At 39.8% G+C, this 144,179-nt stretch overlaps 3 protein-coding genes across 5 annotated transcripts; all 3 read right to left on the bottom strand.

Annotated features, from left to right (window-relative positions):
* Nucleotides 1-44,866: 44,866 nt before the first annotated feature.
* LOC109399426 (uncharacterized) lies at nucleotides 44,867-71,861 on the bottom strand. The gene is made up of 3 exons (XM_019671868.3): nucleotides 71,717-71,861; nucleotides 71,256-71,518; nucleotides 44,867-45,196 (listed from the first exon to the last, which is right to left on the bottom strand). Exons 2-3 carry the CDS (start codon nucleotides 71,510-71,512, stop codon nucleotides 44,947-44,949), a joined length of 507 nt encoding a protein of 168 aa, XP_019527413.3. The 5' UTR covers nucleotides 71,513-71,518; nucleotides 71,717-71,861; the 3' UTR covers nucleotides 44,867-44,946.
* Nucleotides 71,862-73,975: 2,114 nt separating this feature from the next.
* LOC109400634 (oxidoreductase-like domain-containing protein 1) lies at nucleotides 73,976-74,797 on the bottom strand. 2 transcript variants are annotated; one of them, XM_019673121.3, is made up of 3 exons: nucleotides 74,603-74,797; nucleotides 74,383-74,513; nucleotides 73,976-74,306 (listed from the first exon to the last, which is right to left on the bottom strand). In XM_019673121.3, exons 2-3 carry the CDS (start codon nucleotides 74,494-74,496, stop codon nucleotides 74,094-74,096), a joined length of 327 nt encoding a protein of 108 aa, XP_019528666.3. In that variant the 5' UTR covers nucleotides 74,497-74,513; nucleotides 74,603-74,797; the 3' UTR covers nucleotides 73,976-74,093. The 2 variants fall into 2 exon arrangements, with proteins under 2 accessions (XP_019528666.3, XP_029734368.2); XM_029878508.2 differs by having other exon boundaries at nucleotides 74,676-74,789.
* A 10,756-nt stretch (nucleotides 74,798-85,553) lies between these two features.
* On the bottom strand, nucleotides 85,554-130,238 carry LOC109400672 (23 kDa integral membrane protein). 2 transcript variants are annotated; one of them, XM_019673167.3, is made up of 5 exons: nucleotides 129,799-130,238; nucleotides 90,133-90,324; nucleotides 89,896-90,063; nucleotides 88,743-88,987; nucleotides 85,554-86,096 (listed from the first exon to the last, which is right to left on the bottom strand). In XM_019673167.3, the coding sequence occupies exons 1-5, from the start codon at nucleotides 129,862-129,864 to the stop codon at nucleotides 86,087-86,089; spliced, it is 681 nt and encodes a 226-aa protein (XP_019528712.1). In that variant the 5' UTR covers nucleotides 129,865-130,238; the 3' UTR covers nucleotides 85,554-86,086. The 2 variants fall into 2 exon arrangements, with proteins under 2 accessions (XP_019528712.1, XP_062709144.1); XM_062853160.1 differs by lacking the exon at nucleotides 85,554-86,096 and having other exon boundaries at nucleotides 88,591-88,987; nucleotides 129,799-130,139.
* Between the last annotated feature and the right edge of the window lie 13,941 nt (nucleotides 130,239-144,179).

The raw sequence follows: 144,179 nt of genomic DNA, 5'->3' as shown, positions 1-144,179 counted from the left end.
GTTCGCATGGGCATGAGACGGGGACAAATACGGTAGGGGGCCGTCCATATACCACGTGGACAGAAAATTCATGATTTTTTACCCCCTCCCCGTGGACAAGCGTGGACTTTTCATTGACGCCTACCACCCCTCCCCCAATGTCCACGTGGACATCCGAAAAAAAGTTTTTTGTAATTGCGTTTCGAATCCCCCTACTTTTCACTCGCGCAAACAATGTTAAAACGGCATACTTTTCTTCACTGAAGCAAAGGTGCCGAAAAGTAGTACTTTTCGGCACTCTTTAGAGTGCTGAAAAGTAGTACTTTTCGGCACTTTTGCCAGCACAGACTTTTTGTTAAGCACCGCCACTTCCGTAGATACAGTTGCTGCTTGTACATGCACTGAGCAGTTCGAATCCAAATCAGGACGATTCAGATTCTGATTTGAACTGCCAATCAGGCGTAGAAGCAGAAACTGAACCTACTTTTGCTTTTGCTTAAGATGCTGCATGACGACGACGGGTGCTTGAAAACTTGCGACAGTTGGCCTACCATAGCCTACCTGATCGAAGAAAATACTATGCACTACGTCCTGTCGCGCATGGAGGCTCGCACGTGGTTGCTGCTGATACACGCTTGTGTGGCTAGAGAGATTATACTGTACGGGTATTTTTGCAATTACAAAAAACTTTGTATGCAACGCGTTGCAAAACTCGATTTTTTCAGCACTCGTCGTATTTATCCAACTCCGCAAGCCTCGTTGGATAAACGTACAACTCGTGCTGAAAAAATCATCATTTTGCAACTTGTTGCATAAATAACTATTTTTTTACATATTTCTAAAATAAATGAAAAAAGTGATTTTGAAAAGTTTTTTTTAAATTGTTTTTTTTTCTTCGTAAACAATGTCATAAATATAATTGAAAACTTTATAAAATACAAATATTCCATGGATTTACATAGAATGCAAACATGTTGCACAAAATAGGTACCTGAAAGAGATGAATGCCGAGAACGGTAAAGTCTCTCTAAACAAAAAAAAAAATAGGTACCTATAAGTTTTCAACATTGTTTTTAATTCAACTTAATGTTTGTGAGAGTGTGGGTTCGATTCTTGCTCCAGTTAGTGAACAAATTTCGTCAAACGGAAAATTCTTCATTGGGTGTTTTTCGTGTAATGTCCATCGCCTAATGTTAGTGATTGTTCAATGTTTAGTCTGTACAGTCTCTGGTTGAAAACGGTGTTTTTTAGAATGTTTGTTCAATCTATCTATGATTGTCTGATTGTTTTGTTGAGATAAGGTAATTTTAAATCTTAGATTTTTGTTGAGGTAAGATTATATTGCGTAGATTCTAACAAAATAGCAAGATTTACAGCAACTAAATTGTATAACTGAGGTTTAGACTTTAATATCCATTACAAACATCCTAAATTTAAAAAAAAAACTTACAAACAAAAATTTTTGAGATAAGCCTGCAAATCCCTTCATGAAACTTGAAACTTGAAACTTTGAAGTAGTTTAAAAATTTGATACGAAACTTCGAAAAATCCAGACTGAACTTCAATGAAAATTTTCTGACTGAAACATCAACATTTGCATGGTCTCCAGAATATTCCTCGATGAAGAAAACTAAGTAACTATAAATAAATAAATTTAAAACATATAAGTCTGTGAATCAATACCATGATTTTTTTTCCTTGAAAAAGTAACTTAAAAGTAAAAAGACAATGAAAAATAAAGCCAAATGTAAGAAAGAATCGTTGAAGAGAATCTCATCAAAGTTGTTCACATCTTTTTACTCTGGCCTTCCCCCAATTAAACAATCAATCATTTCGTTCCAGCCTATCCCCGTGTTTACAAGGTAGAACGAAGCTGGAACTTGCTTCGCGTTCATGCTACGACGAGAGTGGCGAGACGAAATTAAAGTAAAGAAATGTGTTAATAAAGGCATTATGTTCTCTCGAAAACAATGATCAAATAAAACATTTCAACTTCAGACTGCATCGTTTATTTTTACAAGTACTGAAAAACTGTAAAATATCCAGAAGGGAACATTGAATCACCGAAATCCTACGGTAATTCTGAAAAGCACATTACCGGAAAGTTCGGTAATTTTTGACAGCCTTTTGAAAATGTGGTTTACCGGATGTTCGGTACTCGATTCGATTACCGAACGGATTACACTGCGTAACAAAAAATAACTTTTGGTCTGTCTCAAGAGCAAACTTATGTGTCTCCGAAGGTTTTTGGGTCGCTGAATCCGAATCCGGGCTCAGATTTGCTCCAACACGTCACAATTTTGAGCTATACCTTAATTTATAGGGCAAAATATGCGATTTTGGGCTTTTTTGACTGCAAGCCATTAAGCATGGAAATGTTTTTTATAAGCAATCAAAAGGTTAATTGGTCAATTAACATCTAAATTAACGACTCATGCAAAATATTTCGTTTTACCAAATCGAATTTGATAGTTTTAAGCGATTTATGTTAGGTACGATATTTCCATACAAGTCACCCTCCAAAAGTTGCATGCAAGTTTTCATACTAACATAAAATGCTTAAATCTATCAAATTTGATTGTGTAAAACGAAATATTTTGCATGAGTCGTTAATTTAGATGTTAATTGACCAAATAACCTTTTGATTGCTTAAAAAAAAATTTCCATGCTCAATGGTTTGCAGTCAAAAAAGCCCAAAATCGCATATTTTGCCCTATAAATTAAGGTATAGCTCAAAATTGTGACGTGTTGGAGCAAATCTGAGCCCGGATTTGGATTCAGCGGCCCAAAAACCTTCGGAAACACATAAGTTTGCTCTTGAGACAAAAAAATGTTACGCTGTGTTACCGAACGTTCAGCTGTTGAGAATTCGGTAAAAAATTACCGAATACTGTAAAAAAATCTTAGTGTGTATCGTGGTCTTGTGCAAGGTTACAATTGTAACTTAAGTTAACTTAAGCTTAAGCTATGGAAAATCATTGGCATTAGCATTAAGCGAGTCGCACAAATTCGTAGGTGGTACAGTCCTAGACCTCTGTTATGAGGGTTGCCTCCTTCCCGTCCGAACCAAAACACAAAAATTTGGGACTAATTTCTGACTCTTAGACAAGACTGACGCAATCCTCCAATGGTCGAGAACTGTCCTGACCTCGTCATTGCGAGTGCTGAGGGAAGGAAAAGGATGGTTAGTTTAGGACACCTATGAAAGATGTAGACAGCTCTACGATCTTTCAGGCCTAGGTGTCACAGGAATTTGGGTATTGTTGCAAAATCATAACCTCATGTGGTAGATTTTACGCCGTAACGCACCATTCCAAGGTGATCTTCACACGGGCCACGGTAAGAGCTATGGAAAATCATGAACGAAAACGGAATTCATGACTGATGTGGCCATATGGTCGTCGTCACCGGGCCACACACAGAAGCTGTCAGAACAACAGCTTCGACCAGAGGAAAGAAGGAATTCATGACTGATGGTCAAAGCAACGATGGGAAATGCGTGAGGTTTTCGGGTGAATTATCCAGTTCATTCGGATCTTGTCGGCAAGGTAGGTGACGGACTCTCATACCTACTTCTCAATTTGTCAATTTGTTGAACCTTGGGGCGTAATTCTTTTTTCTAAGATATATGCTATCTGAGTGCTACAAATCTTGTTCCGATCAACTAGTAAAAAAAATGCATTAGAGCAAAACGACGGTGACTCATAGCCATTCACCGGAAAAACGAAAGATTGAAGCCATTTCCAGCTTATACTCATTCTGCATTTGAATGAAAACGAAAGGGGGACTAAATATAGGTCTCTGCAAGATTTCTTCTTCAAGTCTCGAGACGGTCGCTTGTGTATCCGGTGCTGGATATATCCAAAAGCAATTGTATCTTTTTGTCGCCGTTTTTTTCGCTGCCAGAGCCCTCCGGTTGTGGTTTTTAAGCTCATTAATTTCATTTTGACATACACGTATTATCTTGGTTTATGAGCTTAAGAGCAACAACTATGCGCTCTTGCCACTTGAAGTGCATTTTTTCTACTCCACCAACCTCCTGCACCGCCGGATTGCACTAGCTCGCTGGATAAGCGAAAGACGACGCGAATGGGTGACAAATTTATGGGAATTTAAATTACACTTTCTGTGACTGGCTGGTGGTGTCGCGCGTAGTCACACATTACCCGAGAAGCGAAGGCCAAGGCGCCTTGTTTTCTTTTCGGGTGACAATTTAATGAATGGTTGTGGAAATACAACAGGATTAACATTCATCGAGTGGCTTGGAGCTGGTGGTGGCTGGCCGCCAAAGAATGAAGTGAGTTTATAATTGATGCAAGAGACTTTTACGGCAGGGGGAATTCGTTCTGCGAAGAATTCAAGCATAATTTTTCGAATCGACGTATTTAACTTTTTCACTGATCTGAGTAAATTCATGGTCAACGTTGACGACCATTTCACTAAAATAGTTTTTTTACAAAAAGACTTTTCATAAGTTTTTTCGTGCTTAACATCACCAGGGATATTGCACGCACTAGGTAAGGAACAAAACCTACTCATTCCATATCATTTTCACAATGAATTTTGATAAAAATACACATACACCGGGTTGGTTCGAGATACGTCATGCCAGATACGTCGCTTTTGTATGGTGCCAGTTTGGTGTATCTGTTACTTTTGATTTTGGCCAGATACGTCGTTTGGTTTTCTCATATATCAAAACGGTGTATCTATCAGTAAAGTTGTAAACATCAAAATAGTTAAACAAATTAAGCAATAAATCATCAAACAGTGATGTGGATTCTTCAATTTGCTTTATGAATCATGCATGCAGCAGTAAACCCGGATTTGTTTACATTCTCGAGTTACGTCGGATTGAAAAGTTATGCTTGAATTGATTGTTCTGGTTAGTGTTGGGACTTGTAACGACTGTCAAAAGGGGTTTCGAGGGGAGCGCATTATCGTGTGACTGATTGGGTTAATTTGGTTGAATGTTCTCTAAATTGATGTCGCATTTTTGTGGCATAACTTATGGCGATTTAAATGGAAAACAAATGGCATAAATAAGTTATAGTTTTCCTTGATGGAATAAATTAACAAGTTCCATTTTTCATATTGTAGTCGAAGGTGGAAAGGGAAACCACATCTGTTCATGATGCACAAATGGCCGCAATGAAATAGTTTCAAGGATGACTTGAAATTATCATAACCTTTGGACCTGAGCATGAGCATGAGCATAGATGACCTTACAATTCGTAGTTGTTACTTCGTGATTGATCAGAACAATCTAAATTGCACAAAGAATCAACAAACGGAGCTGGGCATCAGGTATCAGAAGGCATTATGAAAAAAAATCATTGCATAAAATTTTGTATGGAACTCGTTGCAAAACTCGATTTTTTCAGCACTCTTCGTATTTATCCAACTCGACAAGCCTCGTTGGATAGATGTACGACTCGTGCTGAAAAAATCAACTTTTTGCAACTCGTTACATAAATAACTATTACAATATAGACTCTCGAACAATATGCTACCAATTGGCTCTCAAGGGCAAAACAAAACATACTGTTACCCATCTTTGTTTTGGTAGCGCAACTACCGAACTGATGATGTTTACCTTTTTTGCATACCTATCAACATAATCTGTTGGGGGAATTATTTTATTTTTCCTACTTAAAACCCACATCCGACAATTTTTTTAAGTGGGAATGGTAGAACTTTCAATTCCCTCGGTCGCACGTACATTAGTTTTGCATTTTGTTCCACCATTTCCGTGAAAAATGAGATCCGGCTTGTGCAAGTGAGGAGTTGAGGTTAGAATTGTAGGATATTCTAGGTTAGATTTGCTATCCACTTCGCCTGAACGATTTTCAGACCCAGAAATATCGTACTTCTAATTAGTTTTCACTGCCGTAAAAAATACTGTTATGCTCAGAATAAACAGTTATACCTTCGGATCACAGTCATTTACGCGTAAATCTCAATCTGACTGTAAAAATAATGAATTTCCTTCCAATGTTTTGAAAGCCCGAACGAATTTGACATTGCTCTCGGGAAGCATCATCACGACGACGACAACACTCCCAAGCGGTCGAATCGTCGTTTTGGGGGCGAATTACAATCATACATATTTATAATTTGACTTGCCTTAAAAATAATGACCTTCTTTTCTTTTAGGGTTAATGAATTCATACCACTTAATACTAGACACGTGAATGTTTTTTTTATCATTCTTTACCACTTAACCTAATTTACAACTCTTTTGTCCACTAGGGCACTACGTAAGCGATTCCAATTGGCAGCTGCACTTACACTTTGTACAGCGCCTAAATGTATTTTATAATGTATCGAACTGGTTGCCTTTGCGCTGCTGTCACTTCTCTACCCTGTCCATGGTATGATGGTAATGATGAGAACGAAAATGTTGATGTGTGGCTTCCAGTGTTTTCCAGTCCGATTGGGGGTTCATTATGAATTGCCGTTCGCCAATATCCAAGTCTCCCGGTCCGTTAGAGTATATGCTCAGAAGAGGGTCAGGTGTCAGCTGCTCTCGGGGGGGAGAGCAACTGACGAAAAATTGCAAGTACGTGGGCTGGGATCGAACCCATGACCATCCACTTATGAAGTGAACGTGTAGCCACTACGCCACGGGCCCCGGCAACACGTGAATATTCACAGGACAATAGGATGTCTTTACCAGTTATCGTACTACCTAAGGAAAACAACTTCTACAAAAATAAGAAGAAGACCGACGAATGTCATCGATATGTCAAATGGTAGATTTGTTTTCATACTTTACAGGAAAAATATAGAAACGGAGCCAAACCCACCTTTAGTATTCATTACGACGTGTGCCAATAGCAGGAACCCTGTACCAGTTATGGACACATTTTTCAATGTTGGTTCCATTATTGACAAGCATTCCTTATGGGATTAGCCACTATGGCGAAATAGGGTCCAAGGAAGCCGAAATTTGAAGGAAAATGATTTATTTTTATCATTTAGGCAAAATGTGAAGTTTGAATTAGTGCAACCATCTTTTGTTAACGTGATCTCTTGTACACAAAATTTTTCTTGTTGATGCATCATTAAAAGTTGAAAATCAACTATGGCAAATTTGACGTACTATAGCTAAACTGGAACATTGAGCCTAAAACGAATTAAAAAAAATCTACAAATCAGTAAAAACGGTTACAGTGAGAAGGTTCTGGTTGCAAAATCAGTTACGCCCTTTTGAAATGTTGGTGCCGGGGACAACCGTGGCGCTAGTGTGCATAGTACTTCCTGTACAAATTTGGAAAGATATACCAAAAAATTTAAACCAGATGCTTACTTCTTTTTAGTCTTGAGATCTCCATCCTGCGCGATTGCCCGCCATCGCCTTGACCTGTGGCCAGATCAAATTTCTGTCGACTTTGTTTCCTTGTTGAGGCTGCGCCACCATGAGTCTCTGGGCCTGCATCTACTGCGATGATGTCCTGCTGGGTTCTAATCTAACGCTTGCTTGCAGATTTCGTTTCCGCCCCTGCGTAGAGTGTGGCCGATCCACCTCCACTTTCGTTCCCGAATTTCTGTCGCTTTTGGCTTTTGATGACATCGACGTTGGAGCTCCACGTTGGAGATCCAATTTTGAGGCCACCATGCACGAATTATATACCGCAGGCATATATTGCTGAAGAACTGCAGCCGTTGAGTGATCCACTGATACACACCAAGTTTCACTGGCGTACAGTTGCACAGATTTCACGTCGAGTTGAAAATTCGAATTTTGGAGCATCAACTAAGCTGATTACACTAGTTTACAGCATTTTTGAACTCGGTAGGCTGATGATCGTTTTTGGTGTAGAATCATGCCCTGAGTTCGAAAACGCGAAGGAAAAAAATTTCAGTAGAGCGGAATTTTTTTCGACTTTCCATACAAGGTTGATGGCTTGAAATCGATTTTTGTTCTATTTTTAAGCAAAGTCGCTCACTTCACACATCTCATTCTCCGTAATCAATGCTCCGATTGAGCTGATTTTTTTACTGTAACTCACCCACATATAATATGTCAAATAAACGTTGAGAAAGAATTTTTAAATTATTTTTTTCCTATTGAAAACAATGCATTTCTTCATATATTTTTGGAAATTTTGCTAAAATTTAAGGAGATCGTCCCCAAAACTCGCCAATATCTTGATTTTCATCAATCTGACGCAACCCCTGCATTCAGATGATCGAATGGTATTATATTCAGCTTTTAATTTATGGAAAAAGATTTAAAATTGGTTGAACAAAACGCAAAATATTTGAATTTTATGAAATTCCATATTTTAAAAAGTTGTAAAACTCGATATTGAGCTAAAACTCAAAAACTGTTCTACTTTAAATTTTTTGAAGCACGGTTTCGAAATCAGCGCTAAATTATGCTTCAAAAATTGTGGTCGTTAACAGAAGTTCACGACTTTCGTTTTATTTTGTAAACTAGTGTTATTTTTCTATATATTTCTTAACTCGCAAAGGCAGCCCTTGCTCTTGATAGTAATATTTGTTATTATTATGTTATTGTACCATTCGTAAATTACAAGTTTTACAATGATAGCATATTTTGTTATTTATGTGCACATAATGTTATTATGTGCACATAATGCACATATGTCATCCAGAGCTATTCTCTAGTCTAGTCTACATTGAAAGGATCCTGGAAAATGATAGAATCGACTACCTCTATCATTTTTCTTGTCATTATCAATGCTTGCAGCCATAGGCGCCAACTTAGGGGGGGGGGGCAAGCATGGTTTTGCCCCCCCCCCCCAATATTTGACGATTTTTCGATTTTCCCATACAAAAAATCAGAAAAACCAGGCTTTGCCACCCCCCCAAAAATAATTTGACCAAGTTGGCGCGTCTGCTTGCAGCACATCAGAGATTTAATACAAGCGGCCAGGCCTACTGTGCAGCGTTATTAGTATAATAAAGCTAATGATCGGGGACATCTCGTACTAACCGCTCAGTATAGTATGCAGTATTAATGTACAGTAAATACGTTGGAAGTGACTTTGCTAAGAAAGTTAATGTCACTCCGTAAAGACTCTTCTTCCTGGGATGGGACAAAGGAATTCGACCCTTATGTCCAGGCTCAAACGCCTAGAGGCTTAAGGCGAAACTGGAAGCATTTTCTCATTTTTTTGGTTTTCGATTTTTAATTAAATAACGAAGCAATATTTTCAAAATCGGTTTTCGTACACATGTCGGGTATGGATCAAGGTATCTTCTGAATTTTTTTGAGGTGGAAAAAGTTTTCCATTTTTGCAGAAACCATTTTTTTGTGAAATTTCATTCAAAAATGGTTTCTGCAAAAACGAAAAACATTTTCCTCCACGAAAAAAAATCAGAAGATACCTTGATCTATACTCTACATGTGTACGAAAACCGATTTTGAAAATATGGCTTCGTTATTTTATAAAAAATCAAAAACCAAAAAGTGAGGAAATGGTTCCAGTTTCGCCTTAAGCGCCATTACTCGCTCTCTGAAACGAGACAAAAAATTAAATGAACTGTTCCCCAAGTATATACAAATGATGAAAATGGACAATATGGAAAATAACCCAAAAGAAATCTACACAACAATCGTGATTGTGATATAGAAAAATACACAATATAAATCAGAACGAACTCACCAAATTCTTATATTCGAATGTTTCATTCATCGGGTATAGAAATGGATGCCATGATCAGCGAAACTCCAAATGAAGCACTAACCACACAGGCTCCAGAACGTCCCGGTGCACAAAATTCTCTCTGCCTTTGTCGCATGCTTTCGAAGCAATGTTTCGTTTGCTTTTCACTGCACTTTTTCCGTTTTAATTTTGAAATTAACGATTGAACCGCTTTATTCAGAAGCACTCGGTAGCATCACTCAGGAGATCCCCCGAGTGCCGATTTCTTATGATACGTCTGGGATGGCACAGTTGGCACTGCCGAAGACATCGGAATCTTCAAAAATGTAATCCTTCAATTCGGTGAAGAATCAATTCCTTCTGAACTAATTGAACTTTTCTTTTTTGATTGATGTTCATTTTTTCATCTTCCGTAACCAATTGCGATTAAATTCCATTCGATCTTCACATTTTTCGGCAGGAATTATATCTTTCTGACCAACACAGAATAACACATCACTTCGTTTTCTTTCCACAGCTATCTTCTATACTTTGTTTTTTTTTTGCTATATTCAACTGGTCACTCGCGATCTTAAAAATAAGTCTTTGAGCGGCTATTCCATGATAAAAGAGTTTCACTCGCGAGCAGAGTTGATATGTACACGTGCTGTAGTTCCATGTACGGGAACCACATTGCAAGCCAGCTCCCAGGAGCACTGTACTTTTTGAGACTCTTATGTGTCATCCAGAGCTATTCATGAAAAAACTAAAGAATTGCAAATTTAGATATGATGACAAAATATGTTATTCTTTAGTTATTGGTTTATTATTCATCTCTATCCGGGTAGAAGGTAGGGTGAAGGGTTAGGATATAAGGTAGGGTAGAAGGTAGGATTAAGCCCAGTATAGAGAGTATGATGACGTGTTAGAGTACGGTAGAAGGTGGGGTAGAGGATATAGTAGTGGTTATGGTAGAGAATAGCGTAGAAGGGCACAAATGTCCCAAATGGAGGATAACGTGCCTCTGGAGCCGGCCTTCTGATAGCGTAGAAGGGTAGGGCCAGTCTTGTTAGCGGTCACAGCCATTGACACCTTTTCGACGAAATTCGGCTTCCTTTGCCTCCAACATTCGCAACACAAGCGATCAAACTACTGTACGAAATAAAAATGTCAAACGATTGCGCTTGACCACGAAAGCGTCTTCGGAAGATGGGGCTTTGTTATTTCTGTCTTTCCCATAAAAAGAGCTATTTTGGCTATACAGTAGACGTTCGGTCGGTGCAAGTGGTTTAACTGCAATGCTTTTTAACTGCAAGTCCGGTAAGTGCATCAAATTTGCAGTTATCGCACCGCTATTCGTCAAACCGGTGTGCCAAGTTAGCCCAAATGAACAGTTGAATGAATTTTACGTTCATTTAACGTCAATTGACGGGTTGTTGACGCCTGTCTGACGTTGCATTTATTGAATTTTGTTCGCTAAGTGAAACGTAAGCATGTTGCAGTTATCGATCGTTTACTGTATTTATGTGTCGTAATCGATTTATCACGCACAAATAAACTAATATTATACCAATCATAACCAAAATCGACTGAAATCATGCGAAAAGCTGGAATAGTCTATTTTACGAGCCGATTTTATGAATGAATTTTGACAGGAGGTAGTGTCCAATAACCCGTGAAAACCAATATCATCATCAACATTGTTGTCACTTCGTAAAATGGCTCATTAGACAAATGTCATCGTGTCAGAAAACGTTGATTTGATCCACTTTTATGTTTATTGATCTTCGTTTTACCGCTCGTGTTGTGTGTAAGAGGCAGCGGTAGCGCACGAATGTAACAAAGCCAGCTGACGCCCGACCGCGGCGTCGAAACGAAGATAGTGAAAAGTGTCGAATGTTTACAAGCCTTGGTAGGGCAGATGGTAGGGTTAAAGGTTATGATAGAGCGCGGGATAGAGAGTTGGTATAGAGGGCAGAGAAGACGGTAGGGGAGACTGAGGAGACTTGATCCCTGGGGAGACTTGTTCCCCCCCATATTTTCTCGGAATCAAAAACAGTTTTCTTCTAGCATATTTTTTCCAAAACAACATCTGGACAGACGACAATGTTTTGGCTGCAATTGATTTTAATTGTGTATTGCATTATTTTTTAATGGCTGATGGTTTGTTTTCAGTCCTTCAGAAATCTTTTTGGCTATTTCGGAAAATCTCAATAACTTTGTGAAAATTAAACCAAATCGTGTCAAAATTTCACAGCACATATTTATCCAAATAAGGCTGTTCTATAAATATTTCAATTAATGTACTGCCTATGATCGCATAATTGTCCCATATGAATAGGAAATCCAGCAAAGATGGGACTGATATGCGGTCATAGGCAGTGTAGCTTAGTGTATACAACAGTGACATGGGGAGACTTGATCCCTCGAGGATTACACGCACACTATATATGTAAAAAATAAAATTCTATTTGGAAGCCTCTATTTACTCGGATTTCTAGTATATTCAACGATAAAACGTGTCAGATAATTATTATTTTATAACACACCAATAAAAGGGGGATCAAGTCTCCCCATTTTCAAAATACCGCATATCCGTAACAATTTAAGGAAATCTTATAACTTCAAATACACCGTTTTCATCAAAAATGCAAGAAAAGTTGAAAAGAAAATGAACAGGAAGCTTCTGGAGTTATTTTCCCTTTAAATTAAACATGTGCTCAAAAGGGGATCAATTGTGACCCATTTTTAAAAAATACGTCATAAGACATGCCTCCATAAAAACACAGTTTTGAAAACTTTAACAATAATTTAAAGTCCTTCTGTTATGTATAAACTTGCAATAGATGTTAACCTGCCATTCTGTACGAAAAATTGATCTAGTTTTGTGTTTTTTCTTTAAGTTACAGGCGAATTAAGAAAAAGGGATCAAGTCTCCCCAGTCTCCCCTAAGGTGTAGAGAGTTGGGTGAAGAATTGAGATGAGAGGAGATTTTTTCGATATTCCTTCACAAGGATGGCAGAAAATCACTTCAAATCATTCTTCTCGGACCGAAGTTTGTTACGATGCTTGACGACAAAATGTTATCGTTGTTGCTATGATCGCGCGATGCCGTTCGACCGCAATACATTCGAAATCTGATCATGATCACTAGATTTCCATCCTTGTTCCTTCAGGAATTCTTTCCGGGATTTCTTCAGGCATTCCTCTCCTTCAGATGTTTCTTCCGGAATTGCTGTAGGGATTGCTCCTAAGATCTCTTCAGGGATTTTTGCAAGGATTGCTTTACAAAATCCTGAAAGGATACTTTTAATTATTCTTTTCGACATTCCTTCAGGGATTCGTGCTGGAATTCCTTCAAAGATTCCTTTCTGGATTCCTGCTGTATACCTTAAGGGATTCCTCTCGAAAGGGAATATGAATGAATAAAAAATTTCTGCCGACTGTTGGATTCAGGCAATCAATCTTGCCAGCATTCTTTCATGGATTTCTGCTGGAGTTCCTTCAAAGATCCCTTCCGGGATTTCGTAACAGATTCGTTTTGGGGTTCCTGCTAGGATTGATCCAGAGATTCCAATTTTTATTCTTTCTAAGATGCCTACAGGGATTACAAGGGCCATGCATACTTTTAGGCGTTTATTGGTTTAGATTTCTGCCCCAATTTACAAGTCCTTTTTCCATTCTTTTTGACTGGTTATCATCTTTTTCACTTGTTTAGAGCTGTATTGTATCCATACGGATCAAAATGTAACGATAGCGTAGAAGTTATGCTGATATTGAACTTGAGAAAATTATCAGATATTGAGGACCTACATTGAAGAATTTTTTGGAACTACACCATAGTCTTCCATTTTTTTTGTCAAATCATGCTTATTTTATTGGAACTTTACCTTTGATGAATAATTTATTTAAAGATTCAAATTGTGAGACACCTTGCGCTTTAACGGGTTAAGATTTTGAACGCAAGCGAGGTGTTCCTCCAAAAGGGTCTGTTCTAATAGGACGCAATCAGTGAAGTACTAGATTGAAAGTAGTGAGCTGGATTTTTGTATGGTGAGATGATCAGTTCCCCATTTCTGCAATGTAATGGTGCAAACAGCGTGGGTTATACGGTTTCTTGCCTAATTTGATGCTATTTGAGCAAAAGTTTGGGTAACTGTGTTGTTAAAGTTGTAAGAAATAACTAATAGAACAACACAGTTACCCAAACTTTTGCTCAAATAGCATCAAATTAGTCAAGAAATCATATAACCCACTCTGTTTATACCATTTCATTACAAAAATGGAGAACTGATCATCTCACCATACAAAAATCCAGCTCACTACTTTCAATCTAGTACTTCACTGATTGCGTCCTATTGGCGAATTAAAATTAATTTTTACTAAAATTTGACTGTTCAACACTTAAACTTGACAGTTCTCCTAAGGAAATAAGCATCGAACTGTCAAGTTTAAGTGAAAATTAATTTTATTTCTCCATTTGGAGCAGACCCTATGGACTGTCTCTGTTCATTTATCACTAGGACACAATCAGTGAAGTACTAGATTGAAAGTAGTGAGCTGGATTTTTATATGGTGAGATTATCAATTTTCCATTTCTGCAATGAAATGGTGCAAACAGCGTGGGTATTATGATTTCTTGACTAATTTGATGCTGTTTTAGCAAAAGTTTGAATTACTGAATTGTGTATTATTTCTTTCATGCATCTTCACCCGGGTATAGCTTAATGGCAAATTTTACCATTAAAACAGATTGTTTGAATGGCAAAATGTGTTATTTGTTTGTTTGAAATAAGAGTTAAAATAACAAAAATAATAACAAAATTTTGGTAGCAGAAAAACTTAAAAATAATTTATTTTGCCATTGTAATAACAAAGTAATGGTAAAGCATGCGGATTAAATTGAAGAACAAAATAAGTTATTATTGAAATATTGATAACAAAATAAGACCCAAATTAACTGTTATCGATGAATAACAAAATATGTCATTCTTGAGTTATTGATAACAGAATAAGAACAAATTTAGCTGTTTATGTGGCGATCAAAATAATGGTAGGTTTAGTTGTTCAAATTCAATGGTAGATTCAGTTATTATTTCAAAGTAACAGAAGAAAGGTAAAATGAGCTATTTCTTTTTTTTCTTCAATAAAATTTAAGTTCATCAATCAATGTAAAAACAGTTTTATTTTGTGGAAATTAAAAACTCAAAACGAAACGAACTTAAAAATCAAATTCACTTTGATTAACGTAGCTACCGTTGCCCCGCGATCTACTCTGGCTTCTCCTATTTAGGAACGTTTGCGCATCGTAGGGTTGTTAGGGTAGATAGGGGAAATTACCAATTCTCGGCCGTTTTGTTCACTTCGTCTTTGGGGGTTTTTTTAAGCCTATTGAACTCAGAGTTGGTCTCAAATCCTTCCCAACTTAGCTAAATTATATGGCCAAGTTTCAGGCAATTTGGCTGACAAAAACCCTCCATGACGAAGAGAACAAACCTGCCGATAATACCCATTGTCACCCTATATACGTCGTTTTACAAATTATACTCTTTAGTTGTTTGAGTTCTATATTAACATAAATTGATGTGCATCAAATAGAATCCATTGCGAATCAAACACACAGCTGAGAATCCGGATTTGTCGGATTTGCGAGATACGTCGAATTGAAAAGTTATGCTTGAAATATACAATAGGGGGACTCACTTAACAGCGTATACTGATGAAACTGATTAAACGTCGCGATCACCAAGGCAATCTTTGATTATTTCATTCGCAAAATCATGAAACATTTCAAATAAGCAGAAAATCATGGCTTGCGCAGCAATTTAATCTGTTTAGTGAATCCCCCTAATATAATAGTTAGGGGCTGTTCATAAACCACGTAGACCAAATTTTGGTCATCTCAAACCCCCCTCCCCCCTCGTCGACTTTTGTCCATACAAAAATTTTGAAATTCGTATGGAGCGTAAACTTTGGCTAGATCCCCCCCTCCCCCCAAAAAGTCTACGTGGTTTATGAACGGCCCCTTAATGGTATATCAAGCAAGGTTGCAACCATTCATTTGCAAAGATTTACATTCATTTGCTATTATCTCAGTTCAGAAGCATGCTATCGAAAAACATCGTATGGATGAATTTAACCTAGTACACTGAAATCAATTTCATGGTATTTTATACGACAAACACGTTGTAAAATTTACAAGCATACAATTTTGTTAAACATACCATGAAATCAGTGAAATTAGCTGAAAAATAGTTTTTTTGATCCTGTTTTCCGTGGTAATTTTATGGCACAATTAACGACACAGAGATTTTAAAATACTCACTTAGCACGAGCACATTTGGTAGTAGAAACTATTATCATCGTCGTCAAAAGTACAAAACAGTCATAGTTCAGCGATTTAACACTCTCGATTTTAACATGCCAGTGGTAGTGTTGAATATATTCTACCAACAAATTTCAACCGAAGTTATTTTGTAGTTAATTGTACTGTTAATGTAGTTAAGCATTTGTTGACATTCAAAATCTTGTTTTGCTTACGAAGTGAGTTTTTTAAAAAGAAATAAAACACCTTTTTGCATCCTTTTCATAAAAGTCAATTGTTTATAATATTAAAATGCAGTAAATTCGATACACATTTCCAGAATTTACCAGAACATCCAAAAATCATTGAAGGTAAGCCAGCGTTTCACGACATAACCATTATTTTTATATTATTTGCTTTCTGCTGTGCCGCTCTAGATGCTGATGCGGGAAGCTCCCGAGCTATTTACGACGGCCTCAATGATTGATTTTCGAGCTGATCATGAGGATTTCATGGTAAGTTAAAATTAATCAATTAAACAAGTTGATTCCAGTTCCATACTATGGACCGTGTTATTTTCAGGATTGGTTTACGGTGAAACATCAGCTTCTGGATATTCCCGGCAGTCTGATGCGGGAGAGATACACGGTGTATAACTTCGGAAACTCGGAGGCTGCTGCAAACTGCATTGTAACACGGATGTTTTGGCAAACTGCCATCAGGCGTCAAGAAGAGGCCGGTATCGATCAATCGTTCCATTGTTTGAATATTTCTATCTACGTATTAGGCAAAATACGATTATAAGACAATGTTTTATATCTTATGAATCTTTTATGTAATTACATATAAATAAAATCAAATGGTTTTAAATAAATAATATTTTTATTTCAAACTACGATGTACGAAAGTAGTTCCACACTGCAGTAAATCTGAAACAGTCAAAGTAACTACCTTCTGTTGTATATTTGACTGACGAATAGTATATAAAATAGTAGAGACATCAACCTTAGCATCAACTTAAAGTAATAGTGCAAAATACTATACTTATTTTTATAATAAACATGAAGTCACTTCGGTTGAAAAACGTTGGTGCGAGTCTGTTAATTATAACCCCTATTGTAGTAATTTTCACTATAAAGTTCTTTTCAGTGTAGTTTTATCTGAAAGTTTGCCGAATAAAATTGGGGTCGCACACGCAGTCCAAAGTCGTGAGCGAGCTGTGAAGGCAACTTTCCACAGCGTGAATGGAATTTACATTCACCGCGTGGAGAGTTGCCTTCACAGCTCGCTCACGACTTTGGTATACGTTTGCGACCCCAATGTTAAACGGCAAACTTTCAGATAAAACTAAAAGGTTAAATTCATCCATACATTGTTTTTCGATAGCATGCTTCTGAACTGAGATAATAGCAAATGAATGTAAATCTTTGCAAATGAATGGTCGCAACCTTGATATTAAGAGTAAAATATGTTATGGGGCCTAATGTTTATAAATAATTTCCCACAATATCAAAATAATGGCAAATTTAGCTAGGAATGTAAATTATGTTATTGTTTTGATATTTTGTACAATTCATTATAAAAGGTGCAAAATTCCAAGCTTTACCATGATAGTAATTTTTGTTATTGATGTGTTATTTAGCATTATTCATGAATAACATATCAATGACAAGATTTGCTATGATTGTATATTTTGCTATTGATTTGTCATTTTAAGTTTTTCCTAATAACAGAAGAATGGCAAAACGAGATATGATGGCAAAACCAGTTATTATTTTGTCCTTTGTTTGCCATTAGCTTCTACTCGGGCAATGACACAGTTATCCAAACTTTTGATCAAATAGCATTAAATTAGGCAAGAAATCATAATACCCACGTTGCTTGCACCAATTTATTACAGAAATGGAGATCAACTCATCATACAAAAATCCAGCTCACTACTTTCAATCTAGTACTTCACTGATTGCGTCCTATTCATCCTACCTAAGCTGCTGGCTGGACGTGGTATCGCCTCTGGGATTTAACCACAAGTCAAATAAAAAAGACTAGAAAACGGACAAATTTTATAGCAAGATAGAGAATTTAGAACATAAATGAGCTTTTGTATAATTTTGCTTTCTATCTGGATTAATAGGCTTCTTCCTTGCAATACTATCCCATCAAGGGGTAGAAATTTTTGATAGGTGCACAGCACAACGTCGATATAGGTAACTGGCATACCATCGCTGTAAAGTAATACTTTTCAAATTGACCACGTTCGGTGCAGTGCTCAGTCGAATAAACCCAATGAAGCGTTTTAAAACCTCCAGTCCCTCTGGCTACGGCTTCTGACTCATCAAACTTGATAAAATCTATCAAGCGAATGGAAAGGGCATCATGTGACATCAATTCAGGGAAGGGGAATCGAATACATATTCGTTTGATCTATCGCAATGCAATCCCATGGGTTACGGCGATGGGATGGGAGGTGGGGATAAGTTACGACATCTGCCAAGCTAGTCGTCTTGTCGGGGTGCATTGTTCACTTTGAGTAGGATCGGGCGGATCAGGTGGATCGGACAGCGATATCTTGGCGGCGCGACGAGCGCATACGGCGACGTCAATCGGATTCGATTATTGTCATGCCGCGTTGATGCCTTCATTGGGGAATTCAACAGTCAGGCTCTGTTACTATAAAGGTCAGTGCAGTAACTTTACCTGGGTGACAGACAGTGCTTTAATCTTTCTGTCGCTATGTCGCATTGCATTGTCACAAAAGTTTACGCGGTTCGGTATTCTCGTTTTAAGGTTGAACTACTTTGAATAGGAATCTAGGTCAAGCTATCAACTTACGCCTAGCTTCCGTCACCGAGACTTGATTATTAGTAAGTGTAAGTCTCCGACTTATTTATGCCACGTTTTCCACATGCTGAATTGACTACCTACTTCAGCTATGATTTACCATTCCATCAACTAGCAACGGAATTGGAAGGCTTCCGATGAAGTTTTCGGTTGGTTCCAGCTGCTTTTCACTGTCCTTATTTGTAACCGCATTTTTGCCCTCCTGCTTTCAAAGTAAGCCAGCGCAAAAGACAGGTTGCAGAGCTTGGAGGACCCTTCAAGTATAAAGCTGCGATCAGCCAAGCAGCAGAGTATCGAATTTCCCACAGGAATTGAACGGAAAGAAGGAAGCGTGTTGCGGACGATTATGTTCAATGGCTTGCCTGAAGAATGATTCAGTTCCTATATTTAGGCATTTACCTGTCTGGTGGCCCGAGTCTACCGCACCAGGAAGAAGTTGCACACGGTTTTCCCCCGAAAAAGGAACGACAATAAAGGAAGAGCTTGAAACAAACAAAAAACCGAGACCATATGGCGTGCCTACCTGGAACGAAGAAACAGCGGATAGCCTCTTTACTGCACTGTTCCCTATAGGGATCCTGCCGTGGAGCGGATATGTATCTAAATGCTTTTACCAAGACCGAAGATGCGTGCCTGTCTCTAAGACGCAACGTTAATTCCCATGCGCAAACGACGAACGTGGTCGAATAATGACTGTCATGAATTTTATTTCCGTAAAACGTATCCCGTTAGAGTGAGTCAAAATTGAAGGAAAATAATAAAATCTGTTTAAAGTTTCATTGACCAAAATTATCATTAGAAAATTGAAACTGATTTAGTGTACCCTGGGAACCCACTTGAACCCAACTTATCCGAACAACGGATTTCGAACTCAACTAGGGTAGATGTACCAATTGTAGCTACATAGTGGATACTCACATGGGAAAATAAAATTCCCTGAGTTTTTTCAGGGTTTTCCAGTGAGACATTTCGAAAGCTTTTATTTCAAAATTTAGCTCAAATTTCATGAAAAGTACATACACATTTTATGGGAAAATTCCCAAATTTCATTATCCAATAAATCTAAATCGCCGAATTTTTCCAAGAACTTGTTTTGCAGAACTCTTTCGAAAATAAAACAAAAATCCGTTGAGAATTATTTCTGTATGTTTCCCAGAGTTCATTTGGGTCAGTTGCTTTGACATTTCCAGCAAAAAATTCATTTGAAAAGAAGTGATAACCAAACATAAAACAAATAAAAACAAAACATTCATAAGTCGAATAAGTAAAAGTAATAACCCCACAGGCGACACGACCGTTTTGATTCCTTTCATTTTTTTAAAATTGAGCTTGAAGGTCTGTTCTCTGTGCTGGTGGAGTAGTAGGGGAGACTGAGGAGACTTGATCCCTGGGGAGACTTGTTCCCCCCATATTTTCTCGGAATCAAAAACAATTTTCTTCTAGCATATTTTATTCAAAACAACATCTGGATAGGCGACAATGTTTTGGCTATTGATTTTAATTGTGCATTGCATTATTTTTTAATAGCTGATGGTTTGTTTTCAGTCCTTCAGAAATCTTTTAGGCGATTCCGAAAAATCTCAATAACTTTGTGAAAATTGAACCAAATCGTGTCAAAATTTCACAGCACATAGTATAAATAAAATACTATCAAACGTATTTATCCAATTAAGGTTGTTATATAAATATTTCAATTAATGTAATTTAGTGTATACAACAGTGACATGGGGAGACTTGATCCCTCGAGGATTACACACACATTATACATGTGAAAAATAAAATTCTATATGGAAGCCTCTATTTACTCGGAATTCTAATATATTCAATGATAAAACGTGTCAGATAATTATTATTTTATTACACACCATTAAAAGGGGGATCAAGTCTCCCCATTTTCAAAATACGGCATATCCTTAATAATTTAAGGAAATCTTATGATTTCAAATACACCATATTCATAAAAAATGTAAGAAAACTTGAAAAGAGAATGAGCAGGAAGCTTCTGGAGCTATTTTCCCTTTAAATTAAACATGTGCTCCAAAGGGGATCAATTGTGACCCATTTTTGAAAAATACATCATAAGACATGCCTCCATAAAAACATAGTTTTGAAAACTTTAACAATAATTTAAAGTCCTTCTGTTGTGTATAAACTTGCAATAAATGTTTACCTGCCATTCTGTACGAAAAATGGATCTAGTTTTGTGTTTTTTCTTAATGTTACAGGCAAATTAAGAAAAAGGGATCAAGTCTCCCCAGTCTCCCCTAATGTTAAGTTTTTAAAATTCTATACATCATTTTTTCTTGAACTCCTTCTGTAATTCCTACTTGGATTTCTACCGTAATTCCTTCTTTTTTTTGCAGTTTCCTTGAATCTATCTAAGGTTTGACAGAGCTTTTTTCTTGCCTTCTCCAGTTCTCCCAGTTTTCCATCCAGAGGTTTTGGGGATTTCCTCCCAGCGGTTTTCACTATAAGTGTGCTTCCATAGTTTTTTTTTCAATTTACGTAAACCTTCCAGTGTTCATTCCTTCCGTTCTGAGATCTTTACAAAATGCATCAAAACTTTCTTCAGCAGGATTCAGGTTTTCCAGGATAGGTTTCCAAAAGTTTCTCTCTGGATTTTTCCGAGATTTTTGCAGAAGTTCTTCCAGAGAGTTTCGCGACGTTTCTCTTAAATTTCCTCTCGGGATTTCTTTCACAGGTTTTTAGAGTTCCTCTTTGAACTACCTTAACATATCCATGTTTTAGTAGTTAGTGAACCAAATTTCAATCTTTTAGCGTTATCGGAATCCTACACTATCCTAGAACGGTGTAGTGAAATCTACAATATCTACAGAAATACTTTTCGTGAACGTCCAAGGGGGTTCTCTAAGATATTCAATTCTAGTATAATTAATATTTCAGCGTAATTATTGTAAAAGTTTCATGGATCTCATGGCAGATTTTTGGTTTTCGTGAAAAATATAAACGTCAGAAAGATATTCTCATAATTATGATTCACACAAGTTTTAGCAAAGACATTCAACGAAATTTCTGACACCACTTTCACATACATTATCCAGAATAATAAATCAAGGGCATGGAATCAAACCCATGATCATCCGCTAATTAGCGTGCGATCAACTGCTCCACGGGCTCCGGCACTCTGGTGAGAAATTTTCGAATGAATCACTGCATAAATTTCTGAAGGAATCTTGCGAGGACTTCGCGAACGAACTCCAGGAAGAATTTCTGTAGCAATCCCTGCAAATGTATTCCGAACGCATTCCTAAAGAACTTTCCTATATTCAATGGAGGAGTTCCATAATGAATCTCTGAAGGAATCACTGGAAAAAGTCGTAGATGAATCGCAGAAGGAAGCTCTAGATTGATTTGAAATGAAATCGCAGAAGGCTTCATGCTCTGGAGGAATTACTAATGTTTGGGAAAGCGCTAGAGGATGGGTCTATGAAGGAAAATATAAAGGGGCGTCTAGAGGAATTTCAGAATCCCCGTTAAGAATTCCCTGTAGAAAATCCAAACCTGGATGAATTTTTGAATGAATCCCTGGAAAAAATATTCAAGGATCCCAAATGGAATCCTCTGGTGATTTCCGAAATCTTGGAAATAATCTGGAAGGGACCAATAAAGGAATTCGCAAAAAATCACTAGAGGAATTCCCGACAGAATCCGTGGAAGAATTTGGCAAATAAGGCAAAGAAATCGCTGGAGAATGGAAACCACGGTCCTCCACAATGAAGCAAACACGACCCGGACAGCACACCGGTCAGTGCACCGAGTCGTGAACGTTGAGTGCTTAGGCTAGCAGAAATAGTGTGTAGGTCCAAAGGGTAGTTGCTAGGTAGAACCGATCGTGTGATCGATATTCATTTTCTGTGGAAATAAAGTTAGTATTGACTCAACTGACATGATCTGCAGAATTTTTTTAAAAGTTCGAAACCCTCGGAAAGCAAATTGCTTGGATCTTTCTTCGAAAAAATCAGACATTTCCAAAGCTATCTCTGAAAAAAAAAAACTCAAAGAATTCTTGATGTAATTTTGAAGAAATTTCCAAAAATATCTAAAAAAATATCTGTATGAATTCTTTAACGACAGCCACCCCCTAATGTTTGGGAAAGGCAACTTTTTTTTCTCTCACAAAAAAGTTCAATATGCTGTAAATTCTCATAGAGTGCATCAAAAATTCTCCAATTTTGACTGTTTGTCAACCTATTATATGTGCATCATTGGTATAAATTTGAGCTCGATTGGTAAATCTTTCGCGTTCTCGTAACACTATTTTTAGACACATAATTTTTGAACTGTTATATCTTGGAAACCAGTGAACCGATTTGAATGAAATTGTGAACGTTTATCAACAATATATAGATGCTTCAAAACTCTTTAAAACATATGTACTTTTTGAACTCTGAAAAAATTTTTGATCCATTGACACTTTTGGATCTTTCTCAAAAAATGTAATTTTTTTACCTCAATGTCATTATATTTTAGTTTTGATATCCAAAGATTTTCTACTTCTGTTCTCAAGATATCTATGATAAGATATTTAAGAGCCTATTTGGATTAAAGGAAGTGATTTTTGCGTGGTATTGTAAATTTGACTTATTTTCCTTTATATGGGTGAAAATGTCAAACCGGTATAACTTTTTTCGTCGTGAGAAAATATTACATTTCATAACGTCGTATCAAGTACCAATCTATTGTTGATAAACGTAAAAAAAAATCATTCAATTCGGTTCACTGGTTTCTAAGATATGACAGTTCAAAAATTAGTTGTCTAAAAATCCCTTAAGGTTCTGGCTCCGCGAAAGATTAACCAATCGAGCTCAAATTTGTACCAAATTTGACAAACAGTCAAAACTTGAGAATTTTTTATGCAGTCTATTAAAAGTTAGCAACGAATTTTATTAAACTGAAAATATATTGGAATTCAGACTACCCTTTGTGAGTACAGTTATTAGAAAGAAAAATATTTTCCGGAATTTACTTTTATTTATTTATTTATGACACTTATGTAACACTAAGAACCGGAAGTTACTGATTTGCTGAACAATCTAAGCTAAACATTCGAAACTGACAATTTGTCACACACTCATTTGTGCAAATTTCACACAGCTATGAGCTCCTGGCGGAAATACTTTCCACACTAGTGAAAGATTGATTCCACAGGAAGAAAATTCAGAATTCCAAATGGTTTGTCATATTTTGTACCACCCTAGCATTTCGTGTTCTTGTGCACTGTTCTGTTCGATGGTATCTGGTCTCATGCTTGGGACTAAACAGCCGGACCGACCGTCGATGATAGTAGTATATCTTTAGCTCAGGTATAGCAATGATGAACACGAGGGACGTAAAACAATGTAGAGGATAACGAGAGACCTAATCAAAACTAAATTTCGAAAACATGAGGAGAGGATGGTTTTCGATAATTAGGCTATGATTTTATTTTTCATTTTCTAATGTTTCCATGGATTTCGTAAAACTTGTTTTAAATACAGTCAATCTTCTATTTATTAGAGATGCAAAATATTGGTCCTGTCAATTGGATACTTACATCATATGTATAATAGAATCATATGTAGAATTATTACTCAGATCATGAACTGCAATGCTAGAGTTAGACTTTAATGTTTTAATTCAACTCTATGGGACTTGCATGATCAGAGTTTTATATATTTTGCAAGATTGAAAAATCACTAACAAATCTCATTATAGCTTTTAAAGCTATCATAGTGATAAAAGGACATCAAACCTTATTCGACTGTTTCTCTTGAGCTACTCATGATTCACGTCGACCTCCCGCAGGCTGATGCCATTAATGTTCAGCTCTCTGGAAAACCGGAACGTGATTTCATCAGCTACCTACATATAAATCGAGTTCATTCATTTTTATTGGTTCACAATTCCTTCCCACCGGAATGCACAATCTTTCCGTTGCATGCTTACCGGCTGAAACGGCGTTTTTTTATAGTGTGCCCGACCTTTCCATTTTGACCGCGAGACATTTTTGCGTTTTCTCTGTTCGTTCAACGACCAGCCATTTCTTTCTGGATCAAGCACTTCGCCAGAAGATCATGAATGTGCTTTATTGGTCTATAGTGGTTTTCGTCGCTGATGCACTCAGAAAAGTCACGGAGTTAGTCTTATAATAAGACTCTTATTTATGCATTTTCTAACCCAATTTTCTTTCTTCCCCTGGGTTTGGTGATCAAATACTGCTCCACATCGACAGATTCAAAAATATGTTCAACAAAGTTTATTGAAACATACCTAAAACATCAAGACCAAATATTGCCAACTGATTTGTTATTTTGTGTTGTTGATTGCCATACATAGGCATGGGGTAGAATATATATTATACCAAAAGAAGTGAAGGAATTTTCTATTACGAAAAGATTCTGGACAGACGATCACCCTCAGCAAAGTCATGCTGAATATTTGCGCGATTATCACTTCGACTATATGGATCCTGAGTACGTGATGAAAGAACCAGTACTTGTTTCAGTAAAACATGTAACTTTTGCTTCTACAAAACAATCATTAGGAAAAAAATACAAAAAAATACAAACATCCCGCATTACAGTAATACAATGTGCCAAAGCAGCGGCGGCATCCATGTCTTACAAATTTAAATCCCAAACAATATCAAAACAACACGCTGCAAACATCTTTATCCATTCGCACCCTGCCCGACCTGGGTCTCTACCATGCTGTTCGTCGATCCAAGACGATTGCTATTATTTTTATAAAGCAGCGTTCATTTATTACGTAACGCTAAAATAGGCATTTTTATATACCCCCCTCCCCTCTCCGTAATGCTTTTTTTTGTATGAAAATCCATTTTTTTTTGTATGGGCCGTAATGCTCGAACGCACTACCACAGCCCCCCCCCTTCCCCTACAGGTTACGTAATCTGTGGACGGCGCCTAAAGCCGCCGACTGACTGGCTTCGGCTCAACCATCGCATCGCTCCATCAACCGGCAAACGAACTTTTAATCGTCACGTATTTATGCGCCCACGGTTGGCTTAACGCGCGATTCATACGGTGGGAAACTTTTAATTCGTACAAAATGCACTTCGACATCAACCATTTTGGTTCGGGTGTTCTCCTACTATGTCAAGCAGCGAGTGAGTAATGTATCGAAATGCGGATAGGAAGGTAGAAGTTGAAAGTAGTACGTTGTTCAGTGGCGTAGCCAGTACTGAAGCCAGTACCATCGGTAAAGCCACCTGGAAATCACCGATAATTTTTTCTCGGATATAACCAATGTCCGCACATACCGGAGTGCGAATATAGATTCGGATCACTACTTAGTCGCTGTATGCATGCGCTCAAAACTTTCGACGGTTATTACCACGCGTCGAAGTCGAACGCCGCGGCTCAAAATCGAGCAGCTGCGTAACGTAGAAGTGGCTCAAGACTACGCGCAGCAGTTAGCAGTCGTGGCTCTACCAACGGAAGAGCAGCTTGGCGCAGCTACACATGAAGATGGCTGGAGGGACATCCGATCTGCCATAGGTAGTACCTCGGCACTAGGTAGCACCAGGCTTCGCGACTCCGAATCACAGAAACGACTGGTACGACGGCGAATGTGAACAGTTGAAAAACGAAAGCGAATGAGGCACGTTACAGACAAACGCGGAACAGGCAGAACTCAGTCTTCCGGATGAAGAAGCGCCAGCAGGAAGAACGAGATCGCGGAGCGATGGAAGAGCTATACCGCGCAAAGGACACACGAAAGTTCTACGAGAAGCTGAACCGTAGGTGGCGTGGTAACAGTTCTTGGAGTATGTGCACAGGACGAAAGACTTCCGGACCCTGACCTCCAAGAGATTGAGGAGGAGGTTGGCCGGTTTAAAAACAACAAAGCCGCTGGAGCAGATCAACTACCACCAAGCAAGTTACTAAAACATGGTGGATAAGCACTGGTGAGATCACTACACTTGGTCATTACCAAGTTGGGAGAAGGAAGTATTATCGGAGGAATGGATGGAAGGTATCGTGTGTCCCATCTACAAAAAGGGCGATAAGTTGGATTGCGGGAACTATCGCGCGATCACACTACTGAGCGCTGCCTACAAAGTACTCTCTCAAATTTTATGCCGCCGTCTATCACCGATTGCAAGAGAGTTCGTGGGACAATATCAGGCTGGATTTATGGGTGAACGCGCTACAACGGACCAGAAGTTCGCCTTTCGCCAGGTGTTGCAGAAATGCCGCGAATACAACGTGCCCACTCATCACTTGTTCAACGATTTCAAATCGGCGTATGATACAATCGATCGAGAACAGCTATGGCAGATTATGCACGAATACGGATTCCCGGACAAACTGATACGATTGATCAAGGCGACGATGGATCGAGTGATGTGCGTAGTTCGAGTATCAGGGACACTCTCCCTTCGAATCTCGCAGAGGGTTACGGCAAGGTGATGGCCTTTCGTGCTTGCTGTTCAACATTGCGTTAGAGGGTGTAATAAGGAGAGCGGAGATAAACACGAGTGGGACGATTTTCACGAAGTCCGTTTAGCTGCTTGGTTTCGCTGATGATATTGATATTATAGCTCGTAAATTTGAGACGATGGCGGAAACGTACATCCGACTAAAAAGTGAAGCCAGGCGAATCGGATTATTCATTAATGTGTCGCAGACAAAGTACATGTTGGCAAAAGGCTCTAGGGAGCATTAAACGCGCCCGCCGCCCCGAATTTCTATCGACGGTGATGAAATCGAGGCGGTTGAAGAATTCGTGTACTTGGGCTCACTGGTGACCGCCGACAACGACACCAGCAGAGAAATTCAGAGGCGCATTGTGGCAGGAAATCGAGCTTACTCTGGACTCCGCAGAACTCTACGATCGAACAAAGTTCGCCGTCACACGAAGTTAACCATCTACAAAACATTGATTAGACCGGTCGTCCTCTATGGGCATGAAACATGGACCCTACGTGCAGAGGACCAACGCGTCCTTGGAGTTTTCGGACGGAAGATGTTGTGAAGAACAAACTATTCACTGGGTAAATCCCATCATACATTTGGGTAGTTGAACTTGACAGTGTATCACTTGTCAAATAAAACCATTCTGTACTTTTATACTCGACCGTAACACACGTGTTTGTTTTGCTCTCGCGTATCACATTCCGCTGGGTGCTCCGCTTATAGGTTATGGTCCCAGCATAGCCCGAGCCCCTTTTGTGAGCACGTTGGAACGCGTCGCGAAACTTTTTTTTGGTCGTCGGAAAGAGAAGCTGCCCCGCAGCGTATGGCAAAAAGTTGTGTTGCCCCGGGCCGTGCGGTAATAAAGTCGTCGCGAGTGTGAATGTTTTTCTCGTTGCTGTTGACGTCGTCGGTAGTGCGCAGTGCGTTGAAATGGAGGAGGAAAAGAAAGTTTATCTTTTCGACGGTGCCAATTTCAACAACTGGTGTTTCCGAATGGAAATTCACCTGGAGGAGCTGGACCTCATCGAGTGCTTTCGTGCGGAACCGGAGGAGGTAGCCGAAATCCAGGTGTTGGTGACCGACAGTGCAGACGTCAAGCGCGTGAAGGAGGAAAAACTGCTGGCGAGGAAGAAGAAGGACGTAAAATGCAAGTCGGTGCTAGTCCGGAATATTGCCGACTCGCAACTTGAATACATTAAGGGCAAGCGAACGCCGAGGCAAATTTGGACAACGCTTGAAAATACGTTCGCTCGGAAGGGTATCTCCGGGCAGTTTTACCTCCTGAAAAAGCTGTCAGCGATGAAGTTTGAGGAATCCGGACCGCTTCAGGCGCATCTGCTCCAGTTCGAGCGGATGGTGCGGGACTTGGAGTCAGCCGGAATCAAACTGCAGGAACAGTTGGTGGTATTTTACCTCCTGCAAACGATGCCGCCATCGTACGGACAACTCGTCACCGTGTTGGAAACACTGTCGGCAGACCAGTGCACTCTTGACTTTGTCAAAGCCCGTCTGCTGAGTGAGAGTGTGAAGCGCGAACATTGTGACGATGCTAGAGGAAGTGGGGAATCAACGGCATTCGCCGGAAAAAGTGCCAAATCGAAACTGAAGTGTTTTTCGTGCGGGAAGGTGGGGCACAAACGGTCGGAGTGTCCCCATCGTCGCGATTCGGATGGCGTAAAGCCGAAGAAGAAGGAAAACAAGTTCGAGAAGAAGGAAAAAGCGCACGTCAGTGAAACGGAGGTCACGTTCGTCAGTAGTTGTGTGGACAAAAACGAAAAATTGTGTGGGGAAGGTGAATTCAAGTGGATTTTGGACTCCGGCGCGTCCGACCACATGATTTGTTCGAGTGAATACCTCCGAGACGTGCAGAAGCTAGATGCACCAGTGATGATAAAGGTTGCATCGGGTGAAGTGCTTAGTAGCCACCACAAGGGAAAAGTGAATATCGTGGCTCGCGTCGGGAAACGTCGGTTGAAGTGCGTCGTCGACAACGTCTTGTTCGTCCCGGGCTTGAACTACAACCTCTTCTCGATCCGTCGCGTGGGACAGCTTGGAATGGAAGTGATTTTCTCCAAGAACAGTGCGGTGATCAAACGGGATGGTGAGGTTGCGTGTACGGGCAGTCGGTCGAATCGACTGTACGAACTGAACGTTGACATTGAGAAACCAGTGAACTCTGAGGTGCTAGTGTCGCAGAAGGCTATCGGAAATGCCGAGCTGTGGCACAGAAGATTCGGCCACATTGGGAAGAGTGGCTTACTGAAGATGATCCGTGAAGATATGGTGAAAGGAATGTCGCTGCAGAAAGAAGCTGTAAACAGTGGCGGCGGTGGCGTGTGTGGCCCTTGCGTGGAAGGCAAGCAGACACGCAAACCCTTCCAGGATATGCCACTTCCGCGGAGCTCTCGGCCTCTCGAGTTGGTGTACAGCGACGTCTGCGGTGCGATGTCCCCGGCTTCATGGAACGGTAAGCGCTATTTCGTTACCTTTACAGATGATTTCACTCACTTTTGTGCGGTCTATATCTTGAGCACAAAAGATGAGGTGTTTGATTGCTTTAAAACCTACGTAGCGATGGTCGAAGCCCATTTCGATACCAGCATCAGCCGTTTACGGTGCGATAACGGCGGGGAATACGTCGGCAAGGCATTTGCTGATTTCTGCAAAGGCAAGGGTATTCAGGTGGAGTTCACTGTCCCATATACTCCCCAGCAGAATGGGGTCAGTGAGCGGTTCAATCGCACCATTCTCGACAAGGCCAGAGCAATGATAGCGGATTCCGGACTGGATCGGAATATGTGGAATGAGGCTGTGTTGGCGGCCGTCTACCTCGTCAACCGGAGTCCTACGGCAGCGTTAACCACGAACAAGACACCGTATGAGCTCTGGTACGGTCATAAACCGGATGTATCCAGGGTTCGGATTTTCGGGAGCAAGGCATACAGCCTGATTCCGAAGGAGAAGCGAGGAAAGCTGGATTCTCGCAGCAAGATCAGCTACTTCGTTGGATACGGCGGTGGCGGGTACCGTTTGTGGGACGGCAAGCGGATTTTCATCGCTCGTGATGTCGTGGTGGATGAACCAGCCCTGCGACAGCGGAACATCGAATGCAAGTCGGAGAGTTCGAACGACGTCGGCCACGGAGTGAGTCATGGTCGACTGCTTGGACCATTTTCTTCGAGGGTCGTTGCTGATTGTGAGGATGCCCAGCGTGAATTGACTAACGCTGGAGGCGGCTCCGTTCCTGGTTCCCGCAATGATGAAGATTCCGATGATGAGGTGTTTGATGAAGCGGATGATAGGCTGTTCGGCGAAAATCGGGATCAAGCTGAGGAGGGGAACAACGGCGACGCGGAAGAAGGTCTACGTCGTAGTGAGCGAGTTCGGAAGCCCCCAGAGAAGCTGAGTGATTACCTGTGCATCGCATATGCACTGAACGCCGAAAGCTACGTCGAAAATGTTCCTGAAACCGTCGAGGAGCTGCAGAAACTGGAAGATTGGCCTGAATGGAAGCTTGCCATAGACGAGGAGCTGAAGTCACTGGCTGAAAACAACACCTGGCAGCTGGTGGACTTGCCGGCCGGGCGAAAACCGATTGACTGCAAGTGGGTTTTCCGGCTCAAGTTCGACCCGAATGGTTCTGTTCAGAAGCGGAAGGCGCGTTTAGTCGCCAAAGGCTTCACGCAGCGTTTCGGATTCGACTTTTCGGAAACGTATGCGCCAGTCATCAAAATGTCGACCGTTCGTACAATGCTTGCTCTTGCCAATCAGTTCGACCTTGAAGTCCATCAAATGGACGTGACATCCGCCTTCCTCAATGGAGTCCTTACTGAGGACATCTATATGCGTCAACCAAAAGGATTTGAGGAGGGGGATAAAGTATGCAGACTTAACAAATCCATTTATGGGTTGAGGCAGGCGTCCAAGGCCTGGAACGACCGCTTCAATGAATTTATTTCACGGTGCAGATTCCGTCGATGCAAGGAGGATAGCTGTCTGTACGTCCGGGCAGGCAAATCAGGACCAGTGTACCTGTTGCTGTACGTGGACGATGTCCTGATCATCGCGAAGAACTTGGACGAAGTGAAGACGGTGAAGCGAATGCTGAGGAAGGAATTCAAGATGCAGGACCTCGGTGAAGCTCGAATGTTCCTGGGACTTCGAATCGACAGAGACAGACAGAAAGGCGTAATGAAGCTGAGTCAGCCGAAGTATGTGGATTCTGTGCTGAAGCGCTTCGGAATGGAGTCGTGTAAGCCGTCATCGACCCCGATGGAGCCAGGCTTGCAGCTTAAGAAAGCGGAACTCAACCAGAACTTGCACAAACCATATAGGGAACTGATCGGCTGCATAACTTACCTGGTGGTGACGTCTCGCCCGGACCTGAGCGCGGCCGTCTCGTACTTTAGCCAGTTCCAGTGCAACCCCGGAGAAGAACATTGGCAACACGCAAAAAGAATGCTTCGCTATCTAAAGGGAACACCGGAATATGGACTGATCTACAGGAGAACGGATACTGCTGGTCGCCAAATAGTGGGGTTTGCCGATGCAAATTGGGCCACTGACGTGAACGACCGACATTCGGTCTCAGGATACCTGACCCAGATCTACGGTGCTACGACAGCGTGGAGCACCAAGAAGCAGCGGACCGTGGCGCTTTCCTCGACCGAGGCTGAGTGCTATGCGCTGGCTGACTGTGTTTGCGAAGTTTTGTGGATCTCTAAGCTATTCACGGAATTGGGCATCCATGACCATCAGCCTGCGGTTATCTTCGAAGACAATCAGTCTACAATTGCCATTGCCGAGTCGGACGGCTCATCCAAGAAACTCAAGCATACTGAGGTAAAGCTACATTTCATCAAGGAGTGCGTCCAAGAAGGTAAGGTGAACTTATGCTACATCCCGACGGCTGATCAACCGGCCGATATACTCACCAAGGGTCTGTCAGTTGTGCCATTTGCCAGGCACCGAACCTTCATGGGGATTGAAGCGTGATTCGTTTGAGGAGGGGTGTGAAGAACAAACTATTCACTGGGTAAATCCCATCATGCATTTGGGTAGTTGAACTTGACTGTGTAACTTTTGACAAATAAAACCATTCTGTACTTTTATACTCGACCGTAACACACGTGTTTGTTTTGCTCTCGCGTATCACATTCCGCTGGGTGCTCCGCTTATAGATGTTGCGTACCATCTACAACGATGTGCAGATCGAAGACGGGGCTTTTTTTTTTTTTTTTCCTTCTAAACCATAGGGGGATAATCTGCTCAACAGACACCCTAACAGAAGGTTAGGGTAGTGTAGGTCTGACAGGCCGTCTTCTACAACAAAAGTAAAATCCAGGACTACTCTCTCCTCGTACCCACTAAACCATTCCTATGGTCGCCAAACCCTACGTCTCTCCGGAACCACCAAGAAGGTATTGCTTCAGAGAGGGGCTAGTGCACATCGCACCCACAAGGTTAGCTGCGTAGCCTGCAGCAACGAACATCGATGACTCGCTTTGGAGAGTCCATCACGGTAGCATGCTGGCGCTTAGCCAGTTTCCCGAGTGGTCCTCGCCACTCCCTTTGTCCTCGGAAGGCGCCCGCCCGCGCCCTACTGCTGAGCGGACATCAAGAACTGATGCCCACGTGCAACCCGATCTGACCTGCCCGTAAGGAAGGGTATCACTACCCTTCAGGCCCTATCAGATGCACCCGTAGGTTGCAGACAGCAGGATCTCACCTACCCCGACCCTTGCCGGGGACCCCTTTCCAACCGCGGGCTCGGATCCAACCCAGTAGACCGACGCCACGACAGCACCACTACCGGGACTTCCTCTCCGCGGCCACTTAATCGTTGTAAGGGTCGATCTCGACCGCAGGGCACTGGTATGACCTACGAAGCCGACTCCGAACCCCTGGACCACCTCTTGTACTGCATCTGGACTAGCCATTCTCCGAGTCCACGCGCCACCTCCTCTGTAGCTCCCAGACGATGTGGGTAATAGCCGTTGAAACGGCGTTCCAGCCAAACTCATCCCTACACATCCTCTGGACCAAGTTGTCCGGAGTTGTGTCCTCCCCGCATGTGGCAAGCATGCGGTCACGCATTGTGCGAAAACGCGGGCACACGAACAAAACGTGTTCCGCCGTTTCCTCTAAACCATTGCACACTGGGCATTCAGGAGAATCCGCATGCCCGAAACGGTGTAGATACTGTCGGAAGCAACCATGACCTTTAAGGACCTGTGTCAGGTGGAATGTGACTTCCCCATGGCGCCTATTAATCCAACTATCTACCCTCGGTATCAACCTATAGGTCCACCTTCCTTTGGTGGAACTGTCCCACGCGCGCTGCCATTTGACCATAGAGGCCATCCTGACAGTCCTGCGTATGCCTCTTGTGCCGCGCAGGAGACGGGGCTTGGAGAAGGCGAAGGAACCACGAGCTGCATTAGCTGCTGAGAAAAGCAACCATCGTCCACACCGCGAAAATCAAGAGGCTACGGTGGGCGGGTCACTTCATCAGGATGTCGGATAGCAACCCGACTAAAATGGTTCTCGAGAGTCATCCGACCGGTACAAGACGACGTGGAGCGCAGCGAGCTAGGTGGGTCGATCAAGTGGAGGACGATCTGCGGACCCTACACAGAGTGCGGAACTGGAGACACACTGCTATGGGCCGAGTCGAATGGAGACGACTCCTACGTATAGCAGAGCACACTCAGGCCTTAGTCTGACCTATAAGGTAAGTAACCACCACATTTGGGCAATACAAGGTTTACCGAGTCAGCTAGTCGACTATATAAAAACGCCTTAAAAATTTGGATCCCAATGCTTTACATATCCAAGAATACTGGAATCCCTGCCTAATTATAGCCTGTTACCGCCTATGCTCCTTTCTGGATTACCGATGCGATTTCTGAAACGGATACGCGGTACCTGCTGGGGACGATGAAGGTAGGAGCATTATTGTATTTCTATTTTTGACAAATTATTGTGCCTCGTTTGGCCCAGGCTTTTTAGATATTTGCATACACGATGACTTCGCGAGTTCTTTCATCCCAAAAATGGACATACAGCTACCTGCGTAGCTACAACGCTACAACTATACAGGGAATCGGTATTTGGTACTTGTCCATATAGGGGGTCTTCTACCTGGTTTTCAGCACACTTTTTATGACTATTTTCCACTGAATGCAATTTTAGGGGTTATTATAACCGCGTGCTTTGCGAACTGGAAACGATAGGGGCTCGGCCACGTTTATGGAAATGAAGGTGCACCTGCTGCTACGGCAGAGCTGTAGGTACAATAATAGAAGCACACACAGGACAGGGCATTCTCCGTCATGGTGGATGATCGTAATCGGAGAGTGGAACTTATTGTGCTGTTGGAACTACATGATACATGACGAACGGAAGAAATTGAAAACAAATAGGTAACGGTCGTGCGTGGGAAAACGTCAATCAGCGGAAATTGTCAATCAAATTGGGGCACTATGTTTATTGAAATGCATTGTAGTGAGGATCAGTTGTGAGCCCACTAGAATTGGATATATTTTGATCTTAAAATACTATCACCGATCCAATCTATGTTGATTTATATGTGTGCAGATACGTTACAAATGAGTTTATTTTTTATAAATGTTTTGGCGAAGCAAACAACTTGATTGGATCTTGTAATATTGACAACTGGCTCATCGCATTACAATTTCAAACACAAATGAGATCAACTTCTACCAGTCAATGGAATACATTAGGTAGACGTAACAAAACAGAAGAACTTTGGTGCTTTCCAACTCCCAATCATAGCCCACTTGAGCTTGATTTGACCGCCCGTAGATGCTACTCCAGTATCGCCAGACCAGCTACACTCACACAAGGAACTAATGAGATATCTGCCGGGGACTAGCAGGAATCTTCAGTGTGTGAGCGCTGGTGATCTACTATTTTTAGGCGACAATGGCGCCTGCCATGTCAGGTTGCAGATCAATGTGGGGAAGGTGAAGGAAGTGATAATTGCAACCGTTTGTATCCACATCAGACCGAATATACCTCTGCGTCTGCACAAACTCATGCGGATGTCGGGGTGTTGGTGGGATATGGTTGGCAAAGGGTTCACACATTGGTGCGTGGATGTCAGGCGTAAGGTGATAGATTAGTGCGATTATTACTATGAAGCAAAAGCGACACAGTTCGCTTGATTGCATAACTTGTAGGCGTTATCTGATAGATTGACACCGTGCTGTGAAAGTTGAAAGCAAGGGAAACGGCTTTTCGACCGTTTCTGGTTCTAGCGATGGCTATGAACATATCAATAATTCAATATACATGAGTTGTATATAATGAGATGATAGTATAAAGAAAGTGAATAGAAAGATACAAAGTAGTAGAAACGGAACGGGCCAGGGATTGAACCCAGGACCTTCTGCATGTGAATCAGTAGCGGTAGTCACTAGACCACCAAGCCCGTCTGTGCTTTCCAACTCCCAATCAAATGTTATAAATATAAAATTAAAACTGTTCGATGGAGATAAATGCTTGTTGTATATGACAAAATATTTCCATTTTGTTCAAGTAGGAACAAACATGTTGCAGTGTAGGATTGTCACAACAGATATATATTGACATTGTTCTTATTGTTGCGCGGTACTTGAAATTGATTAGCTGCCTCATTCAGAATCATGTAATGTAGAACGACGGTAACTAAAGATTACAGCATACAAATCCTTACTTAAAGAAAAAACAAGCATAACCAGACATTTATATTCCCCCTGTTTCATTGAAAGGATGCATGTTCATTTTGCGTGAACTTTATTGCAACGGGTCACATGCTGTACTCTCTGACGCTCTCCATGGGAAAACACATCCTGACCAGAATAAGCTGTATTTGCTTGAGTGTGTTGTGGCTTGCGTGCGTGTCGCCGATGATTTATGATCGCTTTTTAATTTTAGATAACCTTTCTCCATAATCTCCCTGCAGCACGGCGGCGCTCGGTTGGAAAAACATAGGTATTAGATTTTTTTTGCCATTGCGCCCTTGTCGTTGCTGTCGTTTTCGTCCATCTGCACATCGCGGGGAGGCAACCCTATCTTGTTGATCTTTGTTGGTTTGTTTATCCCGGCCGCCGTGAGGGCATGTATCATAGACCATGTGTTTGTTTATGCTGCATGCTGCGACTGTTGTGGCACACAAATCACTTATGTTTGCATGTTGTTTGCCTTTCTCGTGCATACTATTTCAAATGCTGAATGGGCTTAAAGTCGTTCTAAATAACTACGGAAATTCTCGCTCTCTCAGTCTAGGGAACCCAAACGATTAAATTTGCATTACCCGACGTTTCGGCCTGATATATTTGGCCTTCTTCAAGGGTAAACTAAAAGAATAAATTTTAAATAGTTACGACTCGTTGGATAAATGTACGCCTCGAGTTGAAAAAAATCAACCTTTTGCAACTCGGCACATAAATAACTGTTAATAATATATTTCTAGGAAAATAATGAATGCATAGTAAACATAAGAGAATAATAAAATAAAATTTAAGCGAATACATTATAAGTAAATTATATGTTGAAAGAGTAAAATATTATTTAGAAATGATAAAGTTCTACTGGAATATGAAATAAGAATTGAATTTGTAAAGAAAGAATCATCATAGCAGCTAAGTGGATTAGCAAGGTTTTCAGTTTCGCCAGTTTATCGGTTTCCCTCAACCCCTTGGTGGCATTATTTGGGTAAACAATTATTACATGGGACAGAACGCAAAGCGCATACCTAATGATTATTTAGGCAGCAAACCGGATGTCTTGATCGAAGCAAACACTGTGCAGGATAACATGAGATAACGAAAAGATGATATTGCACTTACTGGAATACCAGAGCCAATATATCACAGGGGTGCCAGTTATAATTTTAGGTGATCCTGTTTGTACTGTAAATCGGCATTTTCATTTGACGTCTTGAATCAGCTGATTTTTCGGGCCTTTGACAGTTCTTCTATGAAAATAACAGGTCCGTGTTGGCAGCTGTTGTTCAATCTTTGTAAACAAATGCATATACGGACCTGTGATAGGAAAACTTTTTATCTGTTCTTTCCGATCAAATCAAGTCCGCAAATTTTTACAAGAAACAGCAACATTTTGTAGAAAATGTCCAATTGGCCAAATTTGAAAACATTGAATCCGTTGAATTGTTTACGAAGAGATTTGTGCGCTCGAAATCGTGAGTAGGTGCCAAAGTCGGCCATTGTGGCGGCCATTATGGGATTATAACAAGTCTGTCCTTAACGGATGTTCCAGGCAATTTTTGAATATAATTCAATACCATCATGCGACACCTCAAATTTCGTGATTTTTTCAAGATATATCATTTTGAACTGTTTTTGTGTTTTTTTATTCTTCAATCACTTAACCTAATTTACAGCTTTATTGTCCACTAGGGCACAGCGCCTTGATGTATTCTATTTCTAATTTTACTACATCGAACTGGTGGAAAACCTGGTGGGATTATTCAAGACAATCTTCCTGAAGTTTCTCCGGGATTCCTTCCAGGGATTCTTTCTGAGATCTAATTCAGGGATTTCACGCGAAATTCCCCATGGAATTCCTCCAGGAGCTCCTATTGGCCTCCTTCCTGGAATTCTAGCTGGGACTCCGCAAGCAACTCCTGCTGCGGTTTTTCTTGCAATTTCTTCTAGAATTTATCTAGAAAGCTCTTCCAGAATTCGTCATTGGATTTCTGCAGGAACTCCATGAAATCCAGGTAGGGTGCCTCTAGCAATCGCTATTAGGACTTCTCCTGAAATTCTAATTGTGGTACTAACAGAAATACTTCTAAGGATTTCTCCTGGCATATTTACATACTTGTGCAATACCTTCGGGAAATTTCCTCAAGAAATTCCTCCTGCGATTCCATCAGTGACTCCTTCACAGGTTCCTCCAGAACACCTCTACCGATTCTTTCAAGAAGAACTGTAGGTATTCCTCCAGATATTTATTCAACGAACTTCTTATAGAATTCACCCGGCATGCTTGATGGTGTTTCTCAAGTAACTCCTGTAAAGATTACTGCAGCATTTCCTACTAGGATTTATCCAGTACTCTTGGTGGGACCATTTTAGACCATCTTCCATGGATTATCCCAAAAGTTCCTCCGATGGTTTCTCCAAAAACTTCTTCAGAAATTTTATCCAGACTTTACCAGCGACTCCTACTAGGGCTCCTCTCAAAATTCTCACTGTAATATACCTTCTGGAGTTTGTGATTTATCAAAAGACTTCTCATGGAATTTATATATTTTTTGCTGGGATTACTCATGGAAATATTTCTGACATTCTTCCAGAAGTTTCTTCGGTGATTCCTCTAGGAATTCCTTCAGAGATTCTATCCAAATATTCCTGTGTGATTTTTTTTATGGGATTCCTCCAGGAGCTCCTCGTGAGCTTCCCCCTGAAATTCCAACTGGGATTCCTCAAGCAAATCTTCCTGCTGTTTTTTCAGCTGTTCTTGCTAGGAATCGTCCAGAAATTCTAACTATGATACTTCATTAATTTCAGGGATTTTTCAAGAGCATTTCTCTGATTTTTTTTGTTAGGATCCTTCTAGGCATTCTTCCTGGAGTTCTTGCAGAAATTCCTTCGGTTGATTTTCCAGAAGTTTCTCCATGGACTCATCTAGGAATTCCTTCAGAGCTTTTACACAAAGATTCCAACATAAATTCGTCATGGAATTCCTGTAGAAATTCCGCTTGGCTTTTCCCCAAGGATCTCTCAATCAACTCCTCCTGCGATTCTTACAGTAATTCCTCCTCCAGATATTCTAACTATGGTCTCCAGGATTTCTTGAAGTGATTCTTATAGGAATTTATCCTGGCATTTTTGCTGAAATTTTTCCATGAAATCGTCCTGTTTTTTTTTTCAGAAATTCCTCCAGCGATTCCTTTAGGGCCTTCTTCATGGATTCCTCCACCTCCAGGTATTTCTTCACAGGATTTTTTCTTTGGATTCCTCCAGGCGTACCTAATGGGGTTTCTATAGAAGTTCTGGTATAGTTCCTCCTAGGATTTCTGCTGAAATTTCTACAACGATACATCCCAGAATCATTCCAAGAATTCCTCCAGAGATTTATCCTGAGATTCTTCCAGAAGTTTCTTCGGTGTTTCCTTCAGGAATTTATGGATAAATCCCAAGATACAATTTTTGGAGGAACTTCTGGAGAAAACACCGAAGGAATTTTAGGAAGTATCTTCGAAAAATTGTCTGGAATCATCCCGGTGAGAAGGTCAATTCTCCGTTTCTACATAGAAATGGTGCAAAAAGCGTGGGTATTATGATTCCTTGCCTAATTTGATGCTGTTTGAGCAAAACTCTGGGCAACAGTGTTGTTGTTTTCTCCATTTCTTACAACATAAACAACATAGTTATCCAAAGTTTTGCTCAAACAGCATCAAATTAGGCAAGGAATCATAATACCCACGCTTTTTGCACCATTTCTATGCAGAAACGGAGAATTGACCTTCTCACCATACAAAAATTCAGCTCATTACTACAAATCTAGTACTACACCGAACGTGCCCCATTACAGTAAGAATTTCTGGTGGAGTCTTAGGAGGAATTGTTGGAAGCACCACAGCAAGAATTGCTTGAGGAATCCAGCTGGAACTCTTGGAGGATTTCGAGGAGAAATTTATGAGGGAATTCTTAGATAAAATTTTTATCTAAGAATTCCCTCATAAATTTCTCCTCGAAATCCTTATGACCTTCCTCCAAGAGTTCCAGCTGGATTCCTCAAGCAATTCTTGCTGTGGTGCTTCCAACAATTCCTCCTAAGACTCCACCAGAAATTCTTACTGTAATTGTAATACTTCCCGAAATTCTTCTAAGATTTTTTCCGGGATTCTTTCAAAAACTAATGCCGGGATGATTCCAGACAATTTTTCGAAGATACTTCCTAAAATTCCTTCGGTGTTTTCTCCAGAAGTTCCTCCAAAAATTGTATCTTGGGATTTATCCATAAATTGCTCATGGCATTTCTCCAGGAAGTCCTATTGACCTTCATCAGAGAGCTCCAGCTGGGATTCCACAAGTGATTCTGCTGTGATTCTTTCAGGATTGACTCCTAGGACTCCTCCAGAAATTCTTACTGTGATACCTGCAGGAATCCCTCTACGGATTTGTTCTGGCATGCTTGTTGGGATTCTTCCGGGCAGTCTTCATCAGAAATGCCTTTGGATTCTACCTGAGATTTTTCTTAAGACTCATCCGGTAGAGGTATTTTGGAGAATTCATGGAGGAGACCCTGAAGGAATCACAGGGGAATTTTTTGAACGAATCCCTGGAAAATTGGCCGAAAGAACCCAGCAAAAATGCCAGGAGCAATCCCATGCGGAATTTCTTGAGGAAATCCTGGTTAAAACCTCTGAAGGAATTCCAGGAGAAATCGCTGGAGAAACTTCTGGAAGAATCCCAGGTAGATTGTCCTGAATAATCTCACCAAGAATTCCTGAAGAAAACCCAATTGAAATCTCTAGAACTAGAGCAATCCCTAGAAGAATTCCGGGACATATCTAGAGAAATCCTAGGAAGGATTGCTGAACGAATCTCTGCACGAATTCATAGTGCAACCCCATCAGGAATGTCTGGAGAAATCCTAAGAGATGTTCATTAAAGAAATATTATTTTCCAGAATGGTCAATTTCAATTAATCATTTTGATTCCGGAATAACTCCGGAACCAGGTGACCATTCCAACAATCCGTAAATTAGAAGGATATGCGCTTCTTATAGCAAAAAAGTGTTTTTCGTACCCTCATAAAAGGGAGGCGCCTGCTACGTCAGGTTGCAGGTCAATGTGGGGATTGGAAGGGGAATGATTATTGCAATTACTTGTTGTCAACAGACCGCGGAGTCCACTGCATCAGCACAAGTTCCAGCGAATGTCGGAGTGTTGTTAGAAAATGTATATTTTTGGCACAAGGGTTCACGCTTTGGTGCGTGGATGCCAAGCATATAATGATAGATTATGTGAAGATTACTGTGAAGCGGCGCAGTTTGCTTGGTTGCCTAACTTGAAGGCGTTATGATGAATTTGCACTCTGCTGTGTAAGTTGGAAGAAAGTGAAACGACTTATTTTTTAAACCATGTACGTAGAGAAGAGAGTATGGAAAAAGTATACTGCAAGTATCTATAGATAGAAAAATACAAAGTTGGGAGGAAAAGGACGAGCCAGGGATTGAACCCAGAACCTTCTGCATATGAATCAGAAGCGATATCCGCTAGACCACCTCGTATGTGCATCACTTTGTTTTCATAGGAATTATTACCTTTTTGCATTTCTTTGCATTCATTGTTTGGCTCGCGTTTTTGAATAAAAACATGCAATTGGGTTCGTTGGGGGTATCCAGATTATTTCATAATCGGATTCTCCGTCCAAAAATAGTAAAAATCCAAAATTTCATAATTTTGGTGGCCTATTTTTAAAATGCATTTAAAGTTTGTATGGGGAAATTCTTTTGCTCGGAGCGAACTGTCATTCTATCCACGGAAATTAAATTTATTTTGTTTATTTAATTATCAAAACAAAGTAATAGGACACGATCGGTGAAGTACTAGATTTGTAGTAATGAGCTGAATTTTTGTATGGTGAGAAGGTGAATTCTCCGTTTCTGCAAGGAAATCGCGCAAAAAGCGTGAGTATTATGGTTCCTTGCCTAGGGGCAAGACACTGTGAAATCCGGAGCAACTCTGAGCAATCCTGAGTAACTCTTTTTGTTCGAATCCATTCAGAAACGTCGCTACGAAGCGGAAAATCGGGCAAGACTGCTCTGCGAAAACCAGAGTGATCCAGAGCTATCCAGAGCAATTCTGAGCAACACTTCGATAACAGAGTTACTCTCGCTGTAACTGTCTTGCCCCTAGTTCCTTGCCTAATTTGATGCTGTTTGAGCAAAACTTTAGAAAACTGCGTTGTTGTTTTGGCTATTTTTTGTCCCTTGAACAGTACAGTTTTCCAAAGTTTTGCTCAAATAGCATCAAATTAGGCAAGGAATCAGAATACACACGCTTTTTGCACGATTTCCTTGCAGAAACGGAGAATTCACCTTCTCACCATAAAACAATTCAGCTCATTACTACAAATCTAGTACTTCACCGATCGTGTCCTATTGAATCGCAATAAAATTCCGTTATACTAAAAAAAATGAGCTCTTTCGATTAGACTAAAGAAAATATCAATATTTTATTCATTAACCCTTTATAAGGCAGTGGCAACTATATTTTTTCTGTTTTATAACAATTTATTTCGAACTTTTTTTTTGGTTCACGCAAAATTGGGATTACTAAAAACGCCTAGAATTTTTTTGGTACAAAACTAAGCTTTAACAACAATTTAGGAGCCATTTGTAGTCTCAAAAATCGCTAAATTTGATCGCGTGAAGAAAATTAGCTCAATCTTATTGTAAAATTATAGATTTGGTAAATATTTTAGGAAAAAAAAATCTGGGTTGACATAAGCTGAACTACACAGTTTATATTATGGGTTAAGCCCCAATCCACTCTAGAATCTCTTTTCCTGCTTTTTTTCAAAGTCAAAAGAAGAAAAGTACCCTAAACGGGCAGTGGCAACTATATTGCCACCTAGATTTTTGAGTTTCTTTCAAACAAAAATTGTTTTGTACATGTAATCATGTATATAATCATTTCCATAATAGTATGCGTTGCCAACTCTTCTAGTTTTCTCGGCCTTATAAAGGGTTAAACAACCCAATTCTGCTGCCACGCAGCTGAAAAGGAATCATCACATTTACTGTGAGTGAATAACTAAAGAATAACATATTTTGTCATCATATCTAATTTTGATTTTTTAGTTCTTTATGAATAGCTCAGGATGACACATAAATAACAAAACATGCTACGTTTCGTTCAAATACTTCGTAACGCTATAGGAGTAGGAAGAGGATCAAGCACTGTTTTACGCTTCATTTAAAATATCTCAAACAAGAGTTGTTACGTGGACGAGGGAGGGGATTTAAAATTGTCAAATTTCGCGTTACGTAATATTTGAATAAACCCGTATCATTGTAGAACTTGATTCTGACAAGATTAACGTTTAGGCGGGTGATTTTTGCACAGTATGTTACCACAGACAAACAGACGTAACACTTGCGAAATTTCCATCGACCACGCTTTTAACGATCATTTTAAATTTTCATAGTTGAGACTTTCACAACCAGAGGCGCACGCATCGTTTTTCTAAGCGTTTGACGTTTCACACTAGCGCCTTCTGTTGATGATATGGCACAACACAGTAATTCGTGCAACTTTTCCACCAGGTGATGGTGGTGTGAACTGGGCGATGGATTTTCATGAAAATCGTTCAAGGTGTTACGTCTGTTTGTCTGTGATGTTACTGTTGGGGGGTGCTATGGAAAGGTTTAAAAATCGATTTGTTTACATTTTAGGGATAAACCCTTTTCAAATGTAACGCGAGATATATTCTTGAATAGTCTCAAATAACATAATAAAAATGAATATGACGATCATTGTAAAAGTTGTAATTTATGCAATATACATAATATCAATACAGTAACATAATTTACCATCATACTGAAATTTTATTATTTTGTCACTCTTTTTGTTATTATTTTGTTATTACATTATTTAGTTTTTATGCCATAGAAATTTAGTTATATTGTTTTGTCATTTTATTATTTTTGTTATTTACTTGTTTAAGACCTATTCCAAACAAACTAATAACAGAGTTTGTCATTCAAACATTCTATTTTAATGATAAAATTTGCCATTTCGCTTTACCCGGGTAAGCTTCGCATTCTCTTTTCTTGTTGTAATCAATTCAAAAAGTGTAGTGCTCTCACCTGTTTACCTACTTCTTTTTGTCGCTGATATGATCGCCCATTGTTACCTGCTGCTGCAGACCATTTTTCTGCGTAAATGGTTTTTCCTTTGTCCACCTGGCTGCCTACCTGTTGTTTTGCGCTTTTTGTTCAATCATTGCTGCTGCATTGAACCAACCTTAGTTGAACGTTCTTCATCATCATCGGCGGGCATAGAGTAAAATATACAAAAGGCGTTATGCGGACTGTGTGCATGGTACTTTCATGGTATGCCATTGTTCCGAACTTCTAGTCATGGGCATATCTATGCTGCTTTTAAAATTCAGCTGTTGTTTGGGTTTTGAATGACCCGTAGAAAGTGAACTGGGCTATTGAAAGCATTTGCACACCTTTCCATTGAAGGTATCACTCGGAAGGGTCGAAGACGATTGTTCATCCATGAATCGCAAAATCTAGGAATAATTCGTTGTGTTATGTTTTATAAAGGATACAAAACTCAAAACAAAGTTTTTATGTTGTCTGAAATAAAACTAGTATGGTCGATTGATAGGTATTTGGATCGAAGATGATTCCTTCTAGTAAAAGCTTTCATGGAATTATGATATTCCGTTACCTATAATTCTCCATTGTACACTATACGGTGGGCAGGTACCAGAGATCAATCAGTTGGCCAAATTTGTTTATTCAGTTTGCATTCTTTTCAGATTGTACCAACTTCATTAGTATTCAATACATACTTGGTACCAGCCGATTGACTAGAAGAGAGCCTACGCTCAATCTTTCAACATTCCACATACATTCCGTTGCGCATGGCATTTCTCTATAAAAAATAAATTCCCATACGGCACCATTTCGATACCTTTGTACAGCCGTATATTTCTAAACTTCACGATCCAATTCAGAGCAAAACAACCACCACGCTAGGTCCGCCTACTTACCGGAAGTCCAGCCCCGTTCGCGTTCCTGCGTCAGGGTGTAATCGTACCGGTTCGGGTTGAGGGCTCCGTAGATGTGACGGTTCAAAGTATCCGGGAAGAATTCCCAGTTGTTGTCGATCGAGTGCTTCTTGACGATGCCGGCAATGCTGAAGAACAGTCCGGATACCAGACCGGCGACAACGCTGCGCCTCCAGGCACCGTACACTCCACCGGAGGTGACGGCTCCGGCGATGTAGTTCCAGCTGTGGGATGTGGAAGAGAGAGGGTGAAATTGTAATTGTGTAATATATTAGGAGCAGTGCTGAAAAATTCATTTCGTCATATCTAAATTCAATCACCTATAGCTCATTTTAGAAGCTGAACATGAGAATATGGTATATGTAAAATTGTGCGGCTGAACCAGTACTGAAAGAAAGTCACGGAAAATCCGATATTATTCGAATATTTAATGTAAATGTCACGGACTACCTTCGAAAAATGCCAATGATATTCACGGTAATAGTAGTTTTCCGCCAAATTCAGATAAAACAAGGTTTTTTTTTTCAACTTTGATCGAATTTTCTCACTAATTTCATCATTTTAAGGGATAATATGTACATTTTGCAGAATTTTAGATTTTTACCTAAAGTTGCCACATGACTCCAACTTTTGCCTCTCTATGTGTGAAATATAATTTCCAAATCTATTTTGCAAAAAGCTATACATGCTACAGCATCTTCAAAACATACTAAGTTGCGCCTTAAAATAAAAGACCGAATACGATTCCAATGCATGCGTTGGATGGATCATCGCGTATTACAAGTTTTTGATCAAAAACCAACATTTTTTCATAAAGAGTCTTTATAAACATTTTGTCATAACTTTTCGAAATATTGATCAATTTTCATAATTTTTTGAGTGAAAGACTCTTTTCCAAAAAGGCTTCAAACAACCTTGACACCCGAAAGAAATAGTTTGAATTGAACTCAAGAGCTTCAAAAGAAACTCTTGCTGCACTCGAACTTTTGCCCGAGACTTATACGGAGGAAGAAGATAGGATGCCCATCCTAGTTTTCTTATGGCCGATTTCTTTACTCTGGCTTAAGCGCTAAACCAGGTTTAACTATATGGGTAAGCCTGGCTTACCGGTTAAGCCGAGGTGAAGAAATCGGCCCTTAGAGCAAAGAGTAAAAATTGTTTTTGTACAGACTCAATATTGTTTGAATAAACATCTTGATATGAAGACCAAACAACGCTACAATATTCTAGTATGGATCTCACGTATGAATGACACATGACGCTGCACGTTACGGCGAACCCAGCATCCAGAATGTGACCAAAGCCGGAAAGATACGAAGGGCAAGGCATGTAGCTAGAATGCCGGACAACAACCCTGCAAAGCTGGGTTTGCAACTGATCCGGTTGGCACAAGAAGGCGTGGAGCGCAGAGAGCACGATGGGTAGATCAGGTGGAGCGTGACCTGGCGAGCATTGGGCGCGACCGAGGATGGAGAGCAGCAGCCACAAACCGAGTATTGTGGCGTACTATTGTTGATTATGTCTTGTCTTAAATGTGATGTTGAACAAATAAATGTATAATGTATGAATGACACATATAGAGTCTTTACCCAGTCAACATTTTGGTCTGTATAATTTGGGTTATATATCACCATATAGAAACCATTTCAATCGTATAAAGTGCACGAATCTGCTATTTACATACCAAAGTGGAGGCCATATACGCAGTTCTGGCGACAATGTTCGATTTCGTATGATCAGTAATACGATGCCTCAATTCATCGATGAAAATGATCTAGAATGATTTTCTATGATCATTTATACGATGTCTTACACAATCGACCCTATAAAAATATTTACACCAAGTTTCGAACATCGAACCTCGAGAGCCTGAATCTGATACCATACCACTCAGGTTTTCTTGAAACGGTTATGCAGTTTTGCCAATATAAACTTCAATCTCCTGCTGTGATACCTACTTTGTCACCTTTCCATAAAAACTCGTATGAACACTGGGTGGTAATTTCGCATAAGTCGTTAGGATTCCGTTCAACATTTTTTTCGATTTCATGTAGCATATCATGATCTGTCAGTTTATACAACTTGTGTTGAATTCGGTTTGGCACTATTAACGACTATAGTGTTGTTTACATTTTACAACATTCACGTCGTGTGCTCGCTGCCGTCGTCGTCGCGGGAAAAAAGTTCATTGGATTATTTCCGTGATTAATTGATTGTTGCAGTGGAGTGTGGAGTGCATTATAATGTAAAAGTGCTTGTGCCAAATTCAGTGGATTGTTTGACATGGTTACCAGCTACGGGTAAACCACTAGATGTGTTCCGAGATTGCGTCCCGTGCTAGCTAAAAGATGAAACATCCATCGGATACCCACCCACTTTTGTCAGCATCATAATTTGCAATGTGAGAGACTGTAGCTTTAAAGAAATCCCGTGCCAAAACACGGGAAATTTTTTTTCGAAGAAATAGATCCTAATTAAACGACTGACCAAATACAACGGATTACATATTTGTGCAGAATTGCGGGTCGATGGTTCGCTCGCACCCGCACCGCGATTTACAGTCAACAACGAAATGGTCATTCCTGCAGTGTTCTTAAATAGGGTGGGGCGGGGCAAGATGGGTCAGTGCCATTTTCGGGCGCATTACTCATGTTTTGATTATGTTAATAATTTTGTTAGATGACCAGCATGAATATACAAAAGTTTGGGGCATTGATTGAAACATTATTCACTCTCATTGGAAATACAAAATAAAATGTTTTTTTGCCATTTTTCTTATGCGATACATTCCATATATTCTCCATATAAACGGCCGCGGGGCAAGATGGGTCACCTTCAATTTTGAACGTATTTTTGGAGCATTCAAAAGTTATTTATTTTTTATTACAAGACTATCTCATAAATGACTTCAATCAAGCGGAATAAACGCTCAAAATTATAACATACACACTTATTTCTGAATTGCCTGTTCGGTACTTTTTTGACGAGATTATAACAGCAGTACGATCTCGGTAGTTTCGGCAATTGATTTTACTGAGGTTCAGTAAAACAACTGTCAAAATCGTATGGAAAAGGTAAACAATGCATTTTTGCTGAACGAGTTCGGTGCTCAGCAGTTTTAATCTCGTCAAAAAATTACCGAACTCGGTAATCGAAATTAAGTGTGTAAAACTATGATAATTTTTTAGTAAAAACATCGATTTTCAAGTCGCCTCAGGACCACTCAAATCGTAAAGTTTTTTTATATTCCAAATAAATTTATAAAATGTTTACTAGTAGCTCTTGTTTACTCAGTATGGATACGGAGCATATTTGAATGCGGAACAAATCTTATATTTTGGCGTTTTTCGTTGAGAAAATGTTAATTACTTAAAAGGTGACCCATCTTGCCCCGCACTTTTTTCACGACACAAAATCGATCACTTTTTAAAACTGCTTGTTTAACATCATATTTTGTATTTAATGAACTTTTTATCGACTTTTAGCATAGCTAACTAGTGTATTGAAGAGTAGCGGACGAATGCAAACCAATCCGATTTGTATTTACGAAGTTATGGTGATCCATCCTTATGCGACCCATCTTGCCCCGCCCCACCCTACTGACATCGTGCGAAGACGGTGAGTTGCAAACGGAGTACTGTTGGAGTAATTTGGAATTTCAATGAACACAATAAACAGTAAGTACCTACTGGCATTGCGGCGAAAATAATTATTTCCTACGAGACAGTTTGGTGATGATGGGTGAGAAGATCTGCGTTTGGTTGACTAAGTCACAGTGATTTCGTTCGATATTCAATATGATCTGTCAGTTCAAGCCCCTTCAAGCGATTTCGGATCGCGTTGATTAATGCTTGGTTTGATATCAGTTCTGACAGTCGCAAATTAATCGTAATATGGATTTATATACAAGTAGTTCTGTCGTTGTTGCAGCAAAATTTAACATTTTTTATAATTCTGATTTTTGATGTAAGGAAATGCGATTTTACATGAACATAATGATGATTAACCTGGGCTTGTTAGGGGAATATCTGTAAATAAAAGAAAATCGGGTTAAGTACGGTTCCTTTGAATTCCACTAAGAATTTGCATCCTTTGACAGATACGTATTTCGACCTCAACTGTAAGGTCGTCTTCAGTGTCTTGTACTTGACTCGTACTTGAGTACTTGAGTCGAGTCAAGTACAAGACACTGAAGATGACCTTACAGTTGAGGTCGAAATACGTATCTGTCAAAGGATGCAAATTCTTAGTGGAATTCAAAGGAACCGTACTTAACCCGATTTTCTTCTATTTATGAACATAATTATACGACATGTGGTTTACTGGGTATTATGTAAGGATCTTTGAAATGATAGCTGAATCTTTTAATAAAACCAAGCATACTTTGTGGTTTATGAATAACTGAGTTGTGATGATCAACAAAAGAAAGCTTAGGGCCGATATCTTCACCCGGGCTTAAATTTTAAACCAGGCTTAGCAACATTTTAAGCCGGGCTTAACTATTTTTCAATTTCTTCACCTCGGCTTATCCACTGAATCCGGTTTAATAAAGCTACGGTTTACGTTAAGTGTGGCTTATTTTAAGCGGTTGAGGTGGCTTAGCAGCGCTAAGCAAGGCTTAAGCCGCAAATTGCAGAGTTTGGGTTTCTTCACCTGCTTCATAAATAAATTTTTGAAACAGCAGAAAATATTTTTAATGAAACATGTACACCTAGGAACGATAAAATTGTAAAACGTTTGGTTATGGATGGAGACAATGATAAAGAAAATGATAACCTATAGCCGGCGGGTCGTCAATATAAAATATTCACATCGATTTTTGGGACAATCAAATTTTTACATAAGATTGAAAGCCGTCAAAAAGGCATCGTGTTGATAGTTTTGGAAACTTGTCATATTGATTTGGAAGTCGAAAGTACATTTGCATTGAAGTTTCTACATATTTCAACCCGGTCCTTCCATAATTTCAGGTCACAATAAACATATTTTCGTGGTGTACTTCTAAACATGACCCAGGTAACCAATAAGCAGTTAAAAAGGCATTAATTCGGCACTATATGCGCCTTTACAGCAGGTCATTAAATGCTAATTTGCTCTATATGCGCCATAAGTGCTTCTTAAATGCAGGTTTTGGCCCAATATACGGCTGATTAAATGCTTAAATTTCCTACCCCCCAGATTGTCAAAAATCAAAACAAAATATTTCCCCTGCCCATTTTACGGCTTCCTTTTCTCTTCTATTTTTATCTTCACTCTGCTGTGCAACTTTTGAGGCTTGGGGGCACGTTTCGAAATGCTGTTGTTGTTTTTTGCTGATTTCGACGAATTGGGATTTGGTCCCTCGATCCTCGGGTTGATGATGGTGCTGAACCGCGCAACGATGTACGCTATAGATGATTAGATAATGTGCGTTGGTTTTTTGATCAATTTAAAGCTTGAATATTACACCGGCAGTTGCTTCGTCAGATATGCTATGTGCCCGGCATGTGCTGATAATTAAATCGAGTATTGGAAAGTAGCCAAAACAATTTATTTGCCAACGCATGTTTTCTTAGTTGCTAATCTATAAATGACAGGACGAGCGAATGATAATGGCAAGTACAGCCGGGGCACGTAAATTAAAAAGTGGAAATGTGATGTGGGTTTAGCATCACTCATCCCACTCAGAAGTTTTATGGCACTAATATAGCAGTTATGCTGCTTGTTGACCAAAACATACAATGCATCTGAAATGCTACATAACTGCTGTCAGATTTTAAGTAGCATTTCAATTGCTAATATAGGGCAGTTTAGCAGTCGAACTGTTATCATACGGCAGTAAGCAGGTCAAAAGCGGATATAAAACAGAAACACGGCTTATTCGAATGCTTTTTGGTTACCTGGGGACTTATTTTGAATACCTAATAGGGTGACGTTGGATATTATTGGCAGGTTTGTTCTCTTCGTCGTGGGGGATTTTAGATGGCCAAAATGCCTGAAACATTGCCATATCATTCAGCTTACTTTGGAAGGATTTGAGGCCAACTTTGAGTTCAATAGGTTTCTAAAAACCTCCCGTGACGAAGAGAACAATAGTGCCGAAAATACGACACAAGTGGATTTTAAATATCTTTTTGCAATTTCTCATCGTAATAGGCTGTTTTACCTCACGCAAATCTGACAGGAAATGGCCTACTTTCCCACACCAAATTAACAGTGCTGTAATGGTTTATTACAGCACTGATTTGCGTTGCGTAATGAACCATTACAGCATTATTTTCAGTTTTGGTCAACTTTTTGATGCTTTCTGGACGCAGTTTTGTAAAATTGTGACAACTGCACAGTTTAACCGTCTTCAACCAGAGGTTGTACAGACTGAACAAGCACTAACATATGACAACGGACAACACACATAACACCTAGAGTGACTGGAAGGGAGAGTGGCGTCATGTTCCCATTTTGACAGGTCTCCTGCTCGTTTGGAACAGGAATTTGTATGGATTTGACAGATGACCGCTGTTCCAATTTTGACATTGACGCCACTCTAAGTTAAAGCCACTCTAATAACACCCAGTGGCCCAGTGGAGAATTTTCCGTTTGACGAAAAGTTTTCCCCAACTGGAGCGGGAATCGAACCCACACTCCGAGGCTTACGAAACGTCTAGATGGCTGACGCCTCTAGCCGCACGGCCACGAAGCCCACTATTATGATCAGATTTTCTTAAGCATTGGCTATGAACATCAGTGTGCAGTTTGATGAAACAGTTTTGTTGAAAACTATCCTTAAGAGTAATTTATTAAATTGCAAAAAAACGTTGTACGCAACTCGGTGCAGAACTCGATTTTTCCAGCACTCGTCGTAATTATGTACGACTCGTGCTGTAAAAATCGTCAGTCTGCCTTGTTGCGTAAACTACTATTTTGCAACTCAGCACTATGAAATTTGATTTATACTTGTCGTATCACAACGGACTAGTTTATCGTACTATACCAAACAGTTGCAATATGATTCATAATGCAACTGATTTCGGTTGTATTATGAATCATAATGCAATTGTTTGATCTACAACCAGAGTTGTCACGGCAAGAGTTTGCCAAATTGTCACGGTTCTGGTACAGCTTGCTTGATCAAAATTTAGTGTCTAGCATGATAGAACACATGACTGTTCCCATCAAACAACCGCGAAGCACGATGGTACTGATAGAAATGATCATATTCTAGTGATTTGTTTTTCATTGCAAAAATGTTTTGCAACTCGTTGCAAAACTCGATTTCTAAAGCGCACATTTAATCCCATTTTTTTCATGAAGAAAATAATTAGGACACGATCGGTGAAGTACTAGATTTGTTGTAATGAGCTGAATTTTTGTATGGTGAGAAGGTGAATTCTCCGTTTCTGCAAGGAAATCGTGCAAAAAGCGTGGGTATTATGGTTCCTTGCCTAATTTGATGTTGTTTGAGCAAAACTTTAGAAAACTGTGTTGTTGTTTTGGCTATTTCTTGTCCCTTGAACAGTACAGTTTTCCAAAGTTTTGCTCAAACAGCATCAAATTAGGCAAGGAATCATAATACCCACGCTTTTTGCACGATTTCCTTGCAAAAACGGAGAATTCACCTTCTCACCATTCAACAATTCAGTAACAAATTTTGAAAACGACGTATAATCAATGATTATACGTCGTTTTCAAAATTTGTTACTGAATTGAGCTCATTACTACAAATCTAGTACTTCATCGATCGTGTCCTATTCCTTTTTCAAAGATATTGAATCTAGACAGGTCGTAATTACATTTTTGTAATTACGTTTCGAAAGTGCTTAATTTTCAATCGGTGGAAAGGCAGCGAATTGACCTACTTTTCCAAACTTTAACAAGTGTGCCGAAAAGTACTACTTTCTGGCACTGTTGTTTGATTGTACAATATGCTCCTAGTTTGGCTTAATTTCTCATAGTTAACAAAGTTAATATGCCGGAAATCTATAAATTTTATGTCCACGCACGTCCTTTCGGTCACTTCCTGTATTATTTCTTCCAAAAACTTCTCCTCTTAGAAGAAAAAGTGCCAGACTGAACTGGACGGGAGCTTGAAAATTTGTAACAGCCATCTCGGTCTGTCCTGTCTGTAGGCCTAGTGAAACCCCTACTTGATCGGATAATAGGCTAAGACCGCTAATACACGTGGAAGCCCGCTTGCATGTTTTCTCAGAATGTGCAGTTAAGGTTGTAATTGATGGGTGCTTTTCGTAATTACAAAAAACTTTGTATGCAACACGCTGCAAAACTCGATTTTTCCAGCACTCGTTGTATTTATCCAACTCGGCAAGCCTGGTTGGATAAATGTAAAACTCGTGCTGAAAAAATCATCATTTTTGCAACTTATGGCATAAATAACTATTTCAGCACTGCAAAAAACGTTTCGTTTCATATTTTAGTACAAGGCAGCGTGCATCGTATTAACGCATTTTTATATTAGAATCCTAATTTTTTGCATGGGCCGTAACGCATGATCATATTTATCTTTTCTTTAGACATTGTGAACGGCACCTAAACATTTTTAAAATAAAGTACTAAAAACACCATCGAATAGAATAAAAATAGAATAAACTGTTTCTATTGAGGGATTTCAGTTTCTAGTTGAACTTGAACATTGCTGTGGCTTTCATTGAATGTACACAGCTCAAAATTTTAAACATGTTCGAAAAATGGTCTGAACTCTGGAGCATCTCACGGCAAACACATTTTCAAAAACTCACTATCGAAATGCAACTTTATTCGAAGGCGATTATGGATATCAAAGCATAAAATCAGCATTGCAACGCCTTTTCTGCAATGTAGCACTCCAACTTTGTACAATGAGAGGCAAGTTCGAAATGTTGTAGAACGATCATATGTAGTAGGTACTAAATCGTAGATCTTCAATACTAGCGTTGGGAAAAACATCAACAGCCTAGGTAGATCATTATTGTTAATTTCTTTCTGTATCCGAAAAAAATACCGAGCGATTCCGCTTTTCCTGCTAAAATTTCAGCGGATGTTTTGTTGTTGTTACTCCATACTGCATATAACGGGCATTTCAAAATATCGGCGGCTTAAAATTATGTTTCCATTGGAAAGTCACTGGAATGATATGGAAAATTTCGTTAAGCTTAGCTTGGCGTAAGCCGTCGCCTTTATTTGCTAAACCAGTGTGAAGAAATGCAAATATTTAAATCTGGCTTAAGAATTTGGCTTAACTTTAAGTGTGGTTTAAGATGAACCAGGCTTACCGGGTAGGTGAAGAAATCGGCCCTTAGAGTCCAGTAATACTCCTAAATCTCTTACTTAGCTTTGTCTTACAACTTTTTCATTGCCCAGCAAGCAGTTGAAATTGGATGGCTTGCACTTGCAGCTGTGTTCATAAAAATAGCAGTGAAAGCCGTTTTCCATACAAAATGACCAACTTTGGCATGCTGTAACTTTGTTCTCCTATGAGCGATTGAGCTGAAAATTCGACAGCGAACTACAAATATGGTGAATATTGTAATAGCAAAATCTGAGAATTTTCGAAGCACGTTGAAAAAAGTTAAACAGTATGTGAAAATGATCAAAATAATAGCAGTGTTTGTTTTGATATTTTTTACCCAGTAAACATTTTTAAAATTTTTAAATTTAAACATTATTGTGTAACTCAGGCGGAAACTGTTTCAATAGCGTACGAAAATATTTCTTGCTTCTTCAAGGTAAAGCTACATTTCAATTTATTTACGCTGCTATTATTTTGAACGATTTCACATAGTGTTTAACTTTTTTCTACGTGCTTTGAAAATTCTCAGATTTTGCTATTACAATATTCACCATATTTGTAGTTCGCTGTCAAATTTTCAGCTCAATCGCTCATAGGAGAACAAAGTTACAGCATGCCAAAGTTGGTCATTTTGTATGGAAAACGGCTTTCACTGCTATTTTTATGAACACAGCTGTACCGTAAAATGGGGTAACTTTGACAGTTTTTTAGCGAATTTTCTCAATATTTTTACATGTAACAGTATTTCCCCGAGTTTTATATTTTTAAAACAAGTACTGGGGTATCAGTTATCAATTGCAATTAAAAGATTCGATAATCTGAAATATTTGGGATAACTTTTAGTTTTTCATATAACCGAAAATCAGATTTTCATTTTGGGGTAACTTTGATAATGCCCTAAAACACATCAAATCTCAAAAAATAATCACAGATTGAAATATTAAGCGTATGAACATGATGAGAGAAGACTTGTGGAATATATTAGATAGAATTTTTATATCAAAACATTGATATTTTACTAAATTCTACATATAAAAATGAGTTTGTGGAGTATTGAGTGCAAAACACAATAAATTTAGCTATCAAAAATCATTATCTTTGTAATTATAAATGCTTAATGGTACATCAACATATGATAACATGCTATGCATGGTTAGTTTTCTTATTTTGAGCAGTTTTTTAATGTTTTATTAACAAATTTTGAACACCACATATTTATCTACATGAAATTACAAGGGCATTGCATACTTTTAGGCGTTTGTCAATGTATGGAGATTTATGTCACAATTTACAAAATTGCTTCCATTTCATAAAAACACACTTCGTTAAGAGATTCAAGGCCAGATTTGGAATCTACTATGATGAATCTATCGAGAATAAGAGTCCATTCATTGAAAAAATAGTTTTAACGAAGTCGTATAGCTGTTTGTTTGAAGGGGTTGATAAATGACCAAAATATCAACAATTTTTATTTTTTGTCCAAAAAGTTGTATATAAACTAGATTTTAATGAAAATTCGTCTAAGATGAACTTTCATATGTATAGAATTGATTTACGTTTACCTTTTTCTTAACTGGTTGAAGGAATCATAGTTATAAGATAAATTACACAATGCTTGCCGTACTATCAAAGTTACCCGCATTATCAAAGATACCCCGTTTTACGGTACTTGTAAAGGATATTATGTATTATGTGTTGCGCGAAAATTTTTGAGCGCAAGTGCACGTGTACCTCCGCCAGTACGATAAATCGTGTTGGTGTTTTCGGCGCAGTATTCTTTGGCCCATTCGCGCACTTATTGTAAAAGACACCTGAACGATTAAACGTCCGAGCGGAGGTCTATTAGCGATTTTGCACCATTTTCGCTCTCTATTTTCTTGCAACGAATAATAACACTTTTTAACATTTAGACACCAATTATGAAATACATCAACCTTGCGTTGGAATTCTATTAAATCTGCCTTGTTCAATATTTCCATATATTATTTCATATCTGTTACGATGTGACAGTAAGTCGAGATGATTAAGGACAAACGTCTTGAAATCCCGCTTCAAAAGTGCATCAGAACTTCAAATGCACAAATCTCAAGAAGCAAGCTTCAAACAACAGTGAATTATATTATTCTGTTCTTGCTACTTGTAATAAGCCTAAAATAAGAAGATCAGGTGCGCTGGTTTTGTTTACGAAGAGATTTGTGCGCTCGAAATCGTGAGTAGGTTCCAAATTCGGCCATTGTGGCGGCCATTTTGGGATTCTAACAAGTCTGTCCTTAACGTAACAAACAAATATACTTTTATTAACTATTAACTAGATTACAATAAACGGATTAAAATATGCGACCGGCGTGTATCGATGCTATACTGACAAAATGACATGTACCACAAATAATCGGGCTGAATGACGTCTCTCGGGCTCGCTGTCGGGTGACAGCCGAGAGCGAAGGCGAATAGGGTGGTACCCCAGGAGCGCTTCATCCGGGTCGATTGCTCTAACTGGTACCCGAGGTCGACGTGGTTGGTTCGTTGACTCGAACAGCTCTCACAGGAACTCTCGTTGCATGTCGTCGAATCCTTCCGGTTCAGCAGGTGGCGGTTCTACACTGGATGCATGGGAGTCTTCAGGTTGATTGAGACCCCAAGCACATAACATAAGTGAAACTCTGGCTCAAAAAGATGATGCCTTTCCGATTTCGTACGCTGGTACAGGGCATCGAAATATCAAATACCTCATAGATCTAGACTGACAGCTCGTGGCGGTCAAAAATAGGGCATGAAATGTGATGAAACTTTGTGAACTCAAGTCAAAAATACGTTTTCTAGCCTTAACCCTTTCCTTCTCACGACTATATCTATGCCAAAAAAGCGTTTCCGAAAAAAGTGGTAGAACAAAAGTTATAGCAAATTGGCTAAATTTTTCGAAATCAATTAAAAAAATTTTGGTTGTAAATCAATAGGTTTTTGATTGTTTATCAAGGTTCAACTATTGAAACAAGTAGTTAGTAGTTGGGTTAACCTTGTGAGGTTATAACCATATTCTTGAAATGATTGCACCATATTCATCTAATTCCGTTTGTCCGGAGTTCGTCGAAAATCGATGGTGCTCTAGAGCAACCATGGGAAGTAGAGGGTTAAATATAAAGGGAGATCGATATGTGAAACGTAGATGTGTTATTTCAAAGATTTCAATGAATTTATGACAAAATGAATAAGTGGATTTCCAGAAGCTTGTTTTGCACATGTCTCAGATGCAAATCTTCGTTCCTGTCTTCTTTGCAAAAACTGGAATGCTGGTTGGATAAGATATTTTTTGTTTATCAAAATAAACGACAGTTCGATGCCTCCTTCGCTCTGACTATGGAGTTCCACTTATGTTATTTGCCCCAAGTGCCCAGCAATAGACCACCTCACGGCGAAATGCTATCTCTTTTGCTCCTTCAGAGAGTTTGAAAACAACAGGACCAGTACCTGTCAAATTTGACAGGTGTTGGTCCTGTTGTTTTCTAATTTCCCGTAGGAGAGAAAGAGAGCGATTTCTTGATGACGTCACCGTGCAATGGGCAATATGTCCAATGGAATGGGCGGTTCAACTTGGTTCGGTACTCCGTTGACGTCATTCTTCATTACACCAACAAAGCTAGCCATGAAAATGTTTGACAATTCTCAGGTCATTTTGACAGACCACACATATGCACGAAAAAGACGGATCATATATTCTACTTTATCGATCTTGTTGCCGTCCTTTTCATGCTCGTATTACAACTGTCAAAATGACCTGAGAATTGTCAGTCATTTTGAGGTTAGGTTCGTTGGTGTAATAAAGAATTATAGCGTTTCCGCAGTTCAAGCCTAACTTTACTAAACACCGTATGTAACAAATGTAAACAAAAAAGAGATTTTTACATGAGGAGCTGAATTTCGTTGAGAATCACTTGTATCACTCAACTTTGGGGATGATTTGTCATAAAATACCCGGATTTTTCACGTTTCCGAAATGTGGAATGTATGAGTTGTTATGGGAACAGCGAACTTCCCCTTCCATTTTCTCTGTTCTTGGATTTTGTTAGATACGGTGTTTGGTAAAACTAGACTTGAGTTGGTTACTGTGAGAGCGGATCAGACGTTACCGCTCCGGAAGCCACACGTTGTACATCACTCTTCCGACACGTTCCACGATTTCTCCAGCGACCCATCTCCAGTTGTTGCCTTGGTGCACTTGGGCGTACACCTTGCACTTCGAAGTTCTTCTCTTTGCCACCATGCTTTTCGGTGAACTGACGATCTTGCTTGCTGTTGGTAGCCTTGGTGAACTTATTGGGTGGACGAAGAAGTTCCAGAGACGTGCGCAGCGGACGACCCATCAGGATTTCAGCGGGCGATTCCCCACAGGGTGCACTTCTGCAAGGAGTAGATCGGTAGCAGATAAGGAAGATGTCGAGTGCTTCATGCAGGTCTTCCCCTCCCGCTTGGATTTTCTCGACGGTCCTTTTAAACGTATTGAGTCCGTGATCGGTAAGGCAACAAGTGCGTTCTGGTTATGCTCCAAAACTATTGGCAGGAAGTGGGGCTTGAAACCAAAAATGATAATGTGGATTTATACTGCCATAATCCGCCCAAAAGTGACGTATGCTTCGTTTGTCTGGTGGCCAAAAACAAAAGAGGCTACCACGCAATCAAAGCTTGCGAAAATTCAACGTCTTGCGTCCATTGCTGTTACAGGAGCGATGCGAAGCACACCATCAAAAGCTTTAGATGCGATTCTCAATCTGCTACCTTTGCACGAGTACGTGCAATTAGAAGTAGAGAAGGAATTGCTGAGATTTGAACGAGTTGAAAAGTTTATGCCAAGTGATCTTGTAGGTCACCTGAGCATTTCACAATACTTCCAAAATAGGCCAGTAATGAAAATGATTAAAGACTGGATGAAACCTGTGGAGAACCATGATGTTCCTTACAAGTTGCACGAAACAACTCGTGCAGATTGGGAAGTCGGAGGTGCCACTGTTCGTCAAGGGTCAATCAAATTCTATACAGATGGCTCAAAAGTTGGAATAAAAACGGGAGCAGGAATCTACGGCCCTGGAATACAAATTTCAGTGGCGATGGGACACTATCCTACGGTGTTTCAAGCAGAGATTCTTGCTATTTTGAAATGCGCAAATATCTGCCTTGAGAGAAAATACAGATATGCAAATATTTGTATTTTCTCAGATAGTCAAGCTGCACTAAAAGCGCTTACAAATGTACTTCAAAGCTTGTCTGGGCATGCATTCTTTCACTGCGCAGGCTGTGCCAAGGGAATTCAGTAAACTTATACTGGGTTCCAGGTCACTGTGGCATTGAAGGGAATGAAATGGCAGACGAGCTTGCTAAAAGTGGTTCCAATTTACAGTTTGCTGGCCCAGAACCATTCTGTGGTATATCAAACTGTACAATTAAAATGGACCTGAAACGCTGGGCTGAGCAGAGGGTGATATCCAATTGGATGGACGTCAAAAATTGCAATCAGTCAAAACGATTTATAACACCAAATACTTATAAAACCAAAAAACTCTTAGAGCTCAACAAGAGAGCTCTAAGGAGTGTATCGTAAAGTAGTTGAAAATGTTTAAAATAGCCTAAAAAATAGTTTAATACAACTTTTAAGTAATTTTATTTTTAAAGATACTGTATAAATCCTTGAAAAAAGAAATGGCGTTTATGATTTTCTAAAAATGTTCTTTTAACTGGGATTTTAACCTAGATTACTGAACGCATGTTTTTAAATTTTTGCATACCTTCTAAAAAATTTAAATTGCGAAAAAAGTTCGATAATGTTCGAAAATTGTTAACTTTTTTGTGCAAATATAATAAGCTCCAGAATCCTCATGATATAGGCAAATTATTTTTTTTTTTCAAGAAAAATCTCCACTGCATTTAAGCGCAATTCTTAAAAATGAAAAAAAAAATCATTTTTGAAGATCCCATTTTTTCTATGCTCTTCCAAATCATGTTTACGCAAATAAAAAATACATTTAATGAAAAATTCGTTTTTTTAAATAGGGTATGTTTTTTAAATTTATGGACGAGTAAGTTAGAGTAAAAAATAGAATTTTATAACCTTTTAAGATATTAAAAGCAGAACTTCAAAGTTGGACCAAAAAAATAGACGTTTTTTGGAGTGGACCATTTTGTAGATATAGGAGATTTTTCTGTCGAAAATATGAATTTTGAAAGTCGGTGTTGAATGATATGTTATGTGTACATAACTGTTAACAAGCATCAATATTTTCCAGATTTTTTATCATACAATTTTTACTCGCTACAGATTTTTGAAGTGTTGAACAATCTTAACAGAATTGCATTTTGTGCAGATTTTTATTTTGTGAGGTGTATTCATTTAACCATATTTTCAATAATACTAAACATTTTCAAAATTTTTCCTAGGTATTCTAAACTTAACTATATTGTGAAGATTTCATAGAAGAACCGAAATGAAAAGACCAACCCAGCTTCGAGATAGAGCATTCTGAACATTTTCAACTACTTTCCGATACACTCCTTATGTACATACACTGGCCTAGTAACTGGACACTGCCCGAGCAGGTATCACTTGAAAAATATTGGCCATATTCAGAGTGATATCTGTCGTTTCTGTAATACGGAACGTGAAACCTCGGAACATCTGCTTTGCAGTTGTGGTGCTATATACACGCGCAGGCAAAGATTTCTAAATAGTGGTTGCTTGCAACCCAGTGAGATCTGGTCTGCAAAACCTGGGAAGGTCTTGGAGTTTATCAATTCCATCGCACCTGACTGGGAGACGACGCGTCGGGGCAGTAGCTGATTACTTGACACATGGTAATTAGCTGGCTAGATGCGAATATCAAAACGAGACATGCCACAAAAGTTCAGCCTATTGGACGCAGTGGCTTAATTTCCCCAACAGGGGAGGAAAAAAAAAACGTATTGACGAAACGTTCCGCCTGACCGTTGTTTTGGGGGTGAAACGATGCTGTCTTGAGGTGTATAATCCCATTTGCTTCACAGAACTCTTCGAAGACGTCGCTGATTAACTGCGGCCCGTTGTCGGTCACCAGAACTCCCGACATTCCGAATGTCCCAAAGATTTTTCGAAGACTGGAAATTTTCGCAGCGGTGGTATTGCGTTAGGTCGGAATGATTTCCGGCCACTTTGAAAACGAGTCCACCACGGGTCGTTGATGGGTCCAGCGAAATCTGCCTGCACTCTTTGCCAAGGTTCTTCGGGCATTGGCCACGACTCGAGCTTCGTTTTGGTGTCAGGTTTTGCGACCGAGGTACATTCCTGGCAAGAGCGTACTAAAGCGGTGATTTGGTCATCGATGTTGGGCTAATAAACGAAATTTCTAGCTAATGACCTCATGCGATCGATACCAGGATGTCCTCTATGCAGTAGCTCAAGGACTTTCTTCGGTACCACAATGCGGTCACTGTGCATCAGGCCTTTCTGAGCGGCGTACAGCGAATCATGACGCGCGAAGAAATGCTGTGTTCCGGAGAGAGATTTTGCATCGCTTGGTCAACCTTTCTGCACGTACTCCATGACTTTCTGCAATGTCGATCCTGGCTGGTCTCGGCGGCTATCGTTTTGTACGAGATCGGGAGATCCTCGATGGATTGACAGACACCGTTGCAGATAACTGTTTCGAACTCAGATCTCAATCGATGCAATAATGAAATCCTCATCTGGCTTAACGTGTGAATTGATTAGGCGAGAGAGGATGTCTGCGTGCCCGAAGTGGTCTGTGGAGACGTACTCGATCCGGAAGTCATACAGGGGCATGGTGAGGGCCCACCTCTGAAGGCGATTGGCGGTGTATGGTGGGTGAGATACCACGCTTGGAACCGAAAATCGCTAAGAGCGGTTTGTGATCTGTTTGGAGAACAAACTGCCTTCCGTAGATCATCCTGTGGAACTTTGTGAATGCATACACCAGACCTAGAGCTTCCTTTTCTATCTGACTGTAACGAGATTCGGCGGGCGTCACGCTTCGGGATGCGCCTCTTGTCCGTCGGGAAATCGGTATGCAATGCGGGCGCCGATGCCCACATTCGACTCATCTGCGGATACGACTATAGGGTCTTGTACCATTTGGGCAGGTGTACCTATTCTGGGCACTTGCCGTTTGAACTGATCCTGATTCCTCATTTTGAAAACGTAGGCCATTCCCTTGTTTTCCTTAAAAGCTCCTTCTATTTTGCCGCCAATGGCACTTTTCCCCGATGTTCGGAGCAGAAACAGGTCCTGGGGAATATTCCCATAGACAGCAGCCATTCGGAGGTACATACTGCAATGGTCCTGCATGGAGTCCATGAAGGACGGGCATCTAGCGCCAGTGTACTCACCGTTCATCATATTCGTAGGTCCTCCACCTCCTCCGGGGCCCACTGAGGGGCGGAAAGTTGGCCGTCAGCGCCATGCCGGCGGAAGGCCCGAAAGCTCGTTATAAGGAGTCTCCAGTAGTGTTGACTACGCCCTTGGCGTAGAGGCGCACCTTCTCATCCGACGTCATAGCACGCACACACACCAGCGCACGCAAGTATCGTACAAACCGTTTACTCAAAACGTCAAACCACCGCTATCCACTGTGAACAAGAACTCTTTAGAAACAAGTGCATTGTATAATTGATTCCACGTTTCTAGTTCGCAGTGGCGAATTTAGATGCATAATTATAGTGCTTTTAATAACCATTCCGTTAAAATAATATCAAGAAGTGAATTTACAAGTAGGTAATTAGTATACAGTGAGTTTTCTAGTGAACTAAAACATGAAATTATTGCTCCCCTAGTTGCATACAGTTCTCGAACCAGTGTCACTTTGTAACCTCCAAAATCGCTCAAGCTTGTATGAGCACAAATGTGTGGTAAGAAAACCATTCAATATTGTATTTCCCAATGTTTTAAGTGAACGACAATCTTAGGAAATTCGACCAAACGAGGACCGAACCGAGTGACTAGACCGAAAGCGTACAGAAATACTAGGGAGACTAAACGTAAGTGTTTTTCTTTTCCATTATGTAACCATAGTTCGTAAGACAAAATGCCCGCGAAGAGGCCACACATTGAAATTTGTACCTCCTTTGTTCCATGCAGGAATTTATTAATCCACCCAGGATTCCAATATACCACCCTAGACATCCAAACCAATTTTGTTTTATTGTCGGTGGTGAATCGGTGATTACTAAATCGGAAAAATCCCTCTCTGTTGGACATCTTCCAACATCTTAATAAATTCGTTTATTAACGAACAAGTCGGTTCATTGTCATGTCGAGTCGAGGTCGGTCAAACAAAGGCAGTAATGCCGGCGGTAGTGAAAGTGGAGATGGTGAGGTGTGATATGTGTATCAAATGGTTTCACTTTGCCTACGTCGGTGTCACTCAAGCCATAGAGAACGAGCCTTGGAACTGTGCAGAGTGTACAAAATCGGTGCAAATTGCTGAAGCGGTAGTGAACCCAAGTGATGGTGGTGTAAAAAAGAAACCGAATGTTGGAATCGATGGTGACAAATTGCAGCTTCCATTTCATCAGGAATCAAGTGATTTGCAGACACCCAAGACGTCGAACGCCAACAAAACAGGAACGCAAGAGGAGCAAAAGACAGCTACAAAGAAGACGGCGCCAAAAGGGCTACGGAAGGACAGCAACAAGCCGCATCCAAAAGGAAGCCACCAAGTGGCCGCGAAGGAACCCGACCAGAAGCTGATGAAAGGTACCGGAAGGGCAAAATCTGTGGTTTCCCAAGTGTCCAGTCGTGCATCAAGTAGGTCCTCCCAATCGCTTGCGAAACTGAAGCTGCAGAAGCTGGAAGAAGAACGGATTTTGAATGCCAAGAAGCTGGAACAAGAACGAGTTTACCTGGAGGACAAGTATAAACTGCTGGAAGAGATGGCTAGTGAAAACGGATCCGACGTAAACAGTGTTTCGGAGGCTATAGGCGAATGGTGTCCCCGAGCGCAATCAAGCCACCGTTCGCAAATGGAAGATCAACAACCAGCTTCAAACGAGTTTCCTCACTTTGGTGCAAATCCCCCCGTCAACAGCAAATGCAGATCGTTCATCGAAGAGCAAGCTAGTGTTCACCGTGAAACTCCACAGTTCAATAGCCGTTTACCAGAACGCGACGAAGATTGCTGCTCGCTAACTAGGAAACAGATAGCAGCCAGACAAGCCGTGTCCAAGGATCTGCCCCAGTTTTCCGGCAACCCCGAGGACTGGCCCCTATTTATTGCAACATTCAACAGTACTACGACAATGTGCGGCTACACGAACGATGAGAACATCTTTCGGCTGCAGAAAAGCCTGAAGGGGCGAGCCTTCGAAGCTGTGAAGAGTCGCCTGGTGCACCCTTCTAACGTCCCGGGTGTATTGAAGACGTTAAAAATGATGTTCGGGCAACCAGAGGCTATTGTACACACGCTCATCGAGAAAATCAACTCCCTGCCGGCCATAAGAGAAGACAGGCTAGAGACACTAGTGGACTTCGCCGTACATGTGGAGAATTTCTGTGCAACCGTGGACGCCTGCGGCCTGGATGAATACCTGTATAACACTACCCTCCTACATCAGCTTGTCAGCAAACTACCTCCAACAATCAAGCTGAACTGGGCACAATACAGGCTCTCTATTCCAGGAATCAACCTAGCAGCTTTCAGTTCCTGGTTGTATTCCCTTGCCGAAGCAGCAAGCACAGTGACTATTCCGAACATCGCCAATACAAGACCAGCTCGGAGTGAAAGTCGAGGCACGAAGAAGGGAAATGCCTTCGTAAACGCCCATTCCGAAAATGCTTCTGAAGAACCCCGTACATCTCACAGTTCAAATGGAAAGAATCCTAGTGCTAGCGGTGAATGCATTGTTTGTAAGGGAACTTGCAAAGCAGTCGACAAGTGTAAGCGCTTTCTGGAGTTTTCTCGAGATTCACGTTGGGCTACAGTACGAGAGTTCGCACTTTGTCGACGTTGTCTCTGCCGCCACAATGGACTGTGTCAAGCCAAACCCTGCGGAAAGAACGGATGCCAGTTCAAACACCACGCGCTGCTGCACAACGACCAAAAACAGCAATCCACTGCGGAAACGCCGTCCTCTTCGACAGCAGTGTCTTCAGCAGCAGGCGGTAAGGATTTTCCAAACGCTACGACGAGCTCAACAGCGCACAGTTGTCACACGCACCAGACAAAATCAAGCGACATATTGTTTCGCTATCTTCCAGTAGTACTGCACGGCAAGCATAGATCGATCCGTACATTCGCTTTCCTGGACGATGGTTCGGATCTTACGTTGCTTGACGAAGAATTAGCCGACGAGCTAGGGCTGGATGGAGAAACACGATCGCTTTGTCTACACTGGACTGGTGGCACGCAGCGGCAAGAAGTGAAGTCCAAGGTCGTCGAAGTGGAAATATCCGGTGTACATAGTGGAGCCAAACGATTTGCGATCAACGGTGCACGAACAGTGAACGAGCTTTTGCTTCCGTTCCAAACATTAGACATCGAGGAGCTGTCGTCGTTACACCCGCACCTGCAAGGACTTCCAGTCAGCTCATATCAAGGCGTTCGACCACGGATCCTGATCGGACTTAAGAACCAACATCTTAGCCTAGCCCTCAAGTGCCGGGAAGGTAAACCGAACGATCCTGTCGCCATCAAAACCCAACTCGGCTGGACAATCTGTGGAGGAGGAACATCGGAATCTGCAACCAGCCCAGTTCACTCAATCTACCACATTGCCGCCGGTGAGGACCATTGTCAGACGGACGAGAATCTTCACCAAGTTATCAAAGACTATTTCGCGCTAGATAGCTTGGGGATTATGAAGCCAACCAAAGCGCTGCTATCCGTCGATGATCAAAAGGCACAAGCTCTCCTTCAATCACAAACCAAGTTTACTGGAGAACGCTACGAAACCGGCTTACTCTGGCGTTCCGAAGCGGTACGTCTGCCGGATAGTCAAGCGATGGCACAACGACGTTTCCAGTGCCTGGAGAAACTTATGAACAAGGACGAAACGCTTGCCGAAACATTGAGGGAAAAAATGGCGGATCATCTGAACAAAGGTTACATACGAAAGCTATCCGATGACGAACTGAGCCAAAACCATCAGCGCGTTTGGTATCTTCCAGTGTTCCCAGTGACAAACCCAAATAAACCGGGAAAGGTGAGAATCGTTTGGGACGCAGCAGCCAAGGCTTTCGGAGTATCACTAAACTCTGTTCTGCTAAAGGGTCCTGACAATCTTTCCTCATTGTTCACTGTGTTGATCCGTTTCCGTGAGCATCTCATCGCCTTAACAGGAGATATCCGCGAGATGTTTCACCAAGTCCTTATTCGCAAGGAAGATCAACAGTGCCAGCGCTTCTACTGGAGAGACGATGACGGGAAACTTTCGGTATACGTCATGTGCGTCATGACCTTTGGCGCTTGCTGTTCACCAAGTAGCGCCCAGTATGCCATGAACCTGAACGCTACGCGCTTCGCTCAAAAGTATCCCGATGCAACGGAGGTTATCGAAAAGCAGCACTACGTTGACGATATGCTAGTGAGCGTTAACACTGAGGAGGAAGCAATCAAACTTGCAGAAGATGTAAGGTTCGTGCACTCGCAAGGTGGGTTCGAAATCCGAAACAGGACCAGCAATTCGCAACGGGTATTGGAAGCTCTACGTGGCAGCAACACCGAGGAAAAGAACCTGAACTTGTCATCCGAAATGCTGACTGAAAAAGTGCTTGGCATGTGGTGGTGTACAGCGTCAGATGTCTTCACCTACAAGATCGGCTGGGATCGCTACGATCGTGAGCTCTGGGAAGGTCATCGTCACCCTACGAAACGAGAGGTTCTACGTATTCTCATGACAATATTTGATCCTCTTGGGCTCATCGCACCGTTCCTTATGTTCCTCAAGATCCTGCTTCAAGAAATCTGGCGTAGCGGCATCCAGTGGGACGACATCATTGACGAGAACGCCTTCGCCAAGTGGCGCAGTTGGCTGCAGGTTCTACCACAAGTTGAACTAGTTCAAGTACCACGATGTTTCCGGCCTCAACTTGCTCCGGCATATGACGAAGTTCAACTGCACACGTTCGTTGATGCGAGCGAAAACGGCATGGCTGCCGCGTGCTTCCTGAGATTCACACGGAATAAAGACGTATGGTGTCGTTTAGTTGCAGCCAAAACAAGAGTTGCTCCCTTGCGATACCACTCGATCCCAAGACTTGAACTCATGGCAGCAGTCATTGGTACAAGGCTCTCTACAACAGTTCTCGGTTCCTTGTCCTTCAACGTAAGCAAGCGCGTCTACCATTCGGATTCCAGAGACGTGATTTGCTGGCTGAATTCGGATCACCGCCGTTACACGCCATTCGTTGCCTGCCGAGTCAGTGAAATCCTAGAAGCAACAGAACAGAAGCAGTGGCGCTGGGTCCCGACGAAGCTGAACGTGGCAGACGACGCCACGAAGTGGGAGAAGTTCCCGGATATGACGCCAGAATCCAGATGGTTCATCGGGCCAGATTTCTTGCAGCTATCTGAAGAATTATGGCCAAGCCAACCGAACAAAGTTATCAAGACAGAAACTGAACTTCGGGCCTGCCTGTTAGCCCACTTTACATCGCCTGATCCAGCTATCAACGTCTCTAGCTGGAAGCGGATGCTTAAAGTAGCGGCACTTGTACATCGTTTCCCTGCAAACTGCCGTTTGAAGAAGCAGGGGATGCCAGCCCTCTTCGGAGCCCCATCTACCGATGAAATCCAATCCGCTGAACGCTACGTCATCCGACAAGCACAACGTGAAGCGTATCCGGAAGAAACAGCTATTCTCCTTCAACAGACGAAAACCGTTCCCAAGACCAGTCCACTGTTCAAACTCACCCCTTGGTTGGACAGCAATGGATTGATGAGGATGCGGGGAAGAATTGGTGCCTGCGCCCAGGCTCTAGAAGACGCCAAGAATCCGATCATTCTTCCACGTGACCACCACACTACCCGACTTATAATCGCACACTACCACAACAAATACAACCACCAGAACCACGAGACCGCTTTGAATGAAATCCGACAGAGGTATTGTATACCTCGATTACGAGCGACTTATTCGAGGGTACGACACAACTGCCAACAATGCAAGAACCACCGTGCTGTACCACAGCCTCCAATGATGGCCGATCTACCTCCAGAACGACTTGATGCCTTCGCTCGACCATTCACACATATCGGCATAGATTATTTTGGACCGATGGAAGTCGTCGTTGGCCGTCGAGCAGAGAAGCGATGGGGAATGCTGATCACTTGTTTGACCACTCGTGCAGTCCACATCGAAGTCGTAAACACGTTGAGTACCGATTCCTGCATCATGGGTCTTCGTAACTTCGTAGCGCGTCGAGGTTCACCTAGGACGATCTACAGTGACCGCGGGACTTGCTTCATCGGTGCGAGCCGTGCACTGGGCGATGCGGAAATGGAAATCAATCACGATGAGGTGATGAAGGAGTTTGGCGGAGCTGAGATGACCTGGAAATTCATTCCCCCAGTATCGCCACACATGGGTGGTAGCTGGGAACGCCTGATAGGCATTGTCAAGCGAAACTTGACAGCAATTCGACCCTCGCACAAGCCTAACGACGAAGTGCTACGGAACCTTCTAGCCGAGATCGAAAACACTATCAACTCTCGACCCCTAACACATGTACCACTCGACGATGAATCTGCACCCGCTCTCACACCTAATCACTTTCTCTTGGGGTCGTCCGATGGAACAAAGCCACTGTGTCCACTCGACGACACTGGGACTACACTACGACGAACCTGGAGAATGTCTCAACAACTTGCCAACCAATTTTGGAAGCGTTGGCTATCCGATTACTTGCCCGAGATTACTCGACGAACAAAATGGTACACTAACACGAAACCGATCGAGATTGGCGACGTGGTGGTGATTGTTGATCCGAAGCTACCCAGGAACTGTTGGCCTAAAGGGAAGGTCATTGGAACCAGTGTCAACCAGAAGGATAACCAGATCAGAGCGGCCACCGTACAAACAGCGACTGGAGTGTTCGAGCGTCCCGTAGCTAAGCTAGCCGTATTGGATGTACGGCGCGACAAAGAGTAAGCCGGACCGAGGACCGGCGTACCCGGGGGGAGTGTTGACTACGCCCTTGGCGTAGAGGCGCACCTTCTCATCCGACGTCATAGCACACACACACACCAGCGCACGCAAGTATCGTACAAACCGTTTACTCAAAACGTCAAACCACCGCTATCCACTGTGAACAAGAACTCTTTAGAAACAAGTGCATTGTATAATTGATTCCACGTTTCTAGTTCGCAGTGGCGAATTTAGATGCATAATTATAGTGCTTTTAATAACCATTCCGTTAAAATAATATCAAGAAGTGAATTTACAAGTAGGTAATTAGTATACAGTGAGTTTTCTAGTGAACTAAAACATGAAATTATTGCTCCCCTAGTTGCATACAGTTCTCGAACCAGTGTCACTTTGTAACCTCCAAAATCGCTCAAGCTTGTATGAGCACAAATGTGTGGTAAGAAAACCATTCAATATTGTATTTCCCAATGTTTTAAGTGAACGACAATCTTAGGAAATTCGACCAAACGAGGACCGAACCGAGTGACTAGACCGAAAGCGTACAGAAATACTAGGGAGACTAAACGTAAGTGTTTTTCTTTTCCATTATGTAACCATAGTTCGTAAGACAAAATGCCCGCGAAGAGGCCACACATTGAAATTTGTACCTCCTTTGTTCCATGCAGGAATTTATTAATCCACCCAGGATTCCAATATACCACCCTAGACATCCAAACCAATTTTGTTTTATTGTCGGTGGTGAATCGGTGATTACTAAATCGGAAAAATCCCTCTCTGTTGGACATCTTCCAACAAGTAGAAATTCCGGGAGCAGAACGGGATCACAAGAAACAGATACCTATTTCACTCACGGAAGGATCTGACGACGAAAAGGTTTCTCACACTCGATTGGTGAGTTAGATATCCAAAAACGGATACACACCTACACTATTGATCAATCTAAATTCCTGTGTGGTAGTGGTTTGTGTCAGATTTCCCATGTTAATCTATCTGTAAGAACTTTGTAAACATCTTTTGTTCTCACGTATATGGATAGGCTTGCCGTAGGTTTAGTGAGACTTTTTTTTGGACAACTCAATTAAAGTGCCCTTTTCTTTATAAAGAAACCTTTCAAGACTGCGATTGGTCAAAGGTACCTTGTCTTCACGTTTCACGGTTATTCCTCCTTACAAATTTTCACTTTATGGGAAGGGTTACTGCGCGAGTATTAGGTAAATTGGCGATCGTTCTTTTTTTACACTCGAAGAGCAATAGATATTTGTTGTCGGCACTACTAACATCCCTTTTTTACCCACAGAGGACAATGTCGGCTACCAGATCGAGAGTGATATTGGCGAGTTAAGGAAGTACCCGAGGATGGAGAAACGCAGCAGCGAAATGAAATGTGTGGAGCAGAATTGTGGAGTCAGTATCTTAAAGACATTGAAATAAATGAATCTGGATGAATCCACCAAAGATCTCGTTAGGAATTTACAGAATATATGTAAAAACATAACGGAATAAGTAAGTAGAGGCTTTCTTTGTTGCTCTATATGTGCCTTTGAAAAGTTGAGCAACGTGCTAGCAAATTTACATAGGCAATATCTAGCAAAAATCTTATCAAACACTTCGGTTTTATGTAGACATCTATGAAGAATTCCTGCAGGGGAGCTTGCTAAAGACTTACGAGACCACGAATCGAATGATTCAAAATTTATCAAATATTCAAAGAAATATGCCCTGATAAGGAATATACAGTACTTACAAGGCCCTAAATAGAATTATGCGAAGGTTCTTAGATGTAGAATGCATCAAGCATCCCATCGTTATATATGTATATGATACAGGCCATCGTGAAACATGCAGCCAAAACACCAAATATTCTAATATACATTACAAAATTTCCTAAACATCAAGCTACTTACGTGTCGTCCTTTCCACGCAGCTTGGTGGCCGCATAGGTTCCAACGGTAAACGCCGATGCCATCCCCATGAAGGGCCCGGTAAAGTAAACATAGCGAGCCAGCGACGGCACCACTCCCTTCGGTTTGGAAATCATCAGCACTTCGATCGAGGACCAACCGAGACCGACGGCCAGGGCGTACTTGTTGGTCGCTACCATCTTCTCGAACAGGTTGGTGCCCTCGGGGCTATCGTAGTAGTTTGCCTTTATCAGACTCATTTTTGCCTAAAATTAGAGGAGTGCAAGAGAAGCCGATGTTAGGAAAAATAAACACACCAAATTGAAATGTGAAACGCGTTCAATCCACGGAGATTTTTCGCTACTTTGACGTATTATTGGAGAGAATAGTTGTTCCCACATTTATAACAATCTAAAATTAGAAAATTTCATGGAAAAACATCGGAAAATTTGAGAAAAACTCACCTGAAGTTGTGGAAAAAGGCAATTTTACGTAACTCGAAACTGGATGTTGTTGCCGATAGAAGATTTTGACAGTTTGTGCTGATTGAGCTGCTGATTTTGACATTTTTCGGTGGCTGCGTGCTTAAACGTCTGATGTGGAGTACCCAATGGTGTGAGGGCTTCACAATTGAATCTGAACCTTCTGATCAGACTACAGAGGTGGATCATTTTACGGTCAGTACTTTTGTGTAAGAAAGCTCGAACATTAACCCTCGAGCGATCGCGCTGTTGTATTTTGTACAACACGTTGAAAAAATCTCGCTTTTTGTACTCAGCATTAGCGTGGTGCTGACGCAGGTAGTCTACCGCGCGAGTTACGGAAGGTTAAATGAGAAATTTTCTCAAAATTTAAAACCCCAATGGATCAATGAAGCAAACTTGTTCGCCGCATGTAAAAAAGGGAACGTTCAAATATTGCGACCAACATTTGGGGGAGAGGGGGGTCTAGAAAAGTGTGACAGTACGTGTATTGTGTATAGGGAAATTGCGTGACAGAGTGGGGAGGGGGGCGCCACCGTATATGATGATTAACAATGTGACAGCAGTGGAGTTATGTCAAACACACAAGGCTACGGTGGCGCTATCTATTCCTGTCATATCGGCCGATTTAGTTATTTTAGTAATCCATTGAATCGCGTTTGGCCGTATCACGTAATAGTAGTCTACGCAACAAGGTGCAGAATGAAGATTTTTACAGCACGAGTTGTACACTTATCCAACGAGGCTTGCCGAGTTGGATAAGTACGACGAGTGCTGTGAAAATCGAGTTCTGCACCGAGATGCTTACAACGTTTTTTGCAATTTCATTAATTACCTACCACTTGAGGATAGTTTTTAACAAAACTTTTTCATCGAACTGCACACTGATGTTCATAGCCATGTTTAAGAAAGTCTGATCATAGCAGGTTATGCTGTGCAGTTGTCACAATTTTTCAAACCTGCGTCCAGAAAGCATCAAGAAATTGATCAAAACTGAAAACAGTGCTGTAATGGTTCATTCCTCCTCTCTCCTCTTCTTGGCGTAACGTCCTCACTGGGACAAAGCCTGCTTCTCAGCTTAGTGTTCTATGAGCACTTCCACAGTTATTAACTGAGAGCTTCCTCTGCCAATGACCATTTTGCATGTGTATATCGTGTGGCAGGCACGAAGATACTCTATGCCCAAGGAAGTCAAGGAAATTTCCTTTACGAAAAGATCCTGGACCGACCGGGAATCGAACCCGTCACCCTCAGCATGGTCATGCTGAATACCCGTGCGTTTACCGCCTCGGCTATGTGGGCCCTTTGTATGGTTCATTACGCAACGCAAATCAGTGCTGTAATGAACCATTACAGCACTGATAATTTGGTGTGGGAAAGTAGGCCTTTTCCTGTCAGATTTGCGTGAGGTAAAACAGCCTATTACGATGAGAAATTGCAAAAAAACGTTTTTATAATGAGTAGTGTGCAAAATTAACAAAAAAAAATTGTAATAGAGTAACGATGGGTATTATCGACAGGTTTGTTCTCTTCGTCAAGATTGGTCGTAATTCAGTTTAGTAGGGAAGGATTTTAGGCCGAATCTGAGTACGACAGCTCTGAAAAAACTCCCAATGACGAAGAGAACAAAGCTGCTGAAAATATACAATTTCCCCTAAAACAGAGAATCGACGATGATAAATTCATGATTAATCATTAGTTTATTTTAGTTTACAAATCAAATACAGGTATTCTTCGATATAACGTACCCCTGATATAGCGTACCCTCGATATAGCGAATTCGATATAACGTACATTTTGCTTCGATATAACGTACAACATCGAAAAATTTTATTTTTCCCACGAATAACCCTTAGACAAACTACGAAATCACTCGAATCAATGTTTTGTTGCAGAATTAGCCTTGTTACCCAGAATTTGCGCAATTTGAGGAAAAAATTTGTGTACGTTATATCGAAGCAAAATGTACGTTATATCGAAGCACAAAAAACGAAATTACTTTTTCGTCAAAACTCAAGTTTTTCATTATTGGTTTTGTGAATTTCACCAAAATCATTATTTGGGATTAATTTCACGTCAAATACATCAACACTAGCATAAAAAATATTAATTTTTTCTCTGCTTCGATATAACGTACACTTCGATATAACGTACAAAGAGAAAACTTTTTTGTACGTTATATCGAAGAGTACCTGTAATCAAAAATATATATACAGAAGTAATAACAAACGTTCCAAAATCTTAGAACCCGACTATATATTTAACCTAACAACAAAAAATAATTTACAAACCAAGCTATTTTTGGTTACAAGTGGTTTCAGCAAAAAGCAGTTCACCTATCTTCTTCAATACCATCGATTCATTCAGAGGGTGGCCCTTTTTTGACGCCATCCAGATTTTGCAGTTCCATCCTGAGGAACATTTTCAAACTCGGGTCGGTGATTTTCTGCAGCACAATTTCCCGTGCCTGTTCGCCTCCGTCGTTCAGTAGTTTGGTCAACTCGTTGGCATATTCGATCCAGACACAGTTCTGGCAACCGGACATGCAGCATGTCGTGGGTTCGGGAGGAAGCTACGGTGTGGGAAACAAGGTCAGGTCAGTTACATGAATAATGGCAACATATCTTCTGATCTCAGCGAGAACGTACTTCAATGTGTTTTCCAGGATTACTATCATTGCTTTTACCATTCTTTGCACTGCAAAAAAGTCGAGAACAGATGCGCCTGCTAGCTGGATTACTCAGTACACGAATCCTGTCCATTGTTCATTCGAAGATTGCTAAAGCCATTGGGGATAATGTTATTGTTATGGTTATTCAACGTGAAGGTCATTTCGTATCAAAATGAGGTGAATCTTTGATGAATTACATTTAAAACAATGTTAATTCCAATTTTACTCAGCATTTTGTGATCCGAAATTGTAGATTAAACTAAACTTTACATGATTCAACTTTTCTGTATGAAAAATTATCACGAAATATGATGCACTTCACTGTTCAAATTTGTGTGCCACTGTCTCGATCTAGCGTCTGATAAAGTCTGAAGCGACACTGAGCTAAATCCCCATCGTAAATACTTTGTTCAAGCAGAGCAGATCTATTTTTATTAAACACAAATTGTGCACAAATTCTTAAGGCCGGACGGAACGGTGGCTGAATCGTCCGCCATTGCTCTGTTGCTAGTAAGATGCAAATCTCAACTTCTACTTCATATTATTGACTAGAAATTTGATCGTTCATTTGCTCACTTGTGGTGCACAATCGACTAAAGTTTCAACGTCAGTGCAGTGGAAATTGATATTTGCTTCTTCAAAATCGCGAGGCAAATTGTTAGAAAGAGAGGGAAGATAGGAAAAATTACACGTCGTCCCGTGCGGCCTTAAAAAGAAATTTTAAATTTAATTAAATTTTTATATTAGGCTGACACAAATGTCGGGTTTCTCTTATGTCAACACCACCCCTTCCTCCCCTCGGAAATTTTTTGTCGGAATTCGACATTTTGAGGGGGGACACAAATAAATTTTGAAGAAATTTTAATTTTTTTTTAATGATTTTGTGGCTATATCGGTCTTTTTCTACTTATAGTATTGCTGACTGCACCCCCAATTGGACTGACACAATAGTGTGCACATTTGCATAGACTGAGTCCTCCGCCGGAATCCTGGGACGGGACCCGTCAGGTGCTAGTGCAAATACGAAACCATTTGCCTGTCAAAAAAGACCACTTCTGATTGGTCGATTTGACAAAAGCAGCGTTGCGCCGCGTTACGTTCGTTTACAAGAGGGCACTCTGTTGTTGAGTTAGCCGTGTTGCTAATAGTCACGGGTTTTTTAAACCTCGTATGATTCTGATAATTAATAACTAACAACATTAATCGTTTTTCTCACTTTCTGTGCTGTTTTTATCCGGAACTTGACATGGTGAAATGAAGTGCAAAACGTAGGGCGCAGTGATGTGTATCATTCTGGGCTTCATTTTTACTAATTTTCGAAGAATTCGAAGGTTTGCCGGCAAGGGATGGAAGTCTGTGTGTGAGATCCAAACGAGGAAGATCAGATTGTTTTCAAACTCATTCTTTGAAGTAGAATGCTAAATAAAACTAGTCAACAAGTTTTGATTGATATGCATATGAAAAGTGTTGGCAACACTAGAGAAACCCCCGTATGAACAGTAACAAAAAGAATAAGAGGGCTTGCACCAATGAGCTGTCACGTCCCGTCCCAGGCCGCAATCTCTGTTATGTTGCAGGATGCAAATTTAATAATCGTGCGGTTGGTTTCGTTTCATGGCATCATTCGTCAATTTAACTAAGCATTACACATATTGATCGCTTTATGAGAATGAAAATGAAATTCACTTTGAGTATTAAATAAATTGTATTTATCGTTTCATTTTTCTCAAATTTTCCTTAATTTCGCATCATTTGCCGATATTACGGTTAAACATTTACAGAAATCTGTAAAAAATACTGAGGTGCTCGGTAAATTGTAAAATCGTTGAAATTGAAAATTACTGAACACTCGGTACTTTTTCTACAAAGTATTCAGTAATAATTTGACGAGCAGCTCAGTGATTTTTGACATTTTATCAGATGTAACGTAATACCGAGTAATCGGTAGTTGAACTTGATTACCGAGGTGATCACCGAGAGCTCAGCTGTTGAGAATTCGGTAATTCGATAACTGAGCCCGGTAATAAAAGTTAAGTGTGCACACCTTCAAAGTGTGATTGCAGCGCAGGGTCACGTCGGATCGAGTTGAGGTCTTCGGTACACTTATTCCTCGTAAATGGAGGAATAAGTGCACCGAAGACGTCGAGACGATCCGAGGCAAATGTGCACTTTTATCACACTTTTTAGGCGTACCAAAAAAAGTATGATAGTCCAATTTGGGATGTAGTCTGCAATATAAGGGAGTAGAGATCAAAGTGGATAATGAAATGATAGATATGATAGAATTCGCTAGGTAGCGAACAAGTGTGAAAATTTTATAGAAGGTGAAATTAGGTAAGTAGGCCATGTATTGAACGAATACATCGAATGCGTGAAACTTCTGCCGTGCGACTTGTGCTTTTAACCCTTATGTGGCCGACAGGGTACCCGGGTACCTTGCACCCATTTAAAATACAAGGTGTAGAAAAAAGCAAAAAAAAATTGTCGGACACATAACGGTTAAACAGATCGGCTTGGTTGGTGATTCATACCACCTTACCAAGACTAGCAAAAGTTTCAGGCACCCGACTGCCTATGTATTGTTCTGTTTTCATCACAAATTCTATCGATCGGTAGCTTTTTCGGAATTCGCACTCCGTTTATAGGAGTATGCCTATATAGGGCCCATATAGCCGAGGCGGTAAACGCACGGGTATTCAGCATGACCATGCTGAGGGTGACGGGTTCGATTCCCGGTCGGTCCAGGATCTTTTTGTAAAGGAAATTTCCTTGACTTCCTTGGGCATAGAGTATCTTCGTGCCTGCCACACGATATACACATGCAAAATGGTCATTGGCAGAGGAAGCTTTCAGTTAATAATTGTGGAAGTGCTCATAGAACACTAAGCTGAGAAGCAGGCTTTGTCCCAGTGAGGACGTTACGCCAAGAAGAGGAGGAGGCCTATATCGCGGCGTGTTCTTCCTATTAGCTTTTTCGATCTTATTGGATAGCACACTTTTCTTTTTAAGTCAAACGTTTTATATCATATTGCCTGATTTCACCTTCTATAAAATTTTCACACTTGTTCGCTACCTAGCGAATTCTATCATGTGATTATATGTTAACCTGAAACGTCGCAATCGCCATGCAAGGCAATCTTTGATTAAAATTTACGAGCGTAATCGATTGATTATTGTTACATTACTGATACCATAGACAAACAGACGTATCACTTGGGACATATTGCGATAAAAATCATCGTCACGAAAACATAATCGCCCAATGCTAATCAGGCTGTGTTACGCAAACCACTCAGTAGGTGGCGGTAGTGAGCAAACGTCAAACAGGAGCAAAAACGATGCGAGCGCCGTGACCGAGCGATTTGCGAACTACAAAATATTTGAACTAACTGTTAAAAATGGTGACGATGAGAAGTGAGTAGAGTGAGACGTCTGTTTGTCTGTGCTGCTACTGTGCATTGTGCAACATCCTACAGGTCTACGGAGCATTGTTCTGTAAATGAATAATTTTCAAACACGACCTCCAATTTAGAACTCCAAGAACTTACGCGAGTGAAGGTCTGAAGGTTTGAAGATCTACAAACATAGCCAATGCATTGCTATGTAGCAATGGTTTCTTGCTACATTACCGATGCGTTGTAATATCCCAGAGGTCCATTGAGCGTTCTAGTGAAGAGTGTTCATTTCTAAAGATATGCTAGGTCTTCAATGAACTTCCGCGAGTTAAGGCCTTAAGATCTACAAGCGACTTCAATGGATTATTCTTACATGACGATACGATGCAACATCCTGCAGATCCATGGAGCATGGTTCTGTAGAGAACTACTTTCCAAAGATGATCTAGGACCTCCAAGAACTCCCCCGAGTAAAGGCCTGAAGATTTATATACGTAATCAATGGTTTGTTGTTATATTGCTGATACATTGTAATATCCTACAGGTCCATGAACTATTTTTCTGTAAGGAACTAATTTCCAAAGATATTCTAGGTCCTCCAAGAACTTTCACGAGTAAAGACCTGAAGATCTACAAGCGTTAACAATGATTTGTTTCCACATTACTGATACAATGTAGTGTCCTACAGGTCCAGGGAGCATAGTTCTGTAGAGAAATAATTCTCAACGATGATCTAGGACCCCCAAGAACTTCCATGAGAAAAGATCTTAAGATCTTACAAGCGTACAATGGTATCTTACAAGCGTACAATGGTATCTTACAAGCGTAATCAATGGATTGTTATTACTTTTCTGTTATGATCAACCAATAAAAGGCTTGGGAACAATGTATATAACGTCTATTTCTAACAGGAGCTGGTACAAGAATGAATGAAATAATTTTCATTTTTTTGAAGTTTGGTCTATTAAGGCATACTTGATTGCAAAATTCTACACCTTGGTAGCATCTCCCCTTTTAGGTTAATAACGGATGTACTGCTCAAACCTCCTCGGTGGTCGCACGGTTCGCAATGGGCGTTGACCTCACTCTAACTGCTGCTGCCTTGGTGTTGAACATGAAGATGGCATATGTTGAAAATCCGCTAAAAGTGTTTCATTAGTATCTTCATCGGCATCGCTGTTGCTATCCTCTGCATGCTGTATTGGACCAGGAAGTTCTTGTTGCTGTACAGTTTCGGTCGTTTGTTGAACAGGGACGGCACATGCAGGATTTCCACCAATTAACATACGGTAATTTTTTTTTTATTCTTAATCACTTAACCTAATTTACAGCTCTATTGACCACTGGGGCATTACATGAGCAATTTCAATTGACAGCTGCACATACATTTTGTACAGCGCCTAGATTCTATTCTACTTTATCGAACTGGTTGCCTTTCTGCTGCTTTCACTTTTTTCTACTTTATACCTAGTAGAATGATGAGCACAAGGATGATGATGAATGGCCGTTGTTCCTTTCCAGTCCGATTGGGGGTCCATTATGAGTAGCAGTTCGCCGATGTCCAGGTATCCGGGTTCGTTTGAGCCATGGGGCTCAGAAGAGGGTCAGTGTCAGTTGCTCTCGGGGGAAAAGCAACTGACGAAAAATTGCAAGTGCCGGGGCTGGGAATCAAACCCATGACCATCCGCATATGAAGCGAACGTGTGACCAACTACGCCACGGGCCCCGGCTACCATACATACGGTAATGTTGTTCTGGAACTGCTTGTCGCTGAAGACCAAAATCTTGCATGAGAATACTCAACGGCATTGGTTCCTTTGAAACCACAGGTTCATCGATGGAACGATTCTTTAACTGGTCAATATGAGATCGAAGTAGCCAAATTTTGTTATGATCAACCAATAAAAGGCTTGGGAATAATGTATATAACGTCTATTACTAACAAGAGCTGATACAAGAATGAATGAAATAATTTTCACTTCTTTGAAGTTTGGTCTACCAAGGCATACTTGATTGCAAAATTCTATACCTTGGTAGCAATTTCTAATACGTTGTAACATCCTACAGGTTCATGAACCATTTTTCTGTAAGATACTAATTTCCATAGATGTTCTAAGTCCTCCAAGAACTTCCACGAGTAAAGACCTGAAGATCTACAAGCGTTATCAATGGTTTGTTGCCACATTACTAATACAATGTAGTATGGTAGTATTCTACAGGTCCAGGGTGCATAGTTCTGTAGAGAAATAATTTCCAACGATGATCTAGGACCTCCAAGAACTTCCACGAGTAAAGACCGCAAGATCAAGAAGTGTAATCAATGGATTGTTATTACATTTCTAATACGTTGTAACATTCAACAAGTCCATGAACCATTTTTCTGTAAGGAACTAATTTCCATATAGATATTCTAAGTCCTCCAAGAACTTCCACGAGTAAAGACCTGAAGATATACAAGCGTTATCAATGGTTTATTGCCACAAGACTGATACAATATAGCGTCCTACAGGTTCAGGGAGCAAAGTTCTGTAGAGAAACAAATTTCAAAGATGATCGAGGGTTTCCAAGAACTTCCACGAGTATAGACCTGAAGATCTACAAGCGTAATCAATGGATTGTTCTCACATTACTTATACGGTGCAACATCATACAAAACCATTCTAGGTCCTCCAAGAACTTCCGCGAGTAGAAGCCACAAGGGCAACCTATGGATTTTCATTATACAGTAAGGACCCGATTTTGTCAACCCCATTTTGCGTCAAACATTTTGCTCTCATTATCTGACGGTCTAATTTTAAGCAATTTATTAATATTTATCATCAAACTACAGCTGAGATGCTGAACATAGAGGAATAAAAAGTTTGAAAAACTGTTTAAGTTTTTGAAGAGAGAAAAAATGTGTTCCGAAAGGGGCTGACAAAATCGGGTCACTTATGTATTACTAATGCTGTGCAACATCCTACAGGTTCATGGAGAATTGTTGTGTAATGAACTAACTTCCAAAGATGTTCTTGCAGGTTTTCCAAGAACTATCGTGAATAAAGCCCTTAGGATCTCTAAGCGTAATCAATGAATTGTTGTTTCATTACTGATGCGATGCAACATCCTTCAGGTTTTCCGGTTGTCAACTGCGACTTCGATAGCTATGGATTTTGGTCAACTTCGGACTCACTATTGAGTTCTCGCATTGGTAAGGAATCCAAAAGAGAGATTGGATAATTTCTGTTTGGGTTTGTTTGCTACGAAAAATAAATGTTGCTGACTTGTAAGTTAGTTTTATCGATTATACATACTCAATAAGTACCAATAAGATGCTTTGGAAATTAAACTCTAATGTAATTCGTCCGAATTCCAAATACCTGAATGACGACAAACGCTCGGATTTCTTTCGCCCAAAAAAATCACTTGCCCAAAAATAACGTTTCCCGCATAAGAAATCTTCAAATGCATTGTTGCAATACATCATCTGGAATCGCGGTCCAATTGTTTACCATAACATGTTTGAAGATTCAATCCCAAAGCCAGCATATCGTGCAGTGATAATCCGTGATTGGAAAATAACGTTTATTACAAACATCACAAGCGTGATGTTACCGTCGATAGGGCCTATATCCACAAGAGTATTTAGGAGACCTAGAGCATCCTTGGAAATCAAGACTCTACAGAACTGTCTTCCATGGACCTGTAGGATGTTGCACCGCATGAGTAATGCAACATAAATCTATTGATTATGCTTATTGATCTTAAGGCCTTTACTCGCGAAAGATCTTGGATCATCTAGAACATCTTTGAAAATAGCTTCTCTATAGAACCGTGCTCCATCTGTATGATGTTACACCGTAATGTAAAAGCAACTAATTAAATACGCTAGTAGATTCAGGCGGAAGTTCTGGATGACCTAGAACACGTTTGCAGAACCATGTACCAAGGACCAGTAGGATGTTTCACCGCATCAGTTATGTAACAACATTTCATTATAATACTTGTAGACCTTAAGGCTTTTACTTGCGGAAGTTCTTGTATGATCTAGATTTTTTTTTGGATAGTACCGCGTAAAAATAAACCGCGTTAATTCAAAAATCCGCGTAAAAAAACCACGTTAATTCAAAAATCCGCGTAAATGAAAACCATGTTTTATAACTTTTAACTCAATAATTTCCTTCTTGATTTTATATTAAAAAATGAACTCAACGAATTATTTTAAGACAACATTTTAAGATTTTTGCTTGATAAAGATTTGCTTCTCATTTGATAGGTGCTCTGATTGAATGAAATCGTTTTGAACATGAATAGAAGGAAAAATGTTTAAAAAGATTGGTTGGTTAATGTTCAAAGGAAATGAGATGAAGTTTTGCAACACTGGTTTAAACCGGTTCGTTGTTAAGACTCCATCTCACAGTTGTCGCATAAGTGTCAAAGTACAGGCAGTAAATCATGTTCACTTAACCTTCCGTAACTCGCGCGGTTGCCCACCATCGTCAGCACCACGCTAATGCTGAACACGAAAAGCGAGATTATTTCAACGTGTTGTGCAAAATACAACAGCGCGATTGCTCGAGGGTTGATAGTTAAAGGTCACAAAGCATTCTTAGAAAATTTTGGGATATTCCAGGTAATCCTAAGTGTTCTGGAACTCAGTTTTTAAAGTCTATGGCTATGACAGAAGTTTCTCAAGCTGAAAATAGTAACTATACATAATTAGACAGGGTTTAAATCAATAATTATTCCAAAATAGTTTTAAAATATTCCAAATCAGCCAATTGCACAGCCAGCAATGGACATAATAGACAAAATTATCTGATAGATAGATACAATAATAGATATAATAATAATCTAATGGACATAGTAGATTACAAATCGTAGATTTGTACAATGAAAGTTCATGTAATCTTAAGAACGGTTTGGATGTCCTTAGACATCTCAACAGATCTGATGCTGTCTATTAAGCTTTGAGATGTTCAGTAAGTCATGAAAGATTACAAGTCGTAGCTTTGTATTATGAATGAAGTTACCGGTACACCCGTAGACTTTAGGATCTAAGCTCCAGAATAGTTTGGATGACCTAGGATATCCCGACTGATTTGAAACTGTCTATTGAACTTTCAAAAGACTTACTGAGCATAATAGATTACAAATCGTTGATTTGTATGATGCAAGAAGCTACCGCTGCACCCGTAGACTTATGGATCTAAATTCCAGAATAGTTTGGATGACCTAGGATATCCCGACTGATTTGAAACTGTCTATTGAACTTTCAAAAGACTTACTGGGCTTAATAGATTACAAATCGTTTCTTTGTATAATGCAAGAAGCTACCGCTGCACCCGTAGAATATGGGATCTAAACTCCAGAACAGTTTGGAGGACCTAGTATATCCCGACAGATCTGAAACTGTCTATTGAACTTTTAAAAGACTTACTGGGCATAATAGATTACAAATCGTTGCTTTGTCTAATGCAAGAAGTTACCGTTACAGACGTAGACTTTAGGATCTAAACTCAAGAACAGTTTGGATGTCCTTGGATATCCAGAAAATTACTCTGCATCATATTCTACCTTTTTAATGCTGTTAAGCACCAAAACTACAGAAATATGTGGAAAAACTCTATAATAATGCTTGGAAAAATTCCGGCTTAAAATTAAAAATCCACGTAAACGAAAACCGCGTTAATTCAAAAATCCGCGTAAAAATAAACCGCGTTAATTAAAAAATCCGCGTAAAAAAAACCGCGTTAATTCAAAAATCCGCGTAAAAACAACCTCGTAAATGAAAACCGCGTAAAAAAAACCTGACATAATAGACAAAATTATCTGATAGATAGATACAATAATAGATATTATAATAATCTAATGGACATAATAGATTACAAATCGTAGATTTGTACAATGAAAGTTCATGTAATCTCAAGAACGGTTTGGATGTCCTTAGACATCTCAACAGATCTGATGCTGTCTATTAAGCTTTGAGATGTTCAGTAAGTCATGAAAGATTACAAGTCGTAGCTTTGTATTATGAATGCAGTTACCGGTACACCCGTAGACTTTAGGATCTAAACTCCAGAATAGTTTGGATGACCTAGGATATCCCGACTGATTTGAAACTGTCTATTGAACTTTCAAAAGACTTGCTGAGCATAATAGATTACAAATCGTTGATTTGTATGATGCAAGAAGCTACCGCTGCACCCGTAGACTTATGGATCTAAATTCCAGAATAGTTTGGATGACCTAGGATATCCCGACTGATTTGAAACTGTCTATTGAACTTTCAAAAGACTTACTGGGCTTAATAGATTACAAATCGTTTCTTTGTATAATGCAAGAAGCTACCGCTGCACCCGTAGAATATGGGATCTAAACTCCAGAACAGTTTGGATGACCTAGTATATCCCGACAGATCTGAAACTGTCTATTGAACTTTTAAAAGACTTACTGGACATAATAGATTACAAATCGTTGCTTTGTCTAATGCAAGAAGTTACCGTTACAGACGTAGACTTTAGGATCTAAACTCAAGAACAGTTTGGATGTCCTTGGATATCCAGAAAATTACTCTGCATCATATTCTACCTTTTTAATGCTGTTAAGCACCAAAACTACAGAAATATGTAGAAAAACTCTATAATAATGCTTGGAAAAATTCCGGCTTAAAATTAAAAATCCACGTAAACGAAAACCGCGTTAATTCAAAAATTCGCGTAAAAATAAACCGCGTTAATTCAAAAATCCGCGTAAAAATAAACCGCGTTAATTCAAAAATCCGCGTAAAAAAAACCGCGTTAATTCAAAAATCCGCGTAAAAAAACCTCGTAAATGAGAACCGCATAAAAAAAAACCGCGTAACAAAAAACCTGACTGTAGTTCTCTACAGAACCATGCTCGATGGACCTATATGATGTCACATGGCATCAGTAATGCAACAATTACTCATTGATTTTGCTTATACATAGATCTTGAGGCCTTTAATCGCGAAAATTGTTGGATGCACTATAAGAGTTCCCTTCTGGACACTTGGTGCGAGAAAGTTGAAAACCCCGTGGTAATTCGCAAATCAGTGTAAAACAAAAACCGTGTTAATTCAAGAAACCGTTTAAAAAAGCCGTGTAAAAAACCGTGTATAAAAAGACTTTAGTGTACCTCTAAAGATACCTGGTAAAACAGATTCCGAAGATTATATTGTATTTGTTGAAGATGACAGGACTTTTTTAGATATTACAGTTTGGCATTCTATAGGACAGTGATATTAAATCGATTTAATTTTATATATCGCCGTTGCACAAAAAGCGCCATTTCATGACATGTGTCACGTGACAAAGCCCTTATCACAAAACATGACCCTTGAGGACACACACGACTTCAAAATTCCACTTATTTTACGAGACGATCACAACATATTGAACAATGAAACACAAACAAATCCCTTCCTCTGTCCCGAACGATTCTTTATTATTATCAACGAACGAACAAACGAACGATTGACGGACGTCCTCATCATCGTGTTGCGGCAGATGATAATAATTCCAGCTACCAATAATTGACTTCCAGCCTCGCTGATAACGGCGACGGATTGCTCATCATCTCGATCCCAATTCGAATTGTTTACCAAGCAATTCACTGCCGACGACTACGTTCCAAGTGCATACTGAAATTACGATGATTCGCGGTGAATCATTGCCGACGTTTCGGTTCCGGTTGGAGGAATCATTTTTGAGGGTCGATGTAGTGGACAATTACAGACAAAAACATGGACACATTGTTTACCATATACATAAGTTCATATATTTAATTCGATTTTTGTAACGTTTTCAGTTTGGTTCAGTTGTTAAATCAATTCTGTTTGCTTAAACAATAGACTAAACATCTAAGGACTTCAAGAAAACAAGAAATTCACTGTACAGGTTATCTTTGCGGGGAGGGACGTCCCCAAATCGTTATTTGTTTTTATCGAGTTTTGTTGTGCGCTCTGTCCAACCATGGTTTTTTTTACAACCGTGGTTGTAGCATGTGGATGGAAATTTTTGAAGAAAACATAAATAAGTGGAACATCCTGAGAACTACACTACGATATGTGGACAGTGGAGTTGGTTCCATTTGTTTGCGTTGATTCCACGTGAGCAACTGGACAACGATTTTTGGTCGATACTGATAATTGTTTTTGATGGATGAAAGCGGCAATAGTTGTTCGATTGGATGGAATTTAAAGCTGACATTCCAATTCGGTATATAGGAAGGACATTTAAGCATTTTAGAACAAATCTGCCCCCGTGTCAAGCGTCAACATCAAGCTTAAGCGTATCTGTGGAGAAAAACGAGGTAAATTGGTTAGAACAGGTTTATTGTGCTGTTGTTGTGTCTGTGTTGTTCTGTACAATCGTTAGTAAGTGTACTCTTACATCCGAAATGATCCGAAAGTTATTAGTTCATGATTATAAGCAATAGATCACCGAGATTTGGAAGAGCGAAATTGCCAGAGTGAACAAGTGACATGATTTTGGGGAACTTGATTTGGAACTGTGCTCGATAGCATAACTAGAGCTCACTTGGTTCGAATGGTGTTTCTAGAAAAAGTAATTAAATGCATTCTAAAACTTAACACTACCCAGATTTTCAGTTTATGGATTGAGTTCACTTATCTGACGATTGAGTGTTGTCGTGTTTACAGAAAATGAACTCGTCTCCATAGACGAGTGCGTCGATGAACTGAATTCATCGCGGTCCGAGAATTTTGACACTCGAGCGGGGCCATTCCCAATCAGAATTGTTCAATTCTGATTGGAAATCGTTCACTTTTGATTGTAAGCGGCCCCTCTAGTGTCAAAATTCTCAGACCGCGATGAATTAGGTTCATCGGCGGATAAAGTCCATAGGCTAGAGAAACTGGATGAATGTGGATAAATTAAACGAAGAGAAAAAGTAGATCTTCATATAAAAAAATGCTAAATTTGACAGATGGTTCATCCTCATTCACGCAAGGGGGACCAGTTCCTCTAGCCTATTGGAAATGGTCCCACTCTAGTGTCAAAATTTTCGGACTAAGTCCATATGGACTTATCCACTGGTGAACCAATTTTATTCGGTCCGAGAATTTTGACACTAGAGCCGAGCCATATTTAAGCGTCAAATTCTGATTGGAATTGACCCCGCTCTACAGTCAAAATTCTCAGACTGAGTGAATTCTGTTCATCGGTGGATAAGTACATTCAAATGGGTCAGAGATCGTTGCGTTGCGTTGCGTTGCGTGGTAACGGAGTAATTCGTAGATTGCATACTGAAAGTTGTCATGTTGAACCTTGATACTTCTATTCTAATTGCTTATGGAATGCTATTTGGGAATGAATAGCTATCCAATCAGAGATTGAAGTAAAAAGACATGAAAACTTCCATTGCCGGCCACGCCCATCTTCTCCGTTACGAGGATAGGAAAGGATATGATGATATGACACCTACTTTACAAGAGGTCAGCGACTCACCGACTCCCCCATAAGTGTCAAGGAGTTGGATATTTGGAATGGGATGGTTGGGGAATCACTATAAGCGAGTGATGCGGCAAGATTCAGATTGTGTAAGTGTATTTGAGTAGATCATGTAGATGTGTTGGTGTGAGTGTAAGTGTTTTAGTATATTAAACACCAGCGTTGGGAGTGACAAAGCTAAGAAATTGCGTCACTCCATGGGCCTTTTTGCTTCAGGGATGGGGCACAGGCATTTGGACCATGTGTCCTGGCTTACAAGCCTAGGCTTAAGCGCCATTGCTCGCTCTCTGAAACGATAAGAAATACGTTATGAGGATGGGAGGGGATAATAGGGAAGGGATGCTATCTATTTATCGAGATGCCAGCGACTCACCGACGCCCTCGTAAATAGAAAGGAAATGGGACTTGGTACGGGAATGGTCGGGTATGATTAAGTAATGGGACTGGATTGTTATGAAATTATAATATATGTAGTTTTATATATTGAATGAATGCAGACAAAACATATTTACACTAAATACCTCCGCACATAGTCCGTCGTCGAAGTCATCGTATGACTCAAGAATCAATACTATCGTCGCAGTTAAATCCCGAAGTTTACCCACACGCGACAATCGATTTTTCTCCAAATCCATACGTGAAAGCTAACGTCGGACGTTGTGCGTTGGACAGAGGATCTGGTCCCTTCCCCAGCGCACTATGCCCGACGTACGTCCGACGCACGGTTTAGGGAAACATCGATTTTTGCGTGTCAAAAAATCTGATTTTCAACTGCACTGCTTCAAACGCTACCAAGGCATCCACTTTTTTCAAGCTCCGACCCCGTCCTCTTCATTTGACGCTAGGCCAAAAAGGGCGATGATCAGGAAAAAACACGAAACAACCAAGGATTGAAACATTTTCATTCTTATTGAAATTGCTTCCGCACGTTGATTCCGGGTGTCTCCTTAATTCTAAATAGAACAAACTTACAGAATTTTCCACGTAACTGTGAATTCCATTGTACAGCCTTCTGCAGCAAGTCTGTTAGTAAGCACCAATCCGTCGAGCTTTTAGCTGGTGGTATTCACGTATTCAGTTCACAAAATTTCTCCGGCACACCATTTTCAACACCAACAATCGCACGTTTTAACTTGAACTTTGATTCAATCTTATATTTTCAATAACAAATACCTATTAATTGAAAAATGGATAGTAAAACTTAAAAAAAAATGACGGGAGCGAAAATTTTCACTTCCGCCAACAAGTGCGGCACACTACGATCCTCTGTTGTGTTGTTCATTCGGAAAGTAATAGATCCATTCAAATGGGTCAGAGATCGGAGATCAAATTATAACTTTTGTCTTCAAAAATCACAGAAAACATTTTTACAAAATCATGTCATTTGCTTTTCATGCTTGGCATTCGACAGAGAGTTCAATTTAAAACAGTGATCAATTTCATTGTGCAGCGTTCGTTAATAACCAGACCTTCTCTGTTGATTGCGAATTCCGTTGGCCAGGCAGCAGGCTGCAATCAGCCCGATGAGTTCGACGGCGGCCACACCCAGCGAAACCCATCCGAGTACGTCTCCGGCGGTGTCGATGAACTCTCCGAGACGAGCCTGGCAACCGGTGGTGAAGGGAACGCACAGCGGAGCCGTTCCAGCCTTGCAGCACGACTGAGGAGTGTTGCCCAACCAGTCGAGGACGGAGTTCTTACCGCAGCATTGGAGCTGGAAAATCGAAGCGAAACAAGTTAGTTGAAGTCTAATGAATGTTATTGAAGTTTAAATGGTGAACCTATTAAATACCTGGATGAACTTATCATGTGAAATGATTACAATAAGTTCATTTTTATTCATTTAAAGTGACCCTGGCCTTCTGCACTATGGACTTATCCACCGATGAACCGAATTCAGCGCGGCCCGAGAATTTTGACACTAGAGCGGGGTCTTTCCAATTAGAATTGAACGATTCTGATTGGGAATGGACTTATCCACCGATGAACCGAATTCATCGCGGTCCGAGAATTTTGACACTAGAGCGGGGCCGTTCCAATCAGAATTGGACGATTCTGATTGGAACAGACCCCGCTCTAGTGTCAAAATTCTCGGACCGCGATGAATTCGGTTCATCGGTGGATAAGTCCATGGCCCCGCTCTAGTGCCAAAATTCTCGGACCGCGATGAATTCGGTTCATCGGTGGATAAGTCCATAGACGAGTTCACCGATGAACTGAATCCATGGACTTATCCACCGATGAACTGAATTCATCGTGGTCCGAGAATTTTGGCACTAGAGTGGGGCCGCTCCAATCAGAATTGAACGATTTCCAATCAGAATTGAACAATTCTGATTGGGAATGGCCTCGCTCTAGTGTCAAAATTCTCGGACCGCGATGAGTTCAGTTCATCGGTGGATAAGTCCATTGCGGTCCGAAAATTTTGACACTAGAGCGGGGCCGCTTCCAATCAGAAGTCAACGATTTCCAATCAGAATTGAACAATTCTGATTTGGAATGGCCCCGCACTAGTGTCAAAATTCTCGGACCGCGATGAACTCAGTTCATCGATGCACTCGTCTATTTATCTGATAAACTGGATGAACACCGCCGTTCATCCGTGGCAGATTGAATACTTACGTTCGACTGAATGGTGTCAATCAGTTCAGCATTCTGTGGGCGATCGCGTTCTTCGAACAGTCTGACGAAGCCCTTCTGGAAGGCCGCCTTGGCATCTCCAACGTAGATGAATACGAGAGCGGCAACGACGATTTGAGCAATGATCAAAACCATCAGGAAGAAGCCATACTACAAAAAACAACAAAAACATCATGAATAAAGAGTTCCAGATTGCTGTTCAACGACGACGCCACTCACGGTCGTGGTCATGCAGTACGATTCCCGAATCGCACCGCAACAGCCGAAGAAGGCGATCACGAACACGATCGATCCGAGCACGATGAACAGAATCGATGGGGCCACGATGCTGTGTTCATCGCTGATGTCCTGTAGGTCAGCGATCTTGGCCAACGAAACGCCTCCGATTACCACCAGTGCAATACCGCATAGCTGTGGAACAAAACGGAAAACAGGAAACAAGGAAACAAGAATTACTAATTTGAATTCTGATCTGGAATTATCAATCATTCATATCTTCGCACACATGCGTGGAGAGATCTAGGCGGGGTTATAATAGTCGCAGCTAAACTGGTTTTGGACGACAGACAATAAATAAACGCGACAACAACGTTGAAGGCAAATAGCGGCAGCATGACATCATAGTCGCTCGGCGTTCTGCGCTACGCTCGACTTGTTCTGATGGAGAGAGTTTGTAGCACTTTGTGGGAAGACTGGATGAGGGGCGTCAGTTAAATGATGCACATTTTATGGCAGAACATCGCTAATTTGTGCCAATTTAACCGTCAATAAGATGGTATATTTCGTGAGTTGCGAGAAATTCCAGGAACAAGAGTATTCACAAAGTAAATTAGAGTGCTTCTTAGCTTCGTGATCCATAAAAATACTCTCAGTTTATAAATAAGAACATGATATTCAATTGACTTTCATTATTTGTTTTACCGGGAATGTACATAGGGGAAATAATTTATTTTCGGCAGTTCTCTTCGTCATGTTTTTTTTTCTGAAACCTGTTGAACTCAGAGTTAGCCTCAAATCCGTCCCAACCAAGCTAAATTAGGGTACTAGTGCCATCAGTAATTTCACGTTCCCAATTTCATCCTATTCGAAAACAAGCGATTACGGCACCGATTGATTCTGCTCTTTTTTGGATTCATGCGTGCTCAATTCTAACAAAAAATTCAAAAATAAGGAACAAAACAAACAGTGCAACAATCCTATGTTTTTAGTAGGATGAAAATGGGAGCCACATGCTTAATAAAGGAACCAATACCCTATATGACAAAATTTCAAGCAAATTGGCCGACAAAAACTACCCATGACGAAAAGAATAAACTCGTAATAATACCCCATACATTTAAATGTTAGGATGGAATTATATGGTATTATAAACTATGCAAACTAAAGACACTTCCTTTCATGGACAACATGCAATATTCTCATATACCTTGACGCAAATTACAATCCATACCAATGTTCGTTTGTGTTGAAAATATCCTTATAGAGATAAGTGACATTTCAACACACGAACACTAGCGCAAATTTTTCCTCACACAAAAGTGCACGCCGATTGAAAGGCTATTCAGATTGCATATGCAAATATTACCCAATCGAATTGGGTAAAACGGGTAAATAATGATAAAACTAACGTCCGGGGCAAGAGTGCAAATATTTTCCTCGCAGTTTCACAACTACATCTACTAAAAAGGCACGCATACATTTGAACGTGATTACCTCTATTACTAAATTTGGGGTCCCTGGATCCGAATATGATGTCCACATTCTTACATGTTGTGTAACTTTTCAGATATTTTAGAATTGAAATTCCCTAAGGCACTGTCCATAAACTACGTATGGCAGTGCTGAAAATGTCATCTCAACATATATAAATTCAACCACACCCAGCTCATTTTAGAAGCTCAAGCTGGGAATATGGTATATGAAAATCTTGTGCGGCTGAACCAGCTCTACAAGAAAGTCACGGAAAAACCGATCGTTTTCGAATATTTAAGATAAATGTCACGGACTACCTTCAAAAAATGTCAATGATATTCATGATAAATATCAATTGGCATTTTTCGAAGTTAGCCCGTGTCATTTACATTAAATATTAAAAAACGAGCGATTTTCCGGTGACTTTCTTGTAGAGCTGGTCTAGCCGCACAAGTTTTTCATATACCATATTCTCAAGTTGAGCTTCTAAAATGAGCTGGGTGTGGTTGAATTTAGATAGTCGAAATGACATTTTCAGCATTGCTACGTAGATTCATTTATGGCCATCTCAGACCAGCCCCTCCCCCTCCGTAAACTTTTGTTCATACACAAATTTAAAAATTTGTATGGAGCGTAGACTTTGTCCTGTATCAACCCTCTCCCTCTCAGAATCTACGTAGTTTATGGACACTATGGTAAAAGTAGGCAATGACTTAAGGAATTTAAAGCCTATCCCAAGTAACCACAAGCATTATATCATTGCACGAATTAGACTGAATATCAACATTTGCAATGCGAAATGCAGTAATTCCACACTTGTCATGCAATAATCCTTTAGATTGGCATTATCAACGTAATAATGCATTGCATTTCTTTACATTAGGGTTCATTAAAAGGTGATATAAGATAATTCAATAATTCAACGCTGCAAAAACAGAATAAATGCAATGTACAAACTAGCAAAGTTGGCTCTATCAATACAATTATAAAAGCTTGACTCTAATGGTAAACAAATGAAATCAAGACGATTGAACAACTTTGCGGTCAACTCTAGCGGTCTTCAACATTTCTGGTTCGACTCCCGCCCCAACTTAATCCCCGTTTGAGCCACCGATCGACGACAGCAAAACCTTTTTTTTCTGTAGGCTGCTATCACATGCCAATAATGATGGATTAGCATATGATCAGTTTGCGAAGGGTGCTTTAATCGAGGTTTTAATTTTCTTATATTGATTAAATACCCTCTAAAATGCATTATGTATTTATAAATTACTGTATTCTATTACATATGACATAATCGTTTTGCCCTCTTCTGCAATGATTGAGACAGAAGAACAGTTTCCTTTTAGTTAATGGAATATCTCTGTTGTTATCACTGCAGCAGAAACGGTCCAAGGCGACAGCGCGTATGGAACTCATCTAGCGGTCTTCAACACTTCTGGTTCGACTCCCGACCCGGCGACAAAAAAATAATGATTGAAACATTCATGTGTGGGGGCATCAGTACCGTCGATAACGAAACGGTGCTAAAATAGATTTTTGTTTTGGTTTTTCGTGTTGCACGTATTAAGCATGTGCAAATGCAAATGTACAGCACATGCATTTATGTTACTTTAGCAATGGCTATCAGCGTGCTGCAATATGTGGCACTAATTTGATTTTAGTGGAGCCCTTTTCGACTTTAATATTGCTTCAATGAGGTGTTTAAAGTAATGCAGCAATAAATTCACAATTTTAATTATCAATATATGGCAAAATTGATGCACGTTTATACGGATTCGTGGTTACTTGGGTACTTTCAATAAATCGTATATTTTATTAAAAAAATCACTTTCGTAAAAGTTTCGTTTATGAAATCAAACTCTGGGATATCATATTGAGCTTATACAATGATTTCGAGCTTAGTATTGAATCTAGTAGTCATGCCAAGTATGAATGTTTGGGAATGTATCTCATTGCGTAACGAAACATCGTTAAGGAAAAATCGATTTATTTATACGATTATGAAACTAAATTTCCATGAACTTGATGCCATTTAGTAGTAAAACAGTAACAGATTACGAAAAACTATTCGTTAGCAGAAACTGATGCAATGAAAATTGCATGTTTGAACATTTCATGAGGTGGATCAAGCCGATCAATGTTACCCCGCTGATCAATGATACCCCGTTTCACGGTACATAAGATAGTCAAAAATTATGATTGAACAGGATTGAACCGTAATTGTGTATTCGAACAGTCGATCAATTTTTTCTTAATTCAAATCAAATCATGTGTTCAAAGTACTACAGTACGGACCCGATTTTGTCAGTCCCATTTTACGACGTTTTTGCTCTCATTATCCAGCGGTCAAATATTGACCAATTCATTTAAGATCATCATCAAATTACTGCTGAAAGGCAGAACATAGTGGGTTTAAAAGTATGAAGGGGAGCAAAAAATGTATTCCGGAAAGGGGCTGACAAAACCGGGTCATTTATGTATTTAGAAGAAAACTTTTCAATTGATATAGGGTGACAATGGGTACCTATTATCGGCAGGTTTGTTCTCTTCGTCATGGAGGGTTTTTGTCAGCCAAATTGCCTGAAACTTGCCATATAATTCAGCTTACTTGGGAAGGATTTGAGACCAACTCTGAGTTCAATAGGTTTCAAAAAACCCCAAAAGACGAAGAGAACAAAACGGCCGAGAATGGGTAATTTCCCCTAGAATAATTAGAATTGAGAATAACGAACAAAATATTTTAATTTATATTTTTGCCCTCCAGATTATAAACCGCTATAACTGTTTAAAACGAAGAAATCTTTCTTTGTGGTTGTGAAATACGATGTTTCGTATGCAAAAATTCCACGCACACATTTGCCTGCATCTTCCCTTGGATGAAGACAACTGTTTGTTTACAATTTACCGAAGGGAAAAAACAATTTATTTCAATAATTGATCAGCTTTTGCTACATTCTGCAGCAGTGAAATCCAATTTGAAGTGGCACGAGTTTTAGTGATGATGTGAATTCTAGTGTGAATTCATAGTCAGTTCAACAAGTGATTCTGACGAAGTGAAAATTGGACCGTGATGAAAAACAATTCGGCTAGCTGCTGCTTTGGTGTGGTCAATTGTTTTCGATATATTACACAACGAAAAAAAAAATGTGAAGTCAAAAGTGATGTGAAATTTTGCGTGATTATTCGATTTCCAGACTAGTTATTGATAGCACAAGTTTACAAAATAAAACGAAAGTCGTGAACTTCTTTCAACGACCAAAGTTTTTGAAGTACAATTTAGCACTGATTTCGAAACCGTGCTTCAAAAAATTTTAAGTAGAGCGATTTTTGAGTTTTTGCTCAATATCAAGTTTTACAACTTTTAAAAATATGGAATTTACTAAAATTCAAATATCTTGCGTTTTGTTCAACCAATTACAAATCTTTTGCCATAAATTAAAAGATGAATACAATACCATTCGATCATCTGTATGCAGGTTTTGCATCAGATTGATGAAATTCAATATATTGGCGAGTTTTAGGGACGATCTTCTTAAATTTTAGCCAAATTTCCAAAAATATATGAAGTAATGTATTTTTTTCAATAAGAATAAAACAATACAAAAATTTTTTCTCAACGTTTATTTGACATATCATATGTAGGCGAGTTACAGTAAAAAAATCAGCTCGATCGGAGCATTAATTACGGTGAATGAGATGTGTGAAGTGAGTGACGTTGCTTAAAAATAGAACAAAAATCGATTTCAAATCATCACCCTTGTATGGAAATTCGAAAAAAATTCCGCTCTACTGTAATTTTTTCCTTCGCGTTTTCGAAATCAGGGCATGATTCTACACCAAAAATGATCATCAGCTTACCGAGTTCAAAAATGCTGTAAACTAGTGTAGTTGATCTTTTTGCTCGCTCTAATAAGTCATTGGCAAGGGTAAGTTGAAATATCTTTAATGGTTCGCTATTTTCGATCTGATATTACGGGAAGTAGCACATGTCGAAGTAAATTTCTACCCTAAGTTTTCTCCAATTCCATATGTGAAACCTAACGTCGGACGTAGTGCACTGGCCAGCAGATCTGGACATCTATCCAGCGCGCTTTGTACGACGTACGTCCGCGCACGGTTTGGGAGAAAAATAGATTTTCGCGTGTCAAAAATTCTAATTTTCAACTGCACGAACAATACATAGGTATCTGAGCCCGATGAAATGCGCGATGCACGATGACCTACTGCAATTAGGCTTACCGAGTGGAGTGTTGAATATGCGGAAAAAGTGTGCCCATGGTGACCGGAGCGACGCTAAACCAAGTGAAAGTACGGATCATACACCCTCAATCCTGAATTGTCTGTTCAGAACTTTTTTGACGAAAATAAAACAGCAGAACTATGTATTTCGGTAGCTTCGGTAATCGATTTTGCTGAGGCTCAGTACACCAACTGTCAAAACCTGGTGCAAAAGGTAAACAATGCAGCATTGCTGTATACAGCTGTTCTATTTTCGTCAAAAATTTACCGAACACGGTATTCCAAATTAAGTGTGTATGAAGCTGGGACTGCGAGAACTGATTCAATGAGTAAATGGCATCGTAGAGAAAATGGGCCAGGTCATCGATATATGGAATGCAATGACCAGACGTGTACCCCGAATCATGCCGTAATTGCAAAAGAAATGGCGTGAAGATCAGAGAACGTCGGACCGCGAATGAAGTAGGTGTAGGAAATAATACAGTAGGCTTGATCTACAGTCAAGGACTAGACCGAGAGACATTGGATGTATGCAAGGAGCCAGGAGCTGTACTGATAAGCGAACATCAGACCATCGCAACTACTGGAAAGGCAAAGATAGAAAATGGCAATGGAATAAAAGCAGCTGATGTGGGTTGCTCTTCATTTCTGTAGATCACTTTGACTTTCAAAATGTGTTGTCCAATGATAGGGAAAAATTGAGCAGTATCATCACAGACAAACAGACGTAACACTTCGAACATTTTTCGATTCAAATCATAGTCACGGAAACATATTCGCTCAATGCTAAAATTACTAAGTTTGGCCGACCATCAACTAGGTGGCGGTAGTGAGCAAACGTCAAACTCGAACAAAAACGATGTGAGCGCCACAGGTGGGTAGTTGGCCAACTATCAAATTTTAAAAAAAGATCGTTAAATCGAAGTACGATGGGAATTATCAGAGTGTTACGTCTGTTTGTCTGTGGTATCATTAAATACACAGGTTTTTCTAATAAATTTTGGATGAACAGAACAGCTTTGGGTTGCTCAGAGTTACTATGACATGCACTGCAGTGCACAGTGTCTTGCCCATAGATCTAGGATCTTTTGGTAATGTAAATTTAATTGATTTTCTTTGGAGTACATCATCGCGTCTGACACGAGATATATGTATGCAAGAATGGGCAACTGATACAGAAAAATATAAGTTACGAACTGATGGGTAGTATTCAGGCAAGGAATCGCTAAAGAAATGCACAAGCGTCGCTTTATAGGGCACTGCATTGTTTTGATTTTATATGGGATTTTGATGTTTCTTGGCCTTGTTGTTTATAAAATTTATGTAGGAGTGAAAGAGACGCACAGAATTTCATGCAGTGCCCTATTCCGGTTCCTAGTACGGAGCTGAAACGAAACGTCAAATCAAATGGGGCTTGCTGTGTTAAATTTCTTGACCATTCCGGTCACGGAAAAATAATGCACTGAACGAAAATTACTTGAGCGATTCCGTTCGAAGTGCATACCTCGCATAAACACGTGCTTATTCATAGAACACTAAGTAAGCTGAGAAGCAGAAGAATACTGGTTGTCAGAAGAGATCCTACACGGAGAGACGAAACTACCCAAAAGTGAGTTTTTTCCACCCAACTTCGGGGTTGCGTGCGTCAAGCCAATTTTGAGTTGATGGAATCGATGTTTTTGTTGGGTTGTTCCCGCTTGCTTCCATGTGAAAAAATACCTAATTTTAAGTTTTTTCCACCCAACCGAAATATTGACTAGGTTGTTTTCACTCAAATTTGAGTACTGTGCTAGAAACTCAGTGTTGACTTGACGCACGGAACTGCAAAAGTTGGGGTGTTTCTCTCTTCACTCTCTGACAACAAAAGAAAGAGCGCATAAAAAGGGAGATGAAAAAGAACTCAAAATTGAGTTTAAAAGTACCTAATTTTGAGTTTTTCAGTTTCTCCGTGTAGAGAAATTGATGACGAAGTAAAAAAAGGAAATGGACGGCTTATTGCAGATATCCACAAGAGAATCTGCCTTCTCATCGGGTTTCAAGTTCCTGAGGAACGTAGACTGAATCAAACTCTTTTCTTGAATTTCGCGATTTCAACTTTGACTACGGTGGATTAAATGCACACCATCCATACAGTACAGCGAGGGATGCATTTCCGAAAGCAGATAAGAATGATAAGACCTCCGCAACAAGCCACAAAATATTTGCGGCACTGATAAACAGACGTAATATAGAGAACAAATTACAGTAAAAACAGTGTCACGAAATATTTGAATCAACCGTTAAAAATGTCATCGAGTAGAAGGTGACGCCTGTTTCTGCTTATCTGTGGTATAAAGATGAGCTGTGCTCCACGAATCAGGGTACCCATTCTCCTATACGACGATTCTATAGAAATTGATATTTTCCCGGTGTGCCACGCTACATGAATCATATCATATTTACGTTGAAGTCTGCGGTTGAAGCGTTTGGCCATGTGGTGGACAAATATGCACTCGAAAAACAGAAACCGTGGAAGATAGGAACGTGATTGGTAACTACCTTCCTGTGTCTGTGCGTCAGGTCCTCCAGTACAGCAGCCGCAGTACCATGCACGGACGACGGACTGAAGTGTTTGTCTGTTTGTTCGCAATGAATAACTCGCTAATTTGTAATTCCACTGGGGTAGAATCACCCACCGAACACCGCGTTTGGTGAAGCCTTGGTAGTCCTTTACACGAAATGACAAATCATTATGATGGGGGGTTTCGTCCTTCGCGTGTATGACCTAATTCCTATTTGAATAGGTCGTCTACGGCAAGAAGGTTGTTTTCGATTCGTCAACCGATGGTACCAAGGAGACAGGTTCCGGCACCGGAACGGATTGAAAACATTTAATTATTCAGCAATACGTAGCAACTTCAAAAGTCGGTCTTTTGTTCATCTATATTGAATGAGGAGTCAAGTGATCAATATATGTGTTGTTGCGGAATAAAAGATTTTCTCGTTGAAGATGTACCACAAATTTTAAACAGTACTAATAAAATATTTGTCGAAAATATTTTCAATTCTTTAAACTAAGATTAAATAAATGTTTCGCAAAAAAGAGACTGTGCTTTATTGGTGTGAAGAAGAAGCTGATTTCTAACATAAACCAGCCTCGAGCTGAGAAATTCATAAACGAAGATACGCATATGAAAGTTGGTTCCATCAAACATTACTATCCTCTATGAAAAATTTACGATACTGTAATCACAGACGTCTCACTCTAATCACTTCTCATCGTTACCCTTCTTAACGGTTAGTTTAAATATTTTGTAGTTCGCAAATCGCTCGGCCACGGCGCTCGCATTGGTTTTGTCCTTGTTTGACGTTTGCTCACTACTACCTCCTACTGAGTGGTTTGCGTAACACAGCCTGGTTAGCATTGAGCGATTATGTTTTCGTGACGATGATTTTTATCGCAATTTGTTCCAAGTGATACGTCTGTTTGGCTGTGCTGTAACGATGTTATGATGCTATGTCGCCCCAAAATCGCAATTATTATCAAAGCCCAATATCAGAACCAGAATCAATAAATTATTGATATGGCTTTATCTTCTTCAACTAAATTGCTTTGATATCTATTAATTAGAAGACATCGTGCATACTTAATAATACCATGTGCAGTATCTTCTCATGGAAATACATCACAGTTTGAACAGAGGTTAGTTAGTACCGCGTGATGGGCAAAAGAGTAATAAACAATAAGAAGGCACAGAGAAACAGACGTAACATTTAGAAAAAAAAAAACATTAAAAACATCGTCACGAAAACTTAATCGCCCAATGCTAAACGTAATGTGTTTGGCCGGGCCACCACTAGGTGGCGATAGTGAGCGAGCAAAAGTCAAACAGAAGCAAAAACGTTGTCAGTACCGCGATTGATCAACCGATCAACTACTGAGTATTTGAATCAACCGTTAAATGGGTGATCGATGGGAATCGATCAGAGTGTGACGCCTGTTTCTCTGTGGAATAGGTATTGATGAAAACTAATAGAAGGATGTTTTTGGAACCCAATTTATAGGATTTCTACACAACTTTCTGATTGAATTCTGCAGTGCGGGTATCCATCCAGGCCATGCTGAGGGTAACGGTTTTAATTACCGGTCAGTCCAGGAACTTTTCGTGATGAAAATTTGCTAGAGTTCCAAGGACATAGAGTAACTTCGATCCTGCCACACGCTAAACGTATTCAAAATGGTCTTTGGCAGAGGAAACTCTCAGTTAAAAACTATGGAAACACACAGACAGACGTTACACTCTGATCGCTTCCCATCCACCATCTTTTTAACTGTTGATTCTATGTGCTGCGAACAAAACAGAGCTGTTATCGTTTTGCTCCTGTTTGACGTTTGCTCACTACCGATTTGGTGTTAGCCCGGCAAAACACAGTATATTTAGCATTGGGCGGTTACGTTGATTTTTAATGAAATTTGTTCTAAGTGCTACGTTTGTTTATCTGTGGTAAAGGTGTTCGAAGAACGCTGAGTTTCGTCCCAGTTGGGACGTTAACCCAGGAAGAGGAAGAAGCACTGTAACAGACATCGTTAATATAAAGATACGTTTTAAACATAGTTTAGGGATAAAGATCCTAAAAAGCAACGGGAATGACACAGATTGGTTAGTGTTTTATATGAGCGGCCCTCTGATCAAGTGATACGTATTCGTCATTCAACACAGTTCATATTGGTTTCCCCGGTACTCTTCTTTTAGTTGACCTGCCTGCAGTTAACAGCAATCAGATAGCCAGTACCAGTCGTGGTAGTAGTATATATAGTGGTCGGTGCACTGCTCATGGTTGATGGTAGATAGCCAACGCCAAGAGCAGAAGGTCAATGCTGCTGCTGATACAGACGTTGAAAGATTATGCGTGTATCAATATGAGGTTAAATGCATCAAGAAGAGCCTCTTCTTGGGACTTTGATTGTATCAATCGTCACTACATTGGAATGGTTTGGGGGCGAAAGCTTAACACTATCCAAGGAGCAATTTATAGTCATATATAAGCATGCATGTCGAATTATTGCTGGTTTATAACAATCTCAGCTGAACAAAACCAAATGCTGAATGATAAGCCGAAGTGATGCTATTTACATTGTAAATAAGCCAAAATGCAACATTTGGCACGTATGTGAACAACGATTTAATTACAAGCTTAACAAACGTCAGCAATTTTTGTTTGTTCGATTTTATCTTACTAGCTTTAATACATATAAGCTGAAGAAGAACTTTTTGCTACACGTAAAAAAGCTTATGTTCCACAGTTTCCGATAGCTGACTAATATGGTTTACTTAAGTCGAACAAATGCTTTTGATGTTTAATACTTCAGCATTTGTGGATACGTTCAATAATGGTTCAACCAAGGTTCAGCAGTATGCTACATAAACGGATTTATGATTTATTTGTTCGATTATCACTCTTCGATTGAACAACAGATTAAAGTGATAATACAATAAGGACCCAATTTTGTCAGCCCCATTTTGCGACAAACTTTTTTCTCTCGTTATCTTACGGTCAAACTTTATCCAATTCATCCATGTTTATCATCAAACTACAGCTTAAGGGCAGAACTTAGAGGGATAAAAAGGCAATTTTTGAATGGTAACTATACTTAACAACCCATTCGGTCTACCATTCAAATTCCGAATATGTTAACTCTAATCATCGATATGATTAACGTTTATAATATTGTATCATCCATTTAATGTTACCACAAATAATCAAAAAACGATACGTTTTATCACAACTTTATGATACCGTTTTATTCGGGTATGCATTCACAACATGGAACAACACAATACTAAAAGAAAAAATACCCGAGCATCTATTGTTTTCGTTTTCGTGCGAGACAGTAGAGAACGCGATCGAATATGCTGCGATACTCACTCCATATAGGAGCGATGCATGTACAGCAAGGAACAGCACAATACCGTCGTTGGAGGTGAGAATGGGTAAAAAAAGGATACTTAAATATTGTTTGTTAAATAACAAATGCAATTGAAGTTGGAATTACTTTTACCCTCAATCCTGAATTGTCTGTTCAGAACTTTTTTGACGAAAATAAAACAGCAGAACTATGTATTTCGGTAGCTTCGGTAATCGATTTTGCTGAGGCTCAGTACACCAACTGTCAAAACCTGGTGCAAAAGGTAAACAATGCAGCATTGCTGTATACAGCTGTTCTATTTTCGTCAAAAATTTACCGAACACGGTATTCCAAATTAAGTGTGTATGAAGCTGGGACTGCGAGAACTGATTCAATGAGTAAATGGCATCGTGGAGAAAATGGGCCAGGTCATCGATATATGGAATGCAATGACCAGACGTGTACCCCGAATCATGCCGTAATTGCAAAAGAAATGGCGTGAAGATCAGAGAACGTCGGACCGCGAATGAAGTAGGCTTGATCTACAGTCAAGGACTAGACCGAGAGACATTGGATGTATGCAAGGAGCCAGGAGCTGTACTGATAAGCGAACATCAGACCATCGCAACTACTGGAAAGGCAAAGATAGAAAATGGCAATGGAATAAAAGCAGCTGATGTGTGTTGCTCTTCATTTCTGTAGATCACTTTGACATTCAAAATGTGTTGTCCAATGATAGGGAAAAATTGAGCAGTATCATTAAATACACAGGTTTTTCTAATAAATTTTGGATGAACAGAACAGCTTTGGGTTGCTCAGAGTTACTATGACATGCACTGCAGTGCACAGTGTCTTGCCCATAGATCTAGGATCTTTTGGTAATGTAAATTTAATTGATTTTCTTTGGAGTACATCATCGCGTCTGACACGAGATATATGTATGCAAGAATGGGCAACTGATACAGAAAAATATAAGTTACGAACTGATGGGTAGTATTCAGGCAAGGAATCGCTAAAGAAATGAACAAGCGTCGCTTTATAGGGCACTGCATTGTTTTGATTTTATATGGGATTTTGATGTTTCTTGGCCTTGTTGTTTATAAAATTGTGTACTCTTCTATGTTGCAATGATAGTTTAGCAAGAAAGTATCACATTATATGAATTGCTTACTAAACTACAAATGAATGATTTTTTCCAAACTCTCTTAAACTCCTAACAATATGCAATGCCCGTACATTCATGCGTAATTGCTATTGTTCATTTCGCCTTGAATCGACTACAACATTAAAATTGCTATTTTAAGTTAATTCTGATCAAAAATATAATACCTACTTCATCCATTGCTAAATGTATTCGAAGCATGAAGATGACGTAACGATTTACTTGTTTTTATGGTGGACTTACTCAGACACTCGTAATACCTTTTTTGCTGCTGCTTCAAAATTATAAGAATTTCACCATATGAAAAACATATTCCAATTTCAATTATTATTATTATTATTTATTTATTAAAGAGGTTTTAACAAATTCCAATTTCAATGATATTTTGGTTAATTTGAAGAAATATAAATGGTACATTTGAAAAATAGAACATTGACTTGTTCCTTTACATTTATGCATTTGAAGTTTAACATAAAATCCAACGGTTTCGGTGAAAACAGGGGTGTCCATTTCGCCCGGGTGTACATTATGCCCTTAATCCCCCTACATAGTAAAGTGCAGAGAGTAAAAAAATCGAAGATTCAAAATGAAAATTGAAATTCTCATTTTTTCATTCGTGTTTTGCCACATTCATTGTCAGCTGAATGCCTCTCTTTTTTATTCAATTCTCTGTCATGATTTTTTTTCTTGCACATCGTAAAATAACACTAGTTTACAAAATAAAACGAAAGTCGTGAACTTCTGTCAACGACCAAAATTTTTGAAGCATAATTTAGCGCTGATTTCGAAACCGTGCTTCAAAAAATTTAAAGTAGAACAGTTTTAGCCCAATATCGAGTTTTAGAACTTTTTTAAATATGGAATTTAATAAAATTCAAATATCTTGCGTTTTGTTCAGCCAATTTTAAATCTTTTTCCATAAATTATAAGCTGAATATAATACCATTCGATCATCTGAATGCAGGTTTTGCGTCAGGTTGATGAAAATCAAGATATTGACGAGTTTTGTGGACGATCTCCTTAAATTTTAGCAAAATTTCCAAAAATTTATGAAGAAATGTATTTTTTCAATAAGAAAAAAACAATTTAAAAATTCTTTCTCAACGGTACTTTGACATATCATATGTGGGTGAGTTACAGTAAAAAAAATCATCTCAATCGGAGCATTGATTACGGAGAATGAGATGTGTGAAGTGAGCGACACCGCTTAAAAATAGAACTAAAATCGATTTCAAATCATCAACCTTGTATGGAAAGTCGAAAAAAATTCCGCTCTACTGTATTTTTTTTTTCTTCACGTTTTCGAACTCAGGACATGATTCTACACCAAAAACGATCATCAGCTTACCGAGTTCAAAAATGCTGTAAACTAGTGTAATCAATTACTATTAACATACACAAAATTCGACTTAATGAACAAATGGAACAGATGGTTAGTGTTCCAATTAACTACTATCCCAAGTTTCGTGGTGATTGGAACTTTAATCGGGAGTTATGGTCTAGTTTTGTTTCTCAGTGAAAATTGTCAGTGACAGAAAAACGAATGAATAAGTGAAAAAAATCATTCACTAATATGAATTTTATTTTGATCCCTCGGTTGAGAATTTTCAAAATTCACGTTGACTTCACTCATTGAAAATGAAAATTTTATACTCTGGTAAAGTGAAAGAAAATCGAGTAAAATACTGTTTAATTCCAGTTACCTATATGTTTGTATTCTATGACAGATACGTACTTTGACCTCAACTCTAAGGTCGTCTTCAGTGTTTCGCCTCGCATTCAACTTGACTGAAAAAAGCTACAAAGTATTTAGCTTGCAGTTTGAACATCAATTTATTCAATACTAGCTGTCCCGGCAAACGTTGTGTTGCCCTTTGTGGTGGTTTGACAATTGTTGGGTTCATTGTAGCACGGCACTCTAGATCGGTTTTACTTCGATCATGTAGATTTTCCGCCCAGCTAATGCAAATATCGAAAGTTTCACAATTTTTCTATATTTTTAGCTGATTTTCGTAACATTTTTTGCATATAAACACAGCTATCATGAATACTAATCGTACCATGCAAGAGTCATGCTGATCGGTCCACCCGTTCTTGAGTTTTGTTGCCTCAAAGGAACTTCAAACTCATTTTTATATATATAGATAAATTACTAGCTGTCCCGGCAAACTTTGTCTTGCCGTCTTGTGGTGGTTTGACAACTGTTGAGCTCAAAATATCACCGCACTCTAGATTGATTTCATTTCGGTCGTGTTGATTTCCTTCCTAGCTCATAGAAAATCAGTGCTTTTTCAATTTTGTTACTTTTCTAGTTGATTTTCGTAACTTTTTGTACCTATAAACACAGCCACCATGAAAACGAATCGAACCGTGCAAGAGCCATCCTAATCGGTTCAGCCGTTTGTGAGTTTTGTTGCCTCAAGGGATTTCAAACTCATTTTTATATATATAGATTGCATGCATGACATAATATTGTCACGAAATGCACTTCCAGATATTATAATTGAACTTCAAATACTAGTGAATTGGTATGTGCGTGCAGTCAGAGATACCAGTGATGATAGTACCCTAATAAAAATGGGTAATGAAAATACGTTACCCTGTATTGTAATTTGTTTTGTAAATATGGATGGCAGAATCTACGGTATTTATGAAACGATTCATAAATAGCTCAAATTCTGTCGTCAACAATTGACAATTTTGTATTAAAACCAAAAAAAATTGCGAGACTGCATATTTAGTTGTGTTAATCTAAAATTACGATCAATTTTATTGTTCTCTATTGAATAAATTTTACAGTATAATATTTCTTTCTATGTTTAATTTCGACGGTGCTCTGGTTGTTCTAGGTTTAGTAGCACCATTCAATGTCAAGGTCACCAACCACAGCTAAGCAGTCAGTATGTAGTTAGGGTAGTCAGCGTCCCACAACAAACGCGCCCGGTATTTCGAATCCACCGACTAGATGGCATCATCATGCTCCCCGATGTGTCATGTGCTCCGTATACCGTACGTATATGTACCTAAAAACAAAGCTAACCCCCTCGTTCGTGACACGTCACTCATCCCAAAGCGGCACAGTCGGCGGCGCGGCGGCGACAATATCACGATGATGAGATGCGGCGAAAATGATAAGAATTTTTTTATGGAACTTCTAGCCCAGTCTGACATCACGGTGTTAACTCCTACCGGACTGCGGTCAAAATATGGAGACCGACCGCACCAATGAAATTGCTATTCTTCATGTATTTAACGTGGACTGAATTGGCTTCCGCACCTTCGCGTTATTGGTTGTCACCATTCGTGCCACGTTCGTGCAAATACATAGAATTTGTAAAGTTATTTGCACCTATCTTGGGTTTGCGTGTGCTTAACAATGGGACATTATAGAAGATTGTAATCTGTCATATTTATCATTAGACCTTGTATTAAAATTGATCAGTCATATGGGAACACGGAATGAGCTAAGCATTTGCAGAATGAAGACGTTTGGAAGTTTCAAAAAAAAAATGATTAAAAACATCTACACAAAGAACTTGAGTGGAAGATCTCATAGACAGTAGTTTTGAGTTTATCGTAGGGTATATGTACCATTCCTTGGCCTAATTTGCAAGCCACCTTGACAATTTTGACCATAATTCATGAATTAATAGCACTAGAAATAATATGTCGGCCCTATTACACACTCTAGGCAATGCATGTTTCACCAATTGGAAGTAAACTTATGTAAATATTCAAGATTTTACTTAATTAAGTTGAAAAGATTCGATGTCATGGTATGCAACGTTGGTCTATGGTACAAAAATTGGCCTATTAGTGGATACAACGTTGGCCTATTGCTATCCATGCACTAGAATCACTAATTATCTCATTTTTTCAATATTCCTGCTGAAGTATTATCTCTGTTTGTTCACCAATCTTACTTTTAAATTATATTTTCGGAGCCAAATTTTCAAAAAACTATAAATAAATTACTTTAACTAAAGTTCTTTCTTAATTTAGTAACGAAAACAACGCAACAATATTATTGTGTTATATTTTTACAGTCACCGCACACAAAATCTTTCTTCCTGTTCGTTCTTTCTGGTTCTTACGCAAGAAATGCTGTTGACGTCTTTTTATCGCTGTTTTTGACGTCACTTTACTGATGGGCCAAGATTTGGGTACATAGTGAAAAAAATGTCCTCAATATTCGGCCCACATTCAATTTGTAAAATAGTTATTATTCGTTGAAAACAAATACACAAGTTCAAAATAGCGTCTTTGACCGTCGCATCAAATGTTCAGTTATTGAAAAGTCAATTCGAAATGTTTCAGAATCATACCATTTATGATCATATGTATAGACTACGCACTAAGCCGAAGAATCATGGCGTCTACAAAAGCTAAACAAAGTGACATTTTCATTCAATTTTAATGTTCCAAAGTGCTAAAATTGAAACGAAATGTTACAGTTGTTTGGCGCATAGCTTTTCCGATATCCAGATATGCGTGTTTGTTTGAGTTTTTGGTTTACATTGAGATAGGCCGAACGAGGGGACTATGCCAACGAAGCATCCCGATACCCTATATGAATATATTTTCTAGCATAGTCGCTGCCTCCATATCGGCGGCAGGTGTAAATTCTAGTGGTTTCAGTCAATTAATTTGGTAAATAAGCGTAAACAAATCTTAATGGATAGGAAAACGGGTGTTTCGAAATCGACACTGGAATTCACCGCAGATGGTCTATCACTGCTGAATCAGTACCGGTAGATTTCAATCGTACTTGATCTCAGCATTGTTCTATTAAACGTTAGTCCGTTGAATATTATCACCGAGTGGAAGTTATACAGGGGATACTCAAAATAACTGGGACAGGTAAAATTTTCACTTTTCAAAAAATGTTCAACTCGCTGTAACTTTTCAAAAAGTGTATCAAATATTCTCAATTTTTTACTGTAAGTTCAGCAACTAGTTGTGTATCAGTAGTCCAATTTTGGAAAAGATCGGACCGTTGTCCACGGAGTTATAAAGATTCTAGAAAAAGATAAAATTATCCGATAGCCAGCTTTGAGCTGTTATATCTCCGGATTCAATGAACCGAATGCAATGAAATTTTGACCATTAATGACTTGTATAATGAGCTATGAAAAACCTTTGACTTAACTTAAAATTCTTAACACGGAAGAAAATTATAACGATTAGATTATTTTTCTAATAAAACACCAAATTATCCAAAACTTCAACATCGTTTCAAAATTCAAGATGCAAATTATAGTTCAATTAATTTCCCTCTAAATGACTTACATATAAATGTGTTCTGAAGGAAAGGTACAACATAGCTGCTAATAAATTGAGAAAGTAATGGGATGCATATTAGAAATTGATGTATTTACTAAAAAATCGTGAAATAAATGAAATCGTGATAACTTTTTCACTTGTTAAAAATTTCAAGTTAAGTTAAACGTTTTTAAGAGTTCATCATATAAGTCATGAATGGTCAAAATTTCATTGCAATCAGTTCATTGAATCCGGAGATATAACAGCTCAAAGTTGGCTATCGAATAATTATACCCTTTTCAAGAATCTTTATATCTTCGTGAAGAATAGCCCGATCTTTTCCAAATTTGGACCACTGATACACAACTAGTTGATGAACTTACAGTAAAAATTTGAGAATTTTTGATGCACTTTTCAAAAAGTTACAGCGAGTTGAACATTTTTCGAAAAGTGAAAATTTTACCTGTCCCAGTTATTTTGAGTATCCCCTGTAGAAACCATTTAATGTAGCAATATGAATGGCAGCCATGAAAATCAGTGTTGCCAAACAATGAACATAACAATCTCTTTTTAATAATGGAAGCAATGATTTTAAAGTTTCAAATATCGAGGGGATTGTAACGCCAGACGAATCGGCTGTCACACCTCACAATATCCTCAACAGTAAAACAACAATCAAACGTCATTAGAGGCCAAATTAGAGATGCGCGACTATGTGTTTCCGCTTCACCGATCGTAGTGATAAATATGTGTCACGTGCGTCTATGGTTTCAGATCAAGTACCTACGCAGTAGTGGTTTCAGCATTATCGCTTTCGTTAGTTTCGGTGACCAACGAAGGGCACCCAGCAATGATGTCACGGCTTCCTTCAGTAGTAGGTATAGATCGCGAACGATCGGATATCACACTGACTGGGCCGCCACAGTGGGATTATAGACATAGAGTGCTTCTTGCGCACTCGGCGCAAATCTAAACATAAAATGTGCTGGCTGCTATTAGACGTCTCCGTCGTTTAGGAAATGATCGTAGCCGGCTTATATGTAGGCATATGCCAAACTCCGTCTGGCCAAACTCGAATGGTTAATCCCAGGAAAATGAGATCAGATTGTGCACAGTCAGTAGTGTTTGAAACATTATATTTATTTGACGGACTCGGAAATGTCCGCAAACATCTTCAGGGTGGGCGCGAGACTTTGCACCGATTAGTGTAGGTATGCGAAAAATCTCCTGAACTCAATGATTGTGTTGTTTATCTTCGAGCAACATTGCTTCGGTCCGACTTTGTAGTACTTGTAGGTATTTATTGAAAGAAGGACGCTATTTTGTATTGATTTTGCTTTGGTAAACAAAACTGCTCGTACCGCTGTCCAGTTTCATACGTAAGCACATCTCAAGTGGTGACGATGTTATACGATGAGCTCTTGAAATGTGATTATTAATCAACTGGTATTCGGAGAAATGATTCCAGCTCAGAAATGGTAAAAATACGACAGTTCATTCCCACATTTCAGTTTTTTTGTACATTCTACATGAATAACATATGTTTCTAACTATTTATATGTCCAATTTATAAATTTCAAATTATTTTCAGTAAAATTAACAAAACCATTCTCATTCTTAGTCCCATTTGAATCAAATCAGCATACTGTGATACTATTCTGAAGCTCTGGCCAAAAAGAGTCGTATCAGTTAACGTTTTTCATTTTTTAGGCCAAATATTTTGAAAATATCATAAGAAAAATACATCAAAGTTTCACTGTTTCACCATAAAGGTGGTGGCACGGTAGCACGCAGATCGCAAGAAATTTCTTATCTCAAAAATCAGGCAAGAATCTCAAGGAATGAGCAAGCGTTGCATTTTTCTTGACTTGAGTATGGAGCTGAGAAGAAACGTCAAATCTAACGAGCCTGGATGAAACAAAAAGGAGAAACGTCAAAATTGGAACAGGTGTCATCCCATAGTTCCAATCGAGCAGGAGACCTGTCAAAACGACAAGGATTCGCCACTTTGGTATACTCGAGACACTTTAGTCAAATCCAACTACTTGACCATTCTGCCATTCTGGTCAAAGAAAATTAATGCACTTAACGGAAACGGATCATTAAGGCCAACTTTTTTAGCAGTTGTCGCATCAAAACAAAGGAGCCACCGAATAAGAGCTTTAATATAGTGACAGCAGTCGAGTTATGTGAAACACAAAAGGCTGCTGGTGGCGCTGTCTATTCATTTCATAGCGGCCCTCTTGGATATTTCAATGACTCATTGCTTGAGCGACTTGAAACTTATGCCTGGTTTACATTGTGTAAAAGACATGATTCATGTCAACTGAAAATCCCCAGCTGAATGCGAATTGAACGTGTAAACATCATTATTCATCACAGTTAAGCAACTCACTTGAATGAAAGTTAAACATGCTGAACTTTTTCATTCAAATCAAACGAAATCATCTCACATGCCACGTCTAAACCCTGATCTATTCATGTGAGTTGAATTCAAGTCATCTGTCAAATGGGATTAAATCAATAAGGCATTTTATGAGACGTTTCAAATCAGCTGTTTTTTGAATGTTTACCAGTTTTGAAGTCCAACCGGTGGGCCCATTTATTTACATTTTCGCTAGCTCCTCCTCCTCTCTCTCCTCTTCTTGGCGTAACGTCCTCACTGGGACAAAGCCTGCTTCTCAGCTTAGTGTTCTATGAGCACTTCCACAGTTATTAACTGAGAGCTTCCTCTGCCAATGACCATTTTGCATGTGTATATCGTGTGGCAGGCACGAAGATACTCTATGCCCAAGGAAGTCAAGGAAATTTCCTTTACGAAAAGATCCTGGACCGACCGGGAATCGAACCCGTCACCCTCAGCATGGTCATGCTGAATACCCGTGCGTTTACCGCCTCGGCTATATGGGCCCTATTTTCGCTAGCATAACATGTGATACGGGCCCATTCAATATACGGGGTTCATTTATCTGCAAAAATGCGTCAATCCGCCCACTATAATTAATATCCGTAGACCGTGGGGATATTTTTTTCATCTGCTAGTGACATCATACAGCTCAGGGGATTCTTACATGCCGCATTAGAAACCGAAACATCTCTGCCAGCAAAAATCTGATTAGCGCTCACCACATGTTATGCTACTTTTCGCGAAAACAAAAACACCAAATGTAAACAGTAACAATTAGCGGCCCACCGGTAGAACGTCTCGTAAAATAGCTTATTCAGTTTGCCTACGCGCCGCCACCTAGTTTCAACTGAGATGCATTCAAGACAATTCAACTGGGCATTCAAGTCGTCTGCTCAGTCTAAACCCATAATTCAATTGGATTGAATATTTTTGAGGAGTTTTCAAGTGAAACGCTCGTTTCAGTTGAACTAGACATAATGGAAAATCTAGCAGAACTGGAATGTGTATAACTTGTAGCTGTTCGTTAAGCCGCTAGTACACTGGGTCAAATATTAGACCAAAAACAAACCAAACATCTGGTTTGACTCGATCGAATTTTCATTACGCCTGGTTTAGACAGTTCAATTGAAACGAGCATATGACTTGAAACCCTCAAAAACGTGTAATCCAATGAGCCATTTTACGAGACGTTTCGGATCAGCTGATCACTCATTTCATGAATGAAAATTTGACAGGAGTTCGAGTCCAAGCCCGTGAGTGTGAATATCAACACTGTTGTTGTTTCGTAAAATAGACTATGGAATGATGTGTTTAAACTGAGCAAATGACTTGAATGTGACCCTGAATGCTTTTGAATGCATCTCAGATGAAACAAGTGTTTACTACAGCGACTGGAGTTGGGTCAATGCCAAAATTAGAACAGCGATCATCTGTCAATTACATACAAATTCCAGTTCCAAACGAGCAAGAGACCTGTCAAAATTGGAACATGACGCCACTCTCCCTTCCAGTCACTCTAGTATTGACATTATGTATTTTACTCGTGCGGTGCGTAAGCAAACTGAATTGAATTGATCTTGTTTGACAGATGACTTGAAATCAATTCACGTGAATCACCGGCTTAGACAGGGCCAGTGAATAGAATTGACTTGAATGTAAAAGTTCAACATATTCAACGTTCGTTCAAGTCAAGTGAGTTCCTCAAGTGAGATGAATGGTGGTGTTTACACGTTCAATTTGCATTCAATTAGGCACTATCCATTGACCTGCATCCACGTATGTGGCAACCCTATTCCTACCTAATGAGTTTGACAGGATCCAACATCAATCGTGTATCCACATGTACAATGTATTGGATACACCAATGTCTACATAGAAGATGATGGATTCTAAAACATGGCGATGGCGCAACCTTGCATTAGTGACAAGCAGATGTTTTCTCTTTGAGGCATTAGCATGTGACCACCGGCCCTTGGCAATGTACCATCAATTGGGTAAAACGTCTAAAACTAAGTAGTAATGGGTACTTTCATCAAAGCGTGCAATCGCACGAAATTATACAAAGTTGCGAAATTAGGAAGTAAATCAATAAACAATACACTCTTAGAAAAAAAAACATGTAAATTTAAGTTAACCTTCCTACGGTGTTCGGGTCAATATGACCCGGATCGCACTTTTCAGGCGCAATATCTTTTGATTCTGATTTGCTACAGCTTTGAAACTTTGTGACTTTTAATATTTTGCCAAAAACTTATTTTTAAAATTTTGACCGATAATTTTGGCCGTTTCTGAAGGGCTGGACAAAAAAAGTTACGTTTAAGGTGTTCGGGTCATATTGACCCGGATTTGGTACAACGATTTCACAGTCATTTCTCAATAAAATAATAAAGTTTTTGTACTCAAAATTATCGTTGGGGCTTAAATTTTGTGGATCCGGCTCAAAACTAAGGTTCGGTTGGATGTGGCCACTTGGAACCGACACCAGAGGGACCATGGTTTGGCCATTTTCGCAGGAGGGTATTTTTCGCAATAAGTTATGCGAAATGCAGCTGATTTGAATGTTTGAAGTGCTAAATGCACCGGAGAAAGCAGCATCAAACTGCCCCAACCACTAAGCTAAATGACCAGATGAGTTTTGGCTATCAGGTGGCCACGGGACTAAATCTTGAGGCCTCGGAACGGCTTCCCGGAGACCCCCGATAGGTGACCATTTTACAAATATGGTGAATCCATGCCGTGCGACATATCAAACGTTGCAGAATTTTATGGAGAATACATCAGTGACCATCTCAGAAGCCAGAACAAAGATTGACCACTTGGTGGTCCTGGAACCGATTCCCGGGACCCCGGAAATGTGGCCAATTCTTATATGATCTTGGCACAATGGCACATCGAAATTCGCAGAATTTCATTGATAATTCACCAGTCATCAAACCAGCAACTGAAGACAACTTTGTCCGCTTGGTGATCTCGGAACCGGTTCGCAGGGCCGGTTCCGAGGACCCCGGAAATGTAGTCAATTCTCGATTTTTTTTACTATGCCGTGCGACATATCTAAATTTGCAGAATTTTGTTGCGAATATATCGGTGGCCACATCAGATACGAAAAGCAGGATTGGCCACTTAGTGGTCCTGGAACAGGTTCCCGGTAACCGGTTCACAGGACTCCGAAAATGTGGCCAATTCTGCAGTTTGAATGACCTTGCCGTATGGCACATCAAAATTCTCAGAACATCATGTATAGATAATTCATCAGTCATCAAACAAGCAACAGGAAACAACATTGTCCACTTGGTGGTCCCGGAGCCGGTTCCCAGGACCGGTTCCAAGGACCCCCAAAATGTGATCAATTCTCGAAAATTTTTACCATGCCGTGCGAATTTTTCAGAATTTTGATGCGAATATATCAGTGGCCACGTCAGATACGAAAAACAGGATTGGCCACTTGGAGGTTCTGGACTCGGATCCGGAGGCCGCGGAAATGTGGCCAGTTCTCGCATTGTGTATGACCATCTCATGTGGCACACCAAAATTCGCAGAATTTCATAGATAATTCATCAGTGATCAAACCAGCAACTGAAGACAACATTATCTACCTGGTGGTTCCGGAACAGGTTCCCGGGACCGGTTCTCAAGTCCTCGGCAATGAGATCAATTCTCGCATTTTCTATGATCATGCGTCCGATGCATCGAAATGTGCAGAATTTTGATGCTCACATCAGGTATCAAAGGCAGAATTAGCCACTTGGTGATCCTGGAACCTGTTTCCAGGACCCCAAGAATGTGGCCAATTCTCGCATTTTGTATGACCATCTCGTGCGGCACATCAAAATTCTCAGAATTTTATAATAAATTCATCAGTTTTCAAGCCAACTACGGGAAACAACATTGTCCACCTAGTAGTCGCGGAAGCGATTACCAGGCCCCTGGAAAAGTGCTCAATTCCCGTAATGTCTTTGATCACGCTATCCGACCTATCAAGAGTTGCAGTGTTTTGATGCAAATACATCAGTGGCCAAGTTAAATGCCAACAACAGGATTGGACACTACATGGTTCACGACCCGGTTCCCTGGACACCTGGAATGTGCCATGAGACTTATCAAAATTCATAGAATTTCATAGATAGTTCATCAATTATCAAACAACTGGAAACATCATTGTCCACCTGATGGTCGCGGAACCGGTTCCCGGAGAAATGTTGTCAATTTTTGATTCAAGAACGATTTTTTTCGACATTCCCGACGTTTCGGCCTAGGGATTTGGCCTTTTTCAAGGGTCGTAGTGTCTACCGTCTATCGTTTTTGTAGTTTTTGCATATAGAATGCTCTTCTGTGTTGCTTTTCATGTATACGTGTTGTACTGTGCACAGTGTATAATACAAAAATTAAAAATCTAAAATAACAACACGTATACATGAAAAGCAACCCAGAAGAGCATTCTATATGCAAAAACTACAAAAACGATAGACGGTAGACACTACGACCCTTGAAAAAGGCCAAATCCCTAGGCCGAAACGTCGGGAATGTAGATAAAAATCGTTCTTGAATCAAAGACTGAGAAAGCCATCCCCCCTTTCCATCAAGTTCCCAGTCGTAAAATCCCATACTAAGTTGTCAATTTATGTGCCAACCCGATCACCAAATTTGCAGGGTTGTTGTCCAGCATTCTTGCAATATGTCCTGCTCATCGTATATTTCCGGCTTTGCCCACCTTCTGAATACTGGCTTCGCCGTACAGTGCAACGAGCTCGTGATTCATCCTTTACCGCCACTCACCCTTCTACTTCACACCGCCGAAGATACGTACGCAACGGTCGAAACTCCAAATGCTTGCAGGTTCCACTCAATCATGGTCCGTGTCTCGTGTCCATAGAGGACCACCGGTCTTATTGGCGTTTTGTACATGGTATATTTAGTGCGTGGGTGAACCTTTTAGGTGGACAATGTTGTTTCCAATAGCTTGATAACTGATATACCCTATCATACGCTATGTGAAAATTTACCATATGCAGTTATACGAAATGTGAGAATTTACCGCGCTTCCGGGGACTCGCTTTCTAGGGGTCTAGGGAACTGCTTCCAGAATCGTGGCCAAACCTGTTTTTGACAATTGACATGGTTACTGGTTGCATGGTATTACCATAGACAATAAAATAATTTACTACATATCCGGGGTCCTCATATTCTGGGACAACCAGGTGAACAATGTTGCTTCCCGTAGCTTGCTCGAAAACTTATGCATTCTCCAAAGAGTCTGGAAATTGTGGTATATCGGACGGCATGGTCATTGAAAATGCGAGAACTGGCATAATGCTAGGAGGCCAGGGAACCGGTTCAGGGTCCAGTTGGGGGACAATGTTCTCTTCAGTAGCTGGTTTGATAACTGGAAAATTATCCATGAAATTCAACGAATTTTGATGCGCCATATGGCAGGGTCATACAAAATCAGGGAATTAGTCACATTTCCGGGTCTCGGGAACCGGTTCCAGGACCACCAAGTGGCTAATCATGCCTGTAATATCTGATGTGAGTAATGATGTATTCACATAAAATTACTGCAACTTTTTATATATCGGATGGATCATGAATCATAAAAATGCGGAAATTGATCTTTTCCGGGGTTCGAGGAGCCGGTCCCATGACCACTAGGTGGATGATGTTGTTTCCCTTATTAAGTTTTAAAACTGATGATTTTTTTAATGAAATTCTGCAAATTTTTATGTGCCACACGAGATGATCATATAAAATGCCAAAATTGGTCACATTTTCGGAGCCTCCGGAACCGAGTCTGGAACCACCAAGTGGTCAAACCTGCTTTTGATATTCGACATGATCATTGATATATTCTCATCAATATTCTGCAAATTTCGATATACCGCACGGTATGTTCACAAACAATCCAAGAATTGATCACATGTCCGAGGTCCTCGGAACCGGTACTGGGAACCGGTTCCGGGACCTCCAGGTGAGTAATGTTGATTCCAGTTGCTGATTTGATAACTGATGAATAATCTATGAAATTCTGCGAATTTTGTTGTCCCATGCGGTAAGGTTATACAAACTGCGAAAATTGGCCACATTTCCGGGGTCCTGGGAACCGGTTTCGGGACCACCAAGTGGCTAATCCTGCCTCTGATATCTGATGTGAACATCAACATTCTGCAAATTTAGATACATCAGACAACATGATCATAGAAAATGCTTGAATTGACCACATTTCCGGGGTTTTGAAAACCGGTCCCGGGAACCTGTTCCGGAACCACCAGGTGGACAACGTTATCTTCAGTTGCTGGTTTGATAACTGATGAATTATCTATGAAATTCTGCGATTTTTGCTGTGCCACATGGGAAATGTAGATTTATCTCACGGCATGGTAAAAAAACGAGAATTCACCTAATTTCCGGGGTCCTCGGAACCGGCCCTGGGAACCGGTTCCAAGACCGCCTAGCGAACAATGTTGTTTTCAGCTACTGGTTTGATGACTAATGAATTATCTATGAAATTCTGCACATTTCGATGTGCCATATGGCAAGGTCATACAAACTGCGAGAATTGGCCACATTTCCGGGGTCCTGGAACCGGTTCCGGAACCTTCAAGGGACTAATCCTGCCTCTGATACCTGATGTGAGCACTGCAAATTTCGATGCATCAGACAACATGATTATAGAAAATGCATGTATTGAACACATTTCCGGGGTTTTGAAAACCGGTCCCGGGAACCTGTTCCGGGACCACTAAGTGGCCAATCCTGCTTTTCGTGCATGATGTGGCCACTGATATATTCACATCAAAATTCTGAAAAATTCGCACGGCATGGTAAAAAAAATCGAGAATTGATCACATTTTAGGGGTCCTTGGAACCGGTCCTGGGAACCGGCTCCGGGACCACCAAGTGGACAATGTTGTTTCCTGTTGCTTGTTTGATGACTGATGAATTATCTACACATGATGTTCTGAGAATTTTGATGTGCCATACGGCAAGGTCATACAAACTGCGAGAATTGGCCACACTTTCGGAGTACTGGGAACCGGTTACCGGGAACCTGTTCCAGGACCACTAAGTGGCCAATCCTGCTTTTCGTATCTGATGTGGCCACTGATATATCGCAACAAAATTCTGCAAATTTAGATATGTCGCACGGCATAGTAAAAAAATCGAGAATTGACTACATTTCCGGGGTCCTCGGAACCGGCCCTGGGAACCGGTTCGGAGGCGGACAATGTTGTCTTCAGTTGCTGCTTTGATGACTGGTGAATTATCAATGAAATTCTGCGAATTTCGATGTGCCATACGGCAAGGTCATATAAACTGCGAGAATTGGCCACATTTCCGGAGTCCCGGGAATCGGTTCCGGGACCACCAAGTGGCCAATCTTGGTTCTGGCTTCTGAGATGGTCACTGATGTATTCTCCATAAAATTCTGCAACGTTTGATATGTCGCACGGCATGGATTCACCATATTTGTAAAATGGTCACCTATCGGGGGTCTCCGGGAAGCCGTTCCGAGGCCTCAAGATTTAGTCCCGTGGCCACCTGATAGCCAAAACTCATCTGGTCATTTAGCTTAGTGGTTGGGGCAGTTTGATGCTGCTTTTCCGGTGCATTTAGCACTCCAAACATTCAAATCAGCTGCATTTCGCATAACTTATTGCGAAAAATACCCTCCTGCGAAAATGGCCAAACCATGGTCCCTCTGGCGTCGGTTCCAAGTGGCCACATCCAACCGAACCTTAGTTTTGAGCCGGATCCTCAAAATTTAAGCCCTAACGATAATTTTGAGTACAAAAACTTTATTATTTTATTGAGAAATGACTGTGAAATCGTTGTACCAAATCCGGGTCAATATGACCCGAACACCTTAAACGTAACTTTTTTTGAGCACCTTCGGAAGGTTAAAAAGGAGCGGCTCGTTTCACTCACATTTACGTCTTCTACCACAAATAAAGTCAAGCTATCAATCCCTACACAGATCGAAAAAAAAGTGTTAAATTCTGTGACATATGATGCACATGATTGGAGCGTCGGATATCATAGAAGTTTACATGACATATGATGTAAAGTTCATGAAATATTATGTAAACTTCCATTATATGTCATGTAATTCCAGGCCCCTGGCATCAATGAAATTTATCGTAGCCAACATCTACTTGCCTTATACTCATATTCGTGCAAATTGAAACGAGCGTGTAATCAACAAACGCAGCTTTTGTTTGATGTTGTGAGCCACACGCGAAATCACATTCACAATGCGTGTTTGTTGGGTTGCTTTATTCAACTAATCGCATGCTCTTCTTACCATACATTAATATTAAAGCGAGTTGGAAGTGTTTTGTGATCATAAGCGGTGGAAAAAATGATTCCAAAAACTGATCAACAAACCAAAATAAACTTCAAACAAAACATTGTGTGTCACTGTCGCCCACTGTCAACTATTTAATAGCGCCCAGAACATCCTGCCTACCATGATTCCAATGCATTGATATAGGCCGTGTCAAGGGCCTGTGTAATTCAGCATGACTCTGAGAGTTTACATGACATATAACACAAATTTACATGATATATCATGTAAACTATCATAACACTAAGTTTACATGACTAAAATGAAGTTTACATGACGTAAAATTCTCATTATTTTTATCTGTGCAGAATCGAAACGACATATAAAACATATGACAGCAAAGTATTGAACGAGAATCGAACACTGGTCCGCTGATTGAGAGGCACGGACTAAATCGCTCGCTCTCAGTCATGTCACTGAGTTATGAGGCAGACGATAAACGTGAAACTGTTGCTACGTACCTGGTCAGATAGGTTCGTTTACAGCATTTGCAACCAACTTGCACTTACATGATGAATGTAAAATTGTGTCAAATTTGCTGTTCAGTCATGGAATGTTTACGTACGTTGATGGTTTACGTCACGTGTAAATTTCTTTTTTTTTTCAAGAGTGATGGTTTATCAGATGGAAGCAAAAAGATGTAGACTATCAGTAACCAGCACAAGAAATCAGATAATTACGCAAAGTTTTACGTTTCAATATCACTTACGAATTGATTTTTTTTCTCGTTTTGCATACGACGAAGGCAATCGCACCAAAGCAGCAGCTAGCCGAATTGTTCTTCATCACCGCTCAATTTTCACTTCGTCAGATTCACTTGTTGAATCAACCTTCAATGCATATTCTCCGTGCAGTTGAAACCCGGAATTTTCAACTGGTGAAGTTGGATTTTTCTCCAAATTCGTGCGTCGGACCTAACTTCGGAAGTGGTGCGCTGTATAGCGTACCAGGTTTACTATACAGCGCGCCACTTCCGAAGTTAGGTCCGACGCATGTATTTGGAGATAAATCCAACTTCGCTAGTCGAAAACTCCGATTTTCAACTAAATTGAGAATACCCCACAAAAGCTCTGTGTCACTTCAAAGTTGGATGTTACTGCTGCTGAATGCAGCAAAGACTTAATTAAATAAACCATTTTTCTCCCGTCGGTAAAATGTAAACAACAAGTTGTCTTGGTCTAGGGAGGATGCACGTAAATGTGTGCGCCGTTTTTCTGCATACAAAACATCGTATTTTACAACCACAGAAAAAGATTTCTCCATTGCACTGTGATGCCGTATTATCTGGTGGGTGGACAATAATAATAAATGATTGTCGTTATTCTAAAGCTATATCCATCTCAATTTAAAAGCTTTCTGCTCAAAAGTGCTTTTGACACAAGATTTGATTTGGATTGCGAAGAATTTGACCGACTTTTCGAATAAACAGTTACAACAGGTACGGTTAAATCATAATTTTTGACCATCCTATGTACCATAGTGTAACGTAGAAGGTGTACCTGGAATCGAATTTAGGTTGTTCCCGAAAAAAAAAGTGAACTAGACGGAAACAGAATCGAGGGACAATTGGGTTCTTTAGGGGTATCCGGATTATTATTCAATCGGATTCTCCACCCAAAGATTATTCGAAATCCAAAATTTCATAACTTTTGGAGTGCGAGAACTATTTTTAAAATGCATTTAAAGTTTGTATGGGAACATTTTTTTGTTCGGGTTGAACTGTCATTTTATCGATCGAACTGTCATTCTATCCACGAAAATAAAAACTGTTTTATTATTTTAATCATCAAAACAAAGCTTTTGGAATCCAATAAAATCACGTTTTGCTCAGGAAAATGAGCTCTATCGATTAGGCTATAGAAAATAGCAATATTTTATTCACTAAACAACCCAATTATTCAATATTATTATTTTAAGGGAAATTTTAGTTCTTTTACCATATTTTTTTCCTATTTTAGATTTTAGATATTTAATTGTACGCGCGATCATAGTACAATTCTTGAAAAACTTCAGAGGCTCAGAGGTGACATTACGAATCTTCAACAAAGTTGTGTTGACAATGCCCTTTCAGCCGGTGTGTCATGGTAAGATTGTTGAGACTTCACCAGTAGTTTTGATGGTGTTTCTTTGAATATTTATAGGATTCTCCATGACAGGACTAAGGCAGAATTAGTATTAGGATTTTAGCAAATGAGGATATCAAAAAGTGGCTCTAGGATGCAACACAGAATTTAGGATTACCAGTGCAATTTACATTCGCTTACACATAAGCGGTTCCTTGCGCTAAGCAATGTAGCGTACCCGATTCCGTTGTGCAATTATTGCTATCGGGTATGAACTCATCGTCGCAGTCGTCGAGGAAATCGTTTCTGGCGAAGGCGATATCGATATTGGTAGGTAGGTACGAAATCGTCACCTCACCATACCCCATACACACAGGGCGGCATTGGGTGCAAACATTCAAGCATTTTAGTGTTTACATAACGCCACGGGGTTTGTTCGGCTAGAGTAAACTGATAACAGCGCGACGGTGATAAGATTGCAGCCGACGAAAGGTAGAACTAGGTTTGTGTGCCCAGCTCAGGTTGTAGGGGAATACATGCAGGAAAATAGTCTAATTTTTGCCATTTATCTTCATCGGGGCTTCCTGAAGCACCGGAGAGTCTTCAATGCGATAAAGCATATGTGTGGCGACAGTTGACAATATGATTGAGTTCGATAAGTAGATTACCATTTTTTCGGTACGTTTTGGTGATTTTCCGTGTTTTTTTCATCGTTTGTCAAGATCTGTAAATGATCAGGGCCAGCGAATTAGCATACATGCAGATAGGTGATAATTGATTACATATATTTTTGGATCATAGTCAATGACCCACAATTTGTACTCGAATGTGATATTGAATCTTAGATTCGAGCAAGTTGATTTTTGTTACCAGTCAACTGTACTGAAGCTGTCTACATTCTTCATCTTCTTCTTTATGGTTCTACGTCCACACTGGGACTTGGCCTGCCTCGCTTCAACTTAGTGTTCTTTGAGCACTTCCACAGTTATTAATTGAAGGGCTTTCTTTGCCTGCCATTGTATGAATTTGTATATTGTGAGGCAAGTACAATGATACACTATGCCCAGGGAGTCGAGAAATTTTTCCCGACTGGAACGAGAATTGAACCTGCCGTCTCCGGATTGGCGATCCATAGCCTTAACCACTAGGCTAACTGGAGACCTTACATTGAATATTTTCTGAATCAGTCTATTGCTAACAGTCTATTGTAAACGTCTATTCCATTACAGGATTTCACGGTTTGACCCATTGGCTGAAATACTGAACGTGACACGAATAAACGCACCTTTGTAGAGGTCACATGTCCTTTTCCGGCTTTAACTAGCATCAATGAATCAAGCAAACGTAAGTGCTAGTCCACTGAACTACACCTAGAAGCGCAAGTGCAATCCTCTACCACCCAGCCGTTCTAGATATAAGTACATAACAGTTCAACCTACCTACATGCTTATTTGACCTTCAATATTAAATTTCGCACGGTAGAGGTACGATCGATCGTGATCGTTCGCCTTCGGTCGGCGGTCGGCGGGCAGAGTTCGAGTCAACCAAAACATCCTTGAGAGTCCATACCTTTTCCGTAAAAGCGGCACGACGATGTGCACCAGCGCTTCAAACGAACGAACATCGGAAAAGAAGCAGGCGATCATCCGCACATGTATGACGCTGTTTACAGGTACCGTAAAGCGGGGATAAACTGATAACTTGAAGGGATTTAACGATAAAAATGGTCGTATAAACTGAGTGCACCAGTTATTGCAACAGTAGCTAAAATTGGCCATAATTGCTTTTAAAGACTGGACTCGAAAAAAATGAGACACAAAGAATAATGTATAACTTTTGATTGCGTGCACAAAAACAGCTGAATTTTTGAAGGAATATGATGTGTAACTAATACCATAAAAATTTCATCAAAATCGGTTAAGTGTTGGCGGAGATATCGTCGAAACAAGAGACTTACCATTTGAGAATCTTGGGCCAAACAAACACTTTAAAAAATTTCACATTTTTTACCTAAAACTGTAGAGCCAAAAATACTGAACCGATTTCAATGATTTTTTTTTCTGTACAAAAAGTATGTATGTAGATGTATTGTGTCAAAATTTCATTCGATTTGATTTGACCTTTAAAAAGTTATAGCCATATATGTAGCACTATGTCACAATAAGCAGATGTGGTTTTTGGTATAGTGACATTCAAACTGCTCTAACTTTCAAAATGTTCAATCAAAATGCCTGAAATTTTTACTGAGAATAGATTAACACAACGGTTTTACACTGTCAAAGTTTCAAAAAAAAAAACGGGACAGTGTTGCCAATACTACAGTCAAAATGATGCACACTGATATTAGAATGTTAAAAAGTGCCCAAAATTTGAAAACCCCGTTTTCTTGTTTGAATTGTTAAAAAAAAGTACTGAACCGGTTATAATGAAATTTTCACCACTTATTATGACTTACTTGAAGAACTTACAGTCAAATTTTTAGACGTTTTGATGAGCTAACAACCAAGTTATACAATTTTAAAAATGAAAGCCCAAAATTTCCAAAATCACATTTTATTGTATCGACAATATTTGCGCCAATTCTGAACCGATTTTGATGAAATTTGTAGGGCATTAACTACACATAACATGCTATTCCTGGTTAAAAAATCAGCTATTTTTGTGAACGCAATCAAAAGTTATACATTATTTTGAGTATCTAATTTTTTTCGAGTCCAGTCTTTATTCTATAAAAAAAAACCCATGGAAAATTTTAGACGCTTTTTGAATTTTTGAAGCATTTTTTGCCTAATCCGATTGTTTTAGAGTAGATTCCAGTGGGTTGGAATGCTTACCGAAATCATTTCCTAACAATATACCTAGTGACCTAGGAATGTCTTTCTAGATTTCTTACACAAAATTTCATAAGGAGACTTTCAGAGAAAAAAACTTCTGGAAAAACCCCTGCAAGAGCTCCAGGAGCAACTACCGTTATTCCGAACGGTAAAGAATATTTCACAATTAAGGCTGAATGAGCAACTAGATTGTCGTGACAATTTCTGGCAGAGATTTCAGGAAGAGCTCTGGGAATAACCTCAGGCAGATTTATTTTGAAAACTACTAAGCTTGGAAAAACTCTAGAAGAAAGCTCACGAAAAACTTCGAACGAAACCTCGGGAGGAACTCCTTGAGAAAATTCGTGAAAAAGTCCCTAAAAGAGCTCTATTAGAAGCTCCAAGAATATCTCTTGTAGAAACTCTAATTCCGGGAAGGAATCGAAGAAAATCTTCAAGAACCCCGAGAGCAACTCTAGTAGAAATATCGTGACAACATCTGAAATATACCCTGCTGAGAAGAGCAACGCTTGTGGAGATCTCGGGGTAAATCCTGGAGTTCTCACGAAAATTTATTTAGACGAAATGCGGGAGGAACTACGGGAAAAATCCCACGAGGGACTCTGGGATAAATACCGGGAAAATCTGTGGAAAAATTCTGGACAAAAGTTCTGTAAGATAGATCCCCGTGCAAAACTACTGAAATTTTTTTCAGAATTCAGAAATCCTGGAAGTTCCAAGGATAAATCTCGGAAAGAATTGTTCGAATCTTCGAAATGCAAATAGGAATACAAAAAAATAGCGTGAAAAAATGAGAAAGGAATCACGTGCGAAATCCTGCAAGGTATTCCAAGAGGTAAGGTACACCGGGGCAAGTTGAAATGGGTGGAGTAAGTTGAAACAGCGGGTTAACATGATGTTTTCTAATGCTATTAAACAATTTGAATGCTGTAACACATAGTTTTTTATTCAAACAATATTTTGGCGAAGGATAAATTCCCAATTTATATTGAAATCTATTTCAAAACTTCGCGTTTCATCTTGCCCCGGTGTACCTTACTTCTAAAGAAGTATCTAAACGAAACTCTGACGGAATTTCTGGAAAAAATCTTAAAGAGGAAGTTCTAGATGGGTTTCAACTTACAGATTCATCCGCGTCTACATTTGCATTTGCAAAACTCCATAACATGTGTTATCTCATGAAGTTTAATTCACATTTATAGCACTCTGGTGTCTCAGAGCATTATGAGATCTCAGCAGTATTATTTCTATGCCCTGCTTTCAGATTATTTCTGGCAAAAAAATCAACTCAAAAATCAGATATGAGTATCGTTCCCTAACAGGGACATCAAAATGTAAACGTCTTGTATTGAAACCCGGATCAGTGGCCACCTTAGGATTAGAAATTCCTAGCCAAAACTCAAGCTATGCAAGCAACTAACGCTGCGAACATCGAGGCAACCTGCCAGACAAAACACGATTACAGGAGTGACTGATGGACCAACAACGATTATGAAACTTCGTCATCCTGGGTTCGGAAAATGTTATCCATTAGAGTAATTTTTTTTTTGTTTTTCTTAGCGTTAAAATACATGTTAATAAAAATCAAAATGAAAATGTTCTGTGTTACGTATGTTTAAATGTTATGTCCTAGTTTATTACGCATTTGTAATGTTCCACTATAAGATGTTCCCATTATGTTTCATTATGCATTTGTAGTGCCTCATTATATTATATATATGTTCGTGGACTTTACTTCTGAGTAGATTTATACGAGTTGTAAACTTGTTTTTCTTTTGTTCATACGACTCAATGCTTTATTATTTATCAGTACAGATCCAAAAGCATTCACGATAGTTCCCAAGTAACCCAGGTTTTCCCTTTTAAATTAAATTCCGTGAGAATTCCCGGTTCCCTAGGGGGTTTTCAGGTAGTAGACATCCTGAATTAATAAGAAAAGCTTTTTTTTAAAATTATGGGCATCATCAACATTTCGAAAGCTGTTTTTCAGATTTCAATGATCGTGACTTACATCTGCCCTTCAATTTTTGAAAAATGATAACGAATTATTCAACCACAATACTTATTAGCCATTCGAAAGGTAAAAAAGTTACGTATTGGTGGATATTACGTTCGTTGTGGATCAGCATGTGATCAATTCACCCCCGGTCCACGGTACTGAAGCAAAACCTCTGCGTATCGTCGTTTTATACCTAGTTCGCTCGCTCAAAGCTGGTCAAAACAAACGAAACTGCGTGACGATTTTCGAATTTGTTGAATCAAAACTAATGAATGGCTTAGTCATACTGTAGCATAGGTATAGTAAAACATCATCCACGCTAATCAGCCATCAGGTGGGTGGCAAGGTGTGCCGCACAGAACAGACTACGCCGACAATGTTTGGCTTTGCTTAGAAAAAAAAACGACGTCATTCATGTGAGTTAGTCACCGACCGCCAGAACCAGAACTGAGACACGAAATGGAGGGGTCGTTTTCGATTCGAATGAGTTTGTCGTCGATGTAAAATAGGAATTCGAATTACTTCCCGTCGTGAGATAGGGGATTCTATGAACAGAGCATCGTAAAGAACGATGAGAACTGAGCGCGTTTGGTTTCTTCTATCCAGACAGACTCGAGATGTGTCTGTTTTAGTTCGGACTAGTATGGCGCGCAATTCATGGTTGCGGAAACCTTCCTACATGTTATTGGACGACGGCGTGAAAATAAACAGTGAGATCACGTGTGGAACGCGCTTCGAAATGTTCTTCTGGTTTTTCTGGGTCTACCGTGTTTTGATCTATAATTAGCGACGTACCTACTGGACAATCAGATCTATAGATTGCAAAAATGATACACTGACGCATGAAACACTCAAGATAGTGACGATATGGCCTCATCAGAGTACATCGCTACGGTATATGATAAGACCGGAACAAATCTCGTTATCTTCTGTTGCCCCTCGCAGAAGCCCTTGAGTTATGAGTCATGCTGAATCAAGATTGAGAAACGATAAAAAATATCACATTAGGAACCTTACAATAACTTGGTCATACATAATCCTGATTGTTACTGTCTTATAAAATGCGTCGATGAATTTCAAGGAATCCTCTTAAAATTCCTTAGGGGATTTTACCAGAAATAGTATCAACAGCGTTCTACAAGAATTCATTCTAGGGATTCCACCAGGATCTCCTTCTGAAGATTCCTACAGATATTTCCAAGGATTTTTTCAAGAATTCTTTCAGAAGATTCCTCCACGAACTACATCTGCGAATTACTCGAAGAATGCCTTCAGGAATTCTATCTGGACATTAATTCCGAAACTTCTTTTGGGAATTCCTCCAAAAACCCCAACTTTCTCTGGGAATCCTACCTGGGGATTCCTTCAGAAACTTCTTGGATTTTTTTTTTTTCATTATTAACGTGGCTTTTCGCCCTAGGTGAGTTCACCACGATTCTTGGAATTGCTCCTGGAATACATTCTGAGGATTTGTACAAGAAATCAACCTGCAGATTAGCCCAGGTAAACCATCTGGGGGTTCTTCCAGAAAATCTTTGAGGATTTCGTCCGAGCAATCCTCCTGAGACTTCCTCTGGGGATTTCTCAAGATATTCCATTTAGAGATGGGTTTGATCTAGGAATTTCTCCAGGAACTCTTGTAAGATACTCAGAAAGAATTCCTGGAGGATTCTCAAAAGGAACTCAGGGATTGTCTACAAAAAGAGCTTCTGGAAGTTTACTAGAATGAAATGCTGAAAGATTTCCAGAAAGAACTTAGGGATGGTTTCCAAATGGAATTCCTAGAGGATTCACAGAAACAGAGATTCACTTCTCTTAGCTAATGCGAGTCACAAAAGTAACTATAAACGGTGCATGCCGAATGAACCACCCAAGTCAAGAATTTAGGAGCTAGAGATGAGTCATTTCTGACCAGAATTGAACAATTCTGATTGGAAATGGCCCCGCTATATGGACTTATCCAACGAAGCGTCAAATTCATCGCGGTCCGAGAATTTTGACACTAGAGCGGGGCCGTTTCCAATCAGAATTGAACGATTTCCAATCAGAACTGAACAATTCTGATTGGAAATGGCCCCGCTCTAGTGTCAAAATTCTCGGACCGCGATGAATTCGGTTCATCGGTGGATAAGTCCATTGTCAAAATTCTCGGACCGCGATGAATTCAGTTCATCGGTACACTCGTCTATAGTGTCAAAATCATCGGACGGAATGAATTCAGTTCACCAGTGGATAAGTACATGAGTGACGAATGAATTAGATGCCGGTTTTGTCATCCACCTGTTCGCCCGTTGTGTGCTTTCCGTCGCTAGCTGACGACTTGCACACAAACAAAAGCGTCAACCGTTCACTGCTGAGTAGCTTCCAATGAGAAGAGTGATACAAAGTCAGAATCAAAAACCCGGCACAGAAGTAACTCCTGGAGGATTCCCAACAGGAACTCATAGGGGACTATCAGAGGTCACTCAGAGGAATCGCAGTAGGACATTTTTGATAAATTCTTGATGAGATTTTGGAGATAATCCAGCATAAGCTCTTGAAGCATGCATGCTAAGAACGGAATAGTGGAAGAATTCTAGAAGAAATTCCTGCAGGAATCCCAAAAAGAATTCCTGCTGGAATCTCAGAAAGTACTCCTAGAGAAATTCTTGGATGACTCACTGAAGGAAGGAGGACAGAAGGAATTCTTAGAAACATCAAAAAAGGAGCTCTTGTTGAAAACTCAGATTTTTTTTGAGGAATGACAGGTATCAAAAACGCCAAACAACAACGAAAATCTTAAGAAATCATCGAGAGAAATCTCTAGATCATACTTGGAAGAATTTGGAAAGAATGCCTTAAGGAATCCCAGGAGACAACCTAAAAGTAGCTCTGGGGTAATTAACAACGGTTATGTACCTGCTACAATTCTGTCAGATTACTAAACAGGAATCTTGGAAGTAACTCGTACAGGAGTCAGAGAAACAATTCCTGGAGAAATCTTAGAAGAAATTGGTTGAGGATGAATGAAGTATGTACTCCTGAGAATTCCTGTGGAAGCTGTTGAAGTCAAGTAGGTACACTACACATTTTAGTGGAGCTAGGCAAAAATGCGAAAAATCGTCTATTGTTTTCGTCATTGCGAAATTCCAAAGCCTGTCTGTTCAAGCTTTATTTTCAGTTAATAGGGTATCGCGCCACTTGGGCGGTGGCTTCTATATTCGTCTGTTTTCCACTATAACTCAGTCAACTTTGAACCAATTGACTTGCAATGTTGTACACGGGTAGATACTATACTTATCTCACCGCATTCTCAAAAATTGTGTCAATTGGTTCAAATTTGACTGAGTTATAGCGGAAAACAGACGAAAATAGAAGCCACCGCCCAAGTGGCGCGATTCCCTACCTAGATGTTATGGTATAAAACTCCCAATTAGTTTAATCAAACCTTCTTGGTTTGTTAGTCAGCTAAACATTCCCAAGGGGTCACACACTTCCAATCCACACAATTCCCGAACGATGATATCATTTGATCACCCGCATACACTCATCGCCCCGTGTTCGGCGAGGTGATACGGGCAGTCAGTGCCTACTACGAATCCACAACAATCAACCACCACCATTGTGCTGTTCAGTTTGATCATTATTTCACACTGACTAAACGGTTGTCGGTGAGTTTGCTACCAAACCGAGTAAATTCCCCTGTTGTTACTGTCATGCCATCCATTTGTCATCACGGCAACGTCAATCGTCATTATATTCAGTATTCAGCCTACAATTATCCACGTGATTCAATCAGAATATGTCGCTTGCAATCTTCGCCTCAAATTGCTGCGTTGTGTGGAATATTGTCGTTCACCAACCAGTTTAGCGATGCGTAAGACTAACCGCCAATATTATTGATTGATTTGTCTTTATTAGAGAGACTTTCAGCCCTTGGCTGGTTCGTCTCTTCCAATATTATGAATGCACCACCCACCAGCTATAGTTAGAAACATCAACAAACAGAACACTCACCGAGCACAACAGGTTGAACACGAACAGCACGTACTTGATCGTCGATAATCCACAATTCAGTGCCATTTTGCTGCGGCAGTTCTTTCGTTCTTCTCAGATTACCTCGATAATTCCACCACCCACAGGCAAGACGGAAAAACGGATATTTTTAAACGGGAGTACAAGTACTTTCCCTCTCGATGCGCGTTCGACCTTGCGTTTGACTCACTATCCACACTATCCAAATTGCAACGCACTTAGCAGCTCACTGAAAATGTTTTCACCGGTCCCGAGAATAGCGTCCGTATGGCTTGAAATCTCAATTCAAACTAACGTTCTGGCGATGCATTCAACCGGTGTGTTTTACCTACTCGTATCTACTCAACCACCACTGGCTGGTCCGCACGTACACATCATGTTTACTATCTGGTCGCGCGTTCGTTGGTTCGGTATCGGTATAGACGAGGGTATAGATCTCTTAAGTGTGGTGGTTGATCAGGCTACCAACATCTATAGGTTCGAGTGTGTAGGAATATGAAGGCGCGAAAAATTCAACGGCCACACGACGAGACGACTGTGTGGAAATAGTGGAAAACGATAAAGGACTGTGAAGCGATGAGTCAACTCTGGGTTAGTATGAGTTGTGGCGTTTGCTTTAAAAGGTAGATTGGAGTACACCTGCGATGGTGATAGGGAGATCCTAAGCAACGTTTATTATCGTAAATTTTGAAAATAGTCCTGTTTAACGATTTAGGTTGAACTTGCTCGAATTTGCTGGATCCTGCTCTTACCTGTTTGTTGACAAACGTTGTCGAACAGGACTAATATCTCTAGAAACAAAGGTCCTTTACATTATTCAAATGAGTTAAAACTTAATCTGGTGGAGCGGACCTGGTGTGATGGTTAGAACACTTGACTGCCACGCCGAGGACCTGGGATCGAACCCCACTCCCGACAAACTCGCCAAATGTGAATTCTTCTTTCGGAAGGGAAGTAAAGCGTGGGTCCCGAGATGAACTAGCCCAGGACTAAAATCTCATTAATACAGATAAAATAAAACTTAATCTGTATTGCTGACTGCACCCCAAGTTGAACTGCACAATAGTGTGCACACACCTTCAAAGTGTGATTTGCAGTGCAGGGCCACGTCGGATAAAGTTGGGCTCGACGCACAGTGGCGGGCCTCCATACAAAACTCGGACAAAACCTCAAATGTTAACCGAAATTGCTAAAATTCACAGGTTATGATGATTTTAGTTCCCTAAATCTATTTCTGATATGGAACTTATCATATATTTTGATTTTACTATATTAGGGTGGTTCAAAATTTTGAAATCTGTTGATTATGGAAAGCATGTAAAAATAATCGATAATAAGCTATCACGATGTGCTTTCTGAACGTAGGTTTTGATTAACCTTTTAATTTGGGGGTTCTTAAATCATATATAGGTATTGAAATAAACTGTAATTGTTTATTTGTTGCTGTTAGGGTGGTCCAAAATCTTCAAAACTACATAAATCATTAGAAAAAATCGTTTATCTACGTTTTCTTTCAATGGATCAATTCAGTAACAAATTTTGAAAACGACGTACAATCAATGGTGTAGCATTGATTATACGTCGTTTTCAAAATTTGTTACTGAATTCAGATACACACCAATGTTGGCTGACAAGACGTGGTCTATTCTCAGGGACTGCCCACGTGACATTTTACGGTGGGTGCACGGAGGTGTGTTAATTCAATCGTTATGGGGTCAGATAGTCTAATTTATTTATTTATTTATTCTCTTTACATCAACAGATAATTTTGTTCCAATGATGGTTAAAACTATTTAATACTACCAACTATAACAACAGATAACACAAACACAAAATCACTATTCGTCAGCATTTGTACAAAATATCACAGAAAAATGTCTGATTGTTGCACGAGACACGAGACAAATTAAAATAGAAACCGGTTGCTGCCCTATTGAAGACTCGAAGAGCACCATGAATAGCGATATTTTGGCCGTAGTCGGTTCGTTGGAGCGGTAATCTCAGCATATAATATAGTGAACTGCGTAAAATTTGAACTGCTTTTTATCAATCTCGTTTCAACAACTTCATATATGCTTTTCCGAGTTTGGGTTGTAAGGTACATTGATCTCTGTTATCACTTGTCGAAGCAACCGAAACAACCCTATCTATGAAGAATTGGAAATTCATATTCGCAATATTGTTTTTGAGTTTTTGATAAACGATCATCAGAGATCGGTAATCATATTGATGAACAGTAGAGTTCCAGCAAATATTTTCAAAATCTTCATCACTCTGTGTGTCGTTCAGTAGAAATGTGTGAATAACATACAAAAAAACTTCAAGTTTAAACAACCAATATAAGAGGTTTCACTAAAGAGCGTAAAATGTTCGTTTCTTAAAATTGAGATTAAAAAATTCAAAGATTGCCTTGGTGATCGCGATGTTTACGCAGAAAAATATTTAACGTAGCGTTAAACGCCGTTTGATGAATTCCTTTTATATTTTATAGATGTAGTGAACTATAGCGATGTGCGTGTAGAAAAGAAACACGTAGATGTCGAAGAATTTGTGTCACTATATATTGAAACTTCGATAGAAGTTCGTGAAGAGATTGCTTCCAAGGTTGTTGAGCAATTCTAACGATTAAGATGAATCGAAGAAACGATCAGTTTAAGAAAATCAATGACCAATGGTTTGTAGTTATAATTACATGTTTTTCACAGTTATTTTTGTCATTCTTTTATTTTGAAGGTTAAAAGAGTTAGTTGTATCTGGTGAAGAACTATGTGATTGATGTCTAAGAAAGTAAAGGCTTATTCATGCTTAGAATTACTCCTTTCCTCTCCAGCTTACTGTTTTTAACTGGAGCACTCACCTTCTTGTGTTTTTCTGTCGAAAAATAAAATAATATTTTAAAAAAAATGTTACAGCTGTGGCCATTACAGTATCAGACACCCCCCCCCCCCCCCCCTTATGACCATCTGACTTGGTGAAAGTCTTTTACAAGAATGAAAATTACACTAAATTGTTAGTATAGTTAGTAAGTCAATTTGAACTATGTTAAGATAAAATTTAAACTTCAAACAATATCACTTCCTCCACAACCATGCGGCTCCATTGTGACCTGATAGAGAAAAAACTATTTTTGCGCTTAGCGCAAAAATGCGCAAACAGTGGCCCATATAGCCAAAAACTAGACAAAATTGCACGTCAGATGCGGGATACGGCGTCGTTTTCTGATGTTTCCTGAACAAGTACTGGATCTCTTTAAGAACAAGGTATTTGGAGTACATTGCTCAAAATTTCTAGAGCACCGTTTTTTAGAACCGTTGAACGGATTTGGATGAAAATGCATCACGCTGTTGACGACCACTGAACAATTAGCGTGATGCATTTTCATCCAAATCCGTTCAACGGTTCTAAAAAACGGTGCTCTAGAAATTTTGAGCAATGTACTCCAAATACCTTGTCCTTAATACGAAGTTTTTCCTTAAAATTTCATAAAAGTCAATATGTTTGCATATTATAAAAACATAATAATTTTGTGATTGAATTCCAAACAATCCCTGAAATGTAATGGTTATTCATTAGTGTGGGACACGCTTGTATAGAAAAAATAAATCCTCGCTCCAGTCGACTTTTTAGATCCCATTTAGGTCCCATATGAACTGTACAAAATTTCAGCGCAATCGGTGAAACTATAATTTAGCGCAAGCGGTTCAAAGTTTTCATAGGATTTACTATGGGAAAAGTTACACTTTCAATCAAAAAATCACAGAGGTCGCCCTTTGCCTCCTTAATTCAAATCGATCAACGTTTCTTATAGAAAAATCATTTGTGAAACTTTCCTTCGAAGACCGCAAAACGATTGGATGCTTGTGGAAAAAGCTATTGATTTATTACCGATTAGTGATCCAACGAACGGCTTTTTGTTTAGTTTTATCAGCAGCACTGCTGCTGCCGTTGTTGCATGGGGTGGCGGGAGGCATCACCACCCCCAGAAACAGCAGCAGCCAAGGCAGCAGCTACAGTGCTGCTAATCAAACAAAACAAAAAGCCGTTCGTTGGATCACTAATCGGTAATAAATCAATAACTTTTTCCACAAACATCCAATCGTTTTGCGGTCTTCGAAGGAAAGTTTCACAAATGATTTTTCTACAAGAAACGTCGATCGATTTGAATTAAGGAGGCAAAGGGCGACCTCTGGGATTTTTTGATTGAAAGTGCAACTTTTCCCATAGTAAATCATATGAAAACTTTGAACCGCTTGCGCTAAATTATAGTTTCGCCGATTGCGCTGAAATTTTGCACAGTTCATATGGGACCTAAATGGAATCAAAAAACTCGACTGGAGCGAGAATTTGATGTTTGTCCCATACTATTATTCATACCCAAAAACACAAAAAATATTGTCACATTATTCAAGTCTTTCTAACTTTTACAACGAACTCATGAAGGAAGCTCATAAAATAAAGACAATAAATACTAATATTGTAGCACATAAAACTTCAACTTTGAAAAAGTCTACAGGACTCAATTTTTGACCAAATGACTTGAAAATTTGGGGTTTTCTTAGTTGAAGTATCTATAATGGAAGAAAAATATTAGAAAAATAAAATATTGAAGTCAATTTTTGAGGTTTTGTCTGGCTTCCGGCCACTGTGCGACGTCGAGACGATCCGAGGTAAATGTGAACTTTTATCACACTTTTTAGGCGTACCAAATATAGTGTGATAGTACAATTTGGGGTGAAGTCTGCAATAAATACACCCGATTACACTAGTTTACAAAATAAAACGAAAGTCGTGAACTTCTGTCAACGACCAACATTGAAGCATAATTTAGCGCTGATTTCGAAACAGTGCTTCAAAAAAATTTAAGTAGAACAGTTTTTGAGTTTTAGCTCAATATTGAGTTTTACAACTTTTTAAAATATGAAATTTAATAAAATTCAAATATCTTGCGTTTTGTTCAACCAATTTTAATTATTGTTCCATAAATTAAAAGCTGAATACAATACCATTCGATCATCTGAATGCAGGTTTTGCGTCAGATTGATGAAATTCAAGATATTGGCGAGTTTTGGGGACAATCTCCTTAAATTTTAGCAAAATTTCCAAAAATATATGAAGAAATGATTTTTTTTTCAATAAGAAAAAAACAATCTAAAAATTCTTTCTCAACGTTTATTTGACATATCATATGTAGGCAAGTTACAGTAAAAAATTCAGCTCAATCGGAACATTGATTACGGAGAATAAGATGTGTGAAGTGAGCGACTTCGCTTAAAAATAGAACAAAAACCGATTTCAAATCAACAACCTTGTATGGAAAGTCGAAAAAAATTTCGCTCTACTGTATTTTTTTTTCCTTCACGTTTTCGAATTCAGGGCATGATTCTACACCAAAAATGATCATCAGCTCGCCGAGTTCAAAAATGCTGTAAACTAGTGTTATTTTTTGTACGGGTCTTGATTTTGCCATAACTCACACAGATAAAAATAATGAGGTTTACACGTCAAGTAAACTTCATTTTAGTCATGTAAATTTCGTGTTATGGTGGTTTACATGATATCTCATGTAAATTTGTGTTATATGTCATGTAAACATTCTGAGTCATGCTGAATTACATGACATATAATGGAAGTTTACATGATATTTCATGAAATTTACATGATATGTCATGTAAACATCTGTGATATCCCTGTTGGAGAAAATGCAACGGTCGTCCGGTATTCGACCTGATTGCCAAACCCCCTAGTGTCGACCTAATTGCCGACACCCCTGTTGTGCATGTTTTTGACAGTCCGTTTTGTGCACGTTACCAAGACAATGACAATAGAAGTAAACCAAAGAATGTATGTATGTTTACGATTGGAATAAATGTTTATCGCTTGACGACGGAACACTTGCGTTTTTCCTCCCGCGGTATTTTCCGAGTTTCCCGGTAGTGTTTTCGCGTTTCCACGCATTATCCGCTGCGTACCTGTCCGCTTCGTCTAACAATCCCACGCTCCAATTATGTGCATCATATGTCACAGAATTTTACACTCTTTTTTCGATCTGTGCAGTCAGTTTTGAACAAATTTCACGTGCATGCGCAGCTTTTTCTTTTTTCTTGCTCATTCTCTTCGTTAAACGCAAGCAAGAGCGAGATAAAAGAGGGAGCAAAGATTCCGCTATTTCATCTGTTTCTTTTTCGTATTTGTTTACGAGAGAGAGTGAGAAAAAATAAAAAGGGGCCGTCCATATACCACGTGGACAACTTGGAGGGGGGAGGGGGGAGGGGGGAGGGGGGTAGGGGGTTCGTGAAAAGTCCACGCTTGTCCACGGAGAGGGGGGTGGGGGTTCGTCAAATGTCCACGTGGACAACATTGACATAAGAACTAAGAAACAAAGATTTACAAATGAAACAAATTATGTTGCGTTATTGATGAGATTTTCTTCAATTACAGTTATTTACATTTTATTTTATTATACATTGTTTTTTAGTTGGACGTGACTTCTTCAAGCAAAATACATCATTATCTTGACTCATCGACTAATTGGTTTTATATTATTACAACTTCTAATTTCTTACTTTTTTCATCGAGAAATAGTCTGGAGATTTAAAATGTAGACCATGCAAATGTTGGTGTTTCAGTCAGGAAGTTTTCAGTGAAGTTCTGTATGGATTATCATTTCGTCGGTGTTATCATATCAAATTTTTTAAATTATTTCAAAGTTTCAAAATACATGTGAAGATTTGCAGGCTTATCTAAAACACTTTGTTGGAGCTTCCTTCAAAATTTAAGATTTTTCTATAGGATATTGAAGTCTAAATCTTAGCAATATAATTTAGTTTCGACTATACTCCATGCATTTTTGAAAAGTTGCTGTAATAGAAAAAAATACTTCATCTTTACAAAACAAAACATTTAAATAAACACCGTCTTCAACCAGAGATTGCTCAGACTGAGCAATTACCAACATTAGGCGATGGGCATCATACGAAATATACAATGATCCAGTGGGGAATTTTCCGTTTGACGAAATTTTTTCACTGACTGAAGCGGGAATCGAACCTGCACCTGCCTTTTTGCGCGGTACGTATCCCCCGCGTAAACAAAACCTGACTGTACACAGGTTAGTACTATCTATGGACAAACAATCAAGTGGATCGGATTAAAATTGACTGAGTTACAGCAAAACATTGATCCGTACAAAAAAAGAATCGGGTGTAGTTTCATCTGAAAATTTTGTAAAAATGCCAGTGAAAATTTGGCAGCACACACGATATATCCTGGATGAATTGCCGAATGTGAAAATGTTGTATGTTCTGAAATTCATCGAGTAAATGTCCTCTCCTTGGTCAGATATCTTTCGAAAAGCCTGATTGTTTGTACAATTTCCTAAAACTCAAAAAAAAAAAATAGTTCTAGATCAAAATTACTAGCTAGTATTTCTGGAAATATTTATACTGTTGAAGTTCGTGACAGAATTGTTGTCAACATTCAGATCATCCTGTTTAAATCTCGATTCTATGAAGAAATGATGGTACAATTTCAAGCTGACTGCTTGATGGAACTACAGTTTATATTACAGTGGCGTTTCGGTTTTATCACTAGTCGTTTTAATCACTACTCGCCCAAATTCACGGTTTTCTATTCGATTTTATCACGATTTTCGTTTCGTTTTTATCACACTTGTTGTAAAACATTCCGAAATCAATATAGGATCAATACAGCATTGCCCAGTCCACCAAAACTGTTAAAAAAAATGTAAACTATGGCTCATATATTTTGCAGCTGCACGATTTTGAAGTAAAAAAAAAACAATTATTTCGCGTTTCACCAAATCACGGTTTCGTTTATATCACGGTAAATTTTTTTTTGATCGTGATAAAACCGAAAAACCACTGTATTATGATACAGTTGGCAGTATTTTTCCGAATCTCTAGAACATGTTGCTTCAATGTTGGAATCATTCAAGAAAATTCAGAACCTTGTTGGTCCAAGGTCCCCTATCCACCGTGGTGGGGCTGCTACCTTAGGTATATCTTCCGGGGCAGGGGCATTTCATTGATTGATTGATTTGTCTTTATTTAATAGACTTTCGGCCCTTGACAGCGGCATTTCATTGTCAGCCGCTGGATGCCAGAACAGACGCTGCTGTTTAAGCCGCACCTCCTTGGTGAACAGACGCTTAGGTCTAGCTGAAGTCAGAAGGACAACAGTGCCCAGGCTGCACTACCAGCTGAGCAAACAACTCTTAACTGGCGGTGTTTACCATCGCTTGACCGGTGGAAGCATGAGGTAGGATCAAAGCTAAGTTGGACGTTCTCTTTATCGACTCACCGTTTTGCAGTCAACAAAAAGGACGATCCTGTGTGGACCATATTGTCACGCTCCGTATCATCTTGGAGCAGACTAATGAATTCCAAGAATCTCTCAACCTGGTGTTCATTGATTACGAAAATGCTTTTGACCGTCTCAATTACGAAAATATGTAGGGAGCCCTCAGGCGCAAAGGGTGCCCCTGAGAAAACCATCGACCTCATTGAAGCACAGTACAGGGCATTTTCGTGCAGAGTATTACACAACGGTATTTTGTCCGATCCCATCCGGGTTGTTGCTGGAGGGAGGCAAGGATGTATCCTATCACCGCTACTGTTTCTCATCGTAATCGACCAGACCCTTGACCAGAACCTAGTAGGTGCGATTGATCGTGAACCAAATCGTGGATTGCTGTGGCAGCCCATTACTATGGGGCACCAAAACAACTTCGAACTGACTGATGACGTTGCTCTCCTAGCTACATGGCGCTCTGATATGCAGAGTAAGCTCGATGCTCTTGCCGATCGCTTCTCGGCGGCAGGGCTCACCATCGCCATCATTATTGAAGCTATACTTCGATGGACTCCTAAAAGATCTTTGTACAATTTTATTAAGAAATTCCTGGATTATTTTTGAAATCTCCTAAAATTTTCATTCATTCTGAAAGAATTTCTGGAAGACATTCCTGCAGAATTACTTCGAATAATACCAGATGGACCTATTGAAGTAATATCTAGCGGAATTCTGGAAGGAATATAATATATTATATTATTACATATTATGAAGAAATCCCTGAAGAAATCTCTGAAGGAATACCTGCAGCCATACCTTAAAACAGCATTTGAACAATCACTGGAGAAACCTCTAAAGATATCCCAGGACAATTCCCTGAAAAATTGTGTGGTTGAATCCCTTCTTCTTCTTCTTTATGGCTCTACGTCTCCATTGGGGCTTGGCCTGCTTCGCTTCGACTTAGTGTTCTTTGAGCACTTCCACAGTTATTCATTGAAGGACTTCCTTTGCCTGCCTCTGCATGAATTTGTATCTTGTGAGGCAAGCACAATGATACACTATGCCCAGGGAGTCGAGAAAATTGTCCCGACCGTAACGGGAGTCGAACCCGCCGCCTATGGATTGGCGATCCATAGCCTCAATTACCAGGCTACCTGGAGACCCCGGTTGAATCTCTAGATGAATTCTTAAAGGAATCACTGGAAATATTCATGATGGAATTACTGCAGCAAGCTATGGAAAAAAAAACATGGAGGAATTGTTCATACTCATATAAAGCATGTATCCACAATAAGGTGGCCCACACTTATATGAAAAACCAAAATTTCGAAAAATGTAAAGTCTTACCTCCTTAATCAGTTGTTTTGGACTCCCAGAAGCTACGTTCAAAATTTGAGTAAAATCGGTTGAGCCTAAGGGGGCGCTCAAAACGCTTGAAGTTTGTATGGGAAAACTTGGCCAAATGTATGCAGAAATTTTAAGTTTTAGAATTTTGCCGCTAGGTGGCGCTGTAAGCGTTCAATAATCAAACCCTTTGGTATTATTGTAGGTGACTATATGCCAAACAACTTTGTCGAAGACCGCAAAGTGATCCAACGTCTGCGAAAAAAGTTATACCCTAGGAAAAGTGAGGATAAACTTTATTATTATTTTTCCAATACATGTAAAGGAATAATATCAATAATGAAATCTCAATACTTTGCCTCATTTTGCCTAGGGTATAACTTTTTTCACAGCCGTCGGATCACTTCGCGGTCTTCGACAAAGTTCTCTGGCATATAGTCACCTACAATAATACCAAAGGGTTTGATTATTGAACTCTTACAGCGCCACCTAGCGGCAAAATTCTAAAACTTAAAATTTCTGCATACATTTGGCCAAGTTTTCCCATACAAACTTCAAGCGTTTTGAGCGCCCCCTTAGGCTCAACCGATTTTGCTCAAATTTTGAACGTAGCTTCTGGGAGTCCAAAACAACTGATTTAGGAGGTAAGACTTGGTATTTTTCGAAATTTTGGTTTTTCATATAAGTTTGGGCCACCCTAATCCACAATTTACGGGTCACAGAAATACATGCCACAGAAATTTGGCCCATTAACGTCCTAAGGCGCCGTCCACAAATTACGTAACGCTCTAGGGGGAGGGGGGAGTATGACCGACCGTTACGGTCCATACAAAAAAATTAGGGTTTTCATACAAAAAAGCGTTACGGAGGGGGGAGGGGGGGTCTAAAAATCTCGATTTTAGCGTTACGTAATAAATGGATGCTGCCTAAGATGTGTTCATTTCACCAAAAAAATAATAATGAATCACTACAAATGCATATTAAAATTTAACATATTGAAGTGGAACACTACAAATGCGGAATAAATTAGGACATCACATACGAACATACACAACACATAACATAAATTTTGCCCTGTTACCCTAGTGAGTGGATATAAATTTCCGAACCCAGGATGACGAAGTTTCATAATTGTTGTTATCAAATCCTGTATTCGTATTTTTCCTGGCTGTTTGCCTTTTGTTCGCAGCATAAGTTGCTTTCATAGCTTGAGTTTTGTCTAGGAATTTCTAAGGGGCAATTTCATCCGGATTTCATAACTAGAGTTCTATAACTTGAAGTCTGTGCCAGAGAAGGGTTTACATCTGTAGTACTTAATCACGGCCTGAAATGGCCTGAATTTTGGCAATCGAAATAGGATTGCGGGCCTCCATTCTGCTAGAGCCCTATAATTGTGTAGGGGAATATTTACAAGTTAAAATACAATATTTAACACAAAAATAAAACTTGTAATAATGTGTTCATTTCACCTACAAAATTTCTTTTTCAATCGGTGCAGTACTTTTTGTTATAGCAATGAAAGAGTAGAATGTGTGCAATTGAATTTTGTACTGCCCCTAGTTTTGCTTGTCAGTCAGTGCTTTAACTTTTTTATTTGACAAAGAAAATGGCAAAAATATTGAAAACAATTCTCTCAATCTACATTTGTTGCACAGGCAAAATTTAAAAAAAAAACCTAATTAATCCACCTAGCGGTGATGGCGCCTTTCTCGTGCCTTCGAAAACACATTTCAACACAACTCAAGTGACATGTTGATGAATATTGCACTTTCATACGTTTAACAGAAATTCATTTCTTGACATCAGAGATCATATATTTTATCTGGTTTTTAATTTTTGAGCCGCCGTTTAGGATTGAAGTCCGGCAGCTTGGAAATTCTGGTCGCTATTTTTGGACTCCAGAATTTTTCCTCATACCAGATACACCCATATTGAATGGTTTTAGAGCCTAAACCTTCATTAAACACCTGCCATCTTGAAGTTTATGCCGCCATCTTGAATTTTGAGACGCCATCTTGGATATTTTGGTAGCCATCTTGGATATTTTAATCGTCATTTTTGGACTCCAGACTTCATCACAATACCAGATATACCCATATTGCATGGTTTTAGAGCCTAAAACTCCATTAAACAGAAGTCATTTTGAGTTTTGAGCTACCATCTTGGATTTTAGACCACCATCTTGGATACTCTGTTTGTCATTTTTGGAGTCCAGATTTCTTCCCCATATCAAATATACCCATACTGCATGGTTTCAAGTCCATAAATTCCATTAATCAGTCGCCATCTTGAATTTTGGAGCGCTGTTGGATACTTACCGCAGTGGACTGTATTAGGTTGGGATATGGGGCTGGCTATTGGCCGGTTTGGCGTCACCGAATGTGCTCTCGTCCCCGCAGAGACGGAGCCAGGTGGGAGCAGGGGTTTTGGGAACTCCTTCCCGGGATGCCCTCAGGCTGTGAAAATTTGGGAGCGATTGGTTGCGTCCCCGTATTCCGCATTGCGATTGAAATTTCGACACTGATTCTTCATTGAGGCCTAACTGGCATTTTCGATTTCTCTTCATCGATCCTCTCTTTGTGTTATTACGGGAAGTGTATTAAGTTTTCCAAAGATTTTTTGGTTGAAATGCGAAGACGACGACTACATCTTGCTCTAGAAACAAAAAGAATGAAAATTTGTGTTGATCAAGTTTTTAGCGAATGAGAGAGTCGAGATCACTTTGCGGTCTTCGGCAAAGTTTTTCGGCTTATCCTAGGCTATACTTTAACGTCAATAGTTACATGGTGTTAGACAAAAGAATTCAAATTTTGAATAAAATGCAGAAAAGTACGTTTTCCCATACTACATTCCATACCAATTTCAATCGCAAGGCGGAATACAAGGACGCAACCAATCGCTTCCAAATTTTGCACAATTGTTTTGGACGCTAATACAGATTGAAAAAACTTTGTTCCAGGTTGATGCGATCAAAATTAAGTTTTCTCCATACAACGTTGACCCACTCTAATAGACACATACAGACGTCATCTCAATTCGTCGAACTGAGTTGATTGGCATATGTGACTTGAAAATCTATCGAAAATTGGTTTTTGGAGTGAACATATAGCCTTTCAGTACACTTCGGTGTACGAGAAAGGCAAAACAATTCTTTCGAGCTTATTTGCTTTAGTAAACTAAGTTATTTAACTAAACCAATAGATTGAAAGATCTTCTTCGGTAGAAAATTAAATAAACTTTCGAATGAGGGTTAAAAAGCTGCGATAAGTTTGACCGTTTTCATGTAATAACCAGTTTGAGGCAAGCAAAGTTAAAAACATGTAAAGTTCAATTACTACGTAACGGTTGAGATTTAACCATATGCGTACACATTTTTTTCACCATTTATGATCCTCTATCACTCCTTAAAAAGTTTGCATTCACCCATCGGGACCCCCCGGAACCGGTTCCGGAACACTACCGGTTCAGATATGGTCTGATACAATTTTTCTGCTAACCGTTCATCAGGTTATCGAAAATGCCGCTGTTTGATGTGTCGCATGCATGGGTTTGGTTCACTTTTATACTTGGCAACTTCCGGCGGGACTTCCGGAACACTACCGGTTCTGATATGGTCTAAGACAATTTTTCTGCTTACCGTTCATCAGATTATCGAAAATGCCGAGGTTTGTGTGTCGCATGCATGGGTTTGGTTCTCTTTTGTATTTGGCCACTTTTGGCGGGACATCCGGAACCGGTTTCGGAGCACTACCGGTTCAGATATGGTCTGAGACGATTTTCCTGCTTACCGTTCATCAGGTTACCGAAAATGCCGCTGTTTGATGTGTCACATGAATAAGCTATGTTCTCTTTTATATTTGGCAAATTCCGGCGGGACTTCCAAAACCGGTTCCGGAACACTACCGGTTCTGATATGGTCTGAGACCGTTTTTCTGCTTACCGTTCATCAGGTTTCAGAAAATGCCGCTGTTTGATGTGTCGCATGAATAAGTTATGTTCAATTTTATATTTCGCCACTTTTTGCGGGACACCCAGAACCGGTTCCGGAACACTACCAGTTCAGATATGGTCTGATACTGTTTTCCATCTAACCGTTCATCAGGTTAACGAAAATGCCGCTGTTTGATGTGTCGCATGAATGAGTTATGTTCCATTTTATATTTCGCCACTTCCTGCGGAACACCCAGAACCGGTTCCGGAACACTACCGGTTCAGATATGGTCTGATACTGTTTTCCATCTAACCGTTCATCAGGTTATCGAAAATGCCGCTGTTTGATGTGCCGCATGAATGAGTTATGTTCAATTTTATATTTGGCCACTTCCGGCGGGACACCCAGAACCGGTTCCGGAACACTACCGGTTCATAATTGGTCTGATACTATTTTCCTGCTAACCGTTCATCAGATTACCAAAAATGCCGCTGTTTGATGTGTCGCATGAATGAGATATGTTCAATTTTATATTTGGCCACTTCCGGCGGGACACCCAGAACCGGTTTCGGAACACTACCGGTTCAGATATGGTCTGATACTGTGTTCCTGCTAACCGTTCATCAGGTTATCGAAAATGCCGCTGTTTGATGTGTCGCATGCATGGGTTTGGATCTCTTTTATATTTGGCCACTTCCGGCGGAACATTTGGAACCGGTTCCGGAACACTAACGGTTCTGATATGTTCTGTGACTATTTTCCTGCTTACCGTTCATCA

This window comes from Aedes albopictus, chromosome 2 (genome assembly GCF_035046485.1).
Source record: "Aedes albopictus strain Foshan chromosome 2, AalbF5, whole genome shotgun sequence".
Classification (NCBI taxonomy): Eukaryota; Metazoa; Arthropoda; class Insecta; order Diptera; family Culicidae; genus Aedes; species Aedes albopictus.
The sequence above is the reverse complement of the archived record's forward strand: the minus strand, read 5'-3'. Positions and strand labels throughout refer to the sequence as shown.

Excerpts from the sequence above, each read along its gene's own strand:
- LOC109399426 (XM_019671868.3), bottom strand. The coding sequence starts at position 71,512 with ATGAGTCTGATAAAGGCAAACTACTACGATAGCCCCGAGGGCACCAAC. Across the intron at positions 45,197-71,255 it reads CTGCGTGGAAAGGACGACAC|CTGGAACTACATCGCCGGAG; the intron begins GTAAGTAGCTTG and ends CACATCCCACAG.
- LOC109400634 (XM_019673121.3), bottom strand. The coding sequence starts at position 74,496 with ATGGACAGGATTCGTGTACTGAGTAATCCAGCTAGCAGGCGCATCTGT. Across the intron at positions 74,307-74,382 it reads ATCCTGGAAAACACATTGAA|CTTCCTCCCGAACCCACGAC; the intron begins GTACGTTCTCGC and ends CCCACACCGTAG.
- LOC109400672 (XM_062853160.1), bottom strand. The coding sequence starts at position 129,864 with ATGGCACTGAATTGTGGATTATCGACGATCAAGTACGTGCTGTTCGTG. Across the intron at positions 90,325-129,798 it reads TGTTCAACCTGTTGTGCTCG|CTATGCGGTATTGCACTGGT; the intron begins GTGAGTGTTCTG and ends TTTGTTCCACAG. Across the intron at positions 88,988-89,895 it reads TTGACACCATTCAGTCGAAC|CTCCAATGCTGCGGTAAGAA; the intron begins GTAAGTATTCAA and ends TCGATTTTCCAG.